Raw genomic sequence first — 144179 nt, 5'->3', positions numbered from 1 at the left:
AGAAACTTAGTCCCACCTTGTCACAATAAGGGAAGAAGTGGCTGTCTTTCTGCAAAGGGGAAACACGGGCCATGCAGTGTATCCTTTTCCTTCAGAAATAATGACAGCCATAGCTAGACATTAATCGATCCTCTATTATATGGCAGTCAGTAAGGTTCCTTTATGAGCAGAAGCTGCTTTTAGTTCATCATGGAACCTCTGGTGCCCAGGAAATTGTGGGTGCACACAGGCACTGAAAATGTATTTTTGAATGGATGAAAATGTATTTTTGAATGGATGAAAATGTATTATTGGGGTAGGTAATATTATTATTCTTCCTATATTACAGTGGAGGAAACTAAGGCCTAGAAAAGCTGAACCTTTCCCCAAGTCATACACCTGGTTTGTGGCAGGGTTGGGACTTGAATCCAGATCAGTTCGACTCCAGAGTCGAACCTCCAAGGTTAGGTTCTTAGAGGCTGCGTGGGACCACCCTCTGGCATTTTTCTGAAGAGAAGATAATATCTCATGTCAGTGTTGATTTTTTTTCTTTACTACCAGGCATTTTTATTCCCGGGAACATAAATTCTCTGGGGCATAGGAAGAAAGCACTGCACACTAGATTGCATCTGTCTCTCCACCAGACTGTAAGCCCTGGGTTTCAGGGGTCCAGTCTTTTATCTCTGGATCTGCAGTTCCTATCCAGTGCCTGGTATCTAGTAAACACTGAATGAATGACCAGATAGATAAATCAGTGATCACAGTAGAATGAATAAATGTGATTGAATGAAAGAATGACTGAATGAATCATTGAGTAAATGAATAAATGAATGATTGAATGACTGTCAAATCAAAACTGTGGGTTGCAAGAAGTATTGATACTAGTGACTGACTGATTGCATGACTGATGTTGTGAATGATTGAATTAATGTTTGCCATGGAATGAATGCATGTGATTGAATGAGTGTTTTTGTGAATGATTCATTAAATAATAGGTAAATGATTGGTTGAGGGAATGAATGGATAATTAATTGAATGAATGAAGTTGGATGAGTATGATTAAATCAAAGAGTGAATAATTGAGTGAGTGAGTATATGAGTGAGTGAATGATTGAATGAATGAACGTCAAAATGAAAGCCTTGAATTGCATGGATTACTAGAGGAATTTTATAATTACACACTTGGAACTTAAGTATCTTTAACTCTTCCCTAAGACTTATTTTTTGCTGAGGATAGACTAAAGGCGGAGTCTAAGAATAATTTTAAGGAGCTTAGAAGTCATCACTCCATCCAACAACAAACATAAAGCTGAACAAAATGAAAAACAAACAATTCTTCTTAGGTTCATCAGAGAAGTGAGGTCATGGGGCAAACTGCTGCCCCCAAAATTGGACAGACAGACAGGCAGGCAGATACAGAGAATTGCAATTTACCAAAGTAGAGCTCCACCTCCATGGGAACAAGTACCACGGTAGGAAAACCTGAACTGTCATTGATTAATTGCTGGAGGCTCAGTGTGGACAAGTGCAAGAGATGAAAATCCAGGGGAGCCCTCACACTTTTGTGAGTTTTACCTCCAAGACCTCTACCAGGTTCTCACAGTGAAGATTGTAGGGAAATCCACTCAGACTTCTAGCAGTGGAGGGGAAAAGTGCTATTTTAAAATACTCCAGAGCATTTTGTTCTTCCTAACAAGATCTGCCTTCAAGTGAACTATTTAACAGAGCCTAACCTACTGAAACTTTATCAGAGCCTAACCGATCTGGGAGAAGGGAAATACCAAACTCCAGCATGCTCTAGCCTTTCATATCAGGGAAGAAAAATACCCCATTTTAGTCTCCTCTAGCTTTCCATGTGGGAGAAAGGAAATATCCAACTCCAAACCCCTTGAGCCTCCTGTACCACCTAAGAAGGTGAAAAAAATTAAGAAGGACTTGTGAAGTTCAGGGGGCACAGGCTCACTAAAAGACTGAGACCTAATTATAGGACTACAGAACCCTTTTGCTGCACCCCCCCCATTATAAAGGCCTATTTACCACAACTCATTTTACCCAATATATCATGTCTGCCTTACAAGAAAAAAATTATAAGGCATACTAAAAGGCAAAACACAGTTCGAAGACAGAGCAAGCATAAGAACCAGACTCAGATACGGTAGGGATGATGGAATTTTCAGACTGTGAACTTAAAAGAACTATTACCAATATGGTAAGGACTCTAATGGAAAAAGTAGACAACACACAGGAACAGATGGATAATGTAAGCAGAGAGATGGAAATTCTAAGAAAGAATCAAAAAGAAATGGTAGAGATAAAAAACATTGTAACAGAAATGAGGAGTGCCTTTGATGGGATTATTAAACTGGACATGACTGAGAAAAGAATCTCTGAGCTTGCCAATATATCAACAGAAACTTCCAATACTGAAAAGCAAAGAGGAAAAGGACTGGGGGAAAAAAGAAGAGAATATCCAAGTACTGTGGGACAATTACAAAAAGTGTAACACATATTTGTAATGGGAAAACCAGAAGGAGAACTAAGAGATAAAGGAACAGATGTAATATTTGAAATAATAATGAATGAAAATTTCCCACAAATTAATGTTAGACACCAACTCACAAGCCACAAATGTAGGAAGCTCAGAGAACGCCAGAGAGGATAAAGTCCTAATCTAGGCATATTTAAACTGCAGAAGATAAAAGATAAAGAAAAAAGTACTGAAAGAAGTCAGAGGAAAAAACAAAAATGAAAAAAACAACAACAAAAAAACCTTACCTATAGAGGAACAAAGATGAGAATTACATCTAACTGCTCAGAAACCATGTAAGCAAAAAAGAGTGGAATGAAATATTTAAAGTGTTGGGAGAAAAAACCCCCACTAACATATAATTCCATACCTTGTTAAATTATCCTTCAAAAGTGAAGGAGAAATAAAAACTTTCCCAGACAAAAGTTGAGGGAATTTTTTGCCAATAGACCTTGCAAGAAATGTTGAAAGATATTCTCCAGAGGGAAGGAAAGTGATATAGGTCAGAAACATGGAACTACAATATAGAAAGAAAGAGCATTAGAGAAGGAATAAATGAAAGTAAAATAGCAACTGTTATTTTTATAATAGGTAAGGTATGTTTAAAATAATTATAGCAACAATATTTGGTGATTTTAATTTATGTATAAGTGAAATAAATGACAGCAATGATACAAAGGACAGGAGGAAAAATTAGGAATATTTTGTTATTATAAGGAACTTGCATTACCTATGAAGTAGTATTTGAAAGTAGACATGGATACAAACTCTAGGGCAACTACTATAAAAAAAAGTTAAAAAAAAATATAATAACTATGCTAAGAAAGGAGAGACAGTGAATCATATAAAATGCTCAGTTAGAACCACAAGAGGCAGAAAAAAGAGTAGAAGACAAAAATAGAAACAAAGAACAGGGGTAAAAAGTAGAAAATAGTAACAAATATGATAGATGTTAATCCAACTATATCAATAATAATTTTAAATGTCAATGGTGTAAATAAGCAAATTAAAAGACAGTGATTGTCAGAATGGATCAAAAAACAAGACCCAGCTATATGTTGTCTAAAAGAAACCCACTTTAAATGTAAAGACACATACAGATCAAAAGTAAAAAGATATACTATGCTAATCCTAATCAAAAGAAAATAAGAGTAGCTATATTACTGATAATTTCAGGCAAAGCAGAATTCATAGCAAGGAAAGTTATCAGGGATAAAGAGGGGCATTACATAATAATAAAGGGGTCAATTCCCCAAGAAGACATAATAATTTTTAACATGTATGTGCCTAACAACTGAGAATCAGACTACATGAGGCAGTGATAGAACTGCAAGAAGAAATAGATAAATCCACTATCACAGTTGGAGAATTCAATAACACTCTATCAGAAATGGACAGATCCAGCAGGCAGAAAATCAATTAGGACATAGTTGATCTCAACATCACCATCAATCAACTGGATATAGTGAATATCTATAGACTACTTCATTCAACAACAGCAGATTACACATTCTTCTCAAACTTACGTGGAACATTCACCAAGACAGACCACATTCTGGGCCTTAAAACATACCTTAATAAGTTAGAAAGAATGGAAATCATACAAAGTTTGCTTTCAGAACACAATGGAAATAAACTAGAAATCAATAACAGAAAGACAGCTGGAAAATCCCCAAATACTTGGAAATTAAGCAACTCATTTCTAAATTACACATGGGCCAAAGAAGAAATCTTGAGAGAAATTTAAAAATACTTTGAACTAAATGAAAATGGAAAGAGAACTTATCAAGATCTGTGGAATATAGCAAAAAATAGTGCTTAGAGGGAAATTTATACCATCAAATACATATATTAGGAAAAGAAATATCTAGTATCAATAATCTAAGCTTCCACCTTAGGAAACTAGAAAAGGAAGTGAAAATTAAATCCAAAGTAAGCAGAAAGAAAGGAGTAAAAATTAGAGCAGAAATCAATGAAATTTAAAATAGGAAATCAATAGAGAAAAATCAACAAAACCAAAAGCTAGTTTTTTGAAAAGATCTATAATGTCAATAAGCCTCTAACCAAGCTAACTAAGAAAAAAAGAGAGAGGACACAGATGACTAATATCAGAAATTAAAAACGGGTTATTGTTATAAATCCCATAGACATTCAAAAGATAATAAAGGAATCTACCAAAAATCACACAAGGAAAAATAGACAATCTGAACAAGCCCATATCTGTTAAAGAAATTCAATTAACAGTTAATAACTTTTCCGAAACAGAAAGCACCCAGGTCCAGATAGATTTACTGGTGAATTCTACTGAATATTTAAGAAGTTATAGCAAATCTCTACAATATTTTCCTGAAGATAGAAGTTGATGGAATACGTCCTAACTCACTCTATGAGACTGGCATTACCCTAATACTAAAACCAGATAAAGACATTACAGGGGAAAACAAAACAAAACAAAACTACAGACCAATATCTCTCATGAACATAGATGTAAAAATCCTTGACAAAATATTAACAAATTGAATTCAACAATGCATAAAAAGAATTTTACACCGTGACCAGCTGGAATTTATCTCAGGTATGCAAGGCTGGTTCAACATTCAAAAATCATTTAATGTATTCCATCACATCAACAGGCCAAAAATGAAAAAAAAAATCACGTGATAATATCGAAAGATGCAGAAAAAGTATGTGACAAAATCCAGTACTCATTCATGATAAAAAACTCTCATTAAACTAGAAATAGAGGGGAACTTCCTCTACTTTATTAAAAAAACAAATACCCTACAACTAACATCATACTTAATGGTGAGAAACTTGAAGCTTTCTTGCTAAGACTAGGAAAAAGGCAAGGATGTCCCCTCTCACTACTTGTTTCAACATCATACTAGAAGTTTTAGATAATGTAATAAGATGTGAAATAGAAGGTATAGATATTGGGAAGGAAAGCATAAAACTGTCTTTGTTTGCAGATGACATGATTGTCTATGTAGAAATCTGAAAGAATCAACAAAAAAATCTATTGGCATTAGTAAGCATTATAGCAAGGTTGCAGGATACAAGGTTAATATACAAAAGTCAGTTGCTTTCCTATATACCAATGATGAACAAATGGAATTTGAATAAAAACACAATACCATTTCCATTAGCACCCTCAAAGATGAAATACTTAGGTATAAATGTAACGAAGTATGTACATGATCTGTATGAGGAAAACTAGAAAACTCTGATGAAGGAAATCAAAGAACTAAATAAATGGAGTGATATTCCATGTTCATGTAGATAAGAAGATTCAATATTGTCAAGATGTCAGTTCCTCCCATCTTGATCTATAGATTCAATGCAATCCTAGCAAATTATTTTATGAATATAGATAAACTAATTCTAAAGTAGGTATGGAGAGTGAAAGATGCAGAATAACCAACTCAAAATTGAAGGACAAGAACAAAGTTGGAGGACTGATACTACCCAACTTCAAGATTTACTACAAAGCTACAGTCATCAAGCCAGTATGGTACTGACAAAGATCAATGGAACAAAGATCAATAGAAAAAGATCAACAGAGAGCCCAGAAATAGACTCACATAAATATAGTGAACTAATCATTGACAAAGAAGCAAAGGCAATACAATGGAGCAGAGATAATTTGTTTCAACAAATGGTGCTGGAACAACTGGACATCCACATGCAAAAATATGAATTTAGACACAAAAATTACACTCTTAGCAAAAATTAACTCAAAATTGATTATCAATCTAAACATAAAATGCAAAACTAAAAAACTCATAGAAGATGAGATAGGGGAAAATCTAGATGATTTTGTGCATGTCAATGGCTTTTTATATACAACACCAGAGACAAGATCCATGAAAGAAATACTTGATAAACTGGATTTCATTAAAATTAAAAACATGTGCAAATGACACTATGAAGAGAATGAGAAGACAAGCACAGAATGGGAGAAAATATTTGCAAAAGACATATTTGATAGACTGTTATCCAAAATATATGAAGAACTCTTGAAATTCAACAATAAGTAAAGGAACAACCCAATCAAAAAATAGGCAAACAATCTGAGCAGACACCTCACCAAAGAAGATATACAGATAACAAATAAGCATATGAAAAGAAGCTCAACTTCATATGTCATTAGGGAATTACAAATTAAAACAACAAAGAGACACCACTATATACCTATTAGAATTATGAAAATTCAAAACACTGACAACACCAAATTCTGGCGAGAAGGAATGAAGCAACAGGAACTCTCATTTGTTGCTGGTGATAGTTTGGCAGATTCTTACAAAACCATACATATTCTTAACATATGACCCAGTAGTTGCACTCCTTGGTGTTTACCCAAACAAGCTGAAAACATGTCCACAGAAAAATCTGCACATGGATGTTTATAGCAGGTTTATTCATAACTCCCCATACTTGGAAGCAACCAATGTGTCTTCCAGTATGTAAATGGATAAATAAACTGTGCCACATCTAGACAGTGGAATATTATTCAGCACTAAAAAGAAATGAGCTATCAAGCCATGAATACACATGGAGGAATCTTAAATGCATATTGCTAAGTGAAAGAAACCTATCTTTCAGGCTATAGTCTATGTAATTCCAACTATATAACATTCTGGAGAAGGCAAAACTGTGGAGACAGTAAGAAGATCAATGATTGCCAGAGGCTAGGGGGAGAAGGAGATGAAAATACATAGCATAGAAGATCTTTAGGACAGTGAATCTATTCTGTATGATACTACAGTAGTGGATAAATGTCATTATACATTTGTCCAAAACTATAGAATGTACAATTCCGAGTGAACCCTAATGTAAACTCTGGACTTCTGGTGATGATGTTGCATCAATGCAGGTTTATAGATTGTAACAAATGTACACTCTGGTGCAGGATGTTGATTGTTGAAGAGGTTGTGAATGTGTAGGGGAAGGGGACATATGAGAACTCTGTACTTTCCACTCAATTTTTCTCTGGACCTGAAACTGCTCTAAAAAATAAAGTCTACTTTTAAAAAAGCTAATGCACATTCTTTATCTGTAACTGCTCCTAATTTGTAACAATCGAGGAAAAGCAGCTAGAAAGAGTCAGCTGTCCTGGGCTTCCCTGGTGGTGCAGTGGTTAAGAATCTGCCTGCCAATGTAGGGGACATGGGTTCGAGCCCTGGTCTGGGAAGATCCCACATGCTGCGGAGCAAATAAGCCTGTGCGCCACAACTCCTGAGCCTGCGCTCTAGAGCTCGTGAGCCACAACTCCTGAGCCCACGTGCCAAAACTACTGAAGCCCGCGTGCTCCGCAACAAGAGAAGCCACCACAGTGAGAAGCCCGTGCACCACAACGAAGAGTAGCCCCTGCTTGCCACAAATAGAGAAAGCCCGCACGCAGCAACGAAGACCCAACGTAGCCAAAAAAAAGCTGTCCTGCAGAATGCACAAAATAAGCACTGAGAACTTCAAAAGTGGTATCATTTGTTAATACAGGTCTCAGGTATTCATCAGGATTGTTGAGTAAATTTGACTGGGGAGTTCTAGGTTCAAAACTTACAGAGCAGAGAGGAGATGCAAAAGTAGCCTCATACGCATCTCAGATTATGAATATAGTGTGTAAGAAAAGTTTTATTTTCAGATTTTAAAAAATTGTCTTAAATTTTTCTCCTGGGTTGGTGGAAAATTTGATGTTGGTTTTTATTGGAGCTCCCAGTGTTTATCCCCTGCGGTCAAAAATATGCTAAGGTTTTACATACTGCAAAGGTATTGAAGAATGATCCCCTTATCATTCACTTACCTCTAAGATGCCCACAGTCCTAGCCTAAGTGCTACCTCCAGGTAGCTTATGGCCCAGGAATTTGTGGTGAGACCCAGGAATTAATGGTGAGGCAGGGGGCCTCCCTACCTCACTGGCTGCCTAGTTAATATTTGTCCAGTTAGTAAAGAGAACTATCTGGAAACAAAGAAGGAGAGGAAGTGAGAGCAAGGATGAAGAAAAGGAAGAGAGAGGGGAGAAGAGAAAGAAAGAGTAGCAACCCAGTGAGGGAATTATGGGGTTGAGTCAGGTGAATGGGAAGTAAAAAATCCAAAGCTGCCCTATGTTGGAGAGATGGCTGGTCATTAAGGTACCTTTCTTAGCTGGATGGTCTAAAAACAGCTTTCAAAAATGTGCCTCTCAATCGTGTTTATGGGAACTTTCCTCTGCTCTGGGTTCAGCACCTGAGTCAACATAGTGTCAGGTTAGAATACATTTGTTTATATTCTAAAACTGGAAGTGAGAAATGCCATTTGTCTCCTTCCATGGGGTGGGTATGAGATGAACACAACGACTGTACCATTTGAAGCTTCCAGAGTGCAATTTTCCTTCTCTAAGTGATGAGGGCTTAAATGTCCCTTTCAAGTGGTCTGTTCCAATAGTATGGGAAAACCACCACAATGGGCCTTTAGTCAGAAAGCAAGAACCCCTGCTTTGTCTTTGTGGAAGATGTGCATACTGGCGATTTACTTGAAGGCTGGAACCCTGAAGCTGAGTGGTCTGTTGGGTAATGGTGATGGCATAAATGTTTAATGTGTCATGCAGATTTGGTTGCTTTTTTAGATGGTGGGTGTCAGGAAGTGTTGTGAGAATGTCAGCATCTCTATACTTCTTGCTTGCTCTTGGGAGGTGTGTATGTGAATGTTAAAGGCCCTGCTTATCATTTCCTCTAAGATCAGGAGCAAGACAAGGATGTCCACTCTCACCACTATTATTCAACATAGTTTTGGAAGTCCTAGCCACAACAATCACAGAAGAAAAAGAAGTAAAAGGAACACAAATTGGAAAAGAAGAGTAAAACTGTCACTGTTTGCAGATGACATGATACTATACGTAGAGAATCCTAAAGATGCCACCAGAAAACTACCAGAGCTAATCAATGAATTTGGTAAAGTTGCAAGATACAAAATTAATGCACAGAAATCTCTTGCATTCCTATATACTAATGATGAAAAATCTGAAAGAGAAATTAAGGAAACACTCCCATTTACCATTGCAGCAAAAAGAAGAAAATACCTAGGAATAAACCTACCTAGGGAGACAAAAGGCCTGTGTGCAGAAAACTATAAGACAGTGATGAAAGAAATTGAAGATGATACCAACAGATGGAGAGATATACCATGTTCTTGGATTGGAAGAATCAATATTGTGAAAATGACTATACTACCCAAAGCAATCTACAGATTCAATGCAATCCCTATCAAATTACCAATGGCATGTTTTACAGAACTAGAACAAAAAATCTTAAAATTTGTGTGGAGACACAAAAGACCCCGAATAGCCAAAGCAGTCTTGAGGGAAAAAAACAGAGCTGGAGGAATTAGACTCCCTGACTTCAAGCTATACTACAAAGCTACAGTAATCAAGACAATATGGTACTGGCACAAAAACAGAAACATAGATCAATGGAATAAGATAGAAAGCCCAGAGATAAACCCACGCACCTATGGTCAGCTAATCTATGACAAAGGAGGCAAGGATATACAATGGAGAAAAGACAGTCTCTTCAATAAGTGGTGCTGGGAAAACTGGACAGCTACATATAAAAGAATGAAATTAGAACACTCCCTAACACCATACAAAAAATAAACTCAAAATGGATTCAAGACCTAAATGTAAGACCAGACACTATAAAACTCTTAGAGGAAAACATAGGAAGAACACTCTTTGACATAAATCACAGCAAGATCTTTTTTGATCCACCTCCTGGAGTAATGGAAATAAAAACAAAAATAAACAAATGGGACCTAATGAAACTTCAAAGCTTTTGCACAGCAAAGGAAACCATAAACCGGACGAAAAGACAACCCTCGGAATGGGAGAAAATATTTGCAAACGAATCAACGGACAAAGGATTAATCTCCAAAATATATAAACAGCTCATGCAGCTCAATAACAAAAAAAGAAACAACCAAATCGAAAAATGGGCAGAAGACCTAAATAGACATTTCTCCAAAGAAGACATACAGATGGCCAAGAAGCACATGAAAAGGTGCTCAACATCACTAATTATTAGAGAAATGCAAATCAAAACTACAATGAGATATCACCTCACACCAGTTAGAATGGGCATCATCAGAAAATCTACAAACAACAAATGCTGGAGAGGGTGTGGAGAAAAGGGAACCCTCTTGCACTGTTGGTGGGAATGTATGTTGATACAGCCACTATGGAGAACAGTATGGAGGTTCCTTAAAAAACTAAAAATAGAATTACCATATGATCCAGCAATCCCACTACTGGGCATATACCCAGAGCAAACCATAATTCAAAAAGACACATGCACCCCAATGTTCATTGCAGCATTATTTACAATAGCCAGGTCATGGAAGCAACCTAAATGCCCATTGACACGAATGGATAAAGAAGATGTGGCACATATATACAATGGAATATTACTCAGCCATAAAAAGGAACGAAATTGGGTCATTTGTTGAGATGTGGATGGATCTAGAGACTGTCATACAGAGTGAAGTAAGTCAGAAAGAGAAAAACAAATATCATATATTAATGCATATATGTGGAACCTAGAAAAATGGTACAGATGAACCGGTTTGCAGGGCAGAAATTGAGACACAGATGTAGAGAACAAATGTGTGGACACCAAGCGGGGAAAGCTGCGGGGGGTGGGGATGGTGTTGTGATGAATTGGGCGATTGGGATTGACATGTATACACTGATGTGTATAAAATGGATGACTAATAAGAACCTGCTGTATAAAAAAATAAATAAAATAAAATTCAAAAATTAAAAAAAAAAAGGCCCTGCTTATGAGTGTCAAGGGCTAGAAGGTGGTTCTGTCTGGATGAAAGGCTGAGAAGAGGAACTGCTCTGGGCTTGGTCACACCAGACCCAGATCTCGCAACTGTCTTATAGAAAACTCAGTTGAATTCTCTGGAAATATATTGTTCTGTTGAAGGCCAGAAGGAGTAGAGTATAGAGAAGGGTTCCCCCTTGTGGGACTGGGCATGACCATTGTCAGCCCCCCTTGTTAGGAAGCAGGACCTGGGGGCACAAAAGGGGCTCAGGAGACAAGTCTCGAGCTAGAGGAAGGTGAGGAGGGAGAGCTCTCCTCTCTTGTGCTCTTGTGGATGTTGATGTCCTTGACTCTAAATAGAAAAGGTATTTGAGGATGCCTCTCATGGGGAAAGGTAAGCTGTTAACTATCCACTTGATGCATGTGAAGGATCAGGCAAACAGGAGACCCCAACTGAGACTATCAGGGAACTGTGGAGAACCGTATCTGCTGTCCAGCTTTGGGTTTCTTTTTGTTATAACTCCTCTCTGTTAAGTCCCCATAAACCCCCTTTTTAAACATTATGGCTTGGTTTCTGCATTTGCTGAGAGAAATTCCACGTGGGACAGCAGAAAACAGTAGCAGCTGAAAAGAAGCAGGTCTGGGGACCACAGGGGAGCTGGCAGCAGCAGCCGGAGCCTCACCAGTGGCCGAGGCTGCAGTCAGCCATGAAAACAGCATCACAGTTCATGAGATAATCCATGGGAGTCCCAGAAACGCTGGTGAAGAGGAAGCTGGTAGAAGAACTGGACTTCCAGGGCCAAGTGGATAGGAACCTGAAGCCCCATCATTTTTACATCGTAAAGAAATGTGACCTTATGATGTCATTTAAGACTGGTGAAGCCTGAACATTTCGGGTGTATAATGTAAGGAACTGTGGCTTGGTTACTTTGGTTTACTCTTGCTCATTCTGTTGTCCAAGGAATGGGAACAAGGCCACACTCTGCTTGAAAATTGGGAGTAAACCCTGATGGAGAGGAACATTCTGCTTTCATCCTGTAAGATTAGATACACAATGTAACACTCTCCATCTAATTAGCTCCAAAACACTGACATCAGTGTTCATGCTCTGAATCTCAATACAGGTCGCTCAGTTTGTGCATTCACACCGTCTTCTTGATTACCAAATACCTTTGCAAATAGGACAGCAGATGTTCCCTCTCACAACTTCAGCAAGGCATCTGCTCATTTCGTTCCTCTCCTCTAACCCATTCAGTCTCTAAGCCCCTATATTTGTCCTGACATCTGGGGCTGGCTTTTTGCCCATTCAACAAAGTTGAGTAACATTGAGTAATTTCCTGGACTAAGTTGGTATTCAAAGCGGGGAGAGCTGAAAAATTGTGCCTGAATTCTTCCTAATGAGGTAACAATTAATTTTGCCCATAACCAAACTGAGGGATTTTTCTCTGGATGACAGTAGTGATTAATTTATTTTTTATTTACTCATTTCTATTTGCTAATTTAAAAAATGAACAGATATTATTTACATAATAACAATTTTTGAAAATTTATGACTGTCCATTTAGGAGATTCTTGTCAAACAAAACTTTCTTAGTCTTCCGTTCCATCTTCCTGTTGTTGAAAGCGATGGATGGACAGTTTGGTGGCTTATTTCCAAGATGGTGACCATCAGTCCTTTCCCCCCCTGCATGCACAAGCCATTCCCCATTGAGAGCTGGAACCTATTTCTCTACCTTATTGAATCAAACTGGCCTGTGACTTGCGCTTAACCAATAGAATATGGAGGAAATGACACTATTTAAGTCCTTGCAGCTGCTGTTGGGTTTCTTTGAACACTCCCTCTTGGGAATCCAGTCAATGTTAAGTTACTTCCCCTAGGTCACACAGGTAGGAGAAGGATTTGAATCCAAATAGTCTGGCTCTTGAGTCTATACTTTTTGCCACTACAGCGAAGATATATTATTAACTATTCTTTAAAGCAGAAGTCACAAACAGGCAGTCCACAGGCTGAATTTTTCTCACAAATCTGTTTTGTTTGGCATTCATTAATTTTTTAAAAATTGAACTTGAATGCCTTTGGGTGAGCCTGCCTGTATCAGTTTACCTTATAGTTTCCCTACTTATGCTTATTCCATTTGACTCTTACAAGTGTGCCCTCTGGAGGAGTTTGACTTGGCAGCTCCTAAAGTAATGCATTTTCTAGCATCCTCTAGTGTTGCATTTTCTTTTCTTGCCTACAGGCCAACTCTCTCTCATCCTCTTACTTCTCCAATCTCTCGCATGCAATACCATGAATCCATTATCCTTTTTTTCTCCACCCCTCTCTCACCTTAGTGAGAGGGCCTACACATGGATGACTTCCCATTTCTGTCCCCAGTGAACTCATATATAAAAAAAAAGTCCCCAGTATTTAGCTGGGTGACTTCCATTTCATGTAATCACACCAATCAATGTGTGTACATGTATCCAATGATCACTTGGAAACACCCCCTTTTTTTTTTTTTTAAATGTTTCTTCTGATTCTTTTTTTTTTTTAATTTTTTTAAAATAATTAATTAATTAATTTATTTTTTATTTTATGGCTGTGTTGGGTCTTCGTTTCTGTGCGAGGGCTTTCTCTAGTTGTGGCAAGTGGGGGCCACTCTTCATCACGGTGCGCGGGCCTCTCACTATCGCGGCCTCTCTTGTTGCGGAGCACAGGCTCCAGATGTGCAGGCTCAGTAATTGTGGCTCACGGGCCCAGTTGCTCCACGGCATGTGGGATCTTCCCAGACCAGGGCTCAAACCCGTGTCCCCTGCATTGGCAGGCAGATTCTCAACTACTGCGCCACCAGGGAAGCCCCCCCCCCTTTTTTTAAAAATAAATTTATTTATTTGTTTTTATTTTTGGCTGTGTTGGGTCTTCGTTGCTGCACATGGGCTTTCTCTAGTTGAGGCAAGCGGGGGCTACTCTTCGTTGCAGTGCGTGGGCTTCTCATTGTCGTGGCTTCTCGTTGCGGAGCATGAGCTCTTGAGTACAGGCTCAGTAGTTGTGGCACACGGGCTTAGTTGCTCTGCGGCATGTGGGATCTTCCTGGGCCAGGGATCAAATCCATGTCCCCTGCGTTGGCAGGTGGATTCTTAACCACTGCACCACCAGGGAAGCCCGGAAACACCCCCTATTAATTTATAAATTACAAATGAGAGATAGGTGATGACTATTCAAAATAACTGTAAGCATTGCTGAACATTTGCTTAATATTTTAAAATTAAGTTTAAGAATCCTTAAACAGATATCACGTATTCTCAAGTGTTTATAAAAATTATATGGGTTTTTGAAGATTTATTCCTTAAGGAATATTTTTGCATTTGGGGACGTTCATTTATATAACTAATCAAAGTTTTAAGAGTTTTAGGTAGGTTAGGGCTTCCCTGGTGGCGCAGTGGTTAAGAATCTTCCTGCCAGTGCAGGGGACATGGGTTAGAGCCCTGGTCCGGGAAGATCCCACATGCCGCGGAGCCTGCGAGCCACAACTACTGAAGCCCGTGTGCCTAGAGCCTGTGCTCCGCAACAAGAGAAGCCACTGCAATGAGAAGCCCGCATGCTGCAACGGAAGAGTAGCCCCTGCTCGCCGCAACTAGAGAAAGGCCGTGCAGCAACAAAGACACAATGCAGCCAAAAATAAATAAATTAATTAAATAAATTAAAAAAAAGTTTTAGGCAGGCTAAAAATGGTTGAGTAATGTACAAGAATTCTGTGCAACCATAGAAGAAATGCTAATGCAATATTAGAGGAGAGAGCACTTTGATTTCAAGAGCAAAATTTTATTTTGCAATGTTAAAGATGGAGAGAGAACATCTTGATAAAAGAGAAGAGTGATTGAACATGAGCAGAGAGGAAGGACTCATCAAATAAAGTACCAGATGCAAATAATCACCATGTTCTGATCAACGTGGGAGTGTCACTTGGGAAATGCGTGCTACAGCTCAAAGCACTGTAGAGAACTTGGAAACTCTTCTCATCCTTCACACCCTCTGATAAAAATATACCTTTTCTACCTAAAAGAAGACAGCTTCTTTCACGTTTAATCTTCTCAGTGCCCATCAACAACGGGTCACATGAATAAATTTTAAACAGATTCTGTTTAAATTTCCAGGAATCTGTATTTAACTACAGGCTTGCTCAAGAATTTGATCATTGGATTTTTAAGGGTGGTGTATGAGAGGAATGAGATTTTTAATTTTAATTAATAAATAAATTAATTAATTACTTGAGCTGATAGTCTCTATGAATATAATACATAAGTAGATAAGTTAAATGTGTGGATTTTTATTAATAGCAAAATGGTCTATTAGAGTGAGCAGTGCTACCCCACGTCTAGCCACTTAGTGTTTATTACGTGCACATGTCAGTGATTAAAATTTTGTCTTTGGGTTTTGCAGATAATATAATATAAAGTAGAGAGATGAGGTTCTCCTTTGGGGCCTGGAGGAAGGATGCTGGTTGTAGAGAAAGTTTATTTCCAGACTTTCCAGTTGGGGAAGCAGTTAGAGAGGTTTCTATATATCCACACTGATGCTGTATATGCACAAATCAGTGGTTGGCAAAGCCTCTGGGTTAGATTAGGTGACCTCTGGGGGTGCCTTCTGGCTTGGAAATTCTGGGTATTAAATGGCTAATCAGCCATTTTCCCTGTTTGCCCTTGCATTGAGCCATTTTCTCCCAGGAGCCTTCTGACTGCCAAGGGGGATTTCATGTTACATTCATAGTTTGTTTGTTTTTTAAAAAAATTATTTATTTACTTATTTTTGGCTGCGTTGTGTCTTCGTTGCTACGCGTGGGCTTTCTCTAGTTGCGGTGAGCGGGGGCTACTCTTCGTTGCGGTGCGTGGGCTTCTGATTGCGGTGGCTTCTTTTGTTGCGGAGCACGGGCTCTAGGTGCACAGGCTTCAGTAGTTGTGGCTCGCGAGCTCTAGAGCTCAGACTCAGTAGTTGTGGCGCACGGGCTTAGTTGCTCCGCGGCATGTGGGATCTTCCCGGACCAGGGCTCAAAGCCATGTCCCCTGCATTGGCAGGCGGATTCTTAACCACTGCGCCACAAGGGAAGTCCCTACATTCATAGTTGAGGTCAATCTTGTTATATTATCTTGGTTCTGGCTAACTAATCCCACATTACTAGGAAGGCTTTTATAAATACAATGAGAGGGAGAATTTCTCAAAGCATTTTATCCAAGTTCAATCTATGGAACTCATGTAAAATATGCTTTCTTTAGATGAGATATCCTACATTGCAGAGGGAAGTTCTGAATTCTGACTTCTCTTTCCCTCCCTAATTTCCAAATGTCTCTCATTGACATAGTTTTTGCTTCTCTGCTGTTTGCCTGACTAGATCAGCACACGACTACTCACCTTCCTCTGGAAAGTTCTCCATCCAGAATTTAATCCATGAGCAGCAAATTGGAGCTTCCATCTCTTTAAAGATCTCATCCTCTTAAGCTGATTTTTGGTCCAACTGTGAGCACTTGGCCCATGATGGACAAATTAGAATTTATTCCCAGAACTTTTTATTGGAGCCAGAGAGAGTCTCAGGTTTTCTTTGATGGCAAAGTTGGAAGATATAAGACTGAGACCTGCTATAGCTATATTTCCTATGATAATTCAGCCACTTTTGACCTGCCTAAGACTTTTAAACCTTTGGGGAAATCCCATCTGACAGAAGGAAACCAACATTTCAAGAGAAAACACACCTCACACCTCACACACACACACACACACACACACACACTTATACATACACTCACACAGAGTTCTAACAGCAGTTGAGGGTTAGTTTCAAAGTCTTGCTCCTTTGATTTTCCTGCAATTATAAAAAGCTTTCTACTAAATATCAAATAAGGTAGTTCAAGATAACTTCTGATGTTTAAAACTAAAGGTGACAACTAATAGTATTAAATCCTCCAAGTTAAGAGCATAGGTTCTGCAGTCTTATTGCTTAGGATCAAATTCTGGCTTCCCTTACTAACTGTGACTTTGCACAAGTTACTAGTTTAACCTCTCTAAGCCTTAGTTTATTTATTTGTGAGTGGGAATGATATTGGTCCCATCTTCATAGGATAGTGATGAGCACTAAATAACCTTATATTGTTTCAGTTATTTATTGCTACATACCAAACCACCCCAAAACTTGGTGGGTTACGACAATATCAACTCTTTATTTGCTTGGTTCCACAATCTGGGCATGGGCACAGTTCATCTCTGCTCCATGTGGTATAGCTGTGTTGGAACTGGAACTGAAGGATACAGGATGGCTTTACTCACATGTCTGGTGCCTCAAAGGCTGGCTACAAAGGCTGGGGACTGGCTGAGTCACTATTTCTCTCCCTTTATTGCTCTCAGCCTCCAGGCCCTCTCTTTCCCTGAGGCCTCTCTGCATATCAGAGTGATTGGATGTTTTTACTTGGTGGTAGACTTCAAAGAGCATGAAAACGGACGCTGCAAGGCTCGGGACTCCACTCTCTGGGTTAACAGCTCTAGCTTTGGAGTCATCCATTCTTTTTCACAAAAAGTTACACAGGTTTGCAGCTGGGTAATTTTAGTATTAGCTTAAAATTTTATTTATTTATTTAGCTCAGGGTAAGCAGGCACTGCCTGGTGTCTGCTGTTGGGATGGCACAACCCAGCCTGCCTGGTACTGACTGTGGGTCTCCTGGGCAGGCTCCCCTCCCCGTGACCCTGGTCCAAACACGCTCCCCACACCATGAAACAGGGAAACGTGTGGTGTATCTGCATCCCATTGTCGGGCACCCAGCTGGATGCAGAGCAGACCTGGGTATGATTTCTTTTGTTTTCCTTTGGTGACAGCTTCATTGGGATAGAATTCACGTAACATATAATTCACCTATTTAAAGTGTACAATTCAGTGGTTTTTCATATATTCACAGAGTTGAGCAACTGTCACCAGAATCGATTTTTGAACATTTTTATCACTCCAAAACCATTTTTAATCTATCAGATACCTGTACATAATACTTAGAACATACTTAGCACATGGTGAGCATTATTATTATTTTTTCAAACCAACTATCAACTCTGGCTTGATATTGTTGAATCTGGATAACATGAACATGGGTATTCCTTAAACTATTATTTTGTGTATGTTTTTAATTTTGTACAATAAAAAGTTTAAAATGTTATTAATATAACCTTCTTTTTCCTTTCCTTAATTCTTTTAAAATCTGTTTCCTTTCATTTTTTATTCCTTTTGTCTCCCAACTTATCGACGGTGACATTTCCTGGTCACTTTTCTCTATATTAAGAAGCTCACAGGATTGATAGCTGCACTGTGAGAATTATGATTACAGAGAGGCAGTACCAGGTAGCCAGTGTAGGGTGGAGGGCAAGGGCATGGTGAAGACGCACCCAAGAGCAGAAGTCTGGTGAAAAGAAAGAAAGGCTGGGCTCACACCATTGAAGAAAGGAGGGGGTTGTACTAAACACAAGGACCCCAACTGGACCCCAAACTTCCCTTTCACCCCTATGTTTTTTGAAAATCACTTCCCTGGTTTTTTTTTTTATTATTGAAGTATAGTCGATTTACAATGTTGTGTTAGTTTGAGGTGTACAGCATCACTTCTCTGTTTTGACTTATAGAAAAATAAGATATTCTAACCTTGGCTTTGGCTACTAAGCAAAGAAACAAGGTGTGGGGTGGGGTAAAGTGGAGATGAGGACGCTAAAGAAAGAAGATGGAACATGAATTTAGCACACACAGAATCAGGCATCCATTGTCAGAGGCCCATGAGTAGCTTCTCTGTATGGCTGGGGAGCTAGGACCCCTGGAACCTGGCCTCATGTTCCTGGCATTTAATTAGTGAAAAGGGAAAGGAAGCACAAGGACTAAGACAGTTTACTCATCTTTCTTTTCATCTTTTCTATCTAGTTATCATTTTGTGCCCTTCCTGGGACACTTTCTCAACCTTATCTTTCCATCCTTCTATTGAATTTTTTTCTTCTATCATTTGAAAATTTCTAAGCTCTTTTTTAAGCATTTATTTGATTATTTCTTTGTTATGATAATCCACTCTTGTGGATGCAACATCTCTTAACTCTCCAAAGATATTAATGATGATTCTTTTGAAGTTCCCTTCGCACTGCTCTGTTTCTGTTTCTCCAAATTATTTTTTTCTGTTTGTTTTTGGTCTCTTATCTTTCATGATAGAGACTTCATTTTGCTGATGATCTTTGGTGTCACTTCAAAGAGGGAGGTTTAATAAGATGACTGGAGGCTAGTGATTTTAGGGATTTTAAAATTTTGACCATTTTGTTGGTATCTTTGCGTCTTTCCCCTTGGGCTGTTCAGATGCTTCAGAAAAATGATCTAATCTTCACACTAGACCAGAGCTGGCCAACAGAACGTTCTGAGGTGGTGGAAATGTTCTGGATCTGTACTGTCCAACATGTCTACGGAGCACTTTGAATGTGGCTAGTGCACTTGAGAAACTGAATTTTAAATTTTATTTAATTTTGTGGCTAGTGGTACTGCTCTCCAGGTACATTCTCTGAGCGGGACTACATGTAAATATTCATTTAATTCCCCTCTTTTCAGTACAATACTTCCATCTTCAACTCTATCTGATATTCTTTTCAGAAAAGAAACCGTTTCATCTTTCTCCAGTGTTGGGAAGAGTGGTCACCCAGTTGGGCTGAGCAGGGGATGGCATCTCAGGGTATGAGTCTTCAACATCCTGTTTTCAGCCTCACCTTCACACTCATGTCTAGAATTGCCTGGTGCTGCCAATTCCTGAGCCTTTTGGGGTTGCTTCTTGGTTTTCTCTGTGTTAATTAGCATTAGGATTCTTTATTTTTTTGTATCAGTCACTCTTGTCCCTCTGGTTCCTAGCTTCCAAAATTCAGTTGCTGATGTGTCCTCTTCTTTCTCCTTATCCTTGTGAGTTTATAAAATTAAAAAAAAAAATCCTCTAGTGTCATTTTAATGGGATTTCAGGAGGGAGTAAAAGTGGATGAGTGTGTTTAATTTTCCACCTTTAGCAGGAAATTCCTAAATGATCTATTTAAAAAGTTGTCCTACTGAAGGCTAACTATATCATATTACCTCAGAATTTTACAGCATACTTATCTATCCAGTTTGTTTTGTCAGTGTCTTTGTGAGTGAGTAGAGAGCAGCGAATAATGACAAGATGAGGCTAACAACTACTAAATGTAGAGCTTAGACTTTAAAGCCCGTGTTCTCAATCATTGAGCTACCCTGGTGTTGGAAGACCTGGATTAGAATTCCAGGTTTGACACCTTAGTCAAGAAGAACTAACATTTATCAAGAGCTTATTTTATTAAGTGCCAGGACTTTACTAAGCATTTTGTATATATTACTTCATTTAATCCTTATACCAACCCTATGAAGTAAGTACTGTCTTATTCCTACTTAACAGATGGAGAAACTGAGGCACAGAGGAGGTTAATTAACCTGTCCAAAGTCACACAGCCAGCAGACAGTGGAACTGGGATGGTGACCCCATATCCAGCCAAGTCTTGGGGAGGGCTTATGGCTAAAATGAGGACAATGATATCTCTCTGGTATCTGTGCCAACTGAGTTATTGTGAGTATCGAATATAATGTGTGAAAACAATTAATAAGTCAATCTACAGAGGGAGGGCATTGTTCCTTTTCAAGCAAAGACTTGAATCCACAGAGGTTAATTGATACTGGCAACCACCCTCAGGGGCAGGATGCAGAATCAAATCCTTCTGATCCCTGGTCAGATACACTGAACATGAAACCCTTAATTCCACTTGTATCTCCAAGATCTATTTGTTTCTATTTTTGCCTATCACCCACCTTTTTTCAGTCCTATCTCAAAGGTGAAGATGAGATTCAGATTTACACAAGTTTAAACCATCTTTTCTCTCTGGAAGTTCTGTGCTTTCTTACAAATACATCAAGTAGAGCTCTATGTGTGTGGGAAGAGATCCCAAGAGCTCTTGATAGCCCTCCACTCTCAGGCTCACTCTGTGGTTACCCTGCTAGCCCCATCCCCACTGTACTTCAACATCTTGCATCGCACACTCCTTCGTGTGGGTTCTTGGGACAAAAACCATTTGCCACTCCCTGTCCCCAAGAACTAGTCCCATTTCTGAGGGGCGCTCATTGAGTTGCCCTCTGTGGAACATCTGTCCATCTTCCATTTGGGGCTCAGGAAGACGTGACATGGGCTTGTATGACATCCTTATCATAAACACCATCAGATATTCAAGTGCACATACCCATTGGTCTTGTGGTTATGGAACTTATTAGGATTTATTAATCTTAAAAAGTCAGTTCTTTTCTTCTAGAAAAAAGCCTTCCAAAAGGTCAGCATTGTTTTTAATTGAGTGAATCTTTTTTGCAGATTAAATTGTGAATCCAAATGGCTTTGTTGAAGGGATCCCGCTGCAGTCAATCCTGCAGTAATTAGCACACAGGAAGGCTGAATAGGGTTGAACGTTCCTTTTGCTTTAATGAGAGGAAAGTTCCTGCTAGTGAATGATACTTGCTGTAGCTTCGGACTCAGATCGGTGGTGGTGAGCGCTGTGTGCTTTCCTTTCCGCCATCCTGTCTTGTTCACACTGTCCCTCTCTTTACCTTCTTTCTCTTCCATTTTGCTTTCCTTTCTTTGGTAGCTCTCTCCTCTTCTCCTCATTGGGGGAGGGAAACTGGAAACCTTTCTCCTCAGTGTCCTGTGGAGAGTGCAGAGTCCGCATGTCCTCACTGGGTGTTTGGGAAGACTTCATTGCCAATTCCAGGTCTGGGTGCTGACCTATTTCTGCTGCACATTTTCTAGGTGTCTATTTCAGTCCTTTTGATTCATCAAAGAGCAAAGAGCAAAACTTGCCTCTGAGAGAGAGAGGTCCTCAGGACCACAGCCTATAGTGGGCAAGAAGATCTGGCTAGAATTTGATAGCATTGTTTTGTTTTCATTGGTGGTCAGTGATACTGCATTTTCATTTATCGTAATAAGGCCAAATTTCCTTTATTAAAAAATGTATGTGTGTAAAACAAGTGACTCAATTTGAAGAATGATATTTAATAATCAATTGTTCGGGTGGTGGTGCTGTACATGGCCCAGATCATGAAGCTGGTTGTAGGAGGGGCTCTGCAGATGTGACCAGAACTGAGCAGGTGGACAGCTGGTGAAGGGAGCCGGGCAGCATGGGGGGAGGTGATTGCTGCTATTGTGCCCACAAAGATAAAGTCTGCATTTCTTGGATGCTGAGAGCCTTCAGCAGGCAGAGGATAGTGATTCTTCCATGGAACCCTCCTCTCCCAGAGTTCTTTTTGAAGACCCTAGAGTGTCTCTGTGTTTCCCCTTTGTTTCCTGCTTCTTGCTAATCATCTTGGGCTTATGCCTGTGCTATTTACTTACCAGAGAAAGTGAGAGATGCTCTGGACCATTTCACTGAAAACATCATGCCAATTTAGGCACAAACTTCTCCTGCCCCAGGCGGCCACCACAGATCTGCGACCTAGAGCGTTTTAAGCCAGTTCTGGAGATGGTCTTGAGTGCCAACCTGTGTGTCCTCTCTTGCTTATCCAGGGTCTACTCTCCCAGTGAGGCATGACTGAGACGCAGACCCCAGGAGTGACCTCACTTACAGGTGACACAACATTTTTGGCCCCCAGTCTTTCAGGGCTTGGTTAATTCTCTGATAGAAGGATAATCACTCATGTGGCCACACCTGCTTCAGACACAAGTCAAAGGCGCTGGAGAGCCAGCCCAGGCAGAACAAGGACATGGACCTCTCCAGCCCCCTTTCTCCCCCTCCACAGCTGGATGTGATGCTCAAGCAACTGCTTTGGGGCAGGTGACCGGCCAGGGTCATCTTTCCTTTTCACAGCTTATGCAGCAAAGATCCTTACAGAAAACTATATATATATATATATATATATATATATATATATATATATATATATATATTACAATTTTGAGGCCTGTTTTTTTCAGCCATTCCATGAGAGGATGAGGTTTTACAGTGCTCTTTTTTCCCTTGTAACTTTATTTTCTAGGGACAGGCGGGCCAGTGTCCTTTGCTCAGCAGCAGAGCCCTTCCAGTCTAGAGCAGCTTCCTGCTCGTATCCCTGAAGCCTCAACACTGCCATGGGTGCTGGCTGACATGAGCCTGCCAGTGTCCACGTCATCTGCTACCTGGAGAGCAGCAGGGCTGGGGAACTGACTGTCCTCTCCCCCCGAATCTTCCCACCCCACCCACAAACTTCAACCAAATACTGATGGGAGCTGGTATACAAGTATTCCAGTTCCTTCACTCCCAGGAGGGAGAACTCTGAAGTATGTACACTACACTGGTGCCCAGGCTTTTCTTAGCAGGATCAAACTCTTCACATTTGAATCCTTGTCTCAGGCTCTTATGGGGGCAACCCAATGGCAGAAATTCACATATTGCTGGAGTAAACTAAGTCTTCCATTTCAATCTTTAAGATGCTTTTTTATACATTTGAATTGGAAATAATATTCTATGTGTAGGCATTATCATCAAGCACTGACATCAGTTAAGCCCTAAGAAGTTTTATTGCAACAAATGTTTAGGGTAAAACTTTAACAAAGGATATAAACATCAGTCCAATGGCAGGCACATGTGTGATGTGAAGAGAAAGTTAGGGCTCCAGATGAACAGGATTTCACCCTGGACCCAAGCTGTCACTGACTTCATCAGCTCTGGCTGAACGTGGATGCTTACCTTCAGCAAGCTTGATTCCCAGAAGCCGAGGCAATCAGAAATGTTTGAGGCAGAAGGAACTTTCATCATGTAGTTTTCTCAGCTGGTTCATGGCCAGTTTGACAAAGTGGAAAAAGAAAATCATGTTGCAGCTTCTAAAGAGAAGCTGGGAGATACAAAAGGGGACTTATCTAAAAATAAGTCAATTTCCCAATGGAGAGCTTCAAGAGACACTGAAACTTGGAGGCACAAGGCCCACTGCAATACCGCCTGCAGTATCATGCATACTCCTATTTCCTGACCTTACATGTCATTCTCCTACCTGGAGGCCCTTCGTCTCCATCACATCCTGGCTCGAACACTGCCTCCTCCAGAAAGTCATCTGTGAAACAGATCCGTCTTCACAATGGAGACATAGGTTGTCAAGACTGTGAAGGGTCTGAGATTTTACACTACTTGCCAGTTAACAGCCTAGCATGGTTGCATGGATCCTGGCAGAAGACAGGAGACTCTTGAATCAGAGACAAAGGTCTTCATTTGTAATAGCAGGAACCAGAGTGTCAGATTTGTTCCCTGAGCCCCAATTCCTACCGGGAGATTTGAAGAAGGCCAGATGTTGATTGCATTTCAGGAGAGGAGCCCTGAGCTCAGGGAGCTTGAATCTTTTATAATGGGTAGTATGCCCGCCTTTTGCTCCACAGGGAGACAATAACTCTGTCTTCCAAAGGCTCTTTACTACGCGGACATCTTTGAAATAATAGATAGGAACAAAAAGAGTTGTACCTCTGCTCAAAGTGGTGCAGAAACATGAGAGGCCCATGACAAGTTGTCTCCATCATGGACCAAACCTGAGAGGACTATTATAATTAGGTTGATAAGCAGTGATAATTAGGGTAAAATAACGGATTGCATGAGTTTCAATTCTATTAGCCAGGATTTGAATGGTGTTAGCTGTATAACCTTGGATAAGTTACATAATTGATCTGTGCCTCAGTTTGACCATTCGGAAAATGGGGATAGTAGTACCTCTTGGGTACTTGTGAGGACTAAGTGGGTAAATATTTGCAAAGTGCTTAGAATAGTACCTAGAACATAGGAAATACTATGCATTTGTAAAATAAAATAAGAAGTCAAGATTAATCAATGCATTCCCTGGTGGCCTGTGGCCAGGACTCATGTCCTTTGAGTCAGTCTCATCAAACTGCCTGAAGTGTCTCAGCTTACGTGAAGTACCTGATTCCTACTAATGGAGAAGTGCATCTGCTTTGGGTTCCTGGTGTAGGTCCAAGTGCTTGTGGTAGCCAGGGTTTAAGGAGCCCAGACACATGTGCCTTGAGTCAGCAGGGAAGGTGGTGAGCAAAGGAATGGCCTGTGAATTAGAAAGTATGGGTGTGAAATCCGGGTGGCCCCAGACCTTGTGGTCTTTTCAGCCCTGTTTTTCAGGTCTCCATTTGGAAGTGGAGAAAATATCACTAGAATGTCATAAACCATGATGGCGGCTGCCTCTGAAAGAGCTGACGGAGACTTCTACAGAAAGCAAGGCCAGGGGTGAGGGCAAAGGAAACTGTTGGGCATGTGGGTGCTGTGGACCTTTGAGGAGAGCTATAGGGCAGCTATGGCATCAGAGAGCTGCAGGGCATGCAATGTTCCAGGCAAGAGTCATTCGCAGAGAGGGCCGGGAGAGGGTGTTGGTACCTTGGGGTGAGGGACACTGCAGTAGGAGAGATAGAAGGTATAGTAGAAGTTTGGGGAAGAGAGGTAGGAAAGGGTTTTCTGAGGCTAAAGCTTTTTCTAATGCTGTGTGAACATTCTTTTAAGATTCTGGAAGGATGAAAGGAGGAGTGTCTGGTGGGCTCCTTTTTATACATTTTACATGCAGTCTTTCTTATTTAAGGATAGTTCGGCAGGAAAATGAAGTCCTCTGACAGAAACCTGGTAATCACGCACCCTTCACAAATCTGATCTGTGATGAAAATTACCAAGTATGGGAGTGTTAAGAGTAGTGCTGTGGGCATAAATATTTTTGACATCCATCCAGATAAGTACTTCTCTTACTGGTAAACCCTCTGCACCATGTCCACCATGAAAACCAAGCCAGGGGTTGGAGGAGGGAAGGAAGATAGGTGTAAGGGATGTAGCGCCTGTTAATGGAGGGAATTAGCTCTTTGATGAGTAGAAAGAATTAAGAAAAAGAAGGACGGTAGAGAAAATATCATTGGCCTGAGTCATAAGAGTCAGGGCTCCCACCGGGCTTAGGGTGGGGGTAGGATGAGGAGTAAAGGTAGGGAGAAAAGAGAAGCTTCTGGAAAATTAGAGGGTGTCTACTTGTGCTCTGAGAGGGCACAGAGGCACATGCCACTGTTCTGGGGTGGTGAGTGCACAAAATGAGGTCAGGAAGGCCTGGAAACATTCTAGTTGTGAAAGGAAGACATAGGAGGAGAAGTTCGTTCCGGGAACTCTGAGCATTGACAGGGTGGACTGAGGTGGTGGAAGTGGTCAGTAGGAAGGGATCAGTAGTGGACAGGTCTGGAATTTTCCTTGAAGGTCACAGGAGAATTTGCTGATGGATTGCATGTGGGCTGTGGAAGAAAAAGAGGAGTCAAGGGTGATGGCACGGCTTTTGGTCTGTGTGTCTGGATCAATGATAGTTATTTACTGGGACTGAGAAGACGTTGGGTAGAATCCAGAGTGTGGTTTAAGAGGAGTATCGGACAGCCTGACAGAGACGTCATGTAGGCAGTTAGATAAGGGAATCTGGAATTCAGAGGGAAGGTCAGGGCTGGAAATACAACTTTGGAAGTAACTGACAAGGAAATGGTATATAAAATACAGGAGCTGGATGATATCATTTGTGCTTGGGTGTCTAGAGAGAGGGAAAGAGTTTGAGGACTGAGCCTCAGTGCTATCCACCATTTAGAGATCAGAAAGAGGAGGAGCATCCAGCAAAAGAGAGCAGTTACCTATGTTCTCTCTCTTTTTTTTTTGGCCACACCACACAGCCTGTGGGATCTTAGTTCCCCAACCAGGAATTGAACCCACATCCCCTAGCATTAGAAGCACAGAGCCTTAACCACTGGACCACCAAGGAATTCCCTGTTTTCTTAAATAGAAATACAATAGTAGCCCCTTTTTATGGCTGGTGTTTGTAATCAGGGCTAATGCCTATAGAATAGATTCAACCAACTTTAGCCTTTTAAAGTTTGAGAATCTGAAGAGACCCTAATCATTACATAGTCCTGTGTTTTCCACAGTGTGGATCATTGAGGGTCAGGAAATCAGTTTATTGCATCCTGACCTGCATATTTTAGAAAGTGAGCTATAATAGAAGACCTCAGAGTGTCGCGTGTAGTAAGGATAAGCACTGTTTCTGAAGCTACTGTTTCGGTTTTGTGCGTGCGTGTGTGTGTGTGTGTGTGTGTGTGTGTGTAGGTCACCATGTAAATTTTTTTCTCTTTTCCTTTGGTACTCAACTGCACTGAATTGGACTAATTCTAATCCTTGGTTTGTGACACCACATATCAGCATTGGTGCTTGAATAGCACTCTTTTATTTTATCTACCATTTAATATTTTAGTTTAAAGCAACATAACAGGGCTTCCCTGGTGGCACAGTGGTTAAGAATCCACCTGCTTAATGCAGGGGACACGGGTTCGAGCCCTGGTCTGGGAAGATCCCACATGTCACTGAGCAACTAAGCCTGTGCGCCGCAACTACTGAGCCTGCGCTCTAGAGGCCGCGAACCACAACTACTGAAGCCCGCGTGCCTAGAGCCCGTGCTCTGCAACAAGAGAAGCCACTGCAATAAGAAGCCTGCGCACTGCAACGAAGAGTAGCCTCCACTCACCGCAACTAGAGAAAGCCCACGTGCAGCAACAAAGACCTAACGCAGCCAAAACTAAATAAATAAAATAAATAAATTTATTAAATAAAATAAAATAAAGCAACATAACATTTAAAATGTAACATTTAAATAACATTTAAAATAACATAAAGGTCACTTGCAACCAAGAATGAGAACATTTCCAATAATTTTGACTACCCTCTGCCTCTCCCTCCCCAGGTAACCATGTTCTTAATTTTGTCTTTATCTTTTCCTTTCTTTTTTTCCCCACTTTTGTTCTGTCTTCCTATCTTTCTTTCTATGCATAAACAATATCTTGTTTGGATCTTCTTCTTTTTTTTTTTACTTTTTACTATGGAAAAATTTAAATATATAAAAAAGCAGAGGGAATGGTATAATAAACACTCATGTACCCATCTCTCAACTTCAACAATGATGAACTCACAGCCAGTCTTGCTTTATCACTATCCTCATTACCCCCATTTGGAAGCAAATCCCAGATAACATATCATTTTATCCATAAGTATTTCAGCATAAGACTTAAAAACACAAAATCATTACCACATCTAAAAAATTTAACAATAGTTTTAAATATCCCATCATTTTCAGGGTCCTAATTGTCTCAAGAATGATCACATTTATGAAAAAATTAAAAAGTTGAACTTTGACCTGATAATTAAGGATATTAAGAAATGATTCTTATTTTGTCTTTGATATAATAAGCTATTGTGGTTATTATTATTTTTGGTTATTTTTAAAGAGTCTTTATTATATATGTTATATTCCTGTATAGTCAGTATGTGTGATATATCTATACTGAAATGTTCATGGATGAGATGCTATGATGTCTGGGATGTGTCTTGAGATAATAATCCAGGAGTGGTGGTGAGTGGGTGGGGTTTAGATGAGTTGAGATTGGCCATGAGTTGATTATTATTGAAGCTGAGGAGCAGGTATATGGAGGTTTATTAAACTTCTCTGTTAGCTTTTGTATATGTTTGAAATTTTCCATAGGAAAAAAATTAATAAAAATATGCCATACTGAAATAAACATTCTAGTGCATAACTCCTTAGGCACACGTGAGAGTTTCTTCAGGGTATAAATTTAGAAGTGCAGCTTCAGCTCTACTGGATAGTGCCAAGTCGTTTCTCAGAATCAATGGCAGCCTTCAACAGAGACAAGGTAAGAACTCAGGTTGCCTCACTTTGAGGACAATGAGTCTTATCTCTGTCAGCACCTTCAAGGTGTGACTGTCCTGGGTGAGGAGGAGGAGAGGGGACATGTGCTGATCGATGTCTCTTCTCCTGAAGGTGACAGAAGTATGATAGGATGCAGCTAGATCAGAATAGCAATTTCTGGAACATGAGTACTTGCCTAAGTCTACCTACTATTTGCTTTCCTACCTTTGAGCCCTTGTTTTAGGTATAAGGTTCACAGAGTTTACAAAAATCTACATATATCTACTGTTTTTGATTTGTTACAAAAGAAAAGTATGTTCATTATAGAAACTAAAAACATTACAAATAAATGAAAGGAAGAAAATAAAAATCAGCCTAACCTACCACAGCTGTCAGCATTTGGTGTTTACTCTCTCTTTTCTTTGCGAATATTCTATATTCTATTTGAAATGTGCTTTCTTCACTTTAGGTGATTTTTCATATTATTAAACATTCTTTTACGATATAGTTTTTGATGGTGGCTTGGTATTTTGTTGTCTAGAAATGACATAATTCATTTAAATAATTCCCAATTTCTAACGCTTAGTTTCCAATATTTCCCTATTTTTTTCTATTTTTGCCATATGCTCATTTTGAAGACTGACTCAGCACTTTGACTTGTCTCCAAATAGAACCAGTCCCACTGTGAATTAGCAGATGGGACTGTTTCATGGGGAAACACACAGCACACAACACAATCTTGGAAACTCAAGATTATTTAGTCATATGATATTTGTGTTTTCTACCCTCCTTTCTTCTTTCCAGACAGTAGCCTCTTCTCTCTACTTTCTCTTTCCCAGACACAGTTTCCAAACGTTCCTCGTGATGTCCAGAATTCAGACTTATTCATCTCTGCCCACTCACTCAGCAAAGCAAAAAAGTTCTGCAGTCAGTCAGCAAAACTAACCATCTTGAGACAGCATTTCATGGATCATCTGTTTTAACCAAAATGTTTCACCAAATGATTTATCAAAGTATTATACAATCTGTAAAAATTTCCTTGAGATAAATTCTTAGGGGTGGAATGGCTTTATTGGAGAGCTTAAAAAATGTGAAGACTTTTGATGACCATTAGGGGTAAGGTGCGTTGATTTGCTTTCTGCCAGTGGTCCTGAGCGACTCTTGGTTTGACTGCAGTAATTAAAAAGCTGAGATGTGGAGCTGCATTTCTTGGGTCCTTCTGTCACTGTATTCTCCATAAGCATCGTCAGCAGCAGCACATCTGTCAGAGTTCAACCAGGGGAGCAGAACCACCGTGAGTGGTATGGAAATGGGATTTGTTATAGGGATTAGACTTTACACAACTGTGGCAGAGCTAAGGCAGTCGAGTTCAGGAAGGACACTGGTTAGAGGATCAGAGAAAAGTCACCAGCTAGTGACGTTGAAAGCCCATGAAGAGGAACTGTTTGGTCGTTGGCCTGAAGTTGCTGTAGGCCAGCAGGGCAGACAGTGGGGAAGAAAAGCTGGATGTGAAGCAGAGGAAAATAAACAGGTTGGAACGTGTGAAGGCAAACTGTATCTGTCTTTCGCTGCATCTAACTCTGGCTATGTCGCTGACCTGTGGAAAAGTTAGTGCCTTTCGCTTTGAAGCCATGTGCCTGGCCAAGGACTAGGAGGACCTGACTGAAGAGATGGGGCAGGAGCTGAAGTAGCTGCACAGCCTGCTGCTGCCGCAAGCTAACAAGATGAGCCAGCAGGTCAGCAATGTGTAGGACCTGCACTGGCCCCTGGGACCTGCACTCAACTTCCAAGCATAACGGCTGCTGTATACTTTGCGGCTTCCAAATCTCATGCAAATTACTCTTGGGTACAATCCTAGCTTGGAGCTGTATGGGGAAAGGACTTTTGGGAAGCATAGGTCAAGCTTAGCTAAGTTGGCACAAAGTAAAATCACAAGTGACTTCTGGTGAGTCTGGGGTGAAGGGTAGCAAAGTCAAAAGAATCTTGCTGATAGTTTTTCTGTAAGATAAAAGATTTTCCAGAAGTGAAAACAATATCTACACTGCAATATCTGCACAAAATTCTGCAGAGAAATTTTATACTTTTGAGTCCATTAAAGGAATTATGAACCATATATTCTCAGGTCTGTTGCCAGAGGTATTGAACAGCCAAGCATAGAAACACCATGTGCTTGCTTCATTTCCCTGAAACATACTTAGTAAGTAACCTGTGTTAACCTATGTATGGAGTCTGTATAAAGGATATAAAAATATCCCCTATCAATAATAGAATCCATTGATAATGGAGTTGCTGCTAATCTGTTGTATCATGAAGAATTTATACAGTTACAGAAGTTAAACTTGTCTGTAGTAGCAGTTCCCCTCTACCACTCAGAGAACCTGCTGCATTTTATTGCTGTCATAGGATGTTTGTCATACGTTCCAAACATAGGCAACAAAAAGTCTCCTCTACAGCATTAAAGAATTCAAAATTGTTGTCAACTCCTAAATATTCCTGCTTTGGAAGAGAATTCCAGTGGTAAACAAAAATTTTCAGAAATCATCTTATTCTATGGCATAGAGTTTTCCAGTTTTATTGAATGGTGGTAGTGTGAGAAGTAAAGTGATAGAAGGGATTGAGGAGAAGACAGCTCCAGAATAACATAGGTGGTGGAATTTAAACAGCTCCATCTTTGTATCCTTGTTCTTATTACAGAAGTTAGTTCCCACTAACTTACTGATACTTCTAGAATCAGTAAAAACAGGTATTTCCACTTATACCACTGCCTAATTCTTTGATGTTTTTCCAAACATCATTTTGCACAATAGTGCTGTGTTTTATTATGGAGAGTCCCCAGAGGGGTCAGACATTATTGGTACAGCTCTGGAAAGATCTTTATTTAAATTGAAGTATAGTTGATTTACAGGTTGTGTTAATTTCTGCTGTACAGCAAAATGATTCTGTTATCCATATATATACATTGTTTTTTATATTCTTTTCCATTATGTTTATCATAGGATATTGAATATAGGTCCCTGTGCTATAGAGTAGGACCTTGTTGTTTATTCATTCTCTATATAATAGTTTGCATCTACTAATCCCAAACTACCACTCCATCCCTCCCCCACTCCCCCCAACCTTGGCAACCACAAGTCTGTTCTCTATGTCTGTGAGTCTATTTCTGTTTTGTCAATGAGTTCATTTGTATCACTTTTTTAGATTCCACATATAAGTGATATCATATGGTATTTGTCTCTGTCTGACTTACTTCACTTAGTATGATAATCTCTAGGTCCATCCATGTTGCTGCAAATGGCATTATTCCATTCTTTTTTATGGCTGAGTAATATTCCATTGTATATATGTACCACATCTTCTTTATCCATTCATCTGTCAATGGACATTTAGGTTGTTTCCATGTCTTAGCTATTGTAAATAGTGCTGCTATGAACATAGGGGTGCGTGTATCTTTTTGAATTAAAGTTTTGCCTGGATATATGCCCAAAAGTAGGATTGCTGGATCATATGGCCACTCTATTTTTAGTTTTTTGAGGAACCTCCAGACTGTTTTCCATAGCAGCTGCACCAACTTACATTCCCACCAACAGTGTAGGAGGATTCCCTTTTCTCTATTTAGGTCTTCTGCCCATTTTTCAATTGGATTTTTTGTTGTTGTTGTTGAGTTGTATGAGCTGTTTGTGTATTTTGGTAATTAAGCCCTTGTGGAAAGATCTTTTTTATTCTCACAGCAAGAGATAAGGCCTATGGATTATTATCACTGTTCTTTTTTTTTTTTTTTAATAAATTTATTTATTTATTTATTTATTTATTTATGGCTGTGTTGGGTCTTCGTTTCTGTGCGAGGGCTTTCTCTAGTTGCGGCGAGCAGGGGCCACTCTTCATCGCGGTGTGCGGGCCTCTCACTGTCGCGGCCTTCTCTTGTTGCGGAGCACAGGCTCCAGACGCGCAGGCTCAGTTGTGGCTCACGGGCCTAGTTGCTCCACGGCATGTGGGATCTTCCCAGACCAGGGCTCGAACCCGTGTCCCCTGCATTGGCAGGCAGATTCTCAACCACTGCGCCACGAGGGAAGCCCATCACTGTTCTTAAATGAGATGTACTGGCCAGAGTTCTGCAGAAAATGACCCTAGACTGAGATTCAAGGATGCCTTCCAAAACCACACCACCAGACTGAGCCACTGGGGAGCTGCTGCCATTTGTAGAAATGGAAACTGCTGACTTGGGAAACTGCCCTACAGCTACAGCCTGCTTCTTCAGCTTTTCCAGCAATTTTATGAGCTCTTTATATCCTTAACAATCTCTTTGTGTTTAAGCTAATTAAGGTGGATGCTTAAAGATATTGGCACTAGAATCTATGTAGAGGAGCAGGTGGCCTTTTAAAATTTTTATTTATTTATTTATTATTTACTCATTTATTTCTTAATTCATTCTTTTATATTACAAGTGGTGATTATTTAGCAGTTGCCTTTTTCAGCTCTGAGAATCAACTTAGATTTAAGGGTCTCAGCAGAGAGGACCTTTCTGCCTTGGCATAGTGCTATTTCTCTCCCTCTCTGCTTTCAAACTGGTTACCTCACCTGAATCCACTGTTTGTTGAGTCTTCTTAAAAGGTACAAAAAGCAGCCAACACTTGCCAACATACTCTATTTCTTCCCAAAACTAGACCCCTGGTTGGCACCTTTCACTAAACTCCCCAAATCAGAGAGAAAAGCGAACCTGTGGGGCCATCTGGATCTGTCTCTTCCCCTTCCGGATCCTCTCCTTTGGGCAGAGAATAATGTCTGAATATTGTTTGACATTGATTGGCAGGGGTTCAAACTGCACAACCAGTCTCTGGAGTCAGATCTGTGGTTAGTAGGGCCTGAAGCTCAGATAATTCAGGGACTTTCTTGAAGAAAAATAGTACAAAATCACAATTAGAAAATTAGTTATCAAAGGAATGCTTAGAATTGGAAAAGAAGTCAAACTACACATTTTAAGAAGCAGACAAATATCAGAAATTTCACAAACTGCAGAAAACAACATAATAGACTCAATTTTGTGCCTGACAAATCTCTAAGATACTTCTTACCCCTCTGTTCTTGGCTAGATAAGAGAGGACATGTAAAGGACATGTAGCAAAGTAAAGGACATGTAGCAAAGCCACCAAATTTATTAAAATAAAGAAGCTGTGTGTCTCAAGCTTGCTCCATTGTCTGCACCAACTGTATTTTCCTTTACAATGCCATCCGGCTTCTTTCCTTTTGTTTCCTGTATTAGTGTCCTGATTCTCCTAATCACCTTTATCTTTTCCATTGGGTTGGCCCAAAAGTTCGTTCGGGGTTTTCTGTAACTTTTTGGCCAACCCGATATTTTCATTTTCATTTACCTTTTATTGGCTGTTGTGATGCTTTTTCCCTTATCTTCATGATTTTGATCATCAAAGGTTTTAGTTTCCATTATCTTCTAAAAGCAAGAGAGTTTTTCTTTTTTGACACTTTAAAGCTCTGCTAATTTTTACTTTTTGATTTACATTATCGGCTTCCACCAGGATATTTCCCTCCTGTCATATTTATTTTGGTAGGATCAGTAACTCTGAAGACAATATATAAAATTAATATGAAAATAAGGTCCATATGAGCAATTCAGATACATTTTGAAATTCCCACCAAGTTGAATCGTGTTATGTAGTCAGGTAATCAAATTACACTTATAACTGCACCTGTTGACCGATTGATGACTATGTATAGGAGTTTTGTCACTGGAGCACTGTTTTCTTTTTCTTCCAGGCCATTTCTGAGCATTGGTGGCAATTTCGCATGCCATCTCATCAGACATGGTTAGACTTTGTCAGGAAAGGATGCGTCATATATGCTAAGCTCCAGTCTGACACCTTGGGGTGCATAAAACATGGGACATCACACAGCAACTGTTTGTATTACTGTTTGTACCCTATATACACAGGAATTCTGATACATTCCATTTTGCATAATTTCCAACAAAAATGAAAAAATTGTATGATAGGTTTATTATTGTATCAGCCGTATTGAGTATTCTTAATAAGAGGAATTTTGACCAGGGGTCCTCTGCTTACAATATTACACCTCGGACGATTGGAAGAATTTCCCATAGACTGGCTTATGGCTGCACACAATTCAGTCCTTGTTTTTCCTCCATTATCCTCATCCTTGCAGTAGCAAGTGCCATGGGGCCCTTTTGTTTCCTGATGCAGTCTCTGGCCTGGGGTCTTCATGCCATGATATTTGGTGTTGGCACGGTGGGCAGCAGGAGTATTTCTGGAAGCCATCCCTACAAAGGGATGGCTAAACCACACACAAATGTGACTGTGAAATGTGTAAACACGTCCCAAGCTAAACTCAAGCTACATGTATCACCAACTCTCCTTCAATTGTATCCTGAAATACCTGTGGCCTCTCCAAAGCCACCCTACATGAAGGGAAGTGTGATAGAGGAAAAGAGAGTGGAAAGAGCAGTGGAATAGACCGATTAAGGTTAAAAATCTTATTTTTGCAAACTTTACATAACACATGACCATGTGAACACATTGTTGGAGCTCTTGCCAGGTCCTTGGAAGGGTCGAGGGTGTGAGGGCCCCCAGAAAGTTCTGTGAGATTTTTCTGTAAACCTAAAACTGCTCTAAAAAAATAAAGTCTATTAGGGAATTCCCTGGTGGTCCAGTGGTTAGGACTCCGCGCTCTCACTGCCGAGGGCCCGGGTTCAATCCCTGGTCAGGGAACTAAAATCCCACAAGCTGCACAGCGCAGCCAAAAAATAAAAATAAAAAATAAAAAAGTCTATTAAAAAAATCATATCGCATGCATTGTAAGAAGAGTAAACGGGGTGGGAGATATCGTGGCCACTTTTGGAAAACATAATCTTCCTCACTGGGGTCCTCTATGTTCCAGGCCATCCATTCTCTGAACAGAGTCTCAGAATTTGTCCTGTCCCGCAGCCCTGCTCCAGTCATAGACCTGAAGGAAGAAGGGCTGTGTTCCATGGGACTGAGGTCCTCTCGCTTCCAAATTCTCATCCAAAGACCACAACTGCATCCTGAGCCCTATGAGGGTGAATAAGTGCATGCTCAGAGTTCTCTTTCTAGTATAATTTTCAAAGGAATCCAGGAAACTGGGACATTTATCCAGGGATTTCTGTGCAAAGGGGCAGTTTTGGCTAAAGAAAGAAGTCAGAGAGTACTGGATTGGGAATCCAGCTCCATCACCACTAGTTGGGTGGTCTCGAGAAAGTTACTTGACCACTTTGGATCCCAGTTTCTCAGACTAGAAAGGGTATATACATGCTTATAATAATATTAGCAAATAATGATGTAGCACTTGCTATGTGCCAGACGCTGTTCTGAGCACTTTCAGTTTACTTAATCATTTAATAATATATATCATTCATGGTTGTCAGGTTGATTAGCCCTAAGCTGAGTACCTTATTGTTCCTGGCTTATTGTACGCTCAAAGAAAATTTTCCACTTCCAGCAGTGCTTGCCCAGGAGATATCAAAACGGAAGGCCATGCTTCATCATAGCTGGTTCTGACCTGCTGAAAGCTGATAAATGACCATGAGCCTTCAGTGGCCTGGGGGACACCAGACCCTCTCTGGGCCTAACTGAAGACTTTCCTGACCAATAAACGATGGGGCTGTTTTAACCAACCCGGTACAGACCTATGGCCTCCTTTGAAGAGTTCTCAATCCTTAATTAGCATAACCTTCGTGAAACCTCCTTCATTACACCTAAAAATTCCTGACTTTTCCCCCTTTGTGAGTTCTCAGTTAATTTACTTGCTAGTGGTTATTTCCTTGCCTGGCAACTGTTCCCCCAGGCACTGATTATCTTTGTTTTCTCCTTTGATATGTAGGAAGTCAATTAAAAGGAGGCTTTTTAAAAATTAACTTTACATGCTATTTACATATGGGTGTCTCTGTTTGGTAAGGTGAGGGATGGTGTCTGTCGGGGTTGGCAATTCCCTTCTCTATGCCTCAGTACCCTGTGACCACCCTCGTGTTGCCAAACAAAGGTAGAACAGTGGTGAACCAGGTTGCTGGGAACTTATACGATCTTGGGGGAGCCTATTTAAGGAAAAGAATTTTTTTTTAATTTCAGCGAATTTTTATTTTTGAACAACAAATATTTATTTAAAGAGAGAAAACAGAATCCAACAAATTACAAACTTGAAACAAGTGAGAAATTAGTCTCCTGGTTGAAATGTGTGTGAAGGGTTACCTTTTCATATTATGAGCCTCCAAAGGAGCTTATGTAAGTGCAGGACCCTGAAACTTAAGCTTTATCAGCTTTGTGGTAAATCCCACTCTGATGACCACAGCATCCCCACCTCTCAAACCCCCTCCCTCAGGAGTTCAATGCTTCCAGCTTTCTTTCTGCTTCCAGTTAGGAACACAAGGTTTTGTGAATTGGGGTTCATGAGTTGCTTACGTATGTAGATGAGTCATTGGTTAGAACCTGGCCCTTTCCCCGTGGATTAGCCCCCTCTTTGGAAATTAACTTCTCTGAGCTTTGCTTTCTTTCTTTATAAATGTAATCAGAGGACTTGCAGGCTTGCCACTCGTAATTCTTCTGTAAGAGGGATCAAGTGATGTGAGTGAAGGAGTTTTACGTTTCATAGCCCCAAATCCAGGAAAAACTCCTGTGATTTTTGGTATTGAGGTCCTAGAGGGCTCTACCCTAAGGAAATCCAATCTACAGCCCTCTCTCTAAAGAGCAAAGTAACCAATGGGTAATTTAAGATATGGAAATTTACGCTCTGCGCCTACAGACAAGTAATAATGAGTGGTTTTAAGAGATAATAAATAGTGTTTCCTTGTGGTTGATAGGAGGAGTCTCTTTGATGGCTGTTCACAGGATGCTTCCAGATACCTACCTGAGGGCAGGTTCCATGGCTCCCGTTGTCTAGCATTTTAATGGGCCCGTAGCCACTCCCTAAATGTTTGATGAATAAACACATATATTAAAAAACCGTCCCGTTTTATATAAGTGGTATCTAAAAACCATCTACACCAACCTTATTTTCTATTCTCCTTCCCTTCCTTAAATATAAACAACTTTTTCCTATTCTAGGATCTGGGATCTGGCCCTTGGGACCATCAAATGACTCCTCACTGGCAATTAAGCCCATTTATTAAGGAAAAGCAAGCGAATAAAGGCTTTGTATGTTCTGGTTTGCAAAAGCAGGGTGGCCCCAGGGTGGGGTTAGATTTCAGGGCCTAAAGAGGACCAGAGCTCAAGCCTGAGTGGCAAGGCCTAAAGAGTCCAAGCCTGCCTCCTGAGGGGGCAGGATCTGGGGGCACTGCCGGTGTCGTGCAGTGGGCTGGGCCGGGGAGCCTGCGGGAAGCTTCACGAGGCCTGCCTGCTTGGAAAGCCCATCCCTGGAAGAACAATGAGGGTGGCCACACGGCAGACCCACTATCTCTCTGCAAGGAGCAAGGGCAGCCCGGGAAGCAGATGCTGAGAGATTCCCCGCCTGCCTCTGGATACTGTAAGCCCCTGATGATGGGAGGGAAGGGAAGCACAGCTGGATTGGAAAAGGGACTGACATTGGCCTTCCCACCAGGTCAGGAGAGTGGATACCTGAGAAAGATGGCATTTGAAAGAGGCAGTCAAAGGCTTGTGACACCATTCACATCCCTCCTGTGTGGAGCACGGGCACAGAGGGACAGGTGAGCACTTCCTACTTAATCAGGGGAGGCTAGTTGGAAGCTGCCTTGTAGTTTGGCAAACTACAGCGTGGAAAGCAATCTCAGAGGTGGTGGAGGAGTCTGGTTGGTGGCGAGTTGGAGCATCGGACACCCCTGGGGGCTATGATGGGCAACAGGGATGGAGGTAGAGTGCGGGGTGGGGGAAAGTTAAGCCCTTGGACAGACACTTGAGTTTCGTCCAGGACTCAGGGAGAGGTTCTGGTTCATGCCTGTGGGAATGTGGAGGCTGTGGAAAACAGGTTAGGGATAAATAAATAGGGAGCTGGGCACGGCCTCCAGGAAGCACCAGGTTATTCAGGGGTGTGTAATTATAATTTATGCCATAAAACATCCCGTGTGGCTTTATGCCATGGGAGCTGATGCTGCTCTGTTCTGGCACTTTCAGTGCCTTTTGGGGGTTCCTCAGAGCCTACGCTCTTCTTGGGAGCCTGCAGGTCATCACTGAAGACCCCCTGGGAAAAGTTTTGCCTGAAGGTACTAGAGGATCTCCTTCAGGCTCAGTTCAGCCATCTTTCAGACCTTTATCCAAGGTACTCTGGCATCAGTGCTCTTGGGTATTGGACCAGACATTCTAGGGACAGTTAAGCCACATCCCTCCATTCCAGGCAGTCTCAAGGCCCTGAAGACACCCCAGATACCAGGGCCATTCTCAAAGTTTCCCCCATACTTGGACCAGGTGGTTGTGTGGTGATTTAGAGAACATACCAGGATGCCCCAGAAATCTGCATTTTATTTTTGAACAGGAATTTTTTGAAACACTTGGAGGGCATTCCTTGATGCTGGGAATTCTGTAGCAGACAAACATGTCTTCTCTTTGTTTTCAGAGCAGATTTCCTGCCTTCGTGTGTGCTGTGGGGTGTTGGGCAATCAGGCTGGCTTTGTCACAGACCTTTGCAGCTGTGATTTATGTAACATTTCATTTCAAGAAATGGCATTTCTTTAAGATCCTGCTGTAAACTGAGATAAGATGATAATGTGTTTTTAAAGTACTTAAAGAGAGCTAGGGACTCAAGTGAGGTCACATGTGTTAAACGTTACATGGAGCTGTTGACAGTCTGCATTAAGAGTCTTGGCATTTAAATAAATTATGAGTGAGGGAAAAGGGTTCCATCAAGTCACCTTTTGACATGAAACTCCCAGCAGTCCTCTGTGGAACAGCCATGCCTCAGGCTTAGCAAAGGAGAGCCGTGCATTTGTGGGGCCTCTTGGCAGCTTTTCTTAGATTTATCATCTATACACGGGCAACAGTTTCAGAGGGAAGGGAGTTTTGTCGTCATTTCACTCTCTTCTCTTTCCCTCCTGCTTGGGATTCTACATCAGGGAGGGGGGCAGCCCAGTGTTTCTTTCCATTTTATGTTACAACATTTACCATCACACTGAGCAGTCTCTAGGTAATGGAGGGTTTCCAATCCTCAGCCCATGACCTGGGATTTTGAGTAACATTGTTGAGAGTCTCATACAACAAAACATGTGAAATAAATTCTTTTGGAATGTGTTGTGTTAGGTTTGAGTCACTTAGAAAAACCAAATGTTCTTGTATGATACAGGGACATTTTTCCTTTCCATTCTCTTTCTTTAAAAAAAAAAAATGTTTTCCTCTTTTAAATTCTTTTCTTTCTAATTAAATTTTTGGATTTATCAAAGTAGCATATGAATCTAGTTTTAAAATTCAAATACATCGTCTTTTAAAAAATCTCTCCTTTAAGCTTTTTTTTCTGTAGAAAAGCAGTGTATTTTAATTGAAGAAAATTTAGAAAAATGCAAAAAGGTCTAAAGGAAAAAATGTAAACCTAACGTGCTTCTTATAATATACGAATGATAACTTCACCTCTAATTTTAAACATAAGAAACATCAAAGCCATCGGCTACATGGTTATAGTTGAACAATTGATTTGCATGATATATTTGTATTAAATAAAAGGGTTTTTTTTTTTTTTTAAATTAGATTGCTTGATTTTTTAAAAAAATTTATTTATTTTTGGCTGCGTTGGGTCTTCGCTGCTGTGTGCGGGCCCCCTCTAGTTGCGGTGAGCGGGGGCCACTCCCCGCTGAGGTGCACAGGCTCTAGGCGCACAGGCCTCAGCAGCCGCGGCACGCGGGTTCAGTAGCTGTGGCCCACGGGCTCCAGAGCACAGGCTCGGCAGCTGCGGCGCACGGGCCCAGCCGCTCCGCGGCACGTGGGATCCCCCCGGACCAGGGCCCGAACCCGCGTCCCCCGCACCGGCAGGCGGACTCCCAAACCACTGCGCCACCAGGGAAGCCCAAATAAAAGGGTTTTAATGACTGTATATATTTTAAACTTCCTAAATGTCTTCTCATATTTAATATTCCATATTATACCATATATGCAAAAAACATTAACATATCTGAATACTGGGAATCTGGAACAGGTCAGACCCATATATTTGAGTCAATAGGCTTTTTTCATACTTCTTGTTAGTCACCTTATTCTTTTTTATATAATTGAAAAAAATAATAGAATTTGGTAACTAATGTATATTTTAAAAGATTAATTAAAAGATTAGGTAGTACTAAAATTTTCCATCCCTTTTTACCCTGTGTCCCACTTCCCAAAGGCAAATACTTAAAAATGTTTTCAACCATTTATTTCGGTATTTCCTGCCATTTAAAGAATATGCTTGTGCTGCCATTTCTGGATTTATTGATTTTAGACATTGTCTCTTTGTTTGGCTAATGAGGATTTAAATTTCTTACACAATCTCACTCCCCTGCTCCTCATCACACACAGTTTATCCCTTCTTCCTATTTTATTTTGTATCAAAACATTTTTTTACAAAATCGATAAGCAGTGTTCACATTATTATGTCTTAGCTATAGAGCCAAATAGTGTGCTATAATTACGCCCCACCAGATCTGTCCCCCACTGATCAATTTCATTTTCCGGATAGTCAAAAATATCAGATAATTCATCAATCGATTCCTCGCCCTTGCAGATGTTGCTTCCAGAGTCCTCCGTCCTTCAGCTCCAAATTGGACGACAATGCTCAACATCTGCTGACCAGTGAGCATCTAGGGGCTACACTATGCATCATCCTGAGTTTTTCTGTGCCATTTTCCTGGTTGAATTTCTTTTTCCTGGATCCCTTGTCTTCTTTCTTATTTCAGTTCCTTCTTTCTCTAGTACTTATGAGCTGTGAGATTTTGAACAAATTACCTAAATTCTCTGAGCCTAATTTCCTCCTTGAAAAAAATGCAGATAATAATAGCACACACCTCATAAGAGTGTGGTGAGGAGTAAACCAATTAATATATGTAAAGCACCTCCAATAGTACCTGGTACAGAAAGTGCCAGATATGTATCAGTTATTATTTTGTTAGGACATCTCCATTAACTTCCTTAAAAAGGCTGCATGGGAAGTACATTTTTGGGAACCTGTATAAAAATAGTATTTACTCCATTTTCTTTGATGGATCATTTGACTGGATAGAGTTATAGGTTGAGAATAACTTTCATTTAGAATTTTGAAGGTATTGTGCCTTCTTCCATCTTCAAGCTGATGTTAATTTGATGGCCAATTCTTTGTACAAGTCATTGTTTTTCTCTTAAAGTTCATTTGGAAATTCAATTTTCATGATTCTTTATTCATTCATTATGCAGAGAATTTTCAAGCTGAAATGTATTACCATTATTGTCATGATTATTCATAATTTCTGCTTCTCCACTTTTTTCATTCTCTTTTAGAACTTCTCTTCATTGGATTTTGGACTTCCTGGACTGATTCTCTGGAACGCTTATCTTTCCCCTCTTATAGTTCATCTTTTTGTTTTTCTTTCTGGTTCTTTGTGGTCAATTTTCGTGACTCGATCTTATAACATTTCTGATGAGTTTTATTTTATGTTTTGGTCTTGCCAGCAGCTGAGTGCTGCAAAGGCAGCCATTGAGTGGCCTGGGGCATCACTTCCCCCTCAGACTATTTATGACTTGCTTGTTTATGATGGGGATAATCTGTGCAAGATTTGCCTAGTTTCATTTCTTCTGTCACTATTCTTTTGTTTTGCCTTTAAGTTGCAATTACATAAATATTGAAAATCATATGTGTGTTTTACTTAACAGTTGAAGTAATTGTGTAGAATTCATTTCAATGCTAGGACTTGGGAGAATTTCTCCTGAGGGACACCTTAGAAGCAAAATCTGTTAGGATGTGTAGGAGGGTGTAAATACCTGTGGAGAAACTTTTCTGTTCCTTCTAGGTTTACCTGATACCTGAGGGATCAGCCCCAGCTGTCAATGAGGGCTGCTCAGCATCTAGCAACTACACAGGCTTTTTGAAGTGGGTTCCAGAAGAACTTAATATTACCACCCCTTCCATTTACAAAGATGGCTGGAGAGGGAGGCAGACAGGGGCAGCAGGATTCTTGGGATAGTAATATTCCTGTTACTGAATCAAACTTGGATCAGCTCGCCTTGTGCAGTAAAGTCAATCTACTGACACTGGGTTGTGGTGAAGGAAAGTGCAGTGTTTACTGCAAGGCCAAGCAAAGAGTATGGACAGCTAATGTTCAGAAGACCTGAACTCCTCTGAGAGGGCATGCAAAAATTGCTTCTGAGGTTTGAGTGTAACCCTGGAACCTGGCCAGCAGGCCCAGATTGCTCCTGGAGTTTGTGGAGTTTTCTCAAGAAGGAAAAGCCCTTAAAGAATTGTGCAGTTGGAGGTGCTGGGTAGACCCTCAGCTCACCCACCCAGTACCCATGGGAGCACAGCAGAGCAGGTGGGAGATTCCATTGCGGAAGCTAGGGACTGAGGATGTTGGGTGAAGGACACGCACCTGGTCAAGTGGAAGATGTACACACTTCAAGGGGTACAGCACCTACCACTTGGGGTTGTACAGAAAGGAGAGGAAAAGCAATGCTGCCATGTCCTGGCTATGAGTGCCTGGTAGCCCTTATTGCCTAAATAAGGACATGCTGGGCAGAAGTCTTCACTGTGGGACCAATCATCCAATAGACAGCACCACCTTTCCACGTCCACCTCTGCACAGAGAGCTGGCAATGGCCAGCGGAAATGGGACTGTACCCTTCAAATGCACACACACACACACACACACACACACACACCAATAAAAGCTGTGCTGGAACAGAGAATAGAGGGTGTGAGAAGGTGGGTCTGGCATTCCCTTCTTTACTTCAGGCATCTTCAAACAAACCTCTGGGCTGAGACTTTGAACTGAGCACTAATAATTATACTTCCTGAGTTTCACTGAGTGTTAACTAGAGAAAGAGATTAAGTTCAAACTGGATTTAATCATTACTGGATGATTGAGTTTAACAGATTGAGCTAGATTTAGTCTCCCTGATGCCCGTAAAAGAACAGTGAAACCAGCTTCACACTTATTTCATTGAACTGAGACTCTTCAACCAAACTTGTTGCACATAGAAGAGAATACCTGAAGGAACATTCAGCAAACTGTTGACACTTGTTATTTATGGGGATGTGTGTGGAGAATTACAGGACACATAACGTTTTCTACATTATGGATTATTATAATGATTTATTTTTATAATTATAGTGCTATTTTTATAATTATAAAATGACAACAAAGTATAATTAAAAAACTCAAAAGTTGATTAGCTTACAGCCAACTAGTTTGATGTGTCAGCTGTACTTGCTGTGGGAGCCGTTGCTCATGAAGAAGACTGGGAAAGTCCAGCGGGGCGGGACGTGAAGACCAGTGCAAACCCATTACCTTCACGAGCGAATCGATTGGAGGCTCTGGTTGATGATGGGTGAGCAGCTTCATATCACACAGTACACATGAGCAGGACAAACATTTAATGTATCGTCCAAACCAGGGCATTTTGAGAGTGAGTGGGAACACTGATACTAATTCTGCTGGGACCTCAGTGTAAACCAGGACTGCCCCTGGCAAACAGGGGCATATGGTCACCCTGAGCATAGGGTATATGCCATGTGGCTGTGTTCTAGGAGTGGAGGTCACCTCAGGGCTGTACCCCTGTGCCCTAGAGAGGGTCTGGGCACCCTAAAGTGGTCCAGGTAGTGAATCTTGGTGATTAAAAAGCCCTAGACTAGCAATGTCTGATAGAAATGTAATGCTACAGCCACATACACAATTACAATTTTTTCTAGTAGACCCATTAAAAAAGTAAAAAAGAAACTGGTGAAATTAATCTTAATAATATATTGTATTTCATCCAACATATCCATGTGGTAGGCAGAGTAATGGCCTCCAAAGATGTCCACATTCTAATTTTGCCACCTGTGGTATGTTACCCTATAGGACACAAGGGATTTAACAGATGTGATTAAGTTAAGGGCCTTGAGATGGGGAGATAAATCTGGATTATTCTGGATTATCTGGGCCTGTTCTAATCATATGGATTGTTAAAAGCTGAAATTCTTTTCTGGCTGTGGTCAGAGAAGAACGGTTAGACAGATGGAATAGTGCAAGCTTTGAAGATGGAGGAAGGGGGCCATGAGTCAAGGGCTATGGGCAGCCTCCAGAAACTGGAAAAAGCAAGGAAACAGATTCTTTCCTATAGCCTACAGAGGAACACACCTGCATTTTAGTTCAGTGAGACCCATTTTGGATTTCTGACCTCCATGACTGTAATCTAAAAAATCGATGTTAAGCCACGAAATTTGGTAGTAATTTGTTACACTAGCAATAAGAATCTAGTATAATCCAACCTATTTTCATTTCAAAATTTGATCATATAGAAAGTAACAAGATATTTTGCATTCTTTATTTCATGCTACATCTTCAAAGTCTCACGTGTATTTTATACTTTAAAACACAGCTCAGATCTCAATTCAGGCTCTCCTCATTTCAAGCGCTAGTGGCCACACATGACTAGTGGCTACCATACCGAAAAGCACAGTTCTAGACCCTTAGCTCCAGGATTCTGAAATCTAAGTTTCGCAGCATTGATTTATCCCAGCTTGAAGCATCTGCTGAGCATCCTTCTAGGGTAGCCCCATTTCCAACTGGTGGCAGTTTGCAAGTGTGTGTGTGTGTGTGTGTGTGTGTGTGTGTGTGTGTGTTACCTCCGTGAGCATTTAGGCTGTGCCTTTGGGCAACTGGGCAGGGCCAGCAACCTTGGCAGACATCCCAGATGCCCCGGGGAAAAAAAGGGACAGGTTTTTTTTTTTTTTTTTTTTTTAACATCTTTATTGGAGTATAATTGCTTTACAATGGTGTGTGAGTTTCTGCTTTATAACAAAGTGAATCAGCTATGCATATACACATATATCCCCATATCTCCTCCCTCTTGCGTCTCCCTCCCTCCCACCCTCCCTATCCCACCCCTCTAGGTGGTCACAAAGCACCGAGCTGATCTCCCTGTGCTATGCGGCTGCTTCCCACCAGCTATCTATTTTACATTTGGTAGTGTATATATGTCCATGCCACTCTCTCACCCTGTCAGGTTTTGCAGGTCCTAGTTGTCCTCCCAGCAGGAACCAGCTTGCAAACTGATCTCCTGCTAAAGATCCTTTATCACTGCTCCCAGCCCTGCCAGCCTTGGCCAGCAGCTACTGCCAGGTCTCCACAGAGGCCAGCGTTGACTCACGGAAGGTCTGCATTCCATACTTTTTTTTTTTAAACATCTTTGTTGGAGTCTAATTGCTTTACAATGGTGTGTTAGTTTCTGCTGTATAACAAAGTGAATCAGCTATACGTATACATATACGCATTCCATAATTTTTAATCAAAAATTTTTTATTCTAGCTTTGTTGAGATATAATTGACGTATAACATTGTGTAAGTTTAAGGCGCACAATGATCTGATAGACTCATATGTTGTGAAATGTTTACCACAATAAGGTTACTTACCACATGTTTCATCTCACCCTTTTATTGTTGTTGCTGTTGTTATGGTGAGAACATTAATGCTCTACTCTCATAGCAACTTTTCAAGCGTACAGTACAGTAGTGTTAACTCCAGTCCCATAGTCCATTTTGATCTGCTTTCACATGCACCTGCATTGGAGCAGACAGAGATGGTTGCCAGGAGGCTCTAATTGAAGATATGTCAGTGCACATTCATGCAAAGGGTAGCACGAGCATTCAGATCGTTCTTCCTGGCCTCTTCTAAAGTGTGATCCACAGTGAGCAGGTCACACAAGGAATGGGCCAGCCTGGTTGCAGGACTAGGCAGCTACTCTCTTTAATTTGTTGGCATAGCCTGTCAGTAAAACCAGCAGAGAGCAGTAGGTGCTGTATTCCTAACTCCCCATCTAATGGCTCTTTATAATAGTAGATGTGCAAAAAGGTCACAAGGGACATATTGCACTTGCTAAAGGTTGTGCTGCTGTCGTAAAGCAAGCAGAAAAAAACCCTCCTTCCCTGAAAAAGTACATGTTATTATCGCCTCTGATTAGATTTCCTGGAGAAATGACCCATTACCTGGGCAAATAATCCTAACATCCCTCTGCTTCTTCTGTGTCCCTGCTTCTGATTGTAATTCATTTCTCTCTGGCACATGTTGTTTGTATTTCTGATTAGACTAAGGTGAAAAATAGGGTGGGAGCTGAATTTATGGGTACAATTTGCTCATGTAATCTATGCTGTTGGTGATTCTGAAGTGCATGCAGAGGAACTGGCCTTCTAATTAAGGATTTTCACAGGATCCTGTGATGTGCGGATGGACAGTCAGCCCCTGAGTTGGGGGAACCTGTATCTGAGGGGGGTGGTGGCGTGGTGGGGGATGGAACTGTTATGACTAGAAAGAATGATTCATTTCATAGTTATGGTCTAGATAGGGAAGTTGCAACCCCCGGCAAGCCTACAAAGTGCTATACACACAAATAAAAATTATTCATTAAACTGGATATGGGAAATTTTGCCAGGGAAAGTCTAGTCTTAATAGCACTGTGTTCTTATTTTTAACCTGCCAACAGATTATAGCTCAGTCTCCCTTCAGTTTTAAGTGTGTGTGTGCGTGTGCGTGTGTGCGTGTGGGTGCGTGTGTGTGTGTGTGGTGGAACATGATGATAAGAGATGTAGCAGTGTTCTCAAGAGGATAAAAGTGTGAGAGCATGGAGCGCTCTAGCTCTACATTTTTTCTCATCCTTCCAACTCAAGGAGAATTTATAGGTTCAATGGTGGTAAAATCCACTGCTGAAAGCTCTAATCCTTTTCTCACATTAGTGGGTTCCCGAGCTGACACTGGATGTCGTATTCTGAGGTATAGTGTATGAGGCTCCTGGCTGGACTGCAGGGCTGAGGGATCCTTGCAGAGAAGAGCTTAGTAGACTTTCTTCCCACCTCCTTGGGCAAATGCCCAGGGCCAGCATGTTACTACACGCTTGGGGCAGCTTGGGACTACTTGCAAATCTGCTTGCAGTTCACTCCTTTGCCAGGTATACCTCAAGATCTTACTTGTAACCAAGTCATTGTACTTGGCATTCAGAGCCCTTCAGGATTGGCCACAACTCTCTTCTATAAGCTCGACTGGATTGCTTCTGTGCCCCTTCCTGCACCCTGTGCTCCAAGCCCGTTAAATGACTCCCTCTTCCCCACACAGTGCCGTTGCTTCCGCCTATTGTGTTTCAGAATGCCTCCTCTTTTTTACCTCCATGTGCCCAAATACTACATATTCTTTCAGACTTAATGCCTATGTCACCTCTCCATAAAGCCATCCCCCATCCCTCTCCAGCTCAGAGTTACTCTTCCTCTTCTGAACTCTGTCCCTTTTTCATGACAAATCTCTCACTCCCTTTGAGTAGATACTTATGTTCATGTCTCATTTTTTCCCTGCTAGACCATAAGTTTCTTGAGGGTAGGGCCCAAGTGAAATTTATCTGCCCCTTCAGTGACAGCCTACACATAGCAGGCCACTGTTTGCTGGGTAAGTGAGTGAACACAGCATTGATCAAAAGCCATTGAGATGAGCTCTCTTGGAGCAGTGTTTGTCAAAGTGAGTTCCAAGGGCCATTTACCTGAGGTGGGGACAGGAGTTTGTTGAAAAATGCAGATTCATGGACCCCACTAAGACCTACTGAATCAGAGTCTGTGGGAGGTGGTGCCTGGGAATCTGAGTTTTGAGTAAGTTCTTTGAGAAGTCTGATCTTTGAGAGCCTCTAGGGAGTTACAAGGTATGTTCAGCCTGTTGGGTCTAGGTTCCCTAAAATAAGGATCTAGAGAGTGAGGACTGGGGGGCTAGTAAAGTTCTATTCCACTCATGTGCCAGAGAGGGCATTTGGATTGGCTTTAAAGCTGGGAAAGGCAAGCTGCAGTGACTTTTGGTTATGATTTGTAGGGAGCCCAGCATCTAAAGCAGGAAATCCTTCTAAGTTGGGGAGAAAAATATATCTTGGGGTAGACAGTTTAATCTGTGTGTGCCTATCAACCAAAGCATTGTCAACAGTTGGCTCCAGCTTTGGAGAACTGTGTTAGAAAACTCAAAGGTCACTGGTTTAATGAACAGAATTGGGTGTTTACTTATTGGGAAAAAAATTATTTTAAGTGAGTAAAGCCACCGAGGAAAATCAGCCAGACTTTAGACCTCAGGCTGGAAAAGAAACTCAGTTGGGATGCAAAAGAAAACACGATGCACCCAAGTGACTATTTTAAATGCTTATAAAATTTTAATAGGAAATGGGAAATGGATTTCTGTGGACTTCAGTTACTATGGCCAGTGGGTAACTAAGGAAATACTCTACTCTTCCCTACTGATTTTTTCCAGGTGATTTTAACCAAGTATAAAAGCCATCAAGAAAAAATGTAGCACGCCTAGCTACATAGGGAGAAAAGCAAATAAAAAGGCAATTCAGTCTTTACATAAAAAGCTTTTTCCTGAAGAAAAGTAGTGTGGTGGTTGACGTGGTCAAAGAAGGCAAAAAGGGACAAGTACTTTTAAAACTATGGCATAACGGGGCAGCTGCTAATATTTAGAAAGAGAATTATAGGAGTTGAGCTGCAGAGAGAATGGCTCAAGGTTCTATTTTCAGCTTTTCAACAGGTCAGAGGTAGCTAACGAGGGGCTGCTGGCAGGGCGGATGGCACGCTTCCAGCTGAACTGGTTGTACAAGCTTCTTGTACTAAAATCAGAGACCAGAGACGCCTTCTTGGAGTTGAAGCAGCTGGTAGAACAGCCTCTAGGACCCATTTTTCTAAATACTGTGTTCTTCTTTTTCCTTTTAATTTTCAACTTGATGTCCATTAGGAGGAAATTTACCTGGTTGGATCATTTAGTCAGAAGTTATTGAGCTTCCACTTGGCCAAAGGCTGTGTATCTACCAGCCATGCAAGAACCCCCCCTTTTAACTCTGAGCACTCAGAAGACCACTGCAGTGGTCCCAGGAGCCCTTTCAGATTTTCTTTCTACATAGTAGGAGAGACAGGAAGACTTATTGGAGCTGCCCCAAGAGTTTCACTTGAACTAGTCTAAATCTATTATATTTGCTTGAGGCCAAATTCTGGTAGTCTGTGTTGCGGGGGCGGGGGTTGTGGTATGTGGTATTTATTTTCTCTCCCTCTTACATCCTGGGCTAATTTGTCTTATCCAGGTTAATTGCACATCTTTGTTATTATTCTGGAAATAGGCCATGCTGGCAGTCAGACAGAGCCACCTCAGCTCTGAGTTATCACGTGAATGTTTTGCTCAGGGGCACAGAGGTAAACATATTCAGAGGCATCTTCCTGCTGAGGCTTTCCAGTTGTACTTGCTTAAAGGATTGACAAATTCTGGTTTTTCCTGCTGTCTTAAATATTGTGCCACTCTCATCTTGAAAAAGCAAGCAGCAAAGCAGTACAACCTGTACCGTACATGGCTAACAAGAGTACCAGGTCATCCCTGTTCCTGGTGGGGGTGGGTGCCTGACGCTGCCTGTACCTGAGAGGGCCCCATTTGATGTCCCCTGTCTAGCAGTGAACTCAGTAACCATGGATCAACAAACAACCTCACTGCACGGGGTCATTGTCGCAAAATTATGGCCCCCACGAAGGAGAGTGGGACTAAAGTGGGTAGGTGGGGAGATGGGATCCCATCCTGCCGTTGCCTAGTTGCTGTGATGGTACCCAGCTCACAGGATTGCAGCTGAAGCAGGTACTTAGATCAGGCTCCTCTGGGGAGGATTAAATCCAGTTCTTGTTTCTGAAGAACTTGCACGTGTGAGCTTGGCGTTGTAACTTTGACTAATGAGTGTTAAAAGAGAAATCAGAGTCCTCGATCTCCTGTAAGAGCTCTTCTGGAAAAAAAATTACGCAATACCACTGCTGACTTTATCAGTTGTTTAGTCTCACCCAAGTCCCTGGGGCTCGTGGGTTTACAGCAAGCTGCATTAATGTCCATCAATTACTTTGGCAAGTGGAGGGCACTATGAATGCCCTAATATTCACTTCTTCCAGCTTCGATCACTAATCAAAAGTCTTGGCATTACCTTCCGCACTCACTCTAACCCTGCTGTTAGTCTCAGACTTGTGCAGTCTGTTCTTCCCTATTTGCTTATGGTATGGTTTTGGGATCAGGTTATTAGCTACAAAGGTTTAGAGTCTCAAAAATAATTTGCCAGTGTAACACCCCACAGATTACTTCCCAGTTGGATGAATTAAGCTCTTGTCTCCCTTAATCCAGAGGGCAATCCCAGCAACACTAATGGTAGGCAACTAAGTGTTACCTGTCCCCTGATGTGGTGCAATACGCAATACATCACAGGTCCTCTGATGGATTCTAGCCAGGAAGTGTTTGTATCTAATCCTTTGGATCTAATTTCCAGTTTACAGGGAATATGGAGATGGGAGAACAAGCTTCATGGCAGATGGCCTAAGGAAGCAACAAGGCAAATAAATCCAAAGGATAGGACTTCAGCTAGATAACTGGCCTGCTGTCTTCAAGGACTCAGTGATGTGTAACAAGAGATGAGTGTTCTAGATTAAAAGAAAATTAAAGAGCGTAATAATCTGATATAATGCATGGTCCTGGAGTGGATGCTTGGTTAGCTAAACTAGCAGGAATGCATTTTGGGTACAGTGTGGTGGTGGGGGGAGGTGGTTGAAAGGTATTCGATTAGAAGGAAATTTATGAACATGGAAAGATGAATTATTATATATATATGTGATATATATGCATAGAAAGAAAGTGTGGCACGATATACATATAGGTGTTAATTGTGGTAACCTTGGGGAATAAGAATATGATGTTTTAATTTTCCCATTTTTTCCTTATTGACATTTTCCATTTTTTCCAGCTTTATTGAGGTATAATTGACACATAATATTGTGTAAGTTTAAGATGTACAATGGGATGACTCATACATATATATGTTGCAAAATGATCTAATTTTTTAATAGTGAAAAGATATTGCTTTTGTAATCACAAAAGGTTGTTAAAAAGAAAACAAACCAAGAACTGCATTTCTGGGCAGCGATAATAAAAAGGGTCGGGGCGGGGAAACCGGGTCAGCCAAACTGCTTGTGGGCTAACACAAAGGATGTGCGAATAAGTCCTTGCCAGCCGGGGGCTTATCACGAAGTCCCCAGCAGAGATCATAACTCTACAGTCACGTAGCCCCACTTTTCCCATTTTGAGGCGCAGGTGAACAATTTAAAATTTGTCACAATATAATTGAATGTGCCGAGTGACTTCCCACCGACGATGATTTTTGAGGGCTGGGGACTGTTGGGATAGAGGCGCAGGGCGGGAGCCTCATGGGAGGGGCTGGGCTGTGACGCCAGCCTGTGTCCGCTCCGGCCATGCCTTGATCTAGATGGGAAGCATCTCTTCAACATGCAATCTTGATAGCTGTGCATATCATCTGGTTAATTCCTCAAGGCCAGCTTTTATCAGTGACACTTTCCCTCGTCAAAGCTTTTCCTGAGAGAATTCTGTAGGAGGCAGATGGATGACACAGTTTTCCACCCAAACAGTAAATGATATATTAGCTGAAATAACATCCAGAAGTTCTCTGCTGTACCTAATGAGTCTTTTCTCCCAGGCAGGTTAGTGATATTGAATGACACTTTCTGAATATTCAAATGAAGGGATGGTGGAACAGCTTCTCTAATCCTGTTTTGATGGTAAATACAGGACAAGGACAAACAAAACTAAAAATGAAGTGAAGAAGAACCAGAGGGTTATATCTCAATAAAACTGGGGCAAAAAATTTACTCTTAAAATGAAGCCAAATACCTAAAAAAAAAAAAAAAAAAAAAAAAATTACTCTTGCAATAAATTACCTTAAAGAAAAAGAAAAAGAACAAACCAGAAGGGAAGGATAACTCACAGAACAATGACTTCAATCATAATTTGCAAGGTCACATCTGCCCTGAGGGAGGGAGGTGGAAAGGCCAAGTGTACACTCCGTTCCTTAGTGAAATCAGTTAAGTTAAAATTGGATCATCTGGCCTATCTAGCGGAGTCCCAGGACCTAGAGGGACCAAGTTGGCAAATTTGCTTCCAAATGTGTGGAATATGGCCATTATGTGTAAGCTATGACTTAGGGTGAGACTGATGTTTCTTACAGAATAGCCCTGTTCGTGAAAGGCTGTTTGCTGGTATGTGTGGCTGGCTTTTTCACCCTCAAGATGTGCAGTTTAAATTAGAGAATGAAAAGAAACCTCAATGCATAAAAAGTAGAACTATGGAGGGAGAAAACGGATGTTTACCTCTCGTGGAGTTGTTCAGCATCGTTTTCTGGCGATTCAGTGTTGACACTCAGGATCGCCCATCTCAGCACGGTGGCATCTCTTAATGCTGTTGAACTCCTTTTTGCCACTGGGCTAAATATTACGACTTCAAATGTATTAGCTTGAATTATATGATTTTTGTAGGTCAAATATGTCTGAATGGCAGTAATTTCATGTAATTTAATCTAATAATTGACCCTTTCCCTTAGAGGAGCTGAGACATGAGTTGGGAGACAGAAGAGTGACTTACCAGTGGATGCAAAATGATTAAGAACTGGAATTAAGAAGGCTTTATTTTGAAATCAGTAACGTACACATTAGTAATACCTTAAAGTTTTTCCTGACTGCCTCCAATAGGTGAATCTTTTCCTAGATGAGCCATCTGGTCGAATTTATAAGCCACAGGGGAAATCGACCCAATGACTATATGCAACTCAGTTTTATCCCAAAATATTACTATCTGCCTTGACCACCCACCTTACTCCCAAGAGCTGACTCTGGAGGTTTTCCAGAAACAAGTCCACCCTCACACAACCAAGATTTACGCCCATGGTAGATATCTGGCAGAACATGGTGAAGCTCTGAAGGCAAGTCCCAAAGAAGAGTTAACGGAGACGCTGCAGCATCTCTGGCACAAATATGCAGCTTCCCAAAGTGACTGCTCACTTAGATGTGTAAGCGCTGGTTGTGCTTCTTTTAAAATCAGACCCATTACTTTATAGTCACACCTCCTGAGACAGGCTCAGGGTCTCCGGAGTCCCCAGAGAGGCATTTTGCTCCTTCTGCCTGAATTTTATGTAATCTCATATCCCAGTGGAGTGGCTGTGACCTGGCAGGTTCTTTTTCAAGTTCTAGAAAGACTCACCCCTGGATCATCTGTTAGGGTTTTACATTTTGGAGGGTGGGGGGATTACCATTGTGATCACGAAGCTTCTCAGTTTTTGTCTTAACCGCTGCTGAATTTCTAATACGGATCCAGCTGAAGTGCTGGAATCACACAGCATGATACTGGACTGGTACTTTCTCGTCTTGCAAGTAGTTTTTCAATTCTATGGGGTAAAGGACAATCATGACTTTCCTGACACAATTGAATGAAAGATCTAAATTAGTCCAAACTATCCTGAAAGTCAGATGACAAAAGTTCAGGTCTCAGTTCTGAACTGACTTTCTGTGTTATCTTAGGCAAGTTAATTAACTTCTGGCAGTACTACTTTCTTCACTGGGAGAATAGGGGCATTAAAGTAAATAATGTCCCAGTTACCATCCAACTCTAAAACAATCCAAGTCTGTGTAAAACCTTGTATATTGTTAAGCTATTAAATTATTCCATAGTCCTTACACATTCACTTTTGTAGAAAGTAAAAGGGAAGATAGCTCAGAAACAGGTAGGTTAGTAGGAAAATCCAGGTTTTAAAATGTTTATGGTAATTGCGTAATATGGAAATAATTTAATTTTTAGGATATTTTCATCTTTATAAGAAAATATTATATAAGAGAGCTCTGAGGATTCTGGAGGATGGCTCCCAACACCTAAAGTTTCTCAATTATTTTATATGTTTGAAAATTGGGATTCATGTAAATAGAAGTAGTCATATATGTTGGAATAAGTTCATGGTCACCTTGAGGTTCCTTTTTGTAGGTGAAGATTGATGAGGTGCCCATTTTACTGTCTGAAATAAGAGCTGAGCATTTAGGCAGAAGAATGGCATCTACAGAATATTTGTCACTAACTTAGGTTTAGGGCTGATGTTAACTGGATTATTTCATTTGTCGTCTTGGGTGTCAGACATCAATCAGCGACCTGCCCTGATTTGCTCCAGCGTGAAGTTTGGGCTTGAGCGTCCTTGCTGGTGACATTCTGCCACCTTGTGGCCAGAAGTGGACTTCAGCATTGTGCATTGTCCCCAAAGTGTGCCAGGGCAGAGAAGCAATATGTGACAGGTGTTTCTAGCCTTCAGGATTCCAAGCACAATTCTGTGAGTTCTGTTCATTATTTACAGACTCTTCTATTGATCATCAAATGTTTGTGTTTCATCCCAGCCCCAAAGGAGAGTCAGTAATCCTTTCAGTCTTTAAGCTTACGTCAGCTCACATAGCTGATGGGATGGCAGAAGTAAAGAGAGGTTTAAGTGTTGGAAATGTCTGATCTGATCTTAGTTTCGCCCCTAAATAGATTCTTGCTTCAAGGAAGCCCCAAGTCTGGAGTTGACAGGCCAGATTCTTCCTGGTTCTGCAGATTAAAAACTGTTCATCCTTGGGAAGACCAACTCACCCCTCCGTGCTCAACCAACAGTTACAAGGCTTTACCAGGGTTACCGCATGTCTGTTACTGCACATCACAGCAGCAGTCTGTGGTAGGTACTAGTTTTATCCTCATTTTATAGATTTACTGAGGTTCAGAGACCTTGAGTAACTTGTCCAAGGTCGATCAAACAAACCTCAGTAACACGAGTCCCCACAGTGAACCCCTCAGCCTTATGCCTGTGAAATGAAGTAAAAACACCTACTTTAGTGTACGCAAAGCAGATGTAAGATCAAGTGAGATGATAATGCAACTGAAAGCTTTTTTATTTTTATTTATTTATTTATTTTGGCCATGACGTGCGGCACGCGGGATCCTAGCTCCCTGACCGGGGACCGAACCCGTGCCCCCTGCATTGGGAGCGTGGAGTCTCAACCACTGGACCACCAGGGAAGTCTCCTGGAAGCTTTTTTAAATGAGAAAGATCTACCCAGTTGTTGGCTGGCATTTTAAAAAATGATCATTATTACTATTATTATGCATGATGTTGAGATTGTTGCTAATGGCAAGCAAAAATTGTCTGTTTCCTCAATGGAAGAGAAGAGTGACTTCTTGGAGAGGAATACCTAGATCGATTAAAAAGTTATTTGCAGTTGCTATTAATGATGTTCTGTAATGCTCTCATTTTCCTGTTTGCTGCACAGTTTCAAATGAAGTTGATCCTAATTAGAGATTCCGTTTGTGGGAAATGAATTTGTTTGTGAATTCCATATATAAGTGAAAAGGTGGCTTTGGGCCGCTGGAGGATAAAAACTAGACTGGTGTGATAAAGTTTTGAGATGTTTGCCTGTAGCTGCCTAGGGGAGTTGGACAGTTAATTAAACCGGGGAAAATAGAAGTTCCATCATCCTCTCTGAGGGATCAAGAGGAATTCATTTTGTGTTCTGTTTCTGTGGGACTTGGGTTACTTGCAATGACCGCAGATATACTCTCATATCTCTACTTTACCAATTTAAGGGCAGTATTTGCATCATGAAAACAAGTAATGCTCAGGGTAAAAACCACCAAACAAAAAACAACGTATCCTTCTATTCTCAAATCCAATGTTGGGTAACAGGAAAGCATACCTTAACAAAACCTAGCCAGGAAGTATAAAGGTACCACATTGGATGTGAAGTATGTAACCATCTGGTTCAGGTAGCACATGTTCACTACTCATTTCCCACACTGTCTCACAAATCATTCCTTCAGCAGGATAGAGCCAGAAAGAGACCCAGGTTGGAGAGCAAGATCCTGCTTGAAATGCCGTAGAATCAGTGGAGCAGGCATGAGGCTCCATCAGGAAGCATCTCACTAGAAATTTTGAAAATGTGTCTCTGTGACTTTGGGGGTGTCTGCCCTGCTGCCCCTAGCAAAAGAATGTTGTGTCGGAAACCATTTTAGTTTCCTTTACGGGATACAAACTGCTGACATTCGCCGCTTTGTATTCACCGTTGGGACACATGACCCATAAGTTAAATATTTACATTTTTTGTCCTTGTGTTTTTTTTTTAGTAAATGACTGCTTTACTTGGTTGTATTTTATTCATTATCTACTTGTATTACGCAATTCAGAGATATGTAGGGACTAGAGATGGAAAAATCACATACTGAGCTCCTCCTCCAGTGCACAGAGACACACAGACAGACAGACACACAAAAATTTTACCAGATTTGAAATAATCTATAAAATTTAAGTTAAAATAACTTCAAGGGTGTTTTAAGGAGAAAATATCATAACAAGAAAGGTTGGGGTACATGGAAGGGAGGACATATCAGTCCTGCCCATTTCTCATAGGTGATCGTGATGCTGGTGGCAGACAACTTGGATATGGGTAGAGTTTGGTTTTTTAAACCACCTTCTTATTCTCCCACCTGTTATCTCTCTAAGTCCTATCTAGAGAGTGTTTGTGAGGCATGGGAAAGAGAGCATTCAATCTAGCATACTACATAAATGAGTAGACAGGGCAATTTCAAATTACCTACACTCGGATTCTCCTGGCCTGTATTGAAGAACATCATGAAACAATTGTTTCTACCGTAAGGAAGTTGTGGCAGTTGTTGTTATTATATTACATGATGGATGCCCTCTTTATGGAGACTCTTAGGATGAATTAATTTGTTCTTAGCATCAGGAACAGTTGTGTTTCTCCTGAGCAATTAAAAAAAAAAAGTTATGACACTGAGATGTGTCCTTTAAAAGACTTATTGTCACACTGACCATTAGAAAGCGTGAAGCTAAAGTTGCAACTTATTCACAGCAAATATATAAGACTATATGGTATTTATTTTTGTGCTAAGTTTATTTCTGGCTTTATTGTATGTTTTTGTCTTTTTTCCCCTCATTTATGTTAGTAGTAAGGATTAGGTTTGGCTGTGTGGAATGAAAAACCCCAAACACCAGTGACTTAAACAAGAAAGAAGCTTCAGTTTTCTCAGGAAAAAGTTTGGGTAGGTTGTCCAAGTTTGGAATGGCAGCTCCACCATCATCAGGAGCCCAGACTTCTAATGTGTTGCTCTGTCATTCTCAACACACAGCTTCCAACTCATGGTCCAAGATGGCTACTCTCCCCATTATGTCTGTGGCCAGTCAGCAGGAAGGGACACAACCAATCCTCCCTTTTGAGGATACTTCCTAGAAGTTGCATAAACAACTTCCATGTACATCCCATTGACCAGACCTTAGTCATATGGGTACACCTAGCTATAAGGACAGCTGGGAAATGTGGGTAGCCATGTGTTTTAGCTAAAAATTAGGACTATTAATACTGCAGAGGAAAGGGAGATGGGCTATTAGGAAACAAGTAGAAGGCTGTGCTAATTTACGTTATTTTATGAATCTTTGTGAATTACTTTAAATTCTATCCATACTGGGACAGGGGTAGTTATAAGTAATGAAGGAATAAATAAGTTTACATTCCTTAGAAGGAGGATGGATCTTGTTATTGCTTCTGTTTAACATGAGTCACAATCTCAGAACTGGTCTTCGATGCCTTGGAGTTCTTCAACAGTTTCTGTAATCCCAATTTGGAATGCTCAGATCACTAAGGGTTGGCAAAGGTAGGACTGGGGAACTTGAGCTATTGTTTTTAATCTCTGAAAGCCTAATGAGCTATATATATTTCACCTGAGCTGAGGGGGATTATATACGTCTTTGATTAAAAGGGGGAAAATCATTATTCAATATAGTTATCCCTTGGTATCCGCGGAGATTGGTTCCAGGACCCCCAGCGGATACCCACATCTGCGGATGCGCAAGTCCCTTGTAGAAGGTCACTAGTACTGTCGCCAGCATATCCGTGGGTTCCGGGTCCGCGGATTCAACAGGCTGCGACTGGCATTGGTTGAATCCGTGGATGCGGAATCCCAGGATACGGAGGGCTGACTGTACATGCAATTTGTTTGGTAGACAAATATCTTTCAAAGAGTGCGGCTCTTAGGGAGCCATGGTGATGTAAGAACATGACAAAAAGGAACCAGAATGGTGAAATGTTTTGGTGCTGCTGACCGGAATTGTTTTGTCATGAGACTTTAAAGTTATATAGGTACACTAGGGCACTATTTTTAAAACTTCAGTGTGCCTAGGACCTTAGGGACATCGTTAAAACTGCTGGTACCTGGGCCCCTACCCCAGAGATTCTGATTTGTTACCTTGGGGACAGCATTTTGACCAATATTGGACTAAAGGATGTTAATTGCCCAAGGTTAAACATTTCTAAATGGAGTTAATTAAACTTTCCTTTGAAAAAGAACATGAACAAGTCACTAAAAAAACCCACAGAATTTGCTTTGAATACTTTATTTTCCAGGTTTCTGAAGGGTCCAGCGTTTCTCCTCCATGTGACAATGTCTTTTGTGAAGCTTGACCCTCAGACCAATTGAGCACAATTGAATTCCTGCCTAAAAGTTAATGATTTGATGAGGGCTTTTAGCACTCTCTTGCAGCTCTGGACACCTGCTGGGCACCAATGGGCATGGAGAAAGCATCCTTAGGTTCTTCCTCACCATGGCAACCAGTGCACACTGATCTATGTCTGTCAGTTTCCAGGCTGGCGACTCTACAGGGTCACCTGTGCCATAGCAACAGGAGAAAGCTGCAGCTGACTTTGAAACTTTGGCGTTTCAAATGCTCTGGATATACAGCATTTCAATCCCAGGTCCCAGCTTCTTCCTCTTTGTAGTTTCCTGGTGAGAAACTGTTTGACTCCGGGACTTGGGGGACTGAGAGCAACAGGGTGGGAGGGGGGATTCTGGGATGTGAGTGATATTGGTTGCTGATGTGGAGCTGTCAAAATTGGACAGCTGTCAAATTGGAGCTGTCAGCTGAACCGGCAGGAAATAAAAAGTATGAATTATAGGGGAAGGGAGGGAATCACATACATAACAACAGCTTGTAATTTAGGGCAGGAAGTGAATTACAAGCTCTTCACTCTATGTAAAATATCAAGACAAAAGGAAAATCAATCATCCTTGCCTTTGAGTGTTTGGGGGGGCGGTTACAGTAAAATTAGGATGGGAAGGAGAGAGGGATGGTAGCCTTGAATTTTTCCAAACATTTTACTATAAATTTTTTTTTCAAACATACAGCAAACTTGAAATGATTTTGCACTACTTAGATTCTACTATTAACATTTTTTAAAAATTTATTTATTTATTTATTTATGGCTATGTTGGGTCTTCGTTTCTGTGCGAGGGCTTTCTCTAGTTGCGGCAAGTGGGGGCCACTGTTCATCGTGCTGTGCGGGCCTCTCATTATCGCGGCCTCTCATGTTGCGGAGCACAGGCTCCAGACGCGCAGGCTCAGTAATTGTGGCTCACGGGCCTAGCTGCTCCGCAGCATCTGGGATCTTCCCAGACCAGGGCTCAACCCCGTGTCCCCTGCATTGGCAGGCAGATTCTCAACCACTGCACCACCAGGGAAGCCCTACTGTTAACATTTTATTTTACCTAGTTTAATCACATATTATTCGCACATATCCCTCTATTCTCCATCAATACATCCTACTTAAAATTTTTTTAAAATATTCTGATTATTATGTCCTTTCTTTCCTTCCAATTCTGGTGTTTATTACCCTCCTTTTTTTTGTCCTCATTGACCGAAAGCCATAATCTTTAATGATTATGACAAAGAACATGATGATGATAAAACAAAAATAGCCACCATGGGATTGAACATATGCTAAATGACAAACACAGTGCTAGCCACTTTCCTTATCTTACTATCTCATTTGTCAGAATGAGAAGGAGGTATAGTTATCTCTCTTCTAATGATAAGGAAACAGATTCTCAGAGATGAGTGGCTAAACTAGAATTCGAACCTGGTCTTACCTGCCATTTTTGCCTTGGCAGTCCAGTTTCAGGAGAATAACAGTCCTAGAGATTCCCTTTCAAACTGGGTTAGTGAGAAATTCACTAAAATTACTATCAAGATCATTGCTAATTCACTTTTTGCATGTAGAGAAGTCTTTAGTTCAGAGTATAATGAAAAGGCTAATCTGGGAACCAGTATTATCTGTGAACCCTCTGGGTATCTGCATTTCTTTGCACAGGAGTGAGGTAGGCAATATTTTCCTTCTCTTCATCATCATTGCTGAAATTTATTGAATTCCTCTATGGGTCAAACACCCCACATTCATTTGATTCTCTAATCTAATTCTTTGGAGTAGATATTATAACCTCCATTTTAGAGATGGTAGGGGAAGGAAAGGATCCTTTCTTCTACCCTCTTGGGTTCTGTGCCTGGGGGCCATGAATTAAACACATAAAAGACAGGTTAACAGAAGAAGAAATTTACTTTGCATATATATGGGGGCTTCAAAAGGAAGAAGGAGAAAACCCAAAGAAGTGGTTAGACCCGGGGGCATGTATACCATCTTAACAAAGAGTGATAAATTGTGAAGTTACTAGACAAAGGAAGTGGAGTAAATTGTAAGAAGTAAATTAGCAATAAATTGTGCTTCCCGGGGCAGTAAATTGTGGGAAGGTAAATATATAGGGGAAACTAGTGGAAGAGAAGAATTATAGATTTATTATGCAAACTCAAGTTGGTGTTTTCTCCATTGATAAGAGTTGTCTCCAGTGATTAAGAGTTGTCATCATCTTCCTGGTGTAGGAGGAGACAATTTTACAAATGGAAATTTATGCCTTGCTTTTAGACAGAAAAGGGGAGGGCAGAGAGCTAATTGCTTTCAGCTCAAAACAATCCTTACACAAAAGTGGCATCTTTTAGGGTAGCATACCTTGATCCCCTTCAAAATCAAACAATTGATCCTTACTGGAGATAGATCAAGGGAATAGAACGGAGTCTATATAAACCCCAATACATGGAATGTTATTATGTGTTAAAAGTGATATCTTAAATAAATGGCAAAAATAGAAACTACCAGTATTCAGTTAATGAAGTTGGGACAACCATCTAGCAAAAATGAAGTTAGAGCCATATATCACACCACTTACCAGGACAAAATTCAAATGGATCAAAGATTTAAATATGCAAAGTGAAACCATAAAAATTTTACAAGGAAATTACTTTTTTTTTTTTTTTTGACCACACAGCGTGGCTTGTGGGATCTTAGTTCTCCAACCAGGGATTGAACCCAGGCCCTCAGCAGTGAAAGCGCTGAGTCCTAACCACTGGACTACCAGGGAATTCCCAGGAAATTATTTTTTGACTTTGAAATGAAGATGGATTTTTTTTATGGCACAAAACCTAGAAGCTATAATTAAAGAAATCAATACATTTAAACATGGAGGAGAAAAATGTATGCATGGCAAAAAAACACCATAAAAAAGTAAAAATACAAATGACAATATGGGGAAAATATTTACAGTTCTTATTGCAGATAAAGGCTTATTCTCCCTCATAGATAAATAGCACCTACAAATGTCTGAGGAAGAGACAACTTACCCAATAGAGAAACTAATAAAGGGTAGGAATAAAGTACTCACAGAAGAAATGCAAATGGCTCCTAAACATACAGAAAGATTCTCAGCTTCATTAAGCAAGAGAAATATACATTAAAAAACACTGAGATACCATTTTCTTTGCATCTTGCAAAAATTCATAAGTTTACTAAAGCACTGCACTGTGATTGGCTGGTGAGAATATCAATCAGTCAAATCTTTATGGAAGGTAATTTGTCAATGTCTTTGAAATTTACAAATGTACATGACCTAAGTTTCAGCAATTCCACTTCTAGAAATTTCTCCTACAAGTATACTCACACATAAGTGAAGCGACATACGTGGAGGCTATTTACTGCAGCATTTTGGGGGTGCAAAATGTAGGATATAACATAAATAGAAAACTACTAAATAAATCATAGTAGATCCATATGATATGTACAAACGAATGAAGTTTTTATATAGTGATTTAGAAGGAGTCCTAGGATATATCATTAAGTGACAAAGAGCTAGGTACAGAACAGGTGTATAATATGCGGCTATTTGTGAACCATCGGTAGGTACAGGGAGTTGACTCTACTCTGTCTCCCTGCAAAAGAGAACCCATGGCTGCTCTCCTGGGCAACCTGAGGAGATAGGACACACAATTCCAGATCCTGCTTTTGCTGGAAATTTCTGGTCCTCCCCTAACTGGGTAAACAGACCCAGGCCCAAGGACCGATGCAGTGCTCTCCCATCCCCTGCTGTCAGCTTGCCCTATAACCAGCGGAACTGGCAGGAACCATACTTTTTGATTCTCCATGGACTAGGACTTTTTTCTTCCTGGACTGGGTCTAAGTGGGGTTGAGAGTTGGCATTCAAACTTACTTTTGTTTTATTCATACCCAGTTAATCTGTGTTGGCAGTACAAAAGCCCACTCAAGACACAGAGAAATCACTTTCAGTTTCAAGTATGGAACTAGAAAATTCATCTTTAATCAGATGAAGATAACCTGGTGTGTCATTTGCCCAGGGTTTTTACAAAGCTGATGTCACTGTTTAGTGTATAAAATCCCACACAAGCCCAAGCTTGCTGCCATGTTTCATTTACCTTCTTGATTGCCAGCAGAATCTAGCAGGTGGACAGGCTTTATACTGTAAATATGTTGTCCATTCAAAGTTTGATCATTTGGCTTTGCCCTGAGACTTAGCATAAGATAAGAAACATTATGTTGGGAGATAAAATCTCTATGTGTCTCTAGCATTTTTGTATGTCTTACAAGGAACTAATCATGAATTTGTGCAAAGATTTGACTGCAAGAATATGTATTGTCGATGTGTTGATAATCATGAAAAATGGGAAACATCTGTAATAGCCAACCATAAGAGATTGGGTAAATTCTGGTACAGTGATACAGTGGGATGCACAACAGCCATTTACAAATGATGATGTAGGAGAATATTTAACAACATGCAAAAGTGTTCATGATATATTAAGAGGGAAAAGCTGGCCTCAAAGTAAATCACAATAGTGATCTCATTTTGAAAGTCTTAAGCAAACATACACATTGAATGACTATATACCACAGATTATTAGCACTTGTTATATTTTGTGATGGGATATGGATAATGTTTTTATTTTCTTCTTCAGATTTTGAATATTTTTCTACAAAAATAAGGCTGATTACTTTTGCAATAAAGCATTTTATAAAAGGTATTATGAGAAGGGGTAGAGACAAAAACACCTCTGAGCACCTCTTCCTATACAGTTGTAGGAGGCCAACATAGGGAGCCACCTCTGGAGCCCCAAATCTCTGCCTTATCCTCTCAGGACCTCCCAGGCTCTGGCCAGCTGCTGGGGAAATTCTCTGGATCTCTGACCTGTTCCTCGCTATTGATGTCTGGACAGTGTCTGTCCTATCTGACCAGAGGCACTTGTAAAAAACTGTAACCTGAATAAAATTCTCCCCAAACATTTTCCTGGTATTAATGGGAAGAGGGAGGAGAGAGTATTTAAGAAATTAATTTTGTTTTCAGGTCATCTAGAAGACTACCCTCCTGCCAATTTTAGATGGAATTTTGATTGAATTTTTTTGGAATACTTCTGTAACTTTTGAGAAAAAAAACTTTCTTCAGTGTCCAGCTGCAGCCTCCTGTGAGCACCTGACCCTTGTTTGAGAACGCTGGAGTCTGTTGCTATGGAAACAGTACTCAAGTCAGACTGCAACAGGAGGACCTCTCGTGAGTCCCCAAGAACATATTGTTTCCTTCTGTTTGGTTCTTTTTGGTTTAAGTATACACAGAAACCCTCACTTTCTGGATAATCTGTTTTACATGGCCAGACATTGATGAATGGATGGTCAAAGAGAGCAAATAATTCTCAACTGTTTGAGATGTCCCTCTCAGAAAGGGCACGTTGAATTTTGATGGGTGAATTCTAATGAGAATTTGAGTCTTTGTTTTGCACAAGTGCTTTTAAGAACTGGCCAATCTTTCCCACAAATGGGATTAAGTTTATCATGGCTCCTAAGTGACAAAATTTTTAGTTGATGGATGCTTCTGTACCTTGCAAGCTATTGGAGCCAAAATCTGTCATGGTATGATCAAAACTCATCTCAAATATGTGATGGGCTTTCCTACAATACTTGCAAACTACAAAATGTTTTTTACATTTCTTGTCTATTTTTAACACATGTTCTTGTACTACAGTTAATGTTAAGGTAATTTACTTTTACTGGAGACTTGGAAAAGCCCCGTGATTTTTCTCAGAATGCAGTACAGTGAAAGTGCCATCATGCGGTATGTAGGAGCAGGCTAATCAACATTCTATTCAACCAAGAGTGACCTCATGGTGCTCTAGTCTCTCAGTTATTCCTCACTGAGGCTCAGTCATCACTGGTCTTCCAGTCTGTGGCCTGAAGCCCACCATCTTGAAAATCCCTGTGAAGAACAACATATAGTGAAAAGATTCAGCAAGATTATGAGGGAGAGGAAGGGTGATAAGGAGCAAACCCCCATGTGGTAAACGATGCCTTCTTCACATTCCAATTTATATTTCTGAAGCTTAAGATATTCCGAAACTCCTAAAGAGTGTGTGGCAAATAGAAATCTCTCTCAAAAGCAAATATTCTACAAAAACTAAAGACAACCTAAATGTCAATCAAGAGTAGAAGTGATATATAAATGGTGGTGTAGTCATACAATGGAATAATACTCGGCAATAAAAACAGAATGACCTACTGGATAAAACTTAAATTCATTATGCTGAATGAGAAAAGCAAGAGACAAAAAAGCATGTGCTGTCTGAATCCATTTACATGACGTTCTAGCCGAATCGTTTATTTGAACTAATCTCTAGGGGAAAGAAAATCAATCAGGCTTGCCTGGGAGTATGGGAGCGTGGGGGTGAGATTGACTGGGGAGGGGTACCGGGGAGCTTTCTGAAATGATGGAAGTGTGCTCCATCTTGATTGGGGCGATGGTCACATGGATGTATGTATTTGTCAAAACTCATCAAAATGTACACTTAAAATCGTACATTTATTGTATATAAATGATACCTCAATGAAGAAAAAGTGTCTTTTATAGCCTTTCTCTGTGAGGCATTTTTCTAAGTGCTTTACATGATTTAACTTACTTAATTCTCACAAAAATATGAGGGAGGAGATGTGTTTGTTTGCACTTTACAGATGGGGAAACTGAGGCACAGAGCAGTTACATAAATATCTAAGGTAATGGAGCTAGTGGCTGGGGCCAGGATTTGAACACTGACAGTTCAGGTCCAGAGATGGACGCTTAGCTGCTGAATCATATTTCATACCTGCCAGCAGTGGCAACCAGCTTGTGGTTTCCCGTTTCCTATAAGAGCTTTTCCAAATATGATAGCAGAACAATTGCTCATACAAGCAGAAAGAATCTGGTTACTTAAGTACACCTATTTATTTTGGGTATTGAGATGCTTTTAATGATTCCATTTAGCTTCAAGGTAGATAACACTACTGAATTGCCAACTGGCCTTGCAGAGATTATCAGGAAGACCAGTTGCTTGAACTTCATTTGCTAATCATTGTTCAGGACAGTTAATGCTGTAAGACAAGCAAAATCATGTGCATGATGTTGCCAAGAAATAGAAGGTGAAAGTAATTCTGGCATTGGGCTTGAAAGAAGATTCATTCACTCCAGTTTGATAGTTATAATTACTGTATAGTTTATTATATACTGAGAAAAATTAACAGTGATACCAGTGTTCACTGTGGCTAACTATGGGGAATGAGATTGAGGTGGGAGGAAGATTTCCAATTTCTCCATTATACGCACTGGCATATCATTTGCAATTTTTATTCTGAGTGTGCATTTTTGGATGATATTTTTAAAAAGTTTTTAACAGTGATCCAGTTAACTATTCTTGCTTATGTGAAGGTTAGTCATTTTGCAATATTCATTCATTCATTCATTGAATAAACATTTACTGAATGTCTGCTAGATATCAGGCACTAGTACTGGAGATACATAGGAATTAGTAGTCTGTCTAGTGGGTCAGACAGACATATGGGTTAACAATTATGAAATGAGGTAGGTACTCTGCAGTTGAAGGAACTCAGATTAGACCAGGGAATATTGCCCTAATTCTCCTTTTAGCTATAGTAATCTATAGATTTGGTGGCTTTACATGACTTAAAGGGGGTTGGGGGGAGAGTGGAAGGAGATGAGGCATTTCTGAGTGACTTAGGATTCTACAGTCCTCTTATTTTATGAGTGTTACTGGAAGCATGCCCAGTACATGGAAGATACGGGTCTGATTCTTCATGTAAACATGACTTGTAAGACATCAGTTTTTTTCCTAATCTTGGTTTCTCATACTAAAGTGATTGGGGAATTCCTTGGCGGTCCAGTGGTTAGGACTCCAGAGCGGCCAAAAAAAAAAGAAAAGAAAAAAAAGAAAGAAAGAAAGAAAAAATAAAGTGGTTGGTTTTCAGTCGCCAGAGGACTAAATTTCAAGATTGTCATTTGAGTGCTTTTCTCTATTCCATGGCTATAGGCTGTACCCCTTGTATCAGTCACTGTCTTCCTATTTTGCAAAAGGCATAGTGAGTAGAGGAACTGGCTTGGTGCAGATCCATCATTTACTTTCTAAAGTCTCTTGAAATAGAAATGCCAAGTAGTCTACTAAAGACCAGGGTAGAAAGAACTCCCTCTACATCCAGGGGCAATCACATTGCCTTTGTAATAAAAAGGAAAATACACTCATCGTCATAAGCTTGTGATCCAGAAAAAGAATGGACAAGTGTGTACACTTTTCTTCCTGCTTCAGCTTAAAACAAAGTTGCTTTTATTAAATAACAGGCTGTAAAAAGGTAGCTTTTCTTAGGACCATGTGGTTCATTAGCCTCATATGGTGCACATGTACCAAGGATTTCTTTAATCCTGTGCTCCTGCCTGTTTAAAATGTGAATGATCGCCTCCGCTTCCCCTGCTCCGGTACATTCAGAGTAGTTTAATCCTTCCTGGCACACTGTGTCCTTCAATACCTTCTTTATAAGCATGCCCAATTTTGGAATCGTTCTGTAATTGGAAGTCAGCCTCACTGGGCAGGTGCACATCTTAAGCTCTTCACGATGGCCTACCAGCCTAACTAAACCACAGAGACATGAAAGCAATTAGGTGGGAGCATTTTCAAAATGATGCATGTTAGTAATCTGTGTAGTTAACAGAGACCTTCTCACTCAGACCTAATTGCTTGGATGTTCTATTTTACCAGTAGAAAGAAAAATCAAAGAAACATTTCCATATTCCATGACTCCAACTATTTTTGGCTGAGACCCTAAGTCTTCTGTAAGGTCAGAGAATTTGTTTATAACTATAGCTTCTGGATTGGAGAGAGAAATGCCATTTCTGACCCCCTCCCCTTTTGCAAACCAATGGAAAATAACAAGGAGAATAAAAAGTTGGAAAGCAAACTTCCATCTTTATTGAATTTAGGAAACATTCATAACTGGACTCATAACTGTATTTAAAAAAGGGCTTTCAAAAAATGGTTCTGAAGAACGTAGGGGCAGGACAGGAATAAAGATGCAGATGTAGAGAATGGACTTGAGGACACGGGGAGGGGGAAGGGTAAGCTGGGACGAAGTGAGAGAGTGGCATGGACTAATATATGCTACCAAATGTAAAATAGATAGCTAGTGGGAAGCAGCTGCATAGCACAGGGAGATCAGCTCGGTGCTTTGTGACCACCTAGAGGGGTGGGATAGGGAGAGTGGGAGGGAGACGCAAGAGGGAGGGGATATGGGGATATATGTATATGTATAGCTGATTCACTTTGTTATAAAGCAGAAATTAACACACCATTGTACAGCAATTATACTGCAATAAAGATGTTTAAAAAATAAAATAAAATAAAAAAGGGCTTTCAGATTAGTGAAAACTGTGTCAGTGTGAAAGATAGACTCAGAAAGACGGCTAGGGACTTCGGATTTCATAGACAGACAAGACAGTGCAGAATTCTTCAAAGTAGATTTCACAGCCTTGGCTTGAAACAAGGTCAGGGTTCACAGACTGACAGCAACATGCTGTCAGCACTAAGTGACCTCAGGTGACAACCGAGGAAACACACAGGAAACACACAGACACTCCATCTTTGACATCTTAGAAGACTATGGCTGGGTGAAGGATAAACTGTGAGGAACAAAGAGCCCTCCAGCTTCTACATCTGCCAAAGAAGAGTGAAGACATCACTGTCCACCAAAACCCTCCATCGACTGGCTTCACTGGGAAAAGGGAAACTTCCAGCCAGCCCAGAGCCACTCACAATGTTCACAGGAGATTGATAAGGTTTCTGGAGGCAACGAGCCTCAAGTGCTCACCAGATGATTTGCCTGATCCTACCCTTACTATCCTTTCCCATAATATGGCTCAGGAATAATATCTCCGTCCCTCAAACATTAAAAAAGAAACAACATTAAAAAAGAAATCAGCGTGCAACTTATCTGAACATATAGTATTTAAAAGGAAATATCACACATACTCACGGAAGTAGATGAATAAAACACATCAGAAAATTTATATTGCAAAGCAGATGAAAATTAAGACAACGTATTTCTCTAAGAAGCAGTCTGGCAACATATATTAATACCAAATATATACACACACTTCAATTCATGTAGGAAATCATCCTATAAAATTTCATTGTCCATTATGTTAATCATGAATATTTGAAATATGGAGCTATTTCATATATGGAACTGAGGAACTAAAACTTAAAAACTGATACTAATTTCATTTATTGGAAAACTTTTAGGTATTATCTGGAACAACCTGGGTATGCAAATTTATTTTTCAATTGTAAATTTTATGAGATCTAATTACAGATTGTCTTGCCAATGAAAATTTAGTTTCTCAAGATAAGCTCTAAGTATAAAATATACACTAGATTTTTTAAAGATTTAATACAATAAAAAGAATATAAAATATCTCATTGAAAAAATGTATTACTAATATATAATAATAATAATAATAATAAATAATAATATATTGTTAAAGTTAATTTTACCAGTTTCTTTTTACTTTTTCAATGTGGTTACTAAAAAATGTCAAATTATATGCAACTTGCATTATATTTTGATCAGATAACACTGCTATAGAAAATGAAAGCACTGATATATAAACTGACAAGCACAGTTCAAAGTAGCCAAACAAACAAAAACAAAACAAAACAAAAAAACCAAACCAAACCAAACCAAAAAACACCAAACAAAAACAAAAACAAAAAACTGAAAACAAAGTGAATGCTTGTCCATAGAGTAATGACTAGTATACATATATGTAATATGTCATGGGCTATTATGAAGCCTTTGAAAAGAATAGTTAAAGTTTGCCAGTGGACTAGAATACCTACAGTGTATTGTTATAGAAGAAAAGTAAACCACATAAAAATGTGAGTAATACCAGTATTGTAAAACTACCATTCCAATCCTCAATAGATGGATATGTTTGTAAAATATGACCAGAACATAAAAAAGGTACAGAAAATGATGCATCGGGTTATTTAACTTGGGTTACCTGGATGTGATGGGGCAGGGGAGAGGAAGAAGGAAACAAGTAGAAAGAAAATAAAACCTCTAACTCCCTCCCTCCCCCAGAGTGTATATTATCTCTTTTATGTAAAATCACACACACTCCAAGTGAAAAGAAGATGAAGGTGATATGTAAATAGATTCATTCTACTTGTGTAGAAACAACAACTCTGCCGCATTTTTATGTGTTTAGAGAAAGATGCATGTACTAGACCATTAACAATAATCTCAGGGTGTGGTACTGGAAAGAGAGCTGGGGTGAACAGGGTGGAGGAAAAATTGTGTGTGTGTGTGTGAGTGTAAAATTGCCACTTTTATTAGAAGTGAATATTAATTTTTGAATTTGAAAAGGAAGAAACTTAATTAACTCTCAGGAATAAAATAGAATAGAAAAGTGCAAACAGTTACAAAGAGAAAAAAGAGTGAGAAAGAAAAATAATAACCATAGCAAACAAAGGAGAACCAGCATATGAATAATTGGCATGCCTGACACACTATTCCACAGGCTTTTATGAAGGCTGACACCAGAACATAGAGAACAGAGGGAAAAGACACGTAAATATATTTTTTCTAAAATAAAGTCTAAATACTGAAAGGGCACAGTAAGTTCCAAGAAAAATATGATACAAATGATCAATAATTAGAAATATCCTAGTATATTGTACTTTGGAGATAAAGAGTCCTTTGGGCATTTAGGTCCCTACTTCATCATCACCACCATCACCACACACACACACACACAAACACAAGTCAACTATTTACACATGGATTAAAAAAAATTACTCTTGTGCATGAACAAAAATGAAATCACAAATAAATTACTCAAGGTATTCCAAAACCTTTTTCACATTTTTTCTGTTGGAGAAGTGGCTGAACTCAAAAAGGAATCCAACTGCAGTTTAGTGTTGGTGGACTCAACAAATTGCAGCAGTGTTTCAAAGAATACAGGCTATGGTTTCCTGCTGGGATGACCTCACCGGGACCGTTGGCAACAGTGCTGGTGAAAAGTAGAATAAAACAGTTAGTTGAGCCTTAGAAAACAGAAACAGTAGATGAGCAGAAGATGACACATTAGAGATTGCATAGGGCGAGAAGCTGATATCCTGCCTCACATTCCAGTTAGGGTGGGTTAAGGACAGAGGCACCAGAGAAGTAGTTTTGCCTCTTAAATCCTGTTTGGCCTGAAAGGCTCACCTTATTTCCTCTAGAGTAAAAGAATAAAGGATAGAAGCAATCCTTATAAAAACACGTGCACATTAAGAAGGGCAGATGGAGTGGTGATGCTGCTTTTGAAGATAGAGACTGTACGGAGTGGGGGTGGCTGGCGTGGGTCACTGATGGCCCCTCATCCACTGTAGCATCACCATCATCATGTTGTCAGGGAAGCCTGCATTGCCTGATACCCTTGAAAGGGAGGCAGTACCTAGTAACTACTAGGGCATGGGCTCTATGGGCAGAAAGACCCAAATTTTCTTGGGTCTTTCTATCTTGATCTTGCTTGCACTCATTTTGCTTGGGTAAGTGACGTTGCCTCCCCAAGCCCAGATTTTATCTAACGCTTAAAAAAGCAGTAGTGCCTAACTTATACAGCGGCTGCAAGGTTTAAGTGAGCTAATTCATACAAAGCACCTAATACACAGCTGGGGGCATATTAAAATGTTGGAGCAGCACTGGTTAGTGCTATGGTTTCTAGTCTTAGTTAGTCAAGATGAAAGGTGGTTAGAACCGCCACACAAGTTCTTATATTAAGAGTTATGAAGTTACAAAAATAAGTGGTTGGGGTCTTTTGGTCTATTTTTATGATTAATGATGGATATAAAGAAGTTATCATCAAGAATACAATACCTGTTCAATAGACTCTGGCAACAAGATACTACATCGGTTGTGTTTCTAACCAAGCTGGAGTTGAAGGCATTCTCCAAAATGTGATGACAGCTGTCCACAGGAGTGCTGCTAAGTACGCCTGGAAGTGGAACAGAGTGCTGCTTATTTAATTAATGAAGTCACTGAACTCTGCTTCTATTCTTGGCTTCTCCACCATGCTCCACACATTTCACCTCACAATCTGCTTAACGGCAGCTCCGCCTCTCAGCTCTCTGCAGAGGCACCGTCCCCCCAAAGCTGCCATCCTCTGAGCACAGGGAGACCGGACACAGAGGACGCAATGCAGTACCTGCGATGCAGGCTGTCATGAAGCAGGCGATGGTCCCTGCAATCAGAGCTCTCATTGCTCCTGCGGCGATGTCACGCTTTCTGGAAGGAGCTATGGATGCTGGGAAATGTGGGAGCAAGCATGGCAGATTAATGTTGAGCCTGTTGATTAGAATTCCAAATTCCCAGCCTTTGAGAATTGTTCTGGGGCTGGAGTCTCAGGTCCGTTGACTTTTCTTTTTTTAAACTGAGCTGGAGAATTCAAGATTCAAGAGCTCAGTGATGAGCTCCACGTCCAGAGAAGTTTCTCTGGTGTAGGAGAACTCACAGTATGTTCATGAGGGCATGACAAGGCAAATGGGTTTCAAGGAAGGATTCCAAATATCTGCAACTCATCTGTCACCATCTCCTTCTTTGCCCATGGTGGCATAGAATTAATTAATCACGGCATTTTCCCATTGAATTTCCACTGGCCCTCAGAATCCTTCTCCAGCTGGTCATTATAAATCTACTGGAATTGGCATACAAAGTGTAATCTATTTGTCATCTTTGAGTGGAGTAACACCTGTACATTTGAGCAAATTTTTCCCGACATTAGCTTGAATAGACATGGGGAAAACTACATTGCAGAGCAGGGGTAAAAAATAGACTCGAAAGAACTTACTGCTGTTGCAGGGCTCTTTTTTTCAGACACAAATAATGTTACAGAGCAACATGGAGATTGGAAGCATGTTTATATCATATCTGTTGTTGGAGAATATTCTTTTCACTTACTGAGTCCGCCGATCACTATTCCTAGGGAACCGAAATTGGCAAAGCCACAGAGAGCATAAGTGGCAATTGTCTCAGCACGAATCTAGGAATAAGCATAAACACACAGATGTATACGTGATGTGACCCAGCTGAGTATATCTGATATCCTAACTGGGCTTCCTATTCCGACTATGGAATCAATATTGACAAATAAATGTACAGTGTATGGTGTCAAACACCTGTTGCTTCCTGGTCTCTTTTTTCCATCTCCCCTTGAATTTATTTTTCTTTTTTTTTGGCTGTGAGGGGTCTTCGTTGCTGCCTGTGGGCTTTCTCTAGTTGTAGCAAGCGGGGGCTACTCTTCGTTGAGGTGCGTGGGCTTCTCATTGTGGTGGTTTCTCTTGTCGTGGAGCATGGGCTCTAGGCGCACGGGCTTCAGTAGTTGCGACATGCAGGCTCAGTAGTTGTGGCGCACGGGCTTAGTTGTTCTGTGGCATGTGGGATCTTCCTGGACCAGGGATTGAACCCGTGTTCCCTGCATTGGCAGGCGGATTCTTAACCACTGCACCACCAGGGAAGTCCTCCCCTTGAATTTTCAGGGAGGGAAAGGGGCTGTGTGGATTCAGAGACTCTCCATGAAGTTCTTGGAGTTGGTAGTGTTGGCCTCTACAAATGCTATTTTCTGCTCGATGATAACTTCTAATATTCAGTATGACCTGGCCACTTGCTATATTGTGTCAGGCACAGTACTAGCTGCTGACAATACAAAATTGGTCCCAGAAAATACTCACATTACATTTATTTGACAAAGGACTTATTCAGAATGTATAAAGAACAGTTATAACTCATTAAGAGGACAAGCACCCAATAAAAAACATAAAGAGATATCATGAAAGATACACAAATGGCCAAAATAAGAACATGAGAAGATGTTTGACATCATTAGTCACCAGGAAAATGCAAATTAAATTAAAACAATGAGCTTACTACACATCCACTAAAATGGCTAAAAAAGATGGACAACACCCAGTGTTGGCAAGGATGTTGAGCAATTGGAACTCTTGTACATTGTTGGTGGGAATGTAAACTGACACAGCCTGTTTGTAAAATACAAACATACTTGGCAGTTTCTTATCAAATTAACATAACAGCCTGTACGACCCAGTAATGCCACTCCTAGGAATGTTCCCAGGAGAAATAAAAACGTGTCTTCAAGAAGACTGTACGTGAATATTTATAACAGCTTTATTCACAATAGCCCCAAGCTGGAAACAACTCAAATGCCGTTCAGTTGGCGAATGGATAAATAAAGTGTGGATATGCATTAAAAAAGAATACTACTCTGCAGTAGAAAGGAAAAAACGAATACATGCAACAACATGAATCCTAAGTGAGTCCATTTATACGAAATTCTAGAACAAGCAAAAGTGATCTATAGTAAGAGAAAGATCACTGGTTTCCTGGGACTGGGTTGGGGTGGGATGGGGTGGTGTTGACAACTGGCCATGAGGGAAGTTTTCTAGGTGTAGTGGAAATGTGTGATATCTTGATTGTTTGTGGTCGTGGTTACACTGGTGACAGATTTATCAAAACATACGTACACCAAAAATAGGCCTTTTTTGTATGCAAATTATACTTCAGTGAAAAGGAATTATCTTAGTAAAAACGAAGCTCACAGATACCAGAGGGGCTCCCTTCAGCTGACTGTGGTGTGTGCTTGCCTTTCTTTGTTCCTCAGCTCTGACCAGACCATAGGAATGTTAGGTAGTGGGAGAGAGAATAGTCCTTTCACAGGGCAGTAAGAAGATGGCAGGTGAATTCTTGGAAGCGTGAGCATGACCCTCCTTCTCTATTCCAATAGGCAAGAGGTGCTGCTCAGGCCAGACAATCTTCTTCAGGTTGAGGGGCTGATTATGGGAGGCTTGGAAGATTCAATAGGCTCGGTTGTTCACCAGAGGCACAGCCAATCTGGCAAAGGCACCCACACAACCGAGGCAATAATTTTCTTTGCCAAAATCCTGAGAAAAATCTATGATTTGGTTCAAAGAACAAACCTTTTCTTTTTTCTTTCACTAACTGGATTTTTAAAAGCTCACATTCAAGACTCAAGTGCTCATGGTAAGTTTTTTTTTTTTTTTTTTTTTAATATTTAGTATATATATATATTTTTTAGTAATTGTTTTTTGTTTTTTCCCTTTTTAATTAATTTATTTATTTATTTTTGGCTGTGTTGGGTCTTCGTTTCTGTGCGAGGGCTTTCTCTAGTTGTGGCAAGCGGGGGCCACTCTTCATCGCGGTGCGCGGGCCTCTCACTGTCGCAGCCTCTCTTGTTGCGGAGCACAGGCTCCAGACGCGCAGGCTCAGTAGTAGTGGCTCACGGGCCTAGATGCTCCGCAGCATGTGGGATCTTCCCAGACCAGGGCTCGAACCCATGTCCCCTGCATTGGCAGGCAGATTCTCAACCACTGCGCCACCAGGGAAGCCCTAAGTTTTTTTTTTTTTTCATGGTAAGTTTTTTGTTGATTATAAGTCTCCTCTTTTCTTTCATAATTTCTGAGAACTCCTTTGTTGATATTCTCAATCAGCGTGCATACAGTGGGCAGGAAAAAAATATTCCAAGTATTTGAGCAGTCCACTGTTTCTGGAAAAGCTCATCATCTTTGTCCCCTGCTCTGTCTAGTGCTTTTCATTTAGTTCAGTTGGTTTCAAAAATAGGCAAGCTTATTAAGAGACCGTGAGGAGGGAGATGGCATAAAGTGCTTGAGATTCCTCTTTCTCCTTCTGGGGATCTGTGGGAAAGGGATACACAAATGTGGCCATGTAGGGTTTTATGATAAGAGGAAAAGGAGGCTGGGATGATTCCACTTTGCCCTTGCCCATAAATGTGCAGGATTATGTGATGGAAAGACAAATACCATATGATATCACTTATATCTAAGTGGAATCTAATCCATCCATAATACATCTTCCAGCTCTCCTTGCACAGGAGCAAAGGTGCCACAAGTACAGTCATTGTAGCATTACTTCTAATAGCAAAAAATTGGTAACAGTGTTCATCAACAAGGGACTGGTTAAAATAAGTTATGATGTGCTCATACTGTGTCACAGGCATTGATATGGTATGGCCTCCAAGATATGTTACCAAGAGCAAAGAGCAACACCGACAACAGTGAGCATAACGTGGAACGGGGAGAGGAGGTGAATGGCAGAGAAATAGGGAGGATGACTTCCTTTTCCTTCCATACCTCTTGTACCTTTTGAATTCTGTACCATGGTATGTTTTATGTGTAAACAAACATGCAAAGTATTATCTTGAAGAAGGAGAAAATGATGAAAAGGATGGAGTGATAAAGAGCTCATTCTGGGGACAACATGCTACATACGCCTTTCTCTTATTCTTTTAATTGAAGTATAGTTGATTTACAACATTGTGTTAGTTTCTGCTGTACAGCAAAGTGATTCAGTTTTATATATATATATATATATATATATATATATATATATATATATATATACACATATATATATATATTCTTTTCCATTATGGTTTATTACAGGGTATTAAATATAGTTCCCTGTGCTATACAGTAGGACCTTGTTGTTTATCAATTTTATATATAGTAGTTTGTATCTGCTAATTCCAAACTCCTGATTTATCCCTTCCCCCTCCTCCTTTCCCCGTTGGTAACCATAAGTTTGTTTTCTATGTCTGTGAGTCTGTTTCTGTTTCGTAAATAAGTTCATCTGTGTCATATTTTAGATTCCACTTAGATATAAGTGATATCATATGGTATTTGTCTTTCTCTTTCTGACTTACTTCACTTAGTATGATAATATCTAGGTCCACCCATGTCACTGCAAATGGCATCATTTCATTCTTTTTTATGGCTGAGTAGTATTCCATTATGTATACAGACCATATCTTCTTTATCCATTCATCTGTTGATGGATATTTAGGTTGTATCCATGTCTTGGCTATTGTACGTAGTGCTGCTATGAACACTGGGGTGCATGTATCTTTTCATATTATAGTTTTGTCCAGATATATGCCCAGGAGTGGGATTGCTGGATCATGTGGAAACTCTATTTTTAGTTTTTTGAGGAACCTCCATACTGTTTTCCATAGTGGCTGCACTAAAGTACATTCCCACCAAGAGTGTAGGAGGGTTACCTTTTCTACACACCTTCTCCAGCATTTATTATTTGTAGACTTTTTAATGATGGCCATTCTGACTGGTGTGAGGTGGTACCTTGTAGTTTTGATTTGCGTTTCTCTAATAATTAGTGATGTTGAGCATCTTTCCATGTGCCTGTTGGCCATCTGTACCTACACATTCTGACCGCTTAGATGGAGGTCGTCAGCGGGCATAATGCAATGGATTACACTGGGTTTTTGCCTCATGGACCCAGATTAAATGTTTTAGTCACGTGGTACTTTTTCCAGTAGATGGTGGGACACTCCCACCACTTGTTGGTTGGTGAACAGAAATTGTAGGAACTCATCCCCATTTGGTTGACTGGAAATAACAAATTGGGAAAAACAAAATGTTTTCCCCTTTGTGACTCAACAATAGCGGAAGCCATTGAGCTCATATCTCCAAATATCTTCTGTGGGTCTGCCTCTGGTTGGGCTCACTCCCAACCTAAATCAGCTCTACTGTTCTATTTCTGTCCTCTTAATAACCTGTTCACAAACCTGCTTAGCACAACCAGAACTGCGAGCTTCCTTTTAGCAAAACTATGTTCTCCAGGCAACTGCCAGTTGGGGATGGAAAACATTTCACTTAATTTAGCCTATTCTTTACTTTTGGCAGGGAAGCAAGCTAGTTTGTGGTGGCATCCAAACAATAAGGACATCTGGCCAAGCTCCATTGCGTGGTCAGTTGAAGAATGAACATTTGAGACGCAGGAGACCTACTGTCCTAGAGCTCTTGTTCATATCAGATGTGTGGGTCAAAATGCCGCTGACCATAAAATACAAATCAGTACTCTCCTGGAGTTTGCTGTGATATTTGTGTGACATGTGGGAGGAAAATTTGCATGTTTGGTGTTTGGGAGGCTGGGTGAGATGGTGGTGGTGGTCAGAGGCGGGCAGTCTCAGTTAGAACCTTGGGCAGCATGCTTTCCCTCCCCGTTCCTTTTAAAGCCAAATATCTGCCCAGGACATTAATTCCAAATGGATTGTTTTAATGAGTCATGGTGGTGGTCGGAAATGTTCACCATTTCCCTAAGAGTTTTGACGTGTGACAATTCTGTTCTTCTGGAAAGTAGAAGTTAGAGACTCAGCTGCAAATATGGCTTAAATAATGGCCTCTTCCAAGTTCCCTCATCCCATTCAAGGCCAAGCAGACATGCGCATCTCCTTGCAGGCTATGGACCCGAAATCCTGACATAATTATAAGGTGGTTGTCTGAAAGGTCCTGAGCTTTTTCTCTTCCCTCATTCACTTGGAGAGTAGTTACTGTGTCTCACTGTTTCTTTCGGATGTCCAGGTGCTTTGCGGCACTTAGGCAGTTTCTCAGAGTTCAAAAAACTTCTTAAATAGGAAGGAAGAGTCCTTCATGGTCATTAGACTATGAGCCCCATGAGAGCAGAGGCCTTATCACTCATTCAACACCGTGGCCTCCGTACATAGCACAGTGCTCACAGAAGACATTCCATAAATATCTGTTGATTGAGTCCAATCCCAGCTCATATGACTCTGGGTTTGTATTGATAGTGCTCAAAGGTAAATGATCACAGTGGTAAGGATTAGCTGCGTTTCTTTCTGTACACACACACACACACACGCGCGCGTGCACGTGCGTGCACACAGACACTGTGATTAACTCAACACAACTGACAATTATGAGTCACTATGTACATTATGATGTCAGAGATTTTTGGCCTGTTTCCTTCTGATGTACCCCAGATGCCTGGCATGGTGCCTGACACACAGAGGCACCAGCAGCTATTTGATGAATGTATGTGTGTGACGAAGAAGTATATTGGGGGAAAAAATTTACTCACCGACATATATTGCTGCACACCATCCACAAATTTGGGTCCACCCTCTTGCCTTAAATGGATCAATTTTGAGAGTTTCTCATAAGCCACAAATTCATTGAAGAATGTCTTATAACCTATGAGTTTGGCAACCATAAAGCTGTCTTGCCAGTCCACTCCCATCATGAAGGCAAAGGGCATGAAGATGTAGGAGCATATTACCTACAAAAACCAAAAATGGATACTTTATTAGAGTAGTGATTTGCTTCTGGTTCTTCGGCCTGACCCTCATGACCAGATTGTTCCCGCCCCCTCTGTGTGTCCTTTAGGCACAGAGATCCCTGTGCATTCTCTAGCCTGTCTATATCCATTAGGAGTCAAGGATGAAACTGGGTCATTTGAAGTAACCTGGATTTTGGGGAACGGGGTCAGGACAGAATGGTTCTGTGTTGGGGTAAGGAGGGTGATAGGAGACAGCAAAAGGGGGGTGGCAATAGGGGGATTCATGATAAGTTTGTACATTGTATAAGAGTGCACTATACACGTTAGGAAAGGCTGTTCACAAACCTATTTTATTTTTAAACAAAGATTGGCGGAAACAAAAAGGAGGAAAAACATGATAGAATCATACCTCGAAACTCAGTTGTGGGTAGTCAAACATGTTTCCAAACCAGGACAGGGCTGAATTCACAAAAGACAACAGGGCCAGGAAGGCAATCAAATTCACAGCGATGTTTGCCACCAGGGAAATGGATGAGGATGCTCCCTGTGTTGCGGCTTCTAGGAGATTCTTTGAATCACTTTATCAAAAAATAGCAATTCCAGAATTACGAAGGGATTATCAGTGGATGGACATCACAGGTGTAGAAATGGCATAATCAGAGTGCATTCAAATGGAGAGACAAACTCTCAGACCCATGTCCTGGCTGAAATACTCACCTGAATTCTGTGAAATCATGATGGGATTTATAATTGTTGCGTGTAGGTGATGGGCATATGAGTGTCTAAATGTTATACTACTCTTTTAATTTGGAGGCGTTTATAATAAAAAATTGGGATAAAAATATTACAGGTTTTAACAATGATACTTAATTAAAAGTAGCTTCCAGAGAATATTTATAAAATATTCACAGTAAAAGAACTAGCAATTCAAGGAAGGCCTGTGTATCCACCACCTCATTTAAGAAATGGAGAGTCACATCAGCTTTGAGCACCCCCTACTTCATCTCGTCTTCTTCTCTCTAATCTCAGAGGTACTTAGCCCACTAGAATTTGCTTATGATTCCCTTTCTTTTCAATTTTCTTTATCCCTACATAGTACATTGTGTCAGTTTACATACTTGCTAACTATATAAGTGAAATCCACATATTACATATATGTTCTTTGGCAACTTGCTTTTTCACTCATGGTTATGACTCTCTCTACATACAAACAAGGGATGAATCTCAGAAACATATTGGTTGATGAATTCTGTTAATTAATGACATACTTTTGAATACCCTATATCCCTTAGTTTTTTCCACCCTCTTCTCTTTCTTTTGAACAGGGCAAAAAGTAAATGAACCTAAGAGGGGTTAGAAATACCTATATCGGGACTTCCCTGGTGGTCCAATGATTAAGAATCCGCCTTCCAATGTAGGGGACGTGGGTTCGATCTCTGGTCGGGGAACTAAGATCCCACATGCCGTGGGACAACTAAGCGTGCAGGCTCTAGAGCCCACGCATCACAACTAGAGAGACTGTGTGCCACAACTAGAGAGCCCGTGTGCCTCAACTACTGACCCCACACACCACAACTAGAGAGAAGCCCGCCTGCTGTAACGAAGAGCTCTCGCACCGCAACTAAGACTTAATGCAGCCAAATAAACAAAGAAAGAAATATTTTAATAAATAAATAAATAATTTTTAATAAAAAGGAATACTGATATCACACTTATCGTCCCTATTATATAAGAAACTTCCAGAAACGGTGATCCTATGGCTTTCTAACAGTCTTAAATTGTGGCCCAATGAACCCTATGCTATATTTAAAATTAAATATCTCTTCACCTAAAACTAATATAATATTGAAAATCAACTCTACTTCAGTCTAAAAAAATTAATTAAATGAAATATCTACACTGAACAGTCAAGGAAATGTATTGACATTTAGGTATTGATATTTAGAAAAGATCTCCTCGAGTACTGAAACAAGATATTTTGGGTGAAGTCTACATAGTCATGGGAAATTAAATTCACTTTAATTCACTGTGTTCTCTGATAATCAAATTCTTGCTGTACTTTGAATCTGGACTGGAGAAAACCTCCCCTTCTGCCAAACTCCTGCTTGTATAGTCAATAACTAATAACTAGGTGAACGTGTCCCACTTACCCATTTTCCATTTTCATGGCTTTCTTGAGGGTTATTTTAGGTGTTTCTGTCTCAGGCCAAAAAAGTTTAGAAATAGCCAATGCCGCAGGTGCAGACATAACTGAAGCAGTTAACAAGTGAGAGGACGAAACCTGTGATTTCAGGAGAAAGAAGACCAACTTAGATTTAGCTTTTCTGTTGTGTTCTGAATGAATGGCTCAAATGCCTTACAAGGCAGGCATTGATTACATGCCAGAAATCAATGTTTCTTTGGAGGCTTGGAAGAGCTCAAAGAGCCACACACTGGGTATCACCTTGAGAGGAGGGAGGAAGTTATACCAGTTAACCACATCCTCGGGGAGAAGCACAAAACCACAATCTGAGCATTTCAGAAGAGAATTAATCCTGTGTTGTAGAAACTTTCAAAGAAGATAACTCTACCTCTCTGTTGTTCCTCTGAATGTTCATATAGTCTCTAAAGCTATTTCATTACATCATCAGTTTAGATGGTGGGTATCTGGGGTGCAGGCATGGGTACACCCCTCTCCATTTTCCTTTTGCTTTCCTGATGTCCTTTGTGCCCCTACATAATATGTGTTTATCCAGAGTCCCTTTAATCTGTGAGCGATTTCTGTTTTCCTCTTTGCAGGTCTACTTAAACTCTTCCCCTTTCCCTTCCCACATCCTTATCTTGTTTCTGGATTCTCTTCCCTGTATTTTCAGAATTATAGAATCTGCACCTCCCTCCTCACTCCCATTCCACACAGCACAGTTTTGTAGGTAGAATTCCTACAGCAATCCATCTATGGAGTCAGTCAAACTGGTATTCCTGAGGCCTCCTTCACCCTTTTTTTCTTCCCTCTTCCTACTGATTCGTTCTGTGAGGCTCAGATGAAGTCCTGGAATGAAACTTGCCTATCTTGTAAGAATTCCTCATCACCTGGACCACACAGCTGCTGTGTTATTCCATTTCTCCACTGGGGGTTGTAAATAAGCCCTGTGCTCAGGGCATGTGCACCAGTTACCATAACGTTCTTCAGTGCCATCCCATAGACCACCTGCTCTCAAACTGGGCTATACATTGAAACCTGAGGATTGAAAAGAAATACTGATGCCTGGGTCTCGTCCCAAGAGATTCTGTTGAATTACTCTGGGGTATGGGCCTGGGTATTAGGGCTTTTAAAAGCTCCCAGGTGATTCTAATGTGAAGTAAGTTTTGAGAATCAGTGCTGTAAGCCAGGAGTCAGAAAATGTTTTCTGTAGAGGGTGAATAGTTTTAGCTTTTAGGACCACAACTACTCAAGTCTGTATCATAAAAGCTGCTTAGATAATGAACAGGATAGCTGGTTTCCAATCAAACTTTAGTTATAAAAAAAAGGAAGTGATCTAAATTTGGCCCATGGGCCATAGTTTGCTGACCACTGACCTAGATGGCCTTTAACTAGTGTCAGTAATAGTTTTTTTTTTTTTTTTTTACTTATTCAAATTTTCAGCCAAATCATAATATGATTTCATTCTGCTATGGTTGGATATAGTTCACATTTAGGTGGCAGAGATATGAGAGTGAAACACCAAGGCTCCTTGGGGTCACTCCATTCAAATGCCAAAGAAACTGACCAACTAGACAGCAAAAAGAACACTCTTTTGCCCTTCTTATCTGGCAGCAATGGTAAAGGAAAAAGCAGAAATAACAATAGCAAAGGAAGAAGAGGTTGAATTTTTCCGTAAATTAATCCCCAAACATTCTTACCCCAAAAGAAATGTATGCGCCTAAGACACTTCCAGCAATGGTAGAGAACCCGGCGGCCATGACTGCGTGGAGTTCAGACTTGGTGACGTATGGTAAATACGGTCGGATCAGCAGTGGAGACTCTGTCTGGAAACAAAAAGTGATCAGATTAAACGTTCCCTCACAAGGACATGCTAATTTACTCAAAATTCCATTCTCTACAGCAGTATTTCTAAGAGTGGACTTCAGACCAACTCTATCAGCTTGACTCAGGAACTCGTTTGACATGCAAATTCTCAAATTTATTGAATCAGAAACTCTGGGGCTGGGTCCAGCAGTAGTGTTTTAACAAGGCTTCCTGGTGGTTCTGATGCATGCTCATGTTTGAGAACCCACACCACCATTGTCTGGGTCTTTTGGACTCCAGGGCAGTGTGCATACAGAGTCACGTGTGAAGTTCGCAAAGCCAATTCACATAAGGCTCTCACCTAGCCTAGGATTGGACTGTGATGGCTTAGTACTGTTTTCTAAGGTTGGAGCACCATGGGCCAAGTAACTGCCCAGTGGTCTGGCCTTGGGAACTGTGATTCCCAAACCTCTGTGACTTCCTATCTTCCAGCTTCATCTCAACAGACCCTAAACCTCTTTGCTGATACTGTAGGGAAACAAGACACAAGTATGAAAAAATACCAGCAATAACATATACCGGTGCCCACAGGCCCATTCCTAATTGAGAATCAGAGACCCCCCTCTTCCCCTTGCACGGAAAGGAATCAATTAGAGTGTAGTTGTAAAGGCTTGAGTCCCATTAAGGAGGGCAGGTGGCCTGCAGCATGGGCTCTCCATAAATAATAGCTGCACTTTTAGCATATTAAGTATCAAATTGAGCACCACAGAAGCATGTGTGCAATTTTACAATTTTCCCCTCATTATTTCTAATTGTGCTATGAGATTGAGTGTGTTGAGCTTCAATTTATGGACCAAATAGAAACTCAGTACATGAGCCCTCTTACCCTGCAGGTAGGAGTAATCAACTCAAGATGGTGCCCTAATTAGTCCTGAGAGATTTTATGGCTATAATTATAACAATTTCAACTCCTGGGGAAAGAAGTATGGTCCCACTCTAAAGACTTTGCTCCAGGCTAGTAAGCTGGGCTTACCAATCAGAAGGCTCAGCCTGCCTGGAGCAGTTGTATAAGCCTACTGATCTGGAGCCATGTGTTTTTCTGGGTGACTTGATTTTTGCTTCGAGTTCAATTTCTTTGCACAGCCGTGCTAGCAAGTATTCACACTTGGTTTCCTTGGTGTGTGATTCCATTCTGCCTGAAGCCATATATCCTGAACGATGAGGATGATTATTACCATTTCTTACTGATCTACCCCTTAGGAATGCTGCCATTTTGAGGGACAGAACTTGGCAACATATTTCTTTGCTTAAATGGACTTTGGGCAAAAGAGCATCTATTGGGACTTCCCTGGTGGGACAGTGGATAAGACTCCACACTCTCAATGCAGGGTGCCCAGGTTCGATCCCTGGTCAGGGAACTAGATCCCACATGCATGCTGCAACTAAGAGTTTGCATGCCACAACTAAGGAGCCCACGTGTCACAACTAAGGAGCCCTCCTGCAGCAACTAAGACCCAGTGCAACCAAATAAATAAGTAAATAAATAAATATTTTTTTAAAAAAGAACATTTATCCACGTGATGGATAAGGAAGGTGAAAATACTTTTGTTCAACAGCAGTTTTCTTCAGGCTCAGCAAAGAGACTGTTCAGATAAGTTGAGAATGAGCTTAAGTATTTATATGGCTGCATGGTGTTGGTGGAAAACACTTTTTGGTCTCTTTCGTTGCCACAAGCATTATACTACAGAGTGTGAGGCTGCCTGTTACATGTTTGCAGCTTCAAGATAAATGGTGAACTCCATTTGAGTGGATGAGCTGCTAGCCTCTGACGGGTGGGCCAGAAACCTCAACAATTCAGTTAATTCAGAAAGGACTTACTGAGAATCTATACATGAGAAGCCCTATGCTTTGATAAAATGATTCAATCTTTCTTCCTCTCCATAAATTTTCAAGGACCCAAATTCCGCACTAGTGCATTGACACTCTTAGAAGGGCGCTCTCTCGCGCTCTCTCTCTCTTTCTCTCTCCTTGGAATCTGGACATTGTCAATATTGAGCATTCATTATCTTGACACCCTTTCCCCTACACTAAAAGAAATAACACCGTCATATTTTTTTATTTCTCTTTCTGGAAAGAGTATCCATTTTAGCAAGTGTTTTGTTTTTTGATATTACAACTTACCTGTCCAACAAATATATTGCCAGAAGCAACTACAGATTCAACAGGAGATGTTCCCATAGTCACTAGCATTACCCATCCAACCTAAAAGACAAAAAAGGATAAAGTCAGTAAAGAACTATTTGTATACACAGAACTTCAAAGTAGGGATAAAAATCTTTAAACTGGAGGAAAATACTGAGGCCTTCAACAATTGTACTAAACTTGAGTATACCTTATATAGTCCATAGTGCAGGCTGATCAAATCCTATTTGAGTGGTAAGTCTGAGTCATTGTATATACTTTGAACACTATACAATGTCTATTGAAATGTCTATTTCATACAAGTAAAGTTTTTTGAATATCTATTGTATACAGGTAATAAGTTGTAATAATTGCTAACAGTCATGGCAGTCTTCACAGCATTCCAGGCACTGTTTTAAGCCATTGTTCTGAGTAATGCATTTAATCCTCACAATAAGCCTTTGAGGGAGGTCCTATAATTAGGCCCATTTTACAGAAGAGGAAACCAAGGCACAGAACAGTTTAGTTGTTCTGTCAAAGTTTGCCCAGCTAATAAGTAATGGGATGTGGTTGAGGTTTGGCCTTTTCTACTTAACTCTCAAACAAACATGGTTGATGGTCCCAGTCTGTAGTGGTCCTTCCAACCGGAGACTGTGGTGCCCACCTCAGAATGGGGACTTCCTGTTTCATCCTCTCTCCTTCCTTCCTGCTTCGATGTGGACACAGGGATGCTGAATGTTTAAACTGACAATCAGAAAACTATGCGCCCTGGTGCTCTTGCTGAAACTTTCAATTCTGCTGGTATTCTGGCTCTCTCTCTCTTTTTCCATTTTATTTATTTACAGGGATCAAAAGAGGGCTGTGTCTGTGCCCAAGCCCTGTATACACTGCCTTGCTCTCATGTGCATTCAAACTAGCATACAAATTTCTGAGTTTTGTGATCTAACATGATGTAGCACTGACAGCTGCTGGGGCAGCAGAACTGAGGTTAACTTTGCAGACCTAAAAAAAAAAAAATTTGTGTGCTTACAAAAATCCCTCAGGAGAAAAGATCAGCTTCCCCTACTTGCTTTGATTCTCTAGCAACTCCTAGACCAGGAGGGTCCACTTTTCGTTATCACCTGAGGATAAGCAGTGACTCTGTGTAAGCCTTGAGTAGATAGCCAAGATGAAGGGACAATCAGGTCCCCATCTCTTGGAGTCAATTCTTTGGCTAACGGAATAACCGCTTCATGAAGATGCTCAGTGTGTTGCAAGTCACAGCCCTATTAGAAGTCCTGGAGATAAAATTCCCTCTGTGGACCCATGTAGGATTTTTGGGTTTAAATCTAATAACTTGGGGTGGGCGTGGATCTTGGTACGAAGGGAAAGGTACTTTGGAAAAACACAGATAAGAGGCATTCAAGACTTTGTCCCTGTGATAATCAGCTCTACACCGGTCACCCACGGCCTTCTAGTCCTGGTACCTTTTTAATGATCCACTGCATCAATCCAAGGTAGTACAACATGGACATCACAGTGCTGAAGAAAACCACGATGGGCAGGACCTGGGGGGTGGTGGTGGGTAAGAGAGGTCACAGGTTAACATTGGCCCCAGCAGTATTAGTAGCTTTCGGATCAGTCTCCTTCTTTCTGCCTCCTTTTCCCCCTCTGAAATGTCATCAAAATACTGGAAACTCCTCTTGAACTAAACAACGTTTTTAACAGGCAACTTCCCCATCTACAGTCTCTTACTCTAATTTGTTCTGGATAAGCTTGAGTCTATTTCATAGGAAACTTGACTTAAAAAAAAAAAATCCTGCTATGATGAGCTTTTCTTACTTTAGTTTCTAAGAGAAGGAATGACATTTTAGGGGGAATTTGTAATAATGAGATCAAGAAACTGAAAGCCACTGGCAGATATTCTTGTTGTTCTGATATTAAACAGACATGGGCTTCACTACTTATTAGCAAAGTAACCTGGGTCACGATTAAGTGTGAGCTACCTCAGATCCTTATTCACAGTAGTAACACAGTAGGTGCTTAAACAATGCCTTGTATAAAGCAAGCATTCATGGATTTAGCTTTTAGAATAATAACTATTTTACCTATAGATCTTTGAATCACTATACAAAGATTAAACTCTGGAAACTAGTTTACTTCTGTGTTAACGAAGGTTGTCTTTTTCTAGATCCGATTTTCCTGATGCTCTTTGGATGCCCTCAATGCAGCCTGTGTGTCTACAGGGAAGAGTTTCTACCCTGCATAGACCACACAGGGCTGTGGTCTGGGTCCCTCCGCACCCCTACTCCATTGTTCCCCTTCCCCTCTGTTCCCAGCGAAATGGCCAGGGACAAGCTGCCACTAGAGACACAGAATGGCCAAGGACAATTTGTACAGGATCTAATTTAGAAAAATCTATTAATAATATATATTAAAAGACTTTTTGTGCCATTATTCAGAGCTCGCTCACTTATGTGATTTTATTGGCTTTAATGGGCAGGCAGAGCCTTCCTGAAAGCTTCAGGGAGTTAGAGGGGCTCATCCCCCCAATGTTCCCACAGGAATCTGCTTTGGCAGAAAGGATGGAGGCTACTGCCCTGGGGGCAGAGGGTGGGGGGAGGTCTGAAGACACTGGTGCAATCTGGGCAGCAAGTTCCTCCTTCTCCGTGACATTATTTTTTGTAATTCTGGATTCAGTTCATGATAGGAGCATATTTCTATCTCAATTTGTAAACATTTGACCTTTCAGAGATGGCTTAGTTATCTCAGCACCAAAGTATCAAATCAGCAGTTTTAAAAAAAGATTCAGCATAGCAGTTGGCCTAACCGATGCCGAGGTAATTTGGAGGTAAATTTGGAGTCCCCGAGTGAGAAGACAATGGAGAAGTGTAGGAACAATAGCACACCACAAAAAAGAAATCTGAAGGAAAAGCCAAATGCATCTTTCTGACTCATCGACAAGGATTTGCAGGGACTTCCCAGAGGAAGGTGAGCTTCCTGGGGCTGGGGGAGGCCTGGGAGAGAATCGATTAGGCCTGAGCATGGGGCCAAGTTGCCAAGTTGCCTTTCGCCTGTAAAATAACATCCCTCCTTTGGTTGGGAGGAGGTCCAGCTTGCAAGCCTGCCGAGGTAAAGGCTGTGCTGAAGGAGAGAGGGGAAAGGTTAAGCAAGGGGATGGCTCTGGAAGAACAGAGCTTGATGTGGGTGACCAGCTGTCCCTGTTTGTCTGGGATTAAGGAGTTTCCTGACTGCAGGGCTGTCACTGAGCTTGGACTGGGGAGGCATTAGCAGCCATATGTCTATTCATTGCCAGGGACCTAATGTTCTTTACCCTGAAATCTCAGATACTATTACCCTGTATGATCTTTTTAAAAATAATTAATTAATTAATTAATTAATTTTTGGCTGCATTGGGTCCTTGTTGCTGTGCGCGGGCTTTCTCTAGTTGCAGGGAGAGGGGGCTACTCTTCGTTGCGGTGTGTGGGCTTCTCATTGCGGTGGCTTCTCTTGTTGCAGAGCATGGGCTCCAGGTGTGCGGGCTTCAGTAGTTGTGGCACGCAGGCTCAGTAGTTGTGGCGCACAGGCTTAGTTGCTCCATGGCATGTGGAATCTTCCTGGACCAGGGCTTGAACCCGTGTTCCCTGCATTGGCAGGTGGATTCTTAACCACTGCACCACCAGGGAAGCCCCCCCCCATATGATCTTTCATAACTATCTCAGCAAATGCTACAAGACATCCAAAAGTACAGGCATACCTTGTTTTATTGTGCTTTGCTTTATTGCGCTTCTTGGAGGTTGTGAAACTGAAGGATTTTGGTAAACCTTCGTTGAGCAAGTCTGTAGGCGCCATTTTTCCAACAGCGTTTGCTCACTTTGTGTCTCTGGGTCACATTTTGGTAATTCTCACAATATTTCAAACTTCTTCATTATTATTATATTTGTTATGGTGATCAGTGATCTTTGATGTTACTCTTGTAATTGTTTTGGCATTTTTTTTAGCAGTAAAGTATTTTTTAATTAACCTATGTACTTTTTTTAGACATACTGCTACTGCACACTTACTAGACTACAGTAGAGTATAAACATAACTTATATGAGCTGGGAAACCAAAAAATTTTTGACTGGCTTTACTGCGGTATTAATTTTATTGCGGTGGTCTGGAACCAAACCGACAATATCTCTGAGGTATGCCTGTGTTTCAGTATTCCTGACTTCCTCTAGATGTTTCCCTTAATGTTACTGTAAAAAAAATAAAATGTTTTCAGTCCACTGATTTCAGGTAAAGGAGAAAGCCCAGTGATGGGCTGTGCCCCTATGACATGCCTGGAAGGTATATGCCTGGGTTCTGATCAGTTAGGTTCTATCTGAACATCTACAAAGACTGAGAAGTTACTGAAAAGGAAGTGTCTACATAGAAAAAAAGTGTTTGGCTTTACCTTAAATGCAAAAAAGTGGTCTTCATATTTCTCACCGAAGACAAATGAGGCGCCAGCATTAGTGTACTCCAGGAACGTCTGAGTTAAAGAAAGGAAAAGAGCAGATCATTACAAGCACTAAAGACGTAGTTACCATCCACAGGACCTACGGCTCTGCAGAGGGTGGGGACTCAGAAAACTTGTGGGATAGACTTGGAGAGTTGATTTTGTCAACTTTCCCCCTCCAGTGGATGGCCTGGAAGTATATCTTAGAACTATAACTTCATACAGGTTTCCTGGTGTTTCTGACATTCACTCTGACTCTAGGGTGCTAAAGAATAAGCTGGGTGTGGTAACTTGCTCCAGAAGCCACAGATGGTACATGGGCGGTACTGGTTACCATTAGATGCAGAGAAGCCTGTTTCTCTGTTGGGGGAAACACCTTAGAAGAGTGACACCCCTCAGGCAGGATGAAGGGGTCAAATGGGATTGAGGAGTGATGTAGTGGATGGTATGGGTAAGAGACAACCAGAATATTAATAAACTGCACGGATTAACATAAACAAAGTTATTTGTCTAATTCATGCTATGGAATTAAAATTTGGGTCAACTAATGCAGTCAAATAAAGCTATTTCTGACATGTCTTGAGGGTTATATTCAAATGTTAAAAGCACTATAAAAGCAAGGCATTCTTTTGAACCAAACTTACCTGAACTTGTTTCCCCAGCCAATCAAAAGCCATAAATCCAGGTTCTGTCCTTAGTATCAAAAGCCCAAGAAGAAACTGTAACCCAATACCCCAAAAGACAGGCCTCCAGTAAACCTATACAGAAATAGGAAGAGATATAGGTTATTAGAAAATGAATGCTGAACTCAGCATAAATGCCCAGGGGATCACTATTTCCTTGGAAGCTTCTCAGATGTGGCCCGTGATCCACCTTCTTTCGGAGGCCAAAGCAGTTGTGAGCAGAGAATCCCTCCATAGAATCATACCTAAAAATCTCAGGGTTGTGTTCCCTCTTCATAAACCTGAGATTAAGCCTTCAGTCCCAGGAGCGTATGTAACCATTTTGTCACGATAAAATCACTTAGACACAAAGAGTAGTCTTAGAAGGGCCATTAAAGGAGGAAGAATCTGGCCTTCCCGGTCATGCTGTAAATGTTAGATACATATAATTATTTCCCCATCTGGAAAATGGAAAGGCCGAACATGACTTCTCTGTGTGTCCAAGGTTTGTTGATTTGACAATTTGTCAGTGAATTAAGTGAAATTCCACCCTGTTGAGCGGCTCTCATTTCACAGTAAAAGGAACCAATTAACTCTAATGCAGACCCAGGGAGTGCAGTGGTAATGGACAATCAAGTGCTTTCATTTTTGGAGTAGAGATGAGTGGCCTGCAAAGAACTATGGGATTGGAGGCACAGAAAATAGCAGAGATGGTCACCTGCACAGGGCAAAGAATTTGGATTGTATCAGGTGGCTTTGGTTTTGATTAATGCTCTTTTCTTGGATCAACCTTTCAGCCAGTAAAGTCTTCCAGGGTTTGCCATTATGAATCATATGTGAAAGTTTTGATATCTCAGAATTCTTGCCCATTTATTGGGTTACAGGCTGACAGAACAAGGGTGAGAATTGAATTCTGTGTGAACAAAACTTAAGGACAAATTTTTGGAGTAAAATAGCCTCAATGGCAAATACAAATTTGATAAACTGCAGAATCCAATGGTAGAATATTAGATTATTTGTTGGTCTGGGGAAATCTGAATCAAAATGGATGCGTTTTCTTTGTATGTGTGTTTGATGGGGGGGAAGGGGGTACATGAGTAGAAATTGGACTTGACAGGAGAGAGTATCTCACTGGTTGAGCAACTGGAAAATTACTGAGAATGAAAAATGAGAGAGTAACAGTATTATTAACGTTCAGGAAAAGGGCACCTTAGCCACTTAAATATCATAGCAAGGTAAGAAAAATATTGAATAACAGTTCAACTCTCTCATACTCATTATTTTGAGCAATTTACACATGAGGAAAAAAAAGAGGGAAAAAGACCAAGAAATGATCGATTTCATGCTTACTTTGGTTGGGTGCTTGGAAAATAGAAATGTCAGGATAATGTACATTATGAGTCCACCGAAGGACACCAGCTGCTGTTGGCCCAATTTGGCGGTGTCAAAGACCAGCCAGAAAATAACTCCCAGGATCAGGCAGCCCCAAATCACCCTAAGAGAACAAAGAAAGAGGCTTTGGCATCATTTGCTGTGCTAACTTTAAAATCTTAAACAGGCTTCAACTAACAAACAAAAAATATTGAGTAACACACCCTGGTACCAGGAAATTATGCTTCTAGAAATTGCAAGAGACTCTTTTTGGGTGTAGCTAAAAAGGCACATAGTCAAAAAATGAAGCAATGTGTCCCTTTACTCCACAACACTTGGGCCCTTTGCCAGTTCAAGGATATATAAAGGGGTCAGAGAGGAGAAACGATGCTTGGAGAGGAAGTCCCATGATTTCTTTGCGAGAGCTGCTGGGCGTCTTCATTTTGGGAGATGGGGGAAGCGTTACCTTCTTCCCTTCAAGGGAGAGCTTGAAATGTGTCCTCTGCATTGGAGACCTCACCCAAGCCTCAGAGAGTTAAGTCAGGCTTTAGCCTGGGTTCTGACTCCTTGGGGAATCTAGTGGGCATACGATAGCACTGAATCAGTGGATGGCAGAGCCAGAGAGGGTTGCCCTGTTGGGATTGTACAACCCTGGTTTATTAGGCCAAGAATGTGTGAACTTTCCTGGTAGATTCCATGTGGGCCACACTGGGGAGAATGGGTTCTGGGTCCTACCCTGTAGGGCCACCTGGAGAGAGAGGAGGTCCCACAGAGAGAGGCTGAAAGAAAAGCCCTGAATGGTCACTTGCAGGACAGGGGGTCCTATAAGAGAGAGTTGGCTTTACTAATTCACAGACCTTTCCTCCCAAAGAGTCCAGATTCATGCCCAGAGCAGAAAGCCACCTCTCCAAGTCAGAACCGTCCCAACTTTTGGACAACATTTTATCATTTAGTGGCACTTGAAATTAAGACAGTTTGTAGGGACATTTGAGCACATCTTGCCTTATCTAGGCCTTGATGTCCTGCTTGTAAAATGAAGGCATTTTTTTAACAGATTATTCCCTAGGTTGTTTCTAGCTTCAATATCCCATAAATGAGGAAGCAATTTCAGAACAAATCTATGGAACAGTGTTGGAAAAGACTAACGTCACTCTCAACCTCAGTAAGAGAACTAAGTGCATTTACCACTTCAGCCAGAACCAGTGGCTGTCCAGAAGCCTTTGGCCAGGAGAGAGGAACTGAGTGATTTGAGATTCATATTTGGCCATGAAGTGATCCCAGATCACAAAGAAGATGGCAACCACCGTGATCACGAAAAGAGGAAGGGCTCTGTTAAAGTTCAGCACACAGGCCGCAATCACTAGAGCCAGGTAACCTGTCGGAAGCAAATACAGACAGTGAACATCACCAAATCAGCGGGAGACCAGCCTCCAGCATTTATCTGGCTCAGCAAAGGGCAGGTTCAATCAGGAAACCATTGAACGCAGGGGTGCTCTTGATATAGCTATAGGTGCCTCTGATTATAAGGACTATAATTTGGGTTTTAAAAAAAATTTTAAACAGTCTCACCAAGAATGCTAGGAGGACAGGGTGCTAGGTCTTTTTTTCTCAAACAACCTTCTGAATTCTTGAATCTTGTTGCTTGATCATTGGGGCTCTTGCTTAGTACTACTTTTTCTGATATTCAGACTCAGCAGGTGAGCTTCCGTCAGAGAAAGGCCAGACACTAAAGCAACTACTGGCAAAAAGGTATTGAGTCTTCTAGTTTGTAGCCCAGATTTGCCTAAGCTTGAGTAGGAAAATCTCTGAGTGTCACAACAACAATCCCTAAGTGCCACAGAATCTCTAAAGGAAAGAGGTGGGGCGATGACCAAGGTGATGGCTTTTGAAGATGATATTCTAGGATAAGAACAGCACGGTTTTCCATTAAAGGTCAGCAAACAAGTCTTTGTTTCCAAGTTAAGTTTGGCCTACCCCTTGTTTTTGTAGGTGGCAAGGACAGTTGTATTTGTATATTTGTATTTTTATTCTACAAATAAAGTCGCCCTGGCACACAGCCACACCATCTGCTTACTTTGTACTACAATGGCATAGCTGTGTGGTTTTGAGTATGGTCTGCAAAATACTCTCTGAGCCAGTACAAAGAAAGCTTTCAATCCTGCTTACTCCCTGTTCTAGCTGTGTGAGCACCGGGAAACTACGGACCTCCGGGGGGGGGGGCGGGGCGGGCAGCAGTCTTGCATAAATGTCTGTGGACTTGGGTGGGAGGGTTCACATTTTATAGACAGGAGTGTTCTTTGAAATGGGCCCTGGAGCCCTTTGTTTGGAGGGAGTCAAAACAGGACACCTGCTCATTTGTGAAGACAGTCTGGTCCTGCTTTCAGGTAAGAAGAGTGGGCTACAGGACCCTAGGCTTTGTTGGCACCTTGCAGTAGGAGGAAAAGCACGGGGAGGAGGGTGAGGTGGGGAGGGAGGAAGCAGTTGCTGGTTATAATCATACCTACTTCTCTGAGTTATTATTTGGCTTCTCGTGTTGTGTTTATATAAAGCATTGATTGATTACTTATATCACCCCTTCAATTAGGTTTCTGCCTTGTGATTATCACCATGTTTTCCAGTTACCTGAATTTGCAATACCCAACCCTCAAATCCATACCACAATAACAAAGTGAGAGTAGGTGACCTAAAAAATTAGCTGCTGGCTGCATAAGCAGGACAGGGAAGCCATCTACATGGGCTTCTCAAGCTGAGACCCACCACTCAGGGCATCCTGGTTAAATTCTCTCCTCTCTGGATGATTCAGGGAAGTCAAGGGGAAGGGAAATATTTATTTGTTTTCTACAGAAAACTAATATTTGAGGGATCCTGGAAAAGAGACATTGGTATTCCATCCCCTTTTGTTATTTACCTGCTATTAAAATGCCCCAGGTCATGGACTTAAGGGTTCTTTGGTGTTCCCTACAAAAATCGTAAACTGTACCACACTTCCTTTCCAGGCACCTGTAACAACACAAAAGCAAGAAGGCAGACAGAGGTAAACACCACATACACTACATAACCTGGCACGCTAAAGCTAGATAAGGCTTTGTAAATCAAGCAGGCAAACGCATTCATGAGGTATATGTCCTACAAAATAGAAATAAGAAACTCATTTCATTTTAGACTAAAATCAGCCGTGGCTTGCTAACCTTTGCTGAATGGATGTGCCAAAGCCCTGAGGAATTACAGAGATGCAGAAAACATGCTCCTGGAAATAAAGCAGGGGACAGGATAACTAACCAGAAGCTAAGAATAAACCATAGGACGAGAGTGTTTCTCACTGTGCTAGGAGGGCCTCCACTAGCTTGTAAGCTGTCATGTAAATGTTGACTTAAAAAAAAAAATCCAGTGGGGACTTCCTTGGTGGCGCAGTGGTTAAGATTCCACCTGCCAATGCAGGGGACATGAGTTCGAGCCCTAGTCTGGGAAGATCCCACATGCTTTGGAGCAACTAAGTCCATGCGCCACAACTACTGAGCCTGCGCTCTAGAGCCCATGAGCCACAACTACTGAGCCCGCATGCCACAACTACTGAAGCCCTCGTGCGTAGAGCCCATGCTCCGCAACAAGAGAAGCCACCTCAACGAAGAGTAGCCCCCGCTCGCTGCAACTAGAGAAAGCCCACGCGCAGCATTGAAGACCCAACGCAGCCCCCCCAAAAAAATCCAGTGAACTCTCATCCCTTCTGGTTCTCCCTTCTGGTTCCCAAAGTGTGAGCAAGCTGGAGATTCCCTGTCCTCAGTCACCACCCTGTTTAGCGGGAGGCTAACGGACTTCACAGGATGCTTACATGTAAAGTAGAATTTCGGAGATTTGAGGGCTGTTAACCAATGGGTTGTCATATAGCTTTTTCAGAACGTTCTGGAATGGTTGGTGTCTTTGTTTCTGCCCAGAACTTTGTTACAGGGCAATGTGTGGTGCGTGAGCCACGTGTGCCTCTGATCACTTCTTCTGGGGAGGATGGTGTCCACCAGTGAGGGAGTCTGGAGAGGCCCCAGGCCTGTATCCATAGCAACTGTCCTTCCTTCTCCTGGGTGCTCCCGGTTGCCCCCCCAGGCCCTCCACTTGCTCTGAAACCTGGCTTCCCTGCACATGTCTCTTTGCTTAATGTGCCTTCATTCTCCCACTTGAGACCAAATGGAAGGAATTTACTCACACATTTAATCATGACCACTTCCAGGCCACTGGACAGGATTTCTAAAACAACCCCTTCTCCTATATAGAAGATTCTCAATCCCCAGGATCTCAAAGGACTCAGCCCCCCGCTGGGAGCTCCCGTCCCCTTGGTGAACACCTCCAGTTCCCGTCCCTCCAGCAGTCATGCCCCTGTGTCCAAATCTCAGCCCCCTTCACGTTTCAGGGCACAGCTCAAGCCCTTTGCTTCTACAAAGCCTTCTTGCATTTCGTCAAACAGAGGCATTCCTCTGCGACTTATTCCTACTGTCTCCTTTGATTGTATTTTGTTATGAAGCCTTAACTGACTGTAACTTCGTGGAGAATAGGTGTCTGTGAGCCCAACACCAGCACCTTGGACATTGCGATTGACAGGCCTTTGTCAAATTCTTAGCTAAATGAAGTGGTAGTGCGTATTGCTTTTCTGGAACAATAGTTTATAGCTGTGGGTTGGGACCCATTAGTAGGTTGCGAAGTCAGTCACACAGTGCATGACGATCATCCTTAAACAAAAGAATAGGACATCTCAGAGGGTATCATACATAGTGACGACAGGCATTATTTCATGAAAATTTTGTCTTACGTATGTGTGTGAATATGTGTACTGAGAATTAGAAACACTGTTCTAGAACATATTGAGGGAATATAAGTATAGTAAAGACTAAATTTTTCATGGTCTAATTTAGGAAAGACTGCTGATGCATCATCCTCAGCTGTGGATATAGTGTTATAAAGCAGCAGCGTTGCAGGGCAGCATGTAATAGGGCACATCCATCTACTTTAAGTTGAATTTATCAGATTTTTTAATTGCAAGGAATGTGTATAGTGCAATTTGACACTTCGTAAAAGGAAGTACTGTAGCTAGAAATAGTCGCTTTGGCCATTTGGTTATCTAGGCTGAACAACTCCCAATCTCCTGGTGGTTGTTTTCCATCCATTAACACGGATGAAACTTGAGTACCTCTGACCACCCAAGAGAAGCTCTCAGCCCCCAGGATCAGAGATTCATAAAGTAAAACAAGGGATGAAACTAAGTTCAGGTTTCCAAGGTGGCAAATATTCTTGATGATGTATATGTGACAAGAGTTTTTGATCCTAATTCTGACTGACTCTGTCTTCTGATACATAAAAATAAAGTCCCTCAGAGACTTAGGAATTTACACCAAATTTAAATAGGAATTTAGAAAATTTACAAATACTTTCGTGTTATGATAGAGTACCAGACAATCTTGGACTGGGAATCAGAAGCTGAAATTTAAATTAGCTTTGTTCCACTAACCTTGGCTAAGTTACTTCTCTGAGCTTCATTTTTCTGATCCAAAAAAATAATAATAATAATTTGTCTCACCTGCTAATGGGTGATAAGGACTCGGAACATTATGATATGACAAGGTAAGAGCAAGTTTGTTGGGATTTAAAGTGAATTGGATTTTTGAGAAATCAATTGCTTATTGATTGAACATTGTGAAGATAAATTAACTACTTTTGTATAGACTGGAGCAATTAGTTGGCAATTCACAGCTTTAATTAGAAGATTGTCCTGGATATTGGGTTCCCAGGACATTAGCAGTTTGAATTTACCACGTTGATTATTCTAGAGCTCCATTAATTTTTCTGAAAATGGTGTTGGGTGGGTAGTAGGGAGGGGAGATTGGTGGTGACCATCTCTGATAAATCATAATTAATGTTAAAAATTAGATGAGAATTTAAAAAGTGGCAAAACCACTGTATTTAGGAGGTAAGTGTGGTTATTTCTATGGTTTAAATCTGTACCCTTTTTGATGCGTCTCTTGGTCATCCTCCTCATCATCATCATTTCTTGGAGAATCCTGCTCAATGGTGACTTGCTCTTCACCCTCGAAATCAAACATTGGAACAGAGATGGAATGATGAGAATCCTGAGCACAATGGACTCTGATCTCTTTTGCTCAGAATTTTGGCAAGGAAAATTTCCCAAAAGGTCCTTTTAAATTATTATGCAAGATGATGGCTCCAATTATCTATGCACAGACATTTTCCCCCTTGTCACAAAAAATCCAGGTTCATACATTTCTCCCTTTACTTCAAAAGGAGCCATTGGTATTTTCTCCATTTCTTCAGGGAGAGGGCTAATATCTCTGCGTTTAGTTCCTGTCTCTACATTCAACTCCTGCTCTGTTTTCAGGCAAGTGCTAAATGAAGTTAATACCAGAGGCTGCACAAATCTTCCGTAAGACTCTGCCAGCCCCACTTTCCAAAGGACTGAGACCAAGGCTGGTTTTATTTTCCTGGCAGCCCAAGGCTTGGTCTGCAGATGTGAACAGTAGCTCAGCATCTTCAAGAGCTGTTAAACTACCCTTGGGAACTAGGGTTCTTCTATCAGTTGGGTTAAAGGGAAATATTTCCCTTACTCAGCTAGCACTTGCTCTAACTGACTGAGTGAAGTATATACCTGGGCTATCTTTTATGGACAATCTTTCCACGTACTGTTTAGCTTTGAAATATCCATGACCCATCCTATTCTTGTGATGGTGGAGAGGATTTCCTGCGTCTCATCATTTTGCAATAATGTCTCAAACTGGTCCAGCTATTGTAAGCAAAGGCAAGGGAAGGTTGGGAGGAAGCTGGCAGATGTGGAGCAGTTTTGAACATGCTCTAAGAGGTATAATGCCAAATCTCAGCTCTAGCTTTTTGTCAGATCCCATGAGACCTTCAATTCTCTTTACTTTAACCCCCCCCCACCCCCCCAAAAAAAGAAATTAGTTATTAGCATGTCTCTGAGCTGAAAGGATCCTCAAAGATCGTATAGTCCTTTGATACCAAACTCCCATTGTACTCCTGACTTAGGCTGCCTTCCTGTTGTGGGCTGGGCCTCAGGTACAAGGAAGGTGATGGGATGATTGTAATAGAGACCAGCTGAGTCCAAGCTGTAGCTGCAAAGGTCAGGAGTCCAGAGAAGCCTTTCTCATTTTTTCCCACCTAACACCAAGCTTGGCCAATAGTCAAAGTTTGGTACATTTTTGATTTAAATGATCATAATTATTATTTTCTTAGAGTGAAATTGTCCCAAGTTACCTACTATATGGAATGTCTAGCATTCCTTTTGTTTTCTTTTTTGGTTTTTCCAACCCTTTCTCATCTTTAAAACAAAACAAAACAACAACAAAAACTTCTTGACCCTACAACCATGGGACATCTACCCTCCCTCCTTCCCTTCACAGCCAAACCACTTGAAAGAATTGCCCTTACTTTTGGTGACATTCCTTCACATCCTGCTCACTTTTCAAGCCACTGTGACCAGGTGTCTACTGAGATGGCTTCTGCTAAGGTCACCTGCCAAGGTAACCTAAGGACCATTGTTGCCAAATCTAGTAGCTACTCCTCAGTCTTCATATTTCTGTTTACAATAATACCTAATTTTTTGTTTCTGACATTTTTTAGTGAAACAATTAAAAAAAAAGACTTTTAAGAGCAGTTTTATTTAGGTTCATAGCAAAATTGAGAGGAAGGTACACAGATCTCCCATACTTTTCCGCCCGCCCCCAACCCCATGCAGCCTTCCCCATGATAGACTTCCCCACCAGAGTGGTACGTTTGTTACAAATGATGAACCGACAAAGTCTGCAGTTTACATTAGGGCTCACTCTTGGTGTCCTATATTCTGTGGGTTTGGATAAGTATTTAATAACATGTATCAACTGTCATAGTATCATACAGAGTGTTTTCACTACCCTAAAACTCCTCTGTGCCTATTCACCCCTCTCTCCCATCTTGGCAGCCAGGGATCTTTTTACTGTCTCCATAGTTTGCCTTTTCCAGAACGACATATAGCTGGGACCATACAGTATGCAGCCTTTTCAGGTTGCTTCTGTGACTTAGTAATACACATGTAGTGCTCCCCCATGTCTCTTCATGTCTTGATAGCTCATTTGTTTTTAGTACTGAATAATATTTCATTGCCTGGATGGACCACAGTTTATTTATCCATTCACCTACTGAAGGACATCTTGGTTGCTTCCAGGTTTTGGCAATTATGAATCAAGCTGCTATAAGCACCCATGTGCAGGTTTTTGTGTGAAAAGAAGTATTGTTTTCTCTTTTTTTGGTTGAAGACTACTTAGTGATATGAACACTTTTTACAATATATTAAATGAAAGAAACAATGACCCAATAATATGAAAGCATGAACCTAATGTATGTGACATGTGCCTATTGATGTATATGTACTTGTATTAAAGTGAGCTATATTCTAATATGTTAGGCACTGATTCTTTGTTTTGTTTTGTTTTTTGCTGGAACTACAGGTCATTAGGTCATTTTTTGTCTTCCAAATTTTGCTGCAATAATATTTCAAATTTTCTACTTCAAATAAGTTATTCTTTTATCATGAGCAAACTCCCCCCAGAATATGCACCCAAAATTACTTTTTTAAGGGTGATATAGATGGGCAATTTGCTCTCTTTTTAGCAGAAGGCTGTCTTCAAATGAGATCCTTACACCTGTAACTTATGTAATATTGTACACCAACTTTACTTCATTAAAATTTTTTTAATTAAAAATAAATCTATACTCAGTGAAAATATCCATCAAAAGGGAACACATAATAAAGATATTTTCAGGCAAACAAACAAAAAAATGAGATCCTACCCAGAATTCAATATATAAAAGAAATAAGAGGTGGCATTGTCACAGAGCACCTCGGCTTGCTGTGTACACTTAGATGTCACTGAGGAACCATAGGGTGCGATGCACACAGTTTTAGAACCATGTCTTAGAACCTTACTCTTTTCTGCCTCATTTACTTTAAAACTGAGATGCTATCTGCTGAAGCCAGTGCTTTCTGCCTTGGGATGGAGTTTGGAATCTAATAGTAGTAATAGTAATAGTGAAGTGTCAGAGCAAGCCTGGGTACTCTCCCCATCAGAGAACTCTGAGCACAGTTGTATAAACACAAAATCTTTGTTTGGGCATGTGTGTTTTCCTCATGACTCTGCCTTACACACTCAAATTACCATTTAACTCATTCCTCTGAGTGCCAGCTGAGCGCCATGCTTTCTGTCCCCATAGCTGTTGCACAGTAGTTAACACGGTGATAGATTCACTCACTGCTTTCCAGCCGTACCTGTTTGCCATTTTCTTGCTCTCTCTTTTGCACAACTCTACTCCTCAGTGAGTTGTCATTTCCTGATGTGTTCTGGTTTTCAAAGCAGTCGTCATCACACTAGGAAAAAATACAGATCGCAAAAATAACATTTCAGAGCCACAAAACAAATGTTCTTTCAATGAATGATACCCAAAGACTTTTGAGGGACGGGATGGCAAAGGTGAGGTGTTTAGATGAGTCAGCTGATTAAAGAAAGAAGCAGGGAAGCTTGGCACATAAAGAAACACAGATGATTTTTAAAAATTTTGACAATTTACTGTCTGTAGAAGCCACATAAGGAGGAAGAAAATTATCTCAATCTAGAAATGTAAATCCTTTTGTTTTCTTTTTTTTGGCCGCGCGGCTTGTGAGATCTTAGTTCCCTGACCAGGGATTTAACCTGTGCCCCTTGTAACAGAAACACGGAGTCCTAACCACTAGACCACCAGGGAAATCCCTAAATCTTTCCATTTTCTAGTATGATCTTATAGTACATATGGTGGCTGATACCAAAAATAAGTTTTAGTTGAAAATTTGGATCACATATTTCACTTATATTTTTTTCCTTAAAGATATGAATGCTTTAAGTACAAGACTAACAAATGCCTAAATGTTCTGCGTTATTTCACTTCTTTGATTAAACATGTCCTTGATCAGTTTTCTGCTTCTGATCTTTCTTTCGTCCAGATCTGTCTATATTCCTTCTTCGCTACTCTTCCTCCATAATAAAATGAGTCTCCTGGCCTGTGGAGTCAGTTGCACACTCCTTGGCATGGTTCAGGGTTGCACGATCCTGCTTATTTACCTCACTCTGCTCCCCTTGCAGGCACCATGAAGGAACACCCAGGCAAACAGAACTACATGACTTTCTCCAAGCCCAGGCTAAGTTCTCCTGCCCTGAGCTTGCCATATTCTCCCTGCTATCCTGCAAAATTACAAAATAGTAGCAGTTCCTTATATGACAAGATTTAAAGATAAAGCATGGTTCAGCCAGTACCGTGATGACCTGAAAAATGCATGTGTTGTACCGAAGGTCATTGTTTATATATGAAACATGGATGATTTTGGTTTGTGTTGTTATGATAGATAAGATTGGTGTGGTCCAACTTGAGGAAGACAGAAGGGAACAAAGTTGCTGGGTCTAGGCCATGTAACTTTCTAATAAGCAGAGCTGAGATAAGCATGTTGGTTTCCAACCTCCTTTCCAACACATCACACAGACTTTCAAATTATAAAACAAAACAAAATATAGTAAACCATGGGCCGGATAATTTTATTCTTAGATGTTGGATCTATGAGATGTTAAAATGTGTTTTGTTCGGTTGAAAGCATTCTCTGGTAGTAATGAGCATAAGAAAAAAATGGCTTCTTTTGTGAGACCAATTTTATTTTTACTTTTTTTGATTTTACTTTAACAAACTTAGTAGGGTTTGCTCTTGGACGGGTATCCTGACACCCTTCCGCTTTTTCCAAATGTGACAAATACCTGGTTCATTTATCTTTTACCTATTTTGGGTGGGTCCAATCTTTCTCCCATCTCAGCCCAACTAGACATTTTATATGGTACTTCATTCCAAGTAAGGCAACAGATAGATAAACAGTGTCAGGTAGGTGCCTATGTCTTTTCAGGACATGTTCCCTGCTAGCCCTGTCGGCTGCGACCATGTCTTTGAAAAAGGAACAAGTGTATGAGTTTGATTTTAAATTTAGATCTCTGGCTGGCCCCACAGATCTAGGGAAAAAAATGTAATTCCAAATTGTATTACATGTTCCATTTACTGAAACACAAGAGTGTATAAACATGAATAAAGTCTAACTTCCTGCACACATATGATTTATGCATAAAAGTTTTGTGGCCAAACTGCTTTATTGTGTTACAGGTGCTCATACCTTACTTTAGCCCAGTTCCTTGCATATAACAGATACTAACGATTGTTTGTTGAATTAGTGAACCAAGGTGACTTTAATGTTGCATTATCTAGTGCAGTGTAGTACCTCTGGATACTTGGTATCAAAATATAGTGGTATGGGGTTTCCCTGGTGGTGCAGTGGTTAAGAATCTGCCAGCCAATGCAGGGGGTATGGGTTCGATCCCTGGTCCAGGGAAGATCCCACATGCCACGGAGCAGCTAAGCCCATGCACCACAACTACTGAGCCTGCGCTCTAGAGCCCGTGAGCCACAACTACTGAAGCCCACGAGCCATAACTACTGAAGCCCGCGTGCCTAGAGCCTGTGCTCTGGAACAAGAGAAGCCACCGCAATGAGAAGCCCGTGCACGGAAAAGAAGAGTAGCCCCCGCTCGCCACAACTAGAGGAAGCCCGTGCACAGCAACAAAGACCCAGTGCAGCCAAAAAGAAATAAGTAAATATATAAATTAAAAAAAAAAACAAAAAACAAAATATAGCGGTATGTGGAGGACAATATATATAGTGTAGAAAGATGACAAAGTGTTGCTAATTGCTGAAGCTGGCTGATGGGCACTTAGGGACTCCTTTTACTATTCCTACTTTCATGGGTGCTGAAAATTTGCTTAATAAAAAGTTAAAAATAAAACCCAGCAAGAGTTGGTGGAAAAACAGGACACAGGTAACGGAGGGGGCTTGGTCATTTAGGTCCCTAATTACACATGTGACCCTGGGCAGGTCATATCTTCCTACCCCTCCATCCACCCATCGAGACAACATAGTTTTGACTTGGTGTTCTCATGGTCCCTTCCAGAATCCTAACATTTTCTGGTTCCAAGAGCTTCAGCTTCTTGGTGCTGATTATTCCTGCCACCTGGTGGCAGAATCTGAGACTTCCTTGTGGAACAAGAGGGTGGAGCTGTCCTTTTTAAAGTTAATGAAAGAGGAAGGGGGAGGGGAGGGGGGGGTTGGTGTGGGGCTGGGGTTAAAGTGGGCATAAGCGGCAACAAGAGCACCTCTGGATGTATCTGTAACAATAATGGGATTGTTTTACCCCTGCTAGATTACATGCCTTGGCTTTTTTTTTTTTTTTTTTGATTTATTTATTTTATTTATTTTTATTTTTGGCTGCGTTGGGTCTTCGTTGCTGTGCGTGGGCTTCTCACTGCGGTGGCTTCTCTTGTTGCGGAGCACGGGTTCTAGGCGCGTGGGCTTCAGTAGTTGTGGCTCGTGGGCTCAGTAGTTCTGGCTCGGGGGCTCTAGAGCGCAGGCTCAGTAGTTGTGGCGCATGGGCTTAGTTGCTCCGCGGCATGTGGGATCTTCCCGGACCAGGGCTTGAACCCGTGTCCCCTGCATTGGCAGGCGGGTTCTTAACCACTGCGCCACCAGGGAAGCCCCCATGCTTGGGCTTTTTAGTGTTTTCAGAAGAACTATATCTCCCTGCTGAGGATTTCCAACAGAAACAATTGGGGTGTTTGTGGGTGTTAATTGGTGCCTGAAAAATGACCCTTAAAACACCTATATCTCTGCTTCTTTTTAAACTAGAGTCGTGGGAGCTATATAACAGGTGGCCCATAATTACTTCTTAGCCCATTGTTTCTTTCCATCTACTAAGCAATTCAGATTAATAGATACCTTAGTACACTGGACTCCTATAACCATGACTGTATTCTGAGGGCACATCTGTCCACTGAATGGGTAACAACATTGTGGGTGTCGTGTATGAGTATTTCTAAGCAATTTACAGCACACCACTTTTAATTTCTCTACTTAGTGTTAGTGGCTGAGTGTCCTAAGGGGATGATCTTGGACTGGGCTCCCTCTGGAGGCAGATCCTTGAGCCAGGAGTACACGGTGCCTGGGTTTTTTTCCCTACCTGTCTTTCTTTTTTTTAAATAAATTTATTTATTTATGTATTTATTTTTGGCTGTGTTGGGTCTTCGTTGCTGGGTGCGGGCTTTCTCTGGTTGCAGCGAGCGGGGGCTACTCTTCGTTGGGGTGTGCGGGCTTCTCATTGCGGTGGCTTCTCTTGTTGCGGAGCAGGGGCTCTAAGTGCGTGGGTTTCAGTAGTTGTGGACCGCGGGCTCTAGAGCGCAGGCTCAGTAGTTGTGGTGCACGGGCTTAGTTGTTCAGCGACATGTGGGATCTTCCCGGACCAGGGCTTGAACCCGTGGCCCCTGCACTGGCAGGCGGATTCTTAACCACTGCGCCACCAGGGAAGCCCCCTACCTGTCTTTCTGATCTTGCATTTCCATGCTGTTCGAGCAACTATAGATCTACAGTGGCTGTTCCAGGGGGTACAGGTGGACAGAGGCCTTTTAAATTAATTTCTTCCTTTCATTCAGTTTCCAAACCATATAACTTCTAGAAAATAGAAGTTCTGAAAACTGAAATCACCCTCCCCTGCCATCTATTTGTGGAGGGGGTCCCCTTCTATAGAATTCTAGCTGAACACATTGCCACCCAGAATGAAGGCTATGATTCCAGGGTTCCCTTTTAACTAGGTTCCTGCCAATGAAATGTAAACAGAAGTGGAGCCCTGAGTGGGGCAGCTTGGGGTCGCTCCTTAAGAGATGGCTGGCAGGTCCTCTTTGTCCCTTCTATCTTCTCCTCTGTCCTGCTGCCTGGTGTGTGGATGGTTCCAGCTGGGACATGAACACACGGGCCCCATCTTGGTGATGTCAAAATGGTGAACCAGGGGGCGGGGGGTTTGGGCCCCTGAAAACCTTGAGCTGTGCTCCCACTCTGGCTCTGTACTACCACCTCCTGACTTACCTGCAGGAAACAAACTTCTCCCTTATTACTTTTGGTTTTTGCTTTTATGTGCACCTAAACTTACATAATGTTTAGTAGGTACAAGACACATCATGAAACCCTTTACAACGTTTTGTATCAGTATTTGATCCCGGACTTCCCTGGTGGCGCAGTGGTTAAGAATCCACCTGCCAATGCAGGGGACACAGGTTCGATCCCTGGTCTGGGAAGATCCCACATGCCGTGGATCAACTAAGCCTGTGCGCCACAACTACTGAGCCCACCCACCCTAGAGTCCGTGCACTGCAGCTACTGAGTCCACATGCCACAACTACTGAAGCCCACGTGCTCTAGGGCCTGAGTGCTGCAACTACTGAAGCCCGCGAGCCTAGAGCCCGTGCTCCGCAACAAGAGAAGCCACCGCAATGAGAAGCCCGCGCACCACAACGAAGAGTAGCCCCTGCTCACTGCAACTAGAGAAAGCCCGCGTGCAGCAACGAAGACCCCTCACAGCCAAAAAAAAAAAAAAAAAAAGAAAAAAAGAAATCTGATCCTAAGAGTCCTGTGAGGTGGGTACCAGGATCCCTCTTTTTATAGATGAGGAAACTAAGGCAAAGAGAAGATTACTTGACTCAGGTTGCACAACCAGAAGTAGATGAGATGGAATCTGAACTCAGACTTCCCAACTGCAGGCCATATTGTACTCATAGAGTTTGGCCCTTGGGCCAAGACCCTTTGGCCTTGGGAATGTCTAAAGACATAGTAGTGTACCTGCAGACTGAATTCCCTTTCAATTAAGAAAGTCTGATTTGGGCTCTAGACAAGAGTAGAAATGACAGAGGTGTTGAAGATTCCAGAAAGGCTTGTGACCACTTTTAAACTCTATTTAGGTTCTGGTGGTCATTTCTCATGCCAGCACGGTGGCCTTCTGACCCCATAGACTGGTTCTAAGTCAACTGTGCCCTTTAAATAACACGAATGGGCACTCCTGCATTTGTGGGCAGGTCACGTCTCCGTGATGAGTTTGACATTCTTTCTTCTTCTAACTGTGCCTGCTCCACTCACTTGGTCTCTCCCTCTCATTGTGGCCCTGATTGAACAATGTGGCTTCCATTTCTCGGCCGCGGTTTCTCTGCTGAGACTCAGCATCACTGTGCCAGGGGGGCCTTTCTTTCCACCTTCCTTATAGAAGCTACTCTGGCCCCGTGTGTTCTGACTGGGTGACTGACTTTGCTGAGGGGGCACAGCTGGGCTTTGAGACCTGGGGCAAGAACGGAAACCTTCACCCAAGTAGACTTTGATCCTAACCTTTGGTTGGATGTGGAGCATATAGGTTTATGAAAGATGGGCATTTCCCAGCTGGCAAAGTGATGTTGACAAGGATCCCGAGAAGTCGCTGTGAAGTTCTTTAATTAGTTCTAGGGCTTGGCATTACATGGCGAGTTCTAGGGGCATAATATACCTTGGGTGGAGGGCTTTATACTGCCAGCACAGATTAGATTGGTGATAAAGGTTGTTTATTTAATTTTCTACATGTGTATGTGTGTGTGTATCTATTTTCACATCTTTGTACACTTTTAATGCAAACTTCCTGGAAGTGTCATCCGTGCTATGCAGCCCAGGCCCCAGGCGTAGAAACTGGTTTTTAGCCATGCAGGCTAGTTGTGTTTTATCAACGGGGTTGCCACAAAGGCCCACAGTAAAACCAGATAGTGGACAAAGTAGACTAAAGGTCACCACTTTTCTTGCCTTGATTTATCTCTGTGTTTCTATACCATCTCCTGAGAGCTGAAGGACACTTGCCTGATCTATCTCTGTGTTTGTTTCAAAAGTACCTGGTGTTTGGCAGAGATGCTTTGCAGCTGTCCTGTGAGAGATGCATGCTTTGAGAGATATGCAGTGGTCAACCCCCCAGAGCTGGCTCTGACTTGACCACAGGAAGGCGCCTGCACAGATGAAACCTGGAGGTATCAAGAGTTACCTTTGCTCCATTACCGTGCTAAGATCTCCGCCCGAAGCAGGGATTTGTACTCTGCAAGGCACAATTCATGCCGTGTGCAAAGCAGTGTGGAAGACTGCACATGCCCCAGCTGCCCTTGGACATCTCCACCCTTTCCTAGAGCCTGATGACCTGTCTGCCTCCTAACCCTTGGAATTCCCTTACTCCCTCCCTCCAGGGAGAAGGTGCCTTTAGAGCATGAGTTCCCCTTCTCCATTCTCTGGCTATAGAATAAAAGCCCATCTGGCTTTCACCAAACTCAGTTTCATTATTGGCAGCATGAGCCCAGGTGGGAAAGAACTCCCTGACTGAGCCAAGGGGGCTTTGGTTTGGCTACCCCAAGACGGAGGCCTTGTGTTTAATTCAGTAACAGAAGCAATCAATGTGGTGCGTTCTGAGACCAAGGCATGCCTTAAATGTTGCCATGGATGTCAAAGTCCCAAGGCCAGCAACAAAAATGGGAATGTGATGTCATTTGGACTTGGGACTGTGTAAATCTGTATTTTACCCCCTGGACTCTAAGCTGAGAGGGCAGATACTTTGTCCTCTGTTCTCTGCTGAATACTATGTGCTCAGCACAGTGTCAGGCATACAAGTGCTCAATGACTGTTTTTGAATGAATGGAAAAGGGGCTCTCAAACTTAAAATAACAGATAAAACTGTGTCTCTACAAGTGGTACAGGACTAGCACGGAACTACTTTCTCTATTTCTTTAAGAAGTTTACCTTATGTTTTAATATTCTAAGCCTTAAATGTCTAAGTGGAGGTGTTGGTAATACATCTCCAGTTTCTGTTGCTTTTCTGAGCTTCTTCAAGTGATCTAACCTTTCTGTATTCATTTCTCTGAACATGGAATGGGACTAGACTAGAACAACAGCCTCAAATAATAACTTAAAATTCCAAAATGCGATATAAAGAGATCACAGGCAGTGACTTAACATAAATCTTAGATGACTGCTTCTTGGAATATTGGTAAATTATCTGTATGAATTGGTGCTGTATTATGATAAAAATCTTGGGTTCCATGGTCATACCTGGGTTCAAATCCAGCCTTACTTTCTTGAGGCCTCATACCCTATTACATGGGAACACAGCTTTCTTTACCTACCTAGCGGGGCTGTGTGATCAGTCTGGTGCCACACACAGTAAGTACTCATTAACTTTTATGTTAATTTTATGGTTTAGCTTGCTACTTGCTTGCTTGCTCTGGGGCATTTAGTCAATTTGTCCTCTTTTTTTTTTTTTTTTATTCATGTAATATTTTATTTACTGATCTCTCTGAAACATGCCAAAATTCATATGGCTAACGGAACTTTCCACGTTAAAACGTTGGCTAACACACAAATTCCTAACAAAAAATATTTTAATGTAGGAATCAACATGTGAACATTATATTTAGGTGGTAAAATTCAAGTTATAAATATAAGATAAATATCAAATAATATCATATTTCTGGTTTAATGGAGAACAGTTGTGTCAGTCATGCTTAACACCTTGATTAAGTAATGAGAGAAATGTGTTGGGGTGTCGTAGAGGTATGCAAAAATTTAGCAGTTCAAATAATCCTTAGCCCTTCTGAGAAAATACAGATGGCAAATATGTGGCAAATATTTCTGTAATATGGTTGTTTCAATCCATTAGTGAACATTCTGTTCATGCATTTAAAGTATTGGCAGATGTTTCTGAGCACTGAAAATTAGATTCAAAGTAAGTCTTTGCTCAACAAGTTAATGATACGATGAATCCCTTATATTTAAAAATAGAGTTTATGGACTCTAAAAAAAAAAAAAAGAACGGTTCTGAAGAACCTAGGGGCAGGACAGGAATAAAGATGCAGATGTAGTGGCATGGATATATATACACTACCAAATGTAAAATAGATAGCTAGTGGGAAGCAGCCACATAGCACAGGGAGATCAGCTCGGTGCTTCGTGTCCACCTAGAGGGGTGGGATAGGGAGGGTGGGAGGGAGATGCAAGAGGGAGGAGATATGAGGATATATGTTTATGTATAGCTAATTGACTTTTTTATACAGCAGAAACTAACACAACATTGTAAAGCTATTATACTCCAATAAAGATGTTAAAAAAAAAAACCAGGGACTTCCCTGGTGGCGCAGTGGTTAAGAATCCTCCTGCCAATGCAGGGGACACAGGTTTGAGCCCTGGTCCTGGAAGATCCCACATGCCGTGGACCAACTAAGCCCGCGCGCCATAACTACTGAGCCTGCGTGCCACAGCTACTGAAGCCCGCACGCCTAAAAACCATGCTCCGCTACAAGAGAAGCAACCTCAATGAAAAGCCCCTGCAATGAGAAGCCATCGCACGGCAACGAAGAATAACCCCTGCTCCCTGCAACTAGAGAAAGCCCGCATGCAGCAACGAAGACCCAACACAGCCAAAAATAAATAAATAAATTTATAAAAATAAAACAAAACAAAACATATAGTTTAAATTTGTAAAGTTTAAGGTAAAGCATACTTGTTTTCATAGTTATTTTTAGATATAATTGAGACTACACTACCATATATAATCAGCTATACTGCTGTGCAGTGCACAGTTAATTCCAGTTACCGTATTTTGTATTTGCTGGTAATCAACAGCACAAAATTTATGCTCCAAAAGAAATATATCAATCCAGCAAAACGGTTACATTTAATTTTCTTTTAAAGACAGATTAACTAAATTTAAGGAAGAATTGGCTTTTCTTGATATCTCATTTTCAAATTACTGATACAAACTTACCAGAGAGTAATTTTTTATTTTGCCTAACATCAAACAATCTGCAAAAAGTTTCCAAGATAGAGACATTCCTTGTTCCATTTCCAAAACTAAATAAAGGCTTTCTAACTGAAAGCATTTACATTCCTAGCCCTCTAAAGTAAACATTAAAGAACAAAGTACAAAAAATGATCTCTTGGCTTCTGAATAGCCCACTTAGTTACATAAAGTATTTTCTGTCGCAACACTTTCTCAAACTCAAAAGATATTTACTTCCTAAGAACATGACAAACAGTCTTCATTTCAAACCATTCAGTCCGTTTCCATGGCAACACTGATGGGATTCCTTGGCCACCATAAGTCGCATTAGTTGACTGTGGAATTTCTCAATCTTCCTTACATCTTGAGCTTGGTCTGTTCTATACACCAAACAAACTAAATCATCTGTTACTTTAATACACAAACTCCCATCAGAATGCCTATATTTGAGAACCACACGTGCCTTCATAGGGTCTGCGAGGTAGAGTTTCTCCGCTGCGTGACTGAATTCCTCCTGTGTCTGGTACTGCGGCATCGTGGGCCCGCGGCAGAACAGGAGAGGGAGGCAAAGCTATGAGCCGGAGGTGGCGTGACGCGGCCCACCTACCGTGGCAGGGGCCCAGCCACTCAAAGGTGGTGGCGCCTCTTTGCCACTTCGTCCTCTTGTTGAAAGTTGGCATGTAAAAGTCAACATCTGTTTTGTGAATCTAATCTCTTCAAATTGCAATCATTCCTACCCCCTCTTAACTATCATCTATCTATCTATCTATCTATCTATCTATCTATCTATCTATCATCATCTACCTATCTATCTATTTTAAAACTCTACAAATGTCAAATATTTTAAGGCCATTTCTTTCTAAAATTTTCTTTCAAGTTGCATGAGCATTACCTTGGAATGGTTGCATTTTCAAAGGCAGTATTCCAGAAACCTCCGATCTTTACCTATTGCTTCTGACCCTCTTGGTGCAGGTAACCTCTGGCTCAAGTCTTGGGTTTACGTAATCCGTAATGTGGGGTGATGGGCACTGGCTAGACTGCTCCTCCGTGAAATGTGCCTGTTTTTCTTGCCAGCCTGTGTGAGTTCACAGACTGGGTGCTAAGGAAACCACCTGACCAGCCTGGGACTCATGGTCACACTGCCCTGGCACAATTCTCTGTCACCTCTGAATGCTCTGAACAGAGCTTTGAGTTGGCTGCAAGGAGTCAGGGCTACAGAACACTGATGACATTCTCCCTTCGTGATCTTCGTGAGCCAGAGGCAAAAGGAACCTCTAAGGATAGAGACATAAGGAGAAGTGGAAAGAGTCAAGAGTTCTGTACCTGAAGGAGAAAAATTAGACGAAGGTTTCTATTTGTTGGATTTAGAAAAAAATACATTTAAACATGCAAGTACTCATGGAATATGACTTCTGTGATCTTTCTTGAAGAAACACCTTGAGGAAGAACCAGCCAAACAAATGATAAATGGAGAAATTTTGGCAAAAGAAGTGATAGCATGTTTTGAATCTTTTTAATGAATCGAAATCCAAAACAACTCCAGGGAGTAAGTTTCCAGAACAAATTATAAACATTATAACCCCTGATAATGTAGAAAAGATTATCAGAGCACCACTTGAAGGAGAAGGAAACAAAAATTTTGATGGTAGGATAAATAAGCCAGTTTCCTCAACTTTTAATTTCTGGGAGCTGGAAGAGATTGTAAGTAGCAGTGTTTAAGACAGAAAGGTAAACACTAAAAGATATATAGTCAGTTAAAATTAAGTGATGGAACAGAAGGAAATAAAATAATGGAAAGTAGAAAATATAGAAATTTTGTGATTACTCACAATCTTAAGTTGGTTATAAAAGGAGCCATTAAAACAAACAAACAAACAAACAAAATATGTCTTCAGAAGAAACCAAATAAAAATAAACCAAACCAATGAAAAGTTCTTTTAAAAAATCACATCAAATATGATGAGAGAAGCTAAGGGCAAGCAAATCTATTTGATTGAGTCAGATGGAATAAAAGAACACAACCATATACTGAAAATGACTCAGAAAGGTAAAACACGCAGTGGTCATCATCTTAATCAATCAAGGCTGAAGAGAGGACAAAAAATTCCATTACCACGTCCAAAAATAAGCCAGTGGTCGGGGTACAATCTCACTCTCTGAAGGATGGCTATCTATGTACAAGTGGCATAGATTCACAAGGGAAACTGGGAGAAAAATCTAGGGACACATTTAGAAAGAGGTTGAGAGAACTCTTTCAGTCTATGACAAATCAAGTGGGAAGGTAAGGATAAAGGAAAACCAAAATGACAACAAAAAATAGGAATCTAATTAACAGCTCTTGGACTCCAATAAAAAATATAATATTATGGCCAAGACTGCTAGTTGTCCCCAACATCTATTCTTCCCCATTTCCTTTAGAAATGTAACTCTCAATTTTAGCAGGGCCTTCGGTTTCCCAGAAAAAGGCATATTTCCTAAACTCCCAGTGGTTATGATGAAGTTCTGCCACTGTGACGGAAGCTATGTGCAACTTCTGGGAACTGTCCTGAAGCAGGGCAGTTGGTGGAGCTGATGCACCTGTTTCAGAGTGTTTTAAAATACATAAAATTAAATATATAGGATTAAAAGGAAGCCAATTATATTGAAATACAGTTATTAAAATATTAAAATTGGGCTTCCCTGGTGGCGCAGTGGTTGAGACTCTGCCTGCCAATACAGGGGACACGGGTTCGAGCCCTGGTCGGGGAAGATCCCACATGCCGCGGAGCAACTGGGCCCCTGAGCCACAACTACTGAGCCTGTGCGTCTGGAGCCTGTGCTCCGCAACAAGAGAGGCCGCGACAGTGAGAGGCCTGCGCACCGCGATGAAGAGTGGCCCCCGCTTGCCGCAACTGGAGAAAGCCCTCGCACAGAAACTAAGACCCAACACAGCCAGAAATAAATAAATAAATAAATAAATAAATTTATTTTTAAAAATATTAAAATTAATTTTTGATAGAATAACATATATGCATCTTTATTAACACTTTAAAAAACAAGGAAAAAAACCCCCACCAAGGTCCAGTGGCAAGTTCAAATAACCACTTTAATTTCAATGCCATGGATGTAAATTATGCAATAGATACGAATTCTTTTTTCTACTTGTATTTAGTAGCTTAATGTAGTGAGTGTCCTTTTGCATCTGTCACATACATTTCAAACATGGAGCTCAATCTCTTCTTGGTCTGTGGAGTGGAATGTGCCCCTTTCTCCTCAGGCCCATGGGAAAGGTTTCCCTGCCCACTCCCCACCTGATGTATCTCTTATTTATGAAGCCATCATAAATGGATACATCTGGGAGAATATGGACCTTTTTTTTTTTTCTTATTTGTCGTTGGAGGTCCTGGTTTTACTTCTGGTTCTGTCCATATTATCATCCAGTAAATCTACTAGTCAGATAAGTTAAATAATGCCCAAGAATAAAGGACTTAGCATCTGGTTCATATAGATTCTTGAAATAAAGAGAAAATGAGTGATGGTTAAGCTTCCTGCTTAATTGTCCAAGGCTGATGTCATACGATTTTTCTAAAAGAGGTTGTTTTTTTCTATCAGAAATGATCAGAGTTCTGGGTTATATTTAAAAGATGAAATGCAGATTAGCTTCCAATGTAATTCTGGTGCCAGACCAGACAAGCTCAGGTAGGCTGGAGATTGGTTGCTGCATGCAATGTCCACTTGGTTGGGCCATTCCACTAATGCGGCAAGATAGAGGTGCCATGAAGGCCAACCCTCAGCCCCACTTCTGATTCTGGTAGTCTGGAAGCAGGAACCTGGTAAAAACCATTAACATGACCTCATTTTTATATACTCTGATTACTGGCCAAATTTGGGACAAACTGAGTACCAAAAAGTAAAAAATGTGAATAATGACTGCAACTTATGTCAAAAAATACGATGGGGGCTTCCCTGGTGGCGCAGTGGTTAAGAATCCACCTGCCAATGCAGGGGACACGGGTTCGAGCCCTGGTCTGGGAAGATCCCACATGCCGCGGAGCAACTAGGCCCGTGAGCCACAACTACTGAGCCTGCGTGTCTGGAGCCTGTACTCCGCAACAAGAGAGGCCACAACAGTGAGAGGCCCACGCACTGCGATGAAGAGTGGCCCCCACTCGCCACAACTAGAGAAAGCCCTCGCACAGAAACAAAGACCCAGGGCTTCCCTGGTGGCGCAGTGGTTAAGAATCCGCCTGCCAATGCGCAGGGCACACGGGTTCGAGTCCCGGTCTGGGAAGATCCCACATGCCGCGGAGCGGCTGGGCCCGTGAGCCACAGCTACTGAGCCTGTGCGTCTGGAGCCTGTGCTCCACAACAAGAGAGGCCGCGATAGTGAGAGGCCCGCGCACCGCGATGAAGAGTGGCCCCCGCTCGCCGCAACTGGAGAAGGCCCTCGCACAGAGAAGAAGACCGAACACAGCCATAAATAAATAAATTAAAAAAAAAAAAAAAAAAAGAAACGAAGACCCAACACAGCCAAAAATAAATAAATAAATAAATAAAATTAAAAAAAGAAATATGACGGAATGATGGATGGATAGAGGGCAGCATAAATGAAGAAATATGTGATAAAGGATAGTAAAATGTAAATTGTAGAATGTGGGTGATGTGTTCACTATGAAATTCTTTCAACTTTTCTGTATGTTTGAAAAATTTCGTAAAAAGTTTGGTAGAAACAAATAATGTTGGTAATTGATTATAAAACATTGAATAAAAGGGAATGTTAGTCTACAACGATACTCAAAAAGAGAGAAAGACAAAAAAAGGGAAGTTCATTCTTTTCAAAACAATGTGGGGTAAGGAATACTGAAGAAATGAAGGTTACCATTTTGCAACTCCCAAAGTAATAATTGATCCAGGAAAGGGTCATCAATGGATGCAAAAACCAGGCGGTGAAATGTGCTGGGGAACTGGATATTCACACAGCCTGAAGAATCACTGCTCAGATCACTTACTAATTAGAAAGAGAGAAATGTAACTTTATAATGGGATGGTCGACTTGTCACTACCCTAACCAAGTCATCACCAATAGTGGAGTTAAATTTCTCCAAAAACACATAAGTATATGTTTTCCTTTTTTCACATGTGGTTTCCAGATCCTGGAACTAGCTAAAAGTCGTATAAATGTAGAATTGTACACTCCAAGACATCACTGCCCTTCTCCTGCTGGGTTGTCTTTCACTCTTATCTTAGTTTTTCATATTTGCACTTGATAATGCGTGATTATTTCAGCCTGGTTCCAATTTCCTGTTATTGTTTCTTTTGCTTTTCTTTGACTTAGGCTGTTGTTTGAATAGTTGAAGACCCTCCCACAAGAACTTCTACTATACATTTGAGAGGGAGAGGTCTCAAGACACGCATGGAGAAGCTAATCCTAAGAGCAATAATATGACAACATCTAGACTTCTTACTCTGGGCCAGGCACAGTGCTCTGTGCTTTCCCATGCACTACCTTACTCAACCCTCTTTTCCCTTGATTTTCTAATAGTTGCATCTTTATCAATTTTTTAATGTGTGAAGCCAAGAATTCTTCTCCCATTAAAAACCAGTTTTCTGGGCTTCCCTTGTGGCGCAGTGGTTGAGAATCCGCCTGCCAGTGCAGGGGATACGGGTTTGATCCCTGGTCCGGGAAGATCTCGCATGCCGCGGAGCAGCTAAGCCCGTGTGCCACAACTACAGAGCCTGCGCTCTAGAGCCCGCGAGCCACAACCACTGAGCCCACGAGCCACAACTACTGAAGCCCGTGCACCTAGAGCCCATGCTCTGCAACAAGAGAAGCCACCGCAATGAGAAGCCGGTGAACCGCAATGAAGAGTAGCCCCCGCTCACCGCAACCAGAGAAAAGCCCGCACGCAGCAACGAAGACCCAACACAGCCAGAAACAATAAATAAATAAAATAAAATAATAAAATAAATTTAAAACAAAACCCAAAAAACAGGGGCTTCCTTGGTGGCGCAGTGGTTGAGAATCTGCCTGCTAATGCAGGGGACACGGGTTCGAGCCCTGGTCTGGGAAGATCCCACATGCCGCGGAGCAACTAAGCCCGTGCGCCACAACTACTGAGCCTGCGCGTCTGGAGCCTGTGCTCCGCAACAAGAGAGGCCGCGATAGTGAGAGGCCTGCGCACCGCGATGAAGAGTGGCCCCCGCTCGCCGCAGCTAGAGGAAGCCCTCGCACAGAAACGAAGACCCAACACAGCCAACAATAAATAAATAAATAAACAAAAATTAAAAAAAAAAAAAGAAACAAAGCAATGAGCAAGCATCCTTGAGTATATGTATTTATTCAAAAAAAAAAACAAAACAGAAAGCAAAAAAGAAAAAACCCAAAAAACAGTTTTCTATCTGCACTTACTGGTTGCTACCGTCTGAATGTTTGTGTCCCCTCAAAATTCATTGTGTTGAAATTCTAACCCCCAAAGATGATGGTATTAGGAAGTAGGGCCTTTGAGAGTTGCTTAAGTCTTGAGGGTGAAGCACTCATGAATGGGAATAATTAGTGCCCTTATAAAAGTGAGCCCACAGAGATCCCTAGCCCCTTCTACCATGTGAGGACACGGTGATTTCAAAGGTGCTGGCTCTAAACCAGGAAGAGGGCTCACACTAGAACACTGACCGAGCTAACACCTTGATCTTAGACTTCCGGTCTCTAGAAATAAATTTCTGTTGTCTTTAAGCTACTGAGTCTGTAGTGTTTTGTTATAGCAGCCTGATCAGACAAGACACTGGTTCCATTTTTTGCCTCATATTCACTCTTGAACCCATGCCAAAATGGCTTTCATTCTTACCACACTATGGAAATCACCCTTGCTAAAGTAATCAATGGTTTCCATTCCCCTAAGTCCAGTTTTCATCGTACATAGTGGACCATTTACTCCTTAAAATATTCTTGTCCCTGACTTCTGTGATCACATTTTGCTAGTTCTTTCCTACCATCTGTACGTCTCCTTCTCCTTTTTCTGTACCGTATAAGCCTTTTCACTCAACCCTTAATGTTACATATAGTTCCTTGGGGCTCCGTCCCAAGCATTCTCACTCATTCCTTTAATAAATACTTACTGTGCACCTACTATGGCGTAGAAACTGTATTAGTTACAGGGCATTGCATTACAGTCCCTGTTCTCAGGGAGTTTAGAGGAAAAGCTGTCAACCATAAATTATTTAATTGATCATTAATTGTAGTCAGTATAAGGACTATTAAAAAGTTCGAGGTACTACTTCTACGGGTTAACTGGAGTAAACTTGGCTGTGTCTGACATTCCAAAGATGCAACCCATTTAGTCACAGGGGAACCGGAGGTACTCTTATAAGCAAAACATCTTCCTACAGTTGAGAAAAAAATGAATAAACAAGGATAAAATCCCTTTGAATTTCTCAGTTGAAATTAAGATTCTTCTTACTCTCATTTCCTTCTCTGATTTGTTTTAGTAGGCAAATCTCCAGTCTGTCTGATGGGATCAAAATTCAGATGGTGAGGTGACTGTAGATTGTGTTTTGTTTATAAAAATGCTTTCACCATGGGCCACAAGGCTGGTGGTGGTCTTCTTTCTGTAGGGCTCCTGACTGTCAGCCAAAGATCGAAAGATTAAGAAATTTACTCTAATATTTATAATATACAAAAGCTATGAAGGATGTAATAACACTTGTCTGTGAAGCAATTTAGTCAGATTAGTCACTGAAAGACATTTCTAATATTTAAATTTATTTCTTAATTTTATTTCTAAAATTAAGAGCAGAATACATGGCTTCAGCTTTTATTAAAGTCTATTATTGGAGTAAGACAGAATAAGAAGGAAGAAAAGGGAAATAGGGAAGGAGAGATACAGGTGGTGTCAAGAGACATCAGATATCATTAATGACACCTTCATCTTGTAACTTCATCTTGTATTATCTTGAATAGCCCCTAAGCTATTCAAAATCCTGCTTTGCATTTGCAACCATTGGTTTATACAGTGGGTGTTACAACTTGGGACCTTCCTGCAAGTTCAGTGAAATCGTCTCCAAGTCTACTTTTGGTTCCTGCTTCAGCCACTCTCCAGCCCTCTTTATGTAAAGGAGTGTTTTAGGGAATCCCCTGGTGGTCCAGGACTCTGAGCTTCCACTACAGGGGGCCCAGGTTCGATCCCTGGTCCGGGAACTAAGATCCCTCAAGCCACGAGGTGCGGGAGTGGGGAAGAAAGGTGTGTTTTATGCCAAAGCCTGAATCACCTGCAGGATAAAGCCTGGGTCAGTTACCTGATTCTTATGTTACTGTGGGGAGTTACGGTCATTTCTTTCTAAGTATTATCCTTACTTAGAACTGGAGTATTTTATACCAGTAAGTTGCACATCATTATGTCATAGGCATTTGAATTTGCTCACAGTTGGAAAAAATTTGCTTTTTGGTGATTTCTAAAGTCACCTTGGTCATCAAGCACTTCTTTCCAGGGAGTGCTGATTAAGTAATTAAGTGCTAGAAACACATCGAATAAACTTAACAGTGTATAAAAATTTTAAAAGAAATTCATTTGATTAAATAGAACATGAATCAAAATGAACCAGAATATCTGTAAATTACTTTCTACAGTGCTTTGAAGAGACACAGATGTTGAGGGCCGAGCTCTCCAGTGTGCTAGAGACCTCAGGGACATGAGATTTTATGTTCAGTTGACATGGTAACAATTCAGATCTGCATGTTGGCATCTCTCACAGTTTTTCTGTCAGTGGAGTCCAGTATTTGCTATGAGAAGAGACAGACTTCACACCTGGAGTTCAAAATTTGGTTTGGCGTGCACCAAAATAGCCTCCCCACGTAAATGGTTTAAATAATAGTTGCTGATACTTGAGCATTTGCTAGGTACTAGTGCTTTACATTAATCTCCCAAAAGTCTTATGGTGCAGGGTATTAGTACCTATTTTGGGATGAAGAAATAGGTATAGAAGTTAGGTCACTTGCCTAAACGGCAGACCTGGCAGCCTGGCTCTGAAGCCTCAACCTAAGGGGTTTTGCCCTCCTTGTAATGACTTAGTATGTAGCTTTCAGTCTCAGTGTCTGTGCCCTGCTGTCACCCTCACTTTCCCACCCGCCCACCAACCGTCTGGCTTTTTTCAGGAGCTCACCCCTTTCCTCCCTCTCCCACTTCCTCCTTAACAAGAGGCCCCTTGCCATCTGCAGCCAAGGTCAGAACCACATACGCTGTGGTCAGTGCTTGGAGCACAGCAGGCTACTTCTTCCTCCCACCTGTGCTTTTCTAAATTCTTCCTTTCTCACTTCTTTCTTCCCTCTTCCCTGACCTCAAGACCTCATGCTCTGCAGGGGAACAAGGAAGCGGCTGTGTGGGTCAACAGAAAGCCTCACATTTGCTGGCTCCTAGAAATATCTTTTCTTGACTTTATGCCCTGCCTTGCTGGCTCCAACATACCCTGTGCCTAGACCTTTGCTCCCCAGCTGCTTCATCTGTCTGGGTCTGACCAGTCCTCAATTAAGCAATTAAGTAATTAAGCAATTACTTTGTTTCAAACCTCCCTGGCTGCACAAGTCAGACCAGTGCTCTCTAACCAACTTCCTCCTTGTAAGTGTTCCGGAACCAATGGACTTGAGTGGATGAGAAACTCAGAATGCAGTAATGAGAATTAGAAAAATAAACATTCTTGGGGCTTCCCTGGTTGTGCAGTTGTTAAGACCCTGCGCTCCCAATGCAGGGGGCCAGGGTTTGATCCCTGGTCCGGGAACTAGATCCTGCATGCATGCCGCAACTAAGATTTCACATGCCACAACTAAGGAGCTGGCGAGCAGCTACTAAGGAGCTGGTGCACTGCAACTAAGGAGCCCTTGAGCCGCAACTAAGGAGCCCGCCTGCCACAACTAAGACCTGATGCAACCAAATAAATAAATACTTTCAAAAACTCTTTAAAAGATAGCAAAGTTATAAAGTGATATGACTGACAGGGTAAAATGATTGGTACATTTCCAAAGCTGAGCAGGTCAGCAAAATAAGGTAACTGGGTGGTCCAGAAGGGGAGCTGTTATGCCTGTCTTGGCCCCTTTTGGACTGTGACACTTTTTCATGGTGCAGAAAGCCTTGTCTCATATTAATGGGTAAATAATGAGGCAAAGTGGGGTTGTCACTCTCCCAAAGTCCAATTCCAAGATAACTGTCATTATTTGACCTGTCTTGCAGTTCCTCAGAAGATACCACTCACAAGGCGTGTCTTTATTTAATCTAAGTTAGAGCTCACCTGATGCTATTTCCCTGGGGGCAATCGTTTAAGGCAGGTGCCTGCCTGAGGTGGTGATAACAGTTGGAGAAAACAGCAAGATAAACAAAAATGTAAAGGAAAAGCTGGGGAATGAGATATCCATAAGGCACTTTGAAAGGCTCTGATATTCCTGGGAAATTAGAAGCCCAGGGACATGCCCGGAGTCATGTTCATGCTTGAGAAAGACCTGAGAAAAATCAAAGTTCTCATCTCTGGCTGGTGTTGAAACTCAACAGAAGCAGGGAGTAAAGTAAACATAGAATTGTAGCCAGCTTGCCTGAGTACTGAAGGCAATCTCCCCAGCAGGCACACAAAGACCTCAGCAAAGCCTGGGAGATTTATTGGTTCTAGCCACTTGGGAATTTATATCGGATCCTTAACTAATCATTAAACTAACTGAGCAGAGGCTTTAGTGGCCACACATGACAATAAATGCAGACTACATAAAATTATTTCAGTTAATTCACTAACGAAACAAATAGTAACAATAATGACAACAGCAACAAACAGCAACAACAATAAACCCTGGAGAAACGGGGATGTATCTGTTTTCCAGAATTGCCACATTATTTTTCGTTTTTTTTATTAAAGTATAGTTGATTTACAACGTTTTGTTAGTTTCAGGTGTACAGAAAAGTGATTCAGTTCTGTATATATATTCTTTTTCAGATTATTTTGTTATACGTAATTAAAAGATATTGAATATAATTCCCCATGCTATACAGTAGGTCCTTATCGTTTATCTATTTTATATATAGTAGTCTGTATCTGTTAATCCCAAACTCGTAATTTATCCCTCCCTCTCCGCCCTTTTCCCCTTTGGTAACCATAAGTTTTTTTTGTTTTTTTTAACATCTTTATTGGAGTATAATTGCTTTACAATGGTGTGTTTGTTAGTTTCTGCTTTATAACAAAGTGAATCAGCTATACATATACATATATCCCCATATCTCCTCCCTATCGCGGCTCCCTCCCACCCTCCCTATCCCCCTCTAGGTGATCGCAAAGCACCGAGCTGATCTCCCTGTGCGATGCGGCTGCTTCCCAATAGCTATCTGCTTTACATTTGGTAGTGTATATATGTCCATGCCACTCTCTCACTTTGTCCCAGCTTACCCTTCCCCCTCCCCATGTCCTCAAGTCCATTCTCTACGTCTGCCTTTTTATTCCTGTCCTGCCCCTAGGTTCTTCAAAATCTTTTTTTTTTTTTTTTTAGATTCCATATATATGTGTTAGCATACGGTATTTGTTCTTCTCTGTCTGACTTACTTCACCCTGTATGACAGACTCTAGGTCCATCCACCTCACTACAAATAACTCAATTTCATTTCTTCATTAGTTTGTTTTTTATGTCTGAGTCTATTCCTGTTTTGTAAATAAGTTCATTTGTATCATTTGTTTTAGATTCCACATATAAGTGATATCATATATTTGTCTTTCTCTGTCTGATTTACTTCACTTAGGATGATAATCTCTAGGTCCATCTATGTTGCTACAAATGGCATTATTTCCTTCTTTTTTATGGCTGAGTAATATTCCATTGTATATATGTACCACATCTTTTTTACCATTCATCTGGTGATGGACATTTAGACTGCTTCCCTGTCTTGCTATTGTAAATAGTGCTGCTGTGAACATAGAGGTACATGTATCTTTCTGAATTACACTTATTTCCAGATATACACCCAGGAGTGGGATTGCAGGATCATATGGCAACTCTGTTGTCATGTATTTTCTGTGTCTTAATTTACTTGTGGGGAAAAAAAAGCATCTAGATAGCTCTAGCCAAGCTTGTCCTGAGCTATGTGTAAACATACTCAGTTATCTGAGTGTGATTCATGCTGACCTCCCTGATAATGTGTTGAAGAAACAGTACTCTTCCAACCTCAGAACTTATATATTCAAAGAATCTGGGTTCAAAGTCTATGCCAACATTCCAACACTTATATGACCTCCCAAATGTTGAGCTCCATTTAACAATCTCTGCAAACCTGACTGGCTCACCAGGTGAATCATGGAGTGAGCCGGCCTTCCTCGGTGTATGTGTAGAGTAGAGGCACAATTCCAGCCTAGGGCTGTCTCAGGATGTTCATAAGTGGGTCCTACCCAACTGATGTCAGAGCAAGGATGGGCCGTGTACCTCTAATGGCCACTCATGGCAAGATCAGTGTTTACTTGTGGGCAGGAGGACACTTGTGCTGGGATTCTAAGGGACACCCTTCAGGAAAGGGGTTCGTTCAAAAACTTGCCTGGATTTTCACCCTTAGAAGTTCTGAGTTTTATCCCACCTCTCCTGCTGTCAATTTTCATCTCTTCCTTTTCTCTGGATCCTTTCCCCTTCTTTGAGTGTGAAGAAAAAATCTTTCAGTTGCCCTATTCTGAAAAAACTTACCCCAAAGATAGACTCTTGGAATGTGCGGTATTTGTCAAGTGAAGAAAAGATTTTCTTTTTAAAAAGTGATGGTGAAATAATTGAATGTGCATGTAGAAACACAGAAAACTTGACTCTCATCTTACACTATACATAAAAATCAGTTTCAGAGGGACTAGAGGCCTCAATGTAGAAAGCAAGAACAAGCTTATAGAAAATATGAGAGAGTATCTTCATGATCTTGCAGGGTAGAAAGTGATTTCTTAAACAGAATATATAAAACAAACACCTGATAAATGGGGCCGCAATATAATTAACTTTTGTTTATCAAAATGTTGAAGAGCGAAAGACAGCTTCAGAGTGATAGAAGACTTTCATTTTGAAAGAGAACTCTTTCAAATCAATAGGGAAAAGACAAAATCCAGTAGAGAAAACAGACAAGAGACTTGAGCAAGTATTTCATAAAGTAGGCATCTAATGGCCAATAACACAGGATAATTAAAATCAAACCTCCCTAATATATGACTATTGAACAGAATCACTGAAATTAACAAACCCGATAAATGTTGGTGAGGTTATGGAGTAATAGGAACTCACACTCTGCGGATGGGAGTATAAACTAGTAAAACCACTTAGGAAACCAGTCTGGCATTATTATCAAAGTTGAAAGTGTATATGTATTCCCAATGACCTAGTGATTCCACTCCTAAGTATAACCCCAAAATAAAAGTGTTATTCACCAGGAGACACGTACAAGAATATTCATAGCTGCCTTTGTTATTTTGAAGTTCCCCAAAGCTCCAAACTTAACGAGGCAAAGTCCACTGAGAGTAAAATAGATAAATTGTGTAGTGTTGGCGGAGAATACTGTGTATCAAGGAAATTGGATGAACTCTGGTTACACACAATACTATGGCTGAATCTTAGAAATATAAAACTGAGCAAAAGAAGCCAGATACAAAATGATTCATCTTACCTAATTCCATATAAATGTTTTAAAAGAAGCAAATAATTTTTCTTGAAATTTTCTATTTATATAAAGTTCAAAAACAGGCAAAGGCAGTGTTTAAGGATTCATAATTAGAAGTTAAGGCATAAGGCAAAACGGGGAAGTAATTACCACAAAGATGGGAACCTCGTTATCCCTGAGGGAGGGGGGCAGTTGAACAGAATGTGCAGGGCAGGGGTGTCCGAGCTGAGGGATGGCAACGTCCTATTTCTTGACCTGGGTGGCACTTTATAATATGTTGTCTATTTGGTTTTATGTGTTTTTCTGCATGTGATAATTTACAATGATAAGAAAAACCCTGCCTACAATTTCCATCTTGCCTCTCCCGAGCCGGTCCCTCTTCTCTCCTCTCCTCTCTGCCAGAGGAATGTCCTTTCTGTCCTCATTTTCTCCAGTCTCTTAACTCCCACTTATAACACAGACTGTCCCGGCCCTCAGCCCCGGTCACCAGTAATATCCTAATTAGCGAATCAGATGAATGTTTCTCCTCCATTCTGTGGAGGGGGGGGGGGGTCTTTGCTGTTCACCTTGTGGTTCTCTTTCCCCTCTGCTTCCCCAGACCTTCCCTCCTCTGGTTCTGTCCTCTCTGTCCCTCTGGCTTCTCTGTTTCATCCTCTGACTTCTCTGACTTTGCTGCTCCTGAAACACTGGTGCTTCCCAGGTTTCCCTCCCCGTGGTCTTGTCCACACCCTGGCCACCTGTGTGCTAACAGCCCCCAAACGTATAATGTCCCCTTCCAGCCTCCAGGTGCAGGTGCGCCTAAAGCTTCCTGCTCCATCTCCATCTGTATCTGGATGTTCGACATCATCTTAATTTCAACCAGCAGCCTCAAAATGAAGTCATTCTTTTCCTTGCTCCAACCTGATTCCTAGATTTCCTATCTACGTAAAGGGAATCACTTCCAAGTGGATATCTCAAGCTAGGAATGCGGACTTTAACCTGTCCTGGCACCAAGAGCTACTGTTACTATGTTCACACTGTGCTAGGCACTTGCTACGGTCTGAATGTTTGTGTCCACACACCACGCCCCCCCCCCCCCCCCCCCCCGCCAAATTCCTGTTTTGAAAATGTCATGCCCCGCATGGTGTATTAGGAGGTGGGGCCTTTGGGAGGTGATTAGGTCATGGGGGAAGGGCCTTCATGAATGGGTTTAGTGCCTTTATAAAAAAGACCCCAGAGGGACTTCCCTGGTGGTCCAGTGGTTAGGACTCCATGCTTTCACTGCTGAGGGCACGGGTTTAATTCCTGGTCGGGGAACTAAGATCCAAAGCTGTGCAGTGCGACCAAACAAACAAACAGAAGCCCAGAGAGCTCCCTTGCATTTTTGGCCATGTGAGGACGGGGCCCTCACCAGACATAGAATTTGCTGATGCCGTGATCTTGGACCTCCCAGCCTCCAGAACTGTGAGAAATATGTTTCTGTTTATAAGCCACCCAGTCTGAGATATTTTGTTACAGCAGCCTGAGTGAACTAAGACAGCATTTTAAAAAACATATATTACTTATATTTTTCGCATATATTACAGAGGAGGACGTGGAAGTATTCGCAGGCAGAGCAGCTCTGACTCCTCGCCCTGACTTCTGCCCAGTTCCACTGCAGCGACCTCTTATGAGCACAAGTATTTCCCCCCAGCGTCAGTTTCCACCGCCTCTAACCTACTTCTGATCATCACGCTAACCTCCTAACTGGTGTCCCAACCACACACAAATCTCTTTCCATTTTTTGTCCATCTTTAACAGGGCTAGTAGAGTACTTTAATGATTTGATAGTGTAGATTTTTTTTTTTTGGCTGCACTGAGTGGCTTGCGGGATCTTAGTTCCCCGACCAGGGATTGAAGCTGGGCCCCCAGCAGTGAAAGTGTGGAGTCCTAACCACTGGACCGCCAGGGAATTCCCTAGAGTGTAGATTTTGATTGCTTCCTTCTCAAATGCCTAGACCACGTGATCTGACGCCAGCCTGCCCCCTTTCCCTACTCCCCAGCCCCAGCTTTGCATCTTCTCTACCCCAAGCACACAGGCTCTTTCAGGCCCCTGGGCCTGGGTACAGACAGTTCTCTTTATTTGTGATGCTCTGCTGATGCCCCTCCCTGTTCAACTGGGAAATCCCTGCCCAGCCTTAAGCCCTAACTGATGTTCTCCGAACATCTGTGATGCAAGATTAGCATATTATTCCTTCTTGAACTCGTCTCCCTCTCTAGCAGTGGCCACATCCAGGGGGCAGTTAACAGTCTTGCTGAGTAGATACGTGTCTCTGGAAATTCTTGTTGAAGGAGGAGCACTGGACGAATAACCTGGTCAGCGGTTGTTGGTGCTGGTGTGTGGTACTCTGCTGGGTTTGAGAGGCACGGCTCTGCACCCTGAGGCCTGGAGATGCTCTGCTGTGGGAGGAGAGTGTGAGGGATAGAAAACAGGGCGGCTTTCGGGGGCTGTGTGTCTTGCTCACTGACCACGGGCAGCCAGCTGCTGGCAACAGGCACCCTTCTCCATTGCAGATGCCTTTCTCTTGCTGCCATATTCACTTTGACCCTTTATCCCATTCCATCCCTTCCATTCTTTTGAATCAGAAAAGTCTCCCTGCTTTATGCTTTTTTTCTCACTTATGATGGCGATCAGGATATGCCACCCCAAATATGCCACTTTGGCTTAAATATGCCATACTTAAGCGGATAGAGGAAGAGCCGAGAGCTCTTTCTGTGTCTGCCTTTTCTCATTTGCCTTCAGTTCAAAATAATTCTTAGAAGATATCTCTGCTCTTCCTCTATCTGCTTAAAAACAGGGCATAACTTTCCCTCGTGCGAGTGTTGCCCTCTCCCATAACAGACAGAGAACAGCCATTGTCACTGGAGACAGAGATGGCGAGGAGATACCTCATGGTCAAACCTCATCTTCCAGTAGTTACCTCCATATATTTCCTCATCACTTTCCCACAATTTATTGGCCCTAAGAGACCAAGCACTCTTTCCTTTGTCTACTCACTTCTCCACAGTTTATCTCCTTTTTAAAATAGTATATAAGCCTCTGAGTCGTACTGCTTCTTTGGGATGTTCCCTTCTTTTCTGTGAAGCCTTCTTCTCTGTGACTTTTATGTGTACAAAAAATTAAAAATATTAATTAATATTTTTATTAATATGCCTTTGCTCCTGTTTATCTGCCATTTGTCAGTTTAATTCACAGACCTCAGGAACTGAACATTAGCGGGTAGAGGGAAAGATTTTTTCCTCCCCTACACTTATCATCTATGAGATGAGCATGACTGTGACACATGCACAGACAACTAAACCGAAGATCAAGGAAGTTACAATAACTTGTGAGTAGAAGACTCAGGACTTGAGTCAAAGCCTTTTTACCTTCCTTGTTCCTTCCTTTGTTAGTGCCTAAACATTTGTTTTGCCTGTTTATTGAAGCTGAAGCCCAAGGGATTGCTGACACCTGCTCACGTGAGCTTCCCATGTTAAGTGTCAGGTTAGGAAAAGAAGTATACTTGGGTACAGCCCTGAAAAATCCCCATCCCAGACCCAGTCAGAAAAAAGCCTGGTGATTTATGGTGACAGGACTTCTGTGGCACCTAGCCCTGGGCTAAGCAATGTTAGTCACTCAGTGAGTTTTGGATGATGACATGAGATGATTTGGGTACCTGACCCCCGCAGCAGGGCAGGTACCCAGGCCACCATCTGACAGGGGCTCTGAGACCTGGTTTAAGAGAAAGGGACCCTGAGGTGCTAACTACATCCAGGATCTGGATTCTTCCCCATTCTTCCCCTCTCACCAGTTCTTTGGGAGAATGTCTGTAGGTAAATACTATATCTGTGGACTTCTCTGGTGGCGCAGTGGTTAAGAATCCGCTTGCCAATGCAGGGGACATGAGTTCGAGCCCTGGTCCGGGAAGATCCCACATGCCATGGAGCAACTAAACCCGTGCGCCACAACTACTGAACCTGCACTCTAGAGCCCATGCTCTGCAACAAGAGAAGCCAACGTAAGGAGAAGCCTGCGCACCGCAATGAAGACCCAACGCAGCCAAAAATAAATAAATAAATACATTAAAACAAAACAAAACAAAACTATATCTGTGCCGTCTGAGCCCTAAACACAAGTAGGAGAGGATAATCTTGTCTTTATGTGGCAGGGACAAAAACAGTTTCGGTTAAGAGACTTTTCAGGTTTGTCAACCTGAGAAGAACCCAAGAAGGAAAAATAAAAGGCTTAAAGAGTGCCATTAAAAATCTTATTGCGTTCCAATAATCCCTCTGCTGTAGTTAAGGAACTTGCCAGAAAGGCAAGGAAAGAGCATTACTTCCATTTACTTGGTCTTAAACAGGATGAAAGGTCTGCTCACCTGAAAGCCAGTGTTGCTGCAGCCCTCGGCTGTGAGGACTGCCGTCCTCTGCAGCTCCAGAGAGTTTTTGCTGCTCATGGATTTGGCTGGGCTCCGAATTCTTTTCAGACGTTTGGGCTGGAGATCCCCTGTACCTGTGAAATAGAACACCGCCTCTGCTGAGGTCAGGATGCCACCTGCTATTGTAGGAACCTGGCCACTGCTTCAGTTTGGAAACTTCGATCAAAGTCTCCTGGTTGGGGTGAGGCAGGAGTGGCAAGGGGCGGGGTGGGCACTTCCAGATCAGGTCCACCTACTTCATTAATCCTTCTCATTATCCTCATTCCTGAGGACCCATTTTCACTCCGGGAAGAAGACTCCTGTGCTGCTCAAAACAGAAAAGGACATTTTCTCTACAGTCTTGAGGGAAAGAATCTGTTTCCTGTGCTGGTGCTGGGCACTGGGAGTGGTTGGTGGCAGAGAACATAAGGACTGGCTGCTACCAAGTGACCAGGATTCTGTGCTAGGTCCCTGCTTGGGACATTATATATAGTGGTCTCGGTTTCTCTTCGGAACACGGGAAAACTGCGGTGTCCCTGAACATCACCTCAGTTAACACCTCAGAGTAACAGAAACTGACGGTTTGCCCAGGGCCATTTGGCCAGTAAAGGGTCAGTGAGAAGTCAAATTCAGGTCTGGTGGATTCCAAAGCCTTTTTTTTTGTTGTTGTTGTCCAAGGGTCAACTTTATTTGTATTTTTTTTCTTTTTTTTTTTTAACATCTTTATTGAAGTATAATTGCTTTACAATGGTGTGTTAGTTTCTGCTTTAAAACAAAGTGAATCAGTTATACATATACATATGTTCCCATATCTCTTCCCTCTTGCGTCTCCCTCCCTCCCACCCTCCCTATCCCACCCCTCTAGGTGGTCACAAAGCACCGAGCTGATCCCCCTGTGCTATGCGGCTGCTTCCCACTAGCTATCTATTTTACATTTGGTAGTGTATATATGTCGATGACACTCTCTCACCCTGTCACATCTCACCCCTCCCCCTCCCCATATCCTCAAGTCCATTCTCTAGTAGGTCTGTGTCTTTATTCCCATCTTGCCACTAGGTTCTTCATGGTCTTTTTTTTTTTTTTTTTCCTTAGATTCCATATATATGTGTTAGCATACTGTATTTGTTTTTCTCTTTCTGACTTACTTCACTCTGTATGACAGACTCTAACTCCATCCACCTCATTACAAATACCTCCATTTCATTTCTTTTTATGGCTGAGTAATATTCCATTGTATATATGTGCCACATCTTCTTTATCCATTCATCTGATGATGGACACTTTGGTTGCTTCCATGTCCTGGCTATTGTAAATAGAGCTGCAATGAACATTTTGGTACATGACTCTTTTTGAATTATGGTTTTCTCAGGGTATATGCCCAGTAGTGGGATTGCTGGGTCATATGGTAGTTCTATTTGTAGTTTTTTAAGGAAACTCCATACTGTTCTCCATAGTGGCTGTATCAATTTACATTCCCACCAACAGTGCAAGAGTGTTCCCTTTTCTCCACACCCTCTCCAGCATTTATTGTTTCTAGATTTTTTGATGATGGCCATTCTGACTGGTGTGAGATGATACCTCATTGTAGTTTTGAGTTGCATTTCTCTAATGATTAAGGATGTTGAGCATTCTTTCACATGTCTGTTGTCCATCTGTATATCTTCTTTGGAGAAATGTCTATTTAGGTCTTCTGCCCATTTTTGGATTGGGTTGTTTGTTTTTTTGTTATTGAGCTGCATGAGCTGCTTGTAAATCTTGGAGATTAATCCTTTGTCAGTTGCTTCATTTGCAAATATATTCTCCCATTCTGAGGGTTGTCTTTTGGTCTTGTTTATGGTTTCCTTTGCTGTGCAAAAGCTTTTAAGTTTCATTAGGTCCCATTTGTTTATTTGTATTTTTATTTCCATTTTTCTAGGAGGTGGGTCAAAAAGGATCTTGCTGCGATTTATGTCATAGAGTGTTCTGCCTATGTTTTCCTCTAAGAGTTTGATAGTGTATGGCCTTACATTTAGGTCTTTAATCCATTTTGAGTTTATTTTTGTGTATGGTGTCAGGGAGTGTTCTAACTTCATACTTTTACATGTACCTGTCCAATTTTCCCAGCACCACTTATTGAAGAGACTGTCTTTTCTCCACTGTATGTGCTTGCCTCCTTTATCAAAGATAAGGTGACCATATGTGCGTGGGTTTATCTCTGGGCTTTCTATCCTGTTCCATTGATCTATATTTCTGTTTTTGTGCCAGTAACAAACTGTCTTGATTACTGTAGCTTTGTAATATAGTCTGAAGTCAGGGAGCCTGATTCCTCCAGCTCCATTTTTCATTCTCAAGATTGCTTTGGCTATTCGGGGTCTTTTGTGTCTCCATACAAATTGTGAAATTTTTTGTTCTAGTTCTGTGAAAAATGCCAGTGGTAGTTTGATAGGGATTGCATTGAATCTGTAGATTGCTTTGGGTAGTAGAGTCATTTTCACAATATTGATTCTTCCAATCCAAGAACATGGTATATCTCTCCATCTGTTGGTATCATCTTTAATTTCTTTCATCAGTGTCCTATAATTTTCTGCATACAGGTCTTTTGTCTCCTTAGGTAGGTTTATTCCTAGATATTTTATTCTTTTTGTTGCAATGGTAAACGGGAGTGTTTTCTTAATTTCACTTTCAGATTTTTCATCATTAGTATATAGGAATGCAAGAGATTTCTGTGCATTAATTTTGTATCCTGCAGTGTTACCAAATTCATTGATTAGCTCTAGTAGTTTTCTGGTGGCAGTTTTAGGATTCTCTATGTATAGTATCATGTCATCTGCAAACAGTGACATCTTTACTTCTTCTTTTCCGATTTGGATTCCTTTTATTTCTTTTTCTTCTCTGATTGCTGTGGCAAACACTTCCAAAACTATGTTGAATAATAGTGGTGAGAGTGGGCAACCTTGTCTTGTTCCTGATCTTAGTGGAAATGGTTTCAATTTTTCACCATTGAGGACAATGTTGGCTGTGGGTTTGTCATATATGGCCTTTATTATGTTGAGGAAAGTTCTCTCTATGTCTACTTTCTGCAGGGCTTTTATCACAAATGGGTGTTGAATTTTGTTGAAAGCTTTCTCTGCATCTATTGAGATGATCATTTGGTTTTTCTCCTTCAATTTGTTAATATGGTGTATCACGTTGATTGATTTGCGTATATTGAAGAATCCTTGCATTCCTGGAATAAACCCCACTTGATCATGGTGTATAATCCTTTTAATGTGCTGTTGGATTCTGTTTGCTAGTATTTTGTTGAGGATTTTTGCATCTATGTTCATCAGTGATATTGGCCTGTAGTTTTCTTTCTTTGTGACATCTTTGTCTGGTTTTGGTATCAGGGTGATGGTGGCCTCATAGAATGAGTTTGGGAGTGTTCCTCCCTCTGCAATATTTTGGAAGAGTTTGAGAAGGATAGGTGTTAGCTCTTCTCTAAATGTTTGATAGAATTCGCCTGTGAAGCCCTCTGGTCCTGGGCTTTTGTTTGTTGGAAGGTTTTTAATCACAGTTTCAATTTCAGTGCTTGTGCTTGGTCTGTTTATATTTTCTATTTCTTCCTGGTTCAGTCTCGGCAGTTTGTGCATTTCTAAGAATCTGTCCATTTCTTCCAGGTTGTCCATTTTATTGGCATAGAGTTGCTTGTAGTAATCTCTCACGATCTTTTGTATTTCTGCAGTGTCAGTGGTTACTTCTCCTTTTTCATTTCTAATTCTATTGATCTGAGTCTTCTCCCTTTTTCTCTTGATGAGTCTGGCTAATGGTTTATCAATTTTGTTTATCTTCTCGAAGAACCAGCTTTTAGTTTCATTGATTTTTGCTATTGTTTCCTTCATTTCTTTTTCATTTATTTCTGATCTGATCTTTATGATTTCTTTCCTTCTGCTAGCTTTGGGGTTTTTTTGCTCTTCTTTCTCTAATTGCTTTAGGTGCAAGGTTAGGTTGTTTATTCGAGATGTTTCCTGTTTCTTGATGTAGGCTTGTATTGCTATAAACTTCCCTCTTAGAACTGCTTTTGCTGCATCCCATAGGTTTTGGGTCGTCGTGTCTCCATTATAATTTGTTTCTAGGTATTTTTTGATTTCCCCTTTGATTTCTTCAGTGATCACTTCGTTATTAAGTAGTGTATTGTGTAGCCTCCATGTGTTTGTATTTTTTACAGATCTTTTCCTGTAATTGATATCTAGTCTCATAGCCTTGTGGTAGGAAAAGATACTTGATACGATTTCAATTTTCTTAAATTTACCAAGGCTTGATTTGTGACCCAAGATATGATCTATCCTGGAGAATGTTCCATGAGCACTTGAGAAAAATGTGTATTCTGTTGTTTTTGGGTGGAATGTCCTATAAATATCAATTAAGTCCTTCTTGTTTAATGTATCATTTAAAGCTTGTGTCATTTAAAGCTTGTGTTTCCTTATTTATTTTCATTTTGGATGATCTGTCCATTGGTGAAAGTGGGGTGTTAAAGTCCCCTACTATGATTGTGTTACTGTCGATTTCCCCTTTTTTGGCTGTTAGTATTTGCCTTATGTATTGAGGTGCTCCTATGTTGGGTGCATAAATATTTACGATCGTTATACCTTCCTCTTGGATCGATCCCTTGATCATTATATAGTGTCCTTCTTTGTCTCTTGTAATAGTCTTTATTTTAAAGTCTATTTTGTCTGATATGAGAATTGCTACTCCAGCTTTCTTTTGATTTCCATTTGCATGGAATATCTTTTTCCATCCCCTCACTTTCAGTCTGTATGTGTCTCTAGGTCTGAAGTGGGTCTCTTGTAGACAGCATATATATGGGTCTTGTTTTTGTATCCATTCAGCCAGTCTGTGTCTTTTGGTGGAAGCATTTAATCCATTTACATTTAAGATAATTTTTTTTTTTTAAATCAGCTTTATTTATTTATTTATTTATTTATTTATTTATTTATTTATATTTTTTGGCTGTGTTGGGTCTTCGGTTCGTGCGAGGGCTTTCTCCAGTTGCGGCAAGCGGGGGCCACTCTTCATCGCGGTGCGGGGACCGCTCTTCATCGCGGTGCGCGGGCCGCTCTTCATCGCGGTGCATGGGCCTTTCACTATCGCGGCCCCTCCCGTTGCGGGGCACAGGCTCCAGACGCGCAGGCTCAGTAGTTGTGGCTCACGGGCCCAGCCACTCCGTGGCATGTGGGATCTTCCCAGACCAGGGCTCGAACCCGTGTCCCCTGCATTAGCAGGCAGATTCTCAACCACTGCGCCACCAGGGAAGCCCAAGGTAATTATTGATATGTATGTTCCTATTCCCATTTTTTTAAATGTTTTGGGTTTGTTATTGTAGGTGTTTTCCTTCTCTTGTGTTTCTTGCCTAGAGAAGTTCCTTTAGCATTTGTTGTAAAGCTGGTTTGGTGGTGCTGAACTCTCTCAGCTTTTGCTTGTCTGTAAAGGTTTTAATTTCTCCATCAAATCTGAATGAGATCCTTGCTGGGTAGAGTAACCTTGGTTGTAGGTTTTTCTCCTTCATGACTTTAAGTATATCCTGCCACTCCCTTCTGGCTTGCAGAGTTTCTGCTGAAAGATCAGCTGTTAACCTTATGGGGGTTCCCTTGTGTGTTATTTGTTGTTTTTCCCTTGCTGCTTTTAATATGTTTTCTTTATATTTAATTTTTGATAGTTTGATTAATATGTGTCTTGGCGTGTTTCTCCTTGGATTTATCCGGTATGGGACTCTCTGTGCTTCCAGGACTTGATTAACTATTTCCTTTCCCATATTAGGGAAGTTTTCAACTATAATCTCTTCAAATATTTTCTCAGTCCCTTTCTTTTTCTCTTCTTCTTCTGGGACCCCTATAATTCGAATGTTGGTGCATTTAATGTTGTCCCAGAGGTCTCTGAGACTGTCCTCAGTTCTTTTCATTCTTTTTTCTTTATTCTGCTCTGCAGTAGTTATTTCCACTATTTTATCTTCCAGGTCACTTATCCGTTCTTCTGCCTCAGTTATTCTGCTATTGATCCCATCTAGAGTATTTTTAATTTCATTTATTGTGTTTTTCATTGTTGCTTGGTTCCTCTTTAGTTCTTCTACATCCTTGTTAAATGTTTCTTGCATTTTGTCTATTCTATTTCCAAGATTTTGGATCATCTTTACTATCATTATTCTGAATTCTTTTTCAGGTAGACTGCCTATTTCCTCTTCATTTGTTAGGTCTGGTGTGTTTTGACCCTGCTCCTTCACCTGCTGTGTGTTTTTTTGTCTTCTCATTTTGCTTATCTTACTGTGTTTGGGGTCTCCTTTTCACAGGCTGCAGGTTCGTAGTTCCCGTTGTTTTTGGTATCTGTCCCCAGTGGCTAAGGTTGGTTCAGTGGGTTGTGTAGGCTTCCTGGTGGAGGGGAGTAGTGCCTGTGTTCTGGTGGATGAGGTTGGATCTTGTCTTTCTGGTGGGCACGTCCACGTCTGGTGGTGTGTTTTGGGGTGTCTGTGGCCTTATTATGATTTTAGGCAGCCTCTCTGCTAATGGATGGGGCTGTGTTCCTGTCTTGCTAGTTGTTTGTCATAGGGTGTCCAGCACTGTAGCTTGCTGGTCGTTGAGTGAAGCTGGGTCTTGATGTTGAGATGGAGAGCTCTAAGAGATTTTCGCCGTTTGGTATTATGTGGAGCTGGGAGGTCTCTTGTGGACCAGTGTCCTGAAGTTGGCTCTCCCACCTCAGAGGCACGGCCCTGATGCCTGGCTGGAGCACCAAGAGCCTTTCATCCACACAGAAGTACTTTCAAAGGAAATCGGGGCTGCAATTCTTCAAAGACTGCTCTCTGGGGATCACCAACAACCTGAGTCTAAAATAGACGCCTCTCACATGGGGCGGAGAAGTCACATTTCAGCTTGCTAACTTCTACTTGGGTAAACAGGTTTACAACTCATAGAACAAACCCTGGCTAAAATTAACTGCACCCGCGCAGCGGGCAGGAACTCGCTCCAAAGCCTTTTTACTACTGTCTGCAATCAAGGTTGCTTTTAAAAAATCCAACTCCTAGAAATGCAGAGATGTGGCAGGTAAATGAAAAGTGACCAACTTAATCAAAAGATTCTTTGCTTTATGAAATTATTAGCTGTAGGATTTTTTCAAAATAGCAATTTCCCCTAGTACATTTAAAAAGAACTCTCACATATCCATTAATTAGTATAATTGTGTGGCCTGTGTGGAAATGTGAAAAATGTTTATAAGTGAAAAACTAAAATTTATAAACTGAATACTGCATATAGTAGACAAAAGAATGGAAAGAAAACATCAAATATTACTAGTGGTTATTTCTGGGTTGTGGTTTTATGGGTGGTTGCTATTTTCTCTTTCATCCTTTGCTAGATTTTCTATAAAGAACGTGATTTACTATCATTATCATCATATTGAATATATATATATGTTAACATATATGTATTACATATAATATAATATATAATGTATATGTTAAGAGCTCACTGGACCCATACTGCCTGGGTTCAAATCCTGACTCTGCCACTTCCTACAGCAAACTACAGTTCAGCTCAAGAGCTAAACCCAGCCTGCTGCCTGTTTTTATGCAGCCCCAGAGCTAAGAATGGTTTCTAGTTTTTAAAATGGTTGAAAAAAATCAAAAGGATGAATATTTCATGACACAAGTAAACCCTATGAAATTCAAATTTCAGTGTCCATAAATGAAATTTTGTGGGAACACAAACACGCCCATTCATTTATGTATTGTCTATGGCTGCTCAAGACTCATCTAGTTTAAGGTTAGGGAGGATCCTTATTCTCCAGAGAAAAAGAAAAACCTTCATTCTCGTATTTATGGTTGTAATTGCAGAAACGTAACTCAAATGTCTGACGTTCTTGCAGATATTGTTATATGAACCTTTTAAAATGCAACAATCCTATGTTTTCTCTGCCCCTAGGCTACAGACGGTATGTTTGAAAAGATACAAGCATGTTTGAGAGCAGGTCATGGTGCAAGCAAGATCACACTACAGCGTTGATTAAAAGACACAGTGACCTGCCCATTTCATTCTCCGGCAATAACAGCTAACAGGAAAAATTGAGACCTAATTAGAGCAAATTGCACATACAACTTGGATGCTAAAATGCAAAAAAAGATGGTCATTTCCAGAGAAGTTTTAACTTAAAATGCTACCTATCTGAAACCTATGGTTAAGAGCTTTTAGAACTAATGAAAATTCCGACTTTCCTGGCAGCACAGGAACTAACTTGGTTCATGAGACTATCACTAGAAATGATGGTACCTTGGCAGAAGCGATGACTCATTTTGCCCAATTTGGAAATAGAAATTGTGACCAGAAAATCACCTTTCAACTTTCCAAGACTGCATATTAAATCATTCCCTAGTCATGCAGAATTGTTATTAGTAAGGAATAACTGAGCCAAGGCCTGAGAAACTGTCTCTTAACTCCTGTGTGTCTGAGCTATTTTCATTGCAGGGTCTCTCAAACTCAGTTTTAAACTTTGCAACCATTGCGTAGCAACCAAATCACTAGACTTTTTTTTTTTTAATTTTATTTATTTATTTATTTTTGGCTGCATTGGGTCTTTGCTGCTACACACGGGTTTTCTCTAGTTGCAGTGAGCGGGGGCTACTCTTTGTTGCGGTGCGTGGGCTTCTCATTGCGGTGGCTTCTCTTGCTGTGGAGCACGGGCTCTAGGCACGCGGGCTTCAGTAGTTGTGGCACGTGGACTCAGTAGTTGTGGCTTGTGGGCTCTAGAGTGCAGGCTCAGTAGTTGTGGCGCACGGGCTTAGTTGCTCCGTGGCATGTGGGATCTTCCCAGACCAGGGCTCGAACCCGTGTCCGCTGCATTGGCAGGCAGATTCTTAACCACTGTGCCACCAGGGAAGTCCTCACTAGACTTTTTAATCAAATGATTTCTATGTCCTATTCCATTCTCTAAGAGTTGGCTTTTAGACCAAAAACCCATGGGCTGTATATATACAAACCCATTAATGAAAAACAAAAACCTCCCCACCCCCTTCAAATTTATTAAAAATGTGAAAGTAAAAAAATTATAAATACATGACAGTAGGTCTTGCTTCATACATGTAGTTCTATAGTGAGGTCATTCTTTTCCTTTTGGTGACAGTGTTTCCAAAAAGAGTAAAATGAATTTTAAAAAATTGTCCCATGTTGAGAACAATGTATTATATGTTTCATGATTTTTTTCTCTGCTCCCACTGTCCTCCCTGGAAGGACATTTCACGTACTACAGAATAACATTTTTTAAATACAGCTTGAAGTAGTTTAATAAACCAAAAATGTAATCCTGGGATGGCTGCAAAGCTTAATCTGATTAACCAACTTGAATTTTTCAGATCATCCAAGAAAGAAAAAAAGTAATAATGTGTATTTGAAATAGAAAATACTTTGGGATGTTTTTCCAACAAAATCACCTTTGTAGTTAGATTTTGCTTTTCAACACCCCCACTATACAGTTGGTACTAGGAAAGGCCAGGCACAGCATCTGCTGCCTGGGTAATGGCACCTATGATTTAAGATTACTTGGTGTCTGTATCACTTTACTTAGAATCCTGGGAAAGATGATCTTGGCACATTGGTGGACCAATGAAACACTTGAGTCTCAGGGGACAAACTGACTCTTCCAAGAACATAGCTACTAAGTGGCAACGTTGTAATTTGAGCCCATGCCTCTGAAACCTGGTCCTGTCAAGAGCTAAGTTCTGAAAGGAAATAAAGCCCAAGGGAAGCACAACTGAGTTAATACCCCAAAGTATTCATTCTGTCAGTGGGGAAAGCAAACCATAACCAAGATAAATGCAAAAAGGTTAATAAAATGGAAAAACAATGAGGTTGTCAAGACAGCAGAGTTTAATCCATTTGTGTACTTCAAAATCCTCAAAAAATGTGCCAATGCACATTGAGGTGATTCTTAAGAAGGCCCAAGTGTTGACCTGTCATATTGATTCCACTGGAAGTGAATGCTTGGGCCTGCAACTATAGGAGGGCAGGGATGGTACTCATTGTAGTCTCTGTGCTTAGCATTGCTTAGAACAGATCAGGCTCAAGGCTGAATAGCTTGTCCATTGACCAAAGGGAGAAACTGGAAAATCCCTACCTTCCCAGGTATCCCAGGAATATGTGTGAGCTGTACAATGAACTGTGAGGGAGGCCAATTCCCACTGGCTGGCCCTCCCCAAGAACCAGGGCTGGGAGGAGGGCGAAGTGAACCTAAGGTGCACATTTTAAGGGGACACTCACTCTCAGTGTCATGCGGGCACAGGGTCAGGACCTGAGAGTGAGAGCCTTCTTAAATTTTGCACCCCAGGCACCTTGCCCAGCTCATCCTACTCCTGGCCCTGCCACGAGCAAGCCATGAGTCTGTTTTGGATGAGTATAAGGTAGCAGTTAAGCATGTAGGCTCTGGACTCAGTCTAGCTGCCAACCCAGGCTCTGCCTCTTACTAAAGCTAACTAGCTGGAACCTCAGGCAAGTTACTCACAGGTATCCTCTCTAAACGTCTGTTGTTACCTGCAAAACGAGGTTCATAGTTGTGCCTACCTTATAACAGGCCTGCTGGGTGGGTTTGATGCAGTACCACATGGTAAGTGCCTGGTGCTGTGTAGGAAGAACGCATACACTCAAGATTCCAGGGCAAACCTGCCAGCAGCTGCCCCAAAAGGCAACCTAGGGGAAACATTCTTTGTCCCTTTTCACAGATGAGAAAACAAGACACAGTTTGTGAGGGAATGGTGGGTAGTTTTGGATGGTCAGCTAAATAAGGCTGCTAGTGGAAAAAAAATATTGCAATCTCTGGAAAAGAGAAATACGAGAAAGAGAGAAATATGAGAAAGAGAAAACTCAAATATGTTTTCTTCACCATTTTGCTACCATGATGGCAAGAATCATGAATGGATGCTAAAGCTAGTGGCTGGCAGAATTTGATGAGAAGGACATTTACATGTCTCTTAGTGTCTCGCCACAAATTACATATTAATCAAAGAAAAAGAATACGAGAACTTTATAATGGTGAAAATTGGAAGACACCACCTTACCCAAACGGTCAGCAAAAATGGGGAAAAGTGACATTCTGTGCCTCTTGATAAGATGCACTGAGCAGGACACAACATCATTTCTGTGGTATTATTTTCCCAAATGTATAATCTGAGTCTAATCAGAAAGACATAAGGGCCAACTGAGGGATGTTTTACAAAATAACTGGCCTGTATTCCTCAAAATTGTTATGCTCATAAAAGACAAAGAAGCCAGAGGACCATTCCAGATTACAGAATACCAAAGATATTTGACAGATAAATGCAACACATCATCCTGGACCAAGGGAAAGGTTTGTTATAATGTATAGGACAATGTAGGGACAATTGACCAAATTTGAATTTTGGTCATAGTAATGTATCAATCTTAAATTTCCTCATCTTGATAATGATACTGTTGTTATGCAAGAGAATTTCCTCACGAAATAGACATTGGAGTATGTAGGAATAAAGGAGTATGATGTCTGTATTTATTCCCAAATGGTTCAGAAACAAAGCAGCATGTAAATGTATATGAGATGAGAGAAAATAAATAAAGCAAATGAGGCATTATGTTAATGGTGAATCTGATTAAATGATGAGAGTTTTTGTTATTCTTGAAAGTTTTCTATAAGTTTGAAATTATATGGAAGTAGAAAGATACAAAAAGACGTTTTGTGAATTATTCATATATGCAAATTATAAACTTAACCTCCTTGTCAGTTATGTGTGTGGGCAGGGAAATTGTTAATTTATATATATATATATATATATATATATATATATATATTCTCTTTTTATTTTGCACTGTAAAAAAGAACAACCAATAACATACTGCTTTTCTTCACATCCATATGGATTTTAAGAAATTGCCTTTTCTCCAGGAGAAATGGCTTATAGACAGAAAAAATAGTATCAAATTGTGAAATCTGCAAACCTCAGAAGTCAATATCTTGAAGACTACTCCCAGGGGCAGGGAAGAAAACAAGTGTCACAAGAGATGACACAGGCACATATAAGGAGAGCAAGCTGGGGAAATGACCGTTTTCAATGCCACTGACCCAGAATACACAGTAGTTACCATTTTCCTCCTGGCATCTCCTGCCACCAAGGTTGAGGAATAGAAGGATTGCAACAGGGCTGCCCTGCTCAGAAGCTGGTCTATAGCTGAGGTGAGCACTGGTTTCTCACTTGGTCTAATGAGGGCACTCTTAGTTTCAGCCTTCTCTTGTGAAATGGGTTTTATGTCCATGCAACACTCAGGATATTCCAATTAGAAGGTCTCATATCCCCCTTTGAGGAAGTAGAGCTGTGGGGCTGTGGCCAGCAGACAGAGCCAGGTGTCATCAGACCACTCAGCACCCACCCCCCAACCCCAGCCTGCCCACTCACTGCCCCAGAAACCCTAATTTATTTCTTTATTTCTTTATTTGACTGTGCCACGTGGCTTGCGGGATCTTAGTTCCTTGACCAGGATTGAACCTGCACCCTCGTCAGTGAAAGCACGGAGTCCTAACCACTGGACTGCCAGGGAATTCCCCCAAAACCCTAACGTATATTTTTTACATCTCTGAAACTATATATTATCCCACATATTTCCCCCCATGTTGTTAAATACAGATTCCATACACATTTTATTATTTATGTTCAGAGTTGGGATGGATTTATTAATAACAACAGCAAAGATTCTACTACCTAAAAAGGTTAAGGTTTTTGGTATAGGGGTTTCCTCTTATATAACACATCCTAAAACAGTAAGATTTGTCATTGCTAGGTCAAGCTATGTGACTCAGAATTATAGAGATGCCAAGTAATTGTCAGTGACACTGAATTTAAAAAACTTAAGGATGTACCCCCAAAGTTGTAAGTTGTCCTTAAAAGTTGCTCTAAGTCTAAAAGTAAGTGTTTAAACCACATCTTGAGCTCTCATTTTCAGCCTCACCCATCACTATCTAGTTATTTCACGTATTGGCAGAAGCTTGAGATAGTGTCAGGGCTCTTACATCAGTTGGTAGAACACCTGGAAGTTGCAGTATTATTTGTGAATGCTGGGAAATATTGATATTGAATTCTACTCAATCTACTGCGCTGGAAACCATCTGAGCAGGAAAGGACTATGTCCTACTTATGCAATGTAACAATCACAAACACACCAAACTATGTAAAAGTAAGCAAGAAAACCTTGGTTTCTGAGTTTTTCTGTTCAGTGTGGTTTGTTACTTATCATTGGCTTTGTTAGCGTTCATTAGCATTATTTCACACTCATCAAAGCCAATCATTCTGGGTAGCTTCCATTCATTCACTCAGTACAAATTTTAGTTACTAAAAGCAAAAAAAGAAATCCTATTCCCAGCATCCTCTTGTGAGGATTGCACATACTGAGATATTGTTCTTCATTGTCCTGTTACAGGAGGACCCAGGCAGACCTCCTGGGCCTCCCCTCATTTTGTTCTGCTCTCTTTCTTGCTCACAAATCTTCCCGGACCTCGGGACTCTGTTCTGGCCTCGGAGCATTTTCACTTGAACTTGGAGTAGCCCCTGGACTGGTTCATTCTCATGGTTCAGCTCTCAGCTTCTCAGGGTTGCTGCCCCAGACCACCCGATTTTCTTGCCAGACCTCCTCTAGTTGAGGACACTGACTGACTTGTGTGCCACAGAATCCCCTGTGCCAGCACAGGGCCTGGCCTGGAGGCAGCACAGAGACAGCACAGCTATACAGGGGCTCTAAAGGCCCGGTTCTCGGCTTCTAAATACCGTCCCCCTGAAAGGAACCAGATAGGTGCACCTATGACTGCTTCCAAAAAGGAAATTTTTAAACTGGAGGTTGTATCTAAAAGAATAATCTGAAAAGGGCTTCAAAAGTAGTCAAAGTCAAGATGATTTTAACATCAAAAAGAACAATGTTTAGAGCGGAAATACATCGAGTCTACGAAAATTCATACGTCCATAACCATTCTTAAAATAGAAAACTCTAGAAAAACCCCCTCATATTTATCACCACTTGAGCAGGTTTAATCCCTTACTGTGAAAGTTAAGGAGAAAAGTAAGCATTTACATCATCCAGCAGGAACTGCATTTCAAGGTAACCAAATAGCTCCAGCTGATAAGAAGCTATGCTTTATATAATGCCAACAGCAAATATAAAAGGAATGACGGGATTTGAAAAGCATGATTTGGAGAGCTCTTGAGCAAAGATGATCAGCTGGTCTTAAATAACTGAGTGGACAGTTGGTGGGGTGCTGGATATCGTATGGAACCAAGGTCACGGCACACAGGTGACATACTGGCATGGGGGACAGTGAAATAGCAGAATAAAGAGATCAGGCCAGTTTCAATGCATGAGGGCAATTTGTTTTCAGTGGGTCCACCAGATATTATGAGCGTCTGACGTGGGACAATGTGAAGTACACATCACTTCTGTTTTTGCATATGGAAGTCTTGGTGTCTTTTCTCTCAAGAGCTCTGAAGTTAGACTGCCTGTTCTAACCCGTATTTCCCCTCTTCAAGGTTGGGCTCTTGAGCAGGGTATGCAATCTCTCAGAGCCTCAGTTTCCTAGAGCTCTTAGGGTTTTGTGAGGACCAAATAAGAATATCTGTGAAATTGTTGGACCAGGGCCTGGCACTTTCAAGACTCAATAAATTAGCTATTGTTGTTGTTATTGTTGTTGTAGTAGTAAATACTACAGCTGTAATTGCTGTATATAATCTCCCCTCTCCTGTCCTCATCCCAGCCCAGCCCATGAGATTCTAGACTTCCAGCAGGCTAAGTATGAGAACCCATCAAGGTGTCAGGAACCAGGTTCCAGACTCTCCCATTGTTAAGCCACGTGCAGGACCTGAGTGAGTCAGTCACTCAAGGGCTCTGACCTCCAGTTTCCTCACCATGAGCCTGGAAGAGAGGTGGGCATGGTGGAGGGGACCTTAAATGTGTGCCATATGGGGAAGAAAGATGATACAAAACAGGGTATTAAGGTGTCATTCAGCATGACTGTGTTCTAAAACCTGGGACACAATGCAT

The 144179-nt window shown here is 41.2% G+C and overlaps 1 protein-coding gene across 1 annotated transcript; it reads right to left on the bottom strand.

Moving 5' to 3' along the window:
* Positions 1-71463: 71463 nt before the first annotated feature.
* Positions 71464-129180, bottom strand: SLC28A3 (solute carrier family 28 member 3). Its single transcript, XM_059926319.1, has 18 exons — positions 129103-129180; positions 101673-101771; positions 98345-98427; positions 95268-95359; positions 93545-93734; positions 92339-92483; positions 90971-91084; positions 90282-90359; positions 87331-87411; positions 85865-85945; positions 83578-83703; positions 81849-81979; positions 80108-80276; positions 79501-79698; positions 73513-73594; positions 72761-72859; positions 72433-72550; positions 71464-71584 (listed from the first exon to the last, which is right to left on the bottom strand). Exons 1-18 carry the CDS (start codon positions 129178-129180, stop codon positions 71464-71466), a joined length of 2085 nt encoding a protein of 694 aa, XP_059782302.1.
* Between the last annotated feature and the right edge of the window lie 14999 nt (positions 129181-144179).

This window comes from Balaenoptera ricei, chromosome 6 (genome assembly GCF_028023285.1).
Source record: "Balaenoptera ricei isolate mBalRic1 chromosome 6, mBalRic1.hap2, whole genome shotgun sequence".
Lineage (NCBI taxonomy): Eukaryota > Metazoa > Chordata > Mammalia > Artiodactyla > Balaenopteridae > Balaenoptera > Balaenoptera ricei.
Note: the sequence above shows the minus strand (reverse complement) of the source record. Positions and strands in the feature narration are given on the sequence as shown.

Bases quoted from the DNA above. Each gene is read 5' to 3' on its own strand.
- SLC28A3 (XM_059926319.1), bottom strand. From the start codon at position 129,180: ATGAGCAGCAAAAACTCTCTGGAGCTGCAGAGGACGGCAGTCCTCACA. The intron at 95,360-98,344 runs GTACAGATTTAA...GTGTTGTTACAG, and splicing joins CAAGAGACGCATCAAAAAGG to GTGCCTGGAAAGGAAGTGTG. The intron at 85,946-87,330 runs GTACCAGGACTA...TTTGTCTTTTAG, and splicing joins TGCAGTGGATCATTAAAAAG to GTTGGATGGGTAATGCTAGT.